The 143,367-nt window shown below is 44.6% G+C and overlaps 7 protein-coding genes and 1 long non-coding RNA gene across 10 annotated transcripts; 2 read left to right on the top strand and 6 right to left on the bottom strand.

The window, feature by feature from the left end:
* Nucleotides 1–35,792: 35,792 nt before the first annotated feature.
* cxcr2 (chemokine (C-X-C motif) receptor 2) lies at nucleotides 35,793–41,067 on the bottom strand. 2 transcript variants are annotated; one of them, XM_064311136.1, is made up of 3 exons: nucleotides 40,748–41,067; nucleotides 40,249–40,362; nucleotides 35,793–39,044 (listed from the first exon to the last, which is right to left on the bottom strand). In XM_064311136.1, the coding sequence occupies exons 2-3, from the start codon at nucleotides 40,327–40,329 to the stop codon at nucleotides 37,968–37,970; spliced, it is 1,158 nt and encodes a 385-aa protein (XP_064167206.1). In that variant the 5' UTR covers nucleotides 40,330–40,362; nucleotides 40,748–41,067; the 3' UTR covers nucleotides 35,793–37,967. The 2 variants fall into 2 exon arrangements, with proteins under 2 accessions (XP_064167206.1, XP_064167207.1); XM_064311137.1 differs by lacking the exon at nucleotides 40,249–40,362.
* Nucleotides 41,068–48,199: 7,132 nt separating this feature from the next.
* On the bottom strand, nucleotides 48,200–51,636 carry LOC135241027 (C-X-C chemokine receptor type 1). Its single transcript, XM_064311133.1, has 2 exons — nucleotides 51,452–51,636; nucleotides 48,200–49,885 (listed from the first exon to the last, which is right to left on the bottom strand). Exons 1-2 carry the CDS (start codon nucleotides 51,456–51,458, stop codon nucleotides 48,804–48,806), a joined length of 1,089 nt encoding a protein of 362 aa, XP_064167203.1. The 5' UTR covers nucleotides 51,459–51,636; the 3' UTR covers nucleotides 48,200–48,803.
* A 13,017-nt stretch (nucleotides 51,637–64,653) lies between these two features.
* On the bottom strand, nucleotides 64,654–67,474 carry LOC135240626 (uncharacterized). Its single transcript, XR_010325733.1, has 3 exons — nucleotides 66,759–67,474; nucleotides 65,517–65,610; nucleotides 64,654–65,032 (listed from the first exon to the last, which is right to left on the bottom strand). It is a non-coding gene; the product is annotated as an uncharacterized LOC135240626 (long non-coding RNA).
* Nucleotides 67,475–67,636: 162 nt separating this feature from the next.
* Nucleotides 67,637–81,393, top strand: arpc2 (actin related protein 2/3 complex, subunit 2). Its single transcript, XM_064310349.1, has 10 exons — nucleotides 67,637–67,856; nucleotides 69,409–69,443; nucleotides 71,296–71,408; nucleotides 72,932–72,977; nucleotides 73,302–73,488; nucleotides 73,780–73,873; nucleotides 74,476–74,602; nucleotides 76,278–76,378; nucleotides 78,255–78,355; nucleotides 80,885–81,393. Exons 1-10 carry the CDS (start codon nucleotides 67,783–67,785, stop codon nucleotides 80,904–80,906), a joined length of 900 nt encoding a protein of 299 aa, XP_064166419.1. The 5' UTR covers nucleotides 67,637–67,782; the 3' UTR covers nucleotides 80,907–81,393.
* Nucleotides 81,394–82,831: 1,438 nt separating this feature from the next.
* LOC135240741 (keratin, type I cytoskeletal 18-like) lies at nucleotides 82,832–89,292 on the bottom strand. 2 transcript variants are annotated; one of them, XM_064310638.1, is made up of 8 exons: nucleotides 88,811–89,292; nucleotides 88,381–88,463; nucleotides 87,856–88,012; nucleotides 87,581–87,745; nucleotides 87,126–87,251; nucleotides 86,242–86,468; nucleotides 84,935–84,969; nucleotides 82,832–83,122 (listed from the first exon to the last, which is right to left on the bottom strand). In XM_064310638.1, the coding sequence occupies exons 1-8, from the start codon at nucleotides 89,207–89,209 to the stop codon at nucleotides 82,950–82,952; spliced, it is 1,365 nt and encodes a 454-aa protein (XP_064166708.1). In that variant the 5' UTR covers nucleotides 89,210–89,292; the 3' UTR covers nucleotides 82,832–82,949. The 2 variants fall into 2 exon arrangements, with proteins under 2 accessions (XP_064166708.1, XP_064166709.1); XM_064310639.1 differs by lacking the exon at nucleotides 84,935–84,969 and having other exon boundaries at nucleotides 82,957–83,122.
* A 5,585-nt stretch (nucleotides 89,293–94,877) lies between these two features.
* LOC135241318 (cilia- and flagella- associated protein 210-like) lies at nucleotides 94,878–97,310 on the top strand. Its single transcript, XM_064311575.1, has one exon. The coding sequence runs from the start codon at nucleotides 95,864–95,866 to the stop codon at nucleotides 97,229–97,231; it is 1,368 nt and encodes a 455-aa protein (XP_064167645.1). The 5' UTR covers nucleotides 94,878–95,863; the 3' UTR covers nucleotides 97,232–97,310.
* Nucleotides 97,311–100,420: 3,110 nt separating this feature from the next.
* On the bottom strand, nucleotides 100,421–108,555 carry LOC135240873 (G-protein coupled bile acid receptor 1-like). The gene is made up of 2 exons (XM_064310884.1): nucleotides 108,207–108,555; nucleotides 100,421–104,434 (listed from the first exon to the last, which is right to left on the bottom strand). Exon 2 carries the CDS (start codon nucleotides 104,349–104,351, stop codon nucleotides 103,338–103,340), a length of 1,014 nt encoding a protein of 337 aa, XP_064166954.1. The 5' UTR covers nucleotides 104,352–104,434; nucleotides 108,207–108,555; the 3' UTR covers nucleotides 100,421–103,337.
* Nucleotides 108,556–113,140: 4,585 nt separating this feature from the next.
* On the bottom strand, nucleotides 113,141–118,570 carry aamp (angio-associated, migratory cell protein). Its single transcript, XM_064310702.1, has 11 exons — nucleotides 118,210–118,570; nucleotides 117,717–117,851; nucleotides 117,488–117,607; nucleotides 116,943–117,082; nucleotides 116,630–116,774; nucleotides 116,156–116,239; nucleotides 115,665–115,780; nucleotides 114,931–115,016; nucleotides 114,617–114,707; nucleotides 114,200–114,354; nucleotides 113,141–113,798 (listed from the first exon to the last, which is right to left on the bottom strand). Exons 1-11 carry the CDS (start codon nucleotides 118,298–118,300, stop codon nucleotides 113,723–113,725), a joined length of 1,239 nt encoding a protein of 412 aa, XP_064166772.1. The 5' UTR covers nucleotides 118,301–118,570; the 3' UTR covers nucleotides 113,141–113,722.
* Nucleotides 118,571–143,367: the final 24,797 nt, after the last annotated feature.

Here is a 143,367-nt window from a genome sequence, read left to right as displayed (position 1 = left end):
TAATTTGACTGTTATCACTCCAAAGCCCAAATGCCACAGCCAAGCATCGGTGGTTACTGTGATGTACGGAGCTAGTTTGGCAGGCTCCTTTTTTTTTTGCTCGGTAGCATCACCAGTCGGTGTGACGGTAGGTCTGAGCGCCTCTCTGTCGAGCCTGGGTGCTCTACACTCGGCCCAGGTGAGGCTGAGCGCCTCTCTCTGTCCAAGCCCTGGGGTTGCCTCTACACGCTCAGGCCCAGCGTGAGGCTGAGCGCCTCTCTCTCTGTCGAAGCCCTGGGGTTGCCTCTACACGCTCAGGCCCAGCGTGAGGCTGATTACCTCTGAGGAACAAAGGCTCGCACTACTGTAGTAATTGTGTGTCGGCGAATTCGGGCTTGGCCCTGCGCCCGCAGTGGGCTGAACGGGACGTCAGTCTTTCTTTCCGCACGTCCACATGAATGGTCAGCGTAATCCTAGCCGCCCCAAAGCCAATCACACGTTTAATGGGAAACAGGGCCTAATCCCCAGTTAATGCGCACTCTTTTACGCCCAGCCCTATAGTAACATTTGCAACCGCTTAAATCGCCACCGCAATCAAGTGACACGCCGGAGCTTAGGTTAAGGTCTGGCTGAATGAAAACACTGTATTTTCGCTCAAATGACACGCAAAAGCTCCCGATTAGCCGAGCAACAGGAAATCACAGGGAATTAGTGCCACAGCCCCCCCCTCCCCCCCGCCCCTCCCTGTGGGTATTCACGTACCCAAATCTCAACAGTCCCCCACGCCAACTGTGCCACGGAGATCCCATTAGTCTGGAACTGAGAGCCCATGTGACTCTCAGCACCGTTGCATCTCACAGTCCTCCCTCAGAACCTGCTTGACCAACTGACAGAACTTACAGTAGACGCTGTTACCCACTGATATAAGCTGGGTGCCTTCCAGGGAAGGGTCACATGAGGGGGGGGGTACTGATCGCCCCAGACAGATGTGCTGGGAGGTGGGGGGGGGCAGTTATGGGGTGATGTGCAGCTGATTTGCTGGGAGGATTGGGTAATGCACAGCTGATTGGCTGAGGAGGTATGGGGTAATATACAGCTGATTGGCTGAGATGGTATGGGATAATACACAGTGACTGGGGGGTATGGGGTAATGTACAGTTGATTGGCTGAGAGGGGGGGTATGGGGTAATGTACAGCTGATTGGCTCAGGAGAAGCAGCACATCACAATGCACATAACTGCATCAGTCCCGACTACAGTCAGCAAATGGACAAAAAACACAGGATGACTATGGCCATTATTTGTACAGTTGTCCCTGAATTGTGAAGTGCTGAAATATGTTCATAATCTATTTTTTTTTAATATATTTCTCCATGTTCCATTTCCATAAGGGGAAGGGGGAGGGGGAGAGTAGAATGAGGGCACTTATTAAGATGTAGGGGCCATCGGGTTTCATTACACAACCAAAAGCAAACATGCCTACTGATGTGAATCACCGATTCCGAATCTAACTCAAACCACTGTGAACAGAACTCAGTTTAGAAACGGAGATGCGGGACTAAACTGTGGCACAGCAGGCTGGATGTGATCCGCAGCTTCGGTCCACGGCCGTTACCTGTCGGCACAGGTAATGGCGGGAGACGGGCGTTCGCCCCGCCCTCATTCCCACCAGAGCGCGCGCGGGACAGAACGGGCAGGATGGAGACACGCCCCCCTTGTTTCCCGAGCAACACGGCCTCGTGCTGCAGGGCGTGAGTCAGCGTGTGCGTGGGCCTTCGCATTGAACCCCCCCCCCCCCACACACACACACACACACACACGCGTGCGTGAAGGAGAGAGGGCTGTCAGAGGCCTGGGGTCTGCCACCACATTCCTGTGTGCCTCCTCATTAGTCCCCCCCACCACCACCCACCCCCCCCCCCGAGCCACAAAGGAGACCCTGTTACTCCTGCTTCACCTACTCCTTCGCCCCCTGACCCTCCACTCCTGGGCCGGAGGACAAGAGGAGACCACCTCCTCGGCTGCTGCACCACCTCCCCCCCCCCCCCCCCAAAAAAAACCCCACTGCTCTCCCCAGATGGAAAAGATACCAGTTCCGCCCGCAAACCGCCAATCAAAACCATCTGCCTCCCTTTGCCCCGCCTTCCTAGCAACTGACTTTTGCCAAGACAGGAGTGACTAAGCCTATTAGTGAAAAGTCGAAAGGGGTTCACTTATAACAGCGCATAAGAGAAACTGGGGTGCACTTCCCCTGAGCGTATTACAGGACCCCATGAGAACCAACAGGAGATGCCATTGGATAAATTATACAACTATAGATCTTGTCCAATAGGTATTCACTCATTTCATGCAGAATCGTCTAATAGGTATTCACCCATTCCATGCAGATTCGTCCAATACATATTCTTTCATTTCACGCATGCAAGTTAGAATAATTCGGATTTCCATGCATAAAACAAATGGAACACTATCCTATCCTATTCCGACTGTCAACACGCCAAAGAGAACACGCCGAATGCGTGCCGTAAAGCAGACGGGCTTTCGTGGCGTGCCTTCAAAGACAGCGTTCTCAAACTGTAAATACACGAGAGGATAGCGCAGGTGGAACTAGCATGTACCCATTTGCCAGTGTATTATTACACTCACAACGCTATGATGTGGTCGGCCAATAAACAATATGATGCACAAGCACGGTTTAAATTCCTGTTCAGAGTTATTTTCGTTCATGCAGAAAGTCTCATTACAACTCCCAAAGCTCATCTTAATTATAGTCATTACATGCGCTTCTCTCATTTTCATAAAATATAAAAAAGGCTTACCAACACTCACAGTTGTGTGTGTGTGTGTGTCTCTGTGTGTGTGTGTCTGTGTTTAGTATGCCAGCACAAACAATTATTCTGAAGAGAATATGTGTTTTACTACATGTTTACAAACGGTTGTGTAAGTCAATAACAGACTTATTTCAATACGGAAAACAATCATAGTTGTTAACCGAGCCCATGAAATGTTCACAAAACAAGCAGAGACCCAGTAGGCTAATGCGTATAGCAAGGCTCTAAAATCAAAAGTATCAAACTCACACCACATTAGTAATGACCCTTCAGATTATCCTGCTTGGTACTTTAGTATCAGCTCAGTCATTTGCTTAACGACGTGGTATGCCAGGCCCGTTGCCTGTTACATTGCTGCTGTTTTTAAGGTGCATGCGCGCGTAATCCTGGAATAGTTAACGCTACAATCCGACCCCAGCATGTTTAACACAGTCATAAATTAAATGGCACATAAGGTGCATATCGTCCTGCGTATATCTGTGTAGTGGACAATTCATTAGTTTCTCAAATACAGTCGCCGCTGTTTACTGGTACCAAAGCAGTTTGGTGCCCGCAGGAATACATATTACGTATGGCAACGGCTGTGTGGGTTGTTTCAAAAGAGGCGGTAGACTGTTTCAGGTTTTGAGTTAAGACAGGCTGTAAATAACTCTTTACGTTAGCGTGCTTTAAAAACGTCACACAATAGGCAGCCCATTGTCTAGTGCAGCGCCAGGTTAAGGTACATGTAAACAAGTCCCATCCGACGCTATCACTCATTCACCTTCGCACGTTGCAGGCTGCCCTTTAAGCCATTGTCAAGTTCAAAACCTGTCCTCCGGGACTTTTCAAATACCACTTTCGAAAGGACCTCTGGTACTCGTTTTTTCTAATCTCGGATTCCTTCTCCTTACCTTTGATAGGAGCCTAGTTTCTTCCTTTTTTTTCTCCTCATGTCGATCGAAAGGCATCTGCAGCAGATCGTCTTCACAACAAATGAAACTCACTGTACATCCCATCCAGACAGATTCAGATCACAGCACAGTTGACCCATTCAAAACCACCAGACCCGCCGACGCACCGTCTAGTTCTCCCCAGTCTGTTATGGAAAAGTATGCTGAACTTTCAGCCGCGCGGTCCTTTAGTTCCACAGGCAGGTAAGGCTAGCTCGCTGACTTGCGCTCAAAGCGCTAATTCAAGAAGGCACTCGCTCCGAAACGGCTCGCTAGCACTTTTATCTGAACAGAAAGAGGGGTTTAATGCTCAGTAGTTATCTCTCAGATCTGTCGACCATGACCACGAGTAAGTCTTGCCTCCCTTTTCCACGAAACCTGCATGCATAATTTCGCATTTGCTTTCCCTCCCCGCCGTTCAGGAAGAGGCAGGATTTGAGAGTGGAGTAAAAAAAAAAAAAAGGAGTTTGAAATCTGGGATGTGTATGTAATTCAACTCCGCTCATTTCTCCCTCCCTCAACCTGGCTGTGCACTGCATCCCGAAGGGAACGCGCACTTAAAAAAAAAAAAAAAACAAGCACAGGCTACCCCGTTTGTCAAGCCAAACCTATATCTTTTTACGAAATTCCCGAAACAAAAATGTCACTTATTTTATCTTGTTTTATAGCCTTTATTTTTCCACCTTTATTTTGCATTGTCTAATTGCAGTTATGGTGGAAGGAATTAATGTTCTTAAGGGAAATACTGCATTGATCCTTTGTGTATGTGTCATTTGTCTCACTTTATACGGTTGGTCAGTTCTAGGACGTAATAGTCTAAATCATGTTAGAACTCGTTTAGCTGTGCCCTGGTCTGTCCGTGTAGCGTACCCATGAAAAAGTTTAAAATGTGTGGGCCAGTATTTTTACTGATTGCGTAGGTGTGTCGTAATCTTGCTGCATTTATAAATATGCAAACGTATTGTTATATTTTTCTAGGTTTAAAAAAAATTAAAATTATTTCTTTGTTATTTTTTTGCTAATGCTGGTGGGCAGTAATAAAAAGGCACTCTTTCACGCTCGTCTCTTTTAAGGCTATTGAATTTCTTTACATGTTGCGATGAAAGCCTGCAACTAAGCTACTACAGAGACAGAGAAAACACACTTTCGACATCACATCAGGTTTCCAGCACTAGAGAGACCGTAGAGTGCAGGGCAACCGCAGGTATGCTGACGGCCTGCGTGTGATGAGAGGTAACGTGTCGCTTCACTAAGTAGATATTAATCATTAGTGCTTTTATCAGTAGCGCTTTCGCTCGTGGCGCCTGGAGCCCTCTCGGGGATTATAGAGCCGTACTGAAGGATTGTTTTCATCACTGCAAATGAAGGCTAGGTCTTGGGGGAAGAGGAGGGGGGGAAGAACATGGCATTTTGCTATGGAGCATTACCAAATCTGAGAAGTGCGACATCGCATTATGGCGCAGATGTCATTCACCGTTTGGCTTGCTCACCTGGTGCGATGGGTGAAATGATTAGGCCTACCTGCGTAGTTTTCCACGGAAACGTCGCAATCACTCAGTAAATGTATCTATTTGTCTTGGAGCTTATTCTTGCAGACAAATGTATCTATTTGTATTGGAGCTTGGATTTTATTCTCATAATTTGAAATGTTATCGTATGTGAGTATCGCGAGATGCGTGATTATAGATGAAATAAAGTACAAAGAAATAAAATGAACTGAGCGAACTGCGTTATCACCCTGGTAATATCATTTTTAAAAATAATAGCTCCTCGCGTGTTCAAAATTGGACCTCAAAGAGAAAAAATGTACCAAAAAATGCATTTTTCACAATTGTAATATTGCTTCCGGCAAAGAAACCATTAAAAATCCCAACGGCCAGTTGAAGTCCATTGATTATGACGTCAATGTTAGATATGCAGCTGAAAACAATTTTTGAAAAGGAGAACTGCACCATATCGTTCTTCATAATGATATGGCCTGTCAGACCGTGGACTTCTGAAAACAGAAAACGTCACCTCTAAAAGCAGAGGTCCGAGGACAGAATGTTATCTCGTTTAGCGGAACAGCCCCTCATAAAGTCACGTCTTGACGAGCGTGCCCAGACCGAAACTCATTTCATAAAGGTCAGTGTAAAAGAGCAGGTGTTATGGCTATGTTTTGTTGCAGTACTGCTTAACTGTCCAGCATTCGGTGTTAGCGAGTGAGGGCGTCAGTGCCCCCAAAAGCTGCCCCCGTACCCTCACAGAGTCTACATTGATAGAATTCCTGGGACGTTACAGGGTCTGGATTTAATGACACGGGGAGTGTATGTATGTGTGTCCTCTGAGCAGAGACCTGAAAAAAGTCAAGTAACAACCTCAACTTTATTTTCTCCTTTAACAAAAACAGCAATTACTCACACTGCAAGGGGGAATTACACTGGGAAAAGCTGCAATCAGGAGAAACACAGAAATGTCTTATTTCCAGAAAATTACTGTGTTTGTGGAGGTTGAAAATGTCTGCCCCCTACGCACTCCTGAAAGAAAAATCGAACAGGTGCACAGCTTGCTGTGGTTCAGTGTGTAGGCCTACCTGTAACAGGTGTACTCTCGCTGTGTAAAACTCTGGGCCTAACAGGTGTAGTCTGACTGTGTACAGCCCTGTGGTTGAGCCTTTGGTTTGGACTGCAGGGAGTTTAAATTCTTATTGCGTCTAAAGTATCCTAATCTTGAACAGTGCAGACTTTTTCCCAAGTTCCAAGATAACCTTGGAAGTCCACACCACTGATTACTGTGTTAATCAAACACTAACTGTGAGTTAATGTGACACTGCCCTGGTCAGCTGTACAGATCTACCACCCAAGAGCTCTTCTAATCTCAGTTAGCAAAATACATTTGCCTGGTACATAGTAAGACACATTTGTCTGGTCCCCTAAAAGTAGTCACAAGGACCAGCATAACAATAGTTGTAATACGTTTTTCGTATTCTTTACTCTAATTTCTTTTTTATTTGAAATGTTGCAAAAAAAAAGCTTACATTTAGAACAGTCTTAAATGTTATGGATACACATCCTCCACTATTTATTTTTTCACTTAAAAATCAGAACATAATCGGATGATGTTACTAATACATATCTGGAACAGTTTTCTGTGACTTTGATTTGACTTTTGTTGGAACAATAAATTTGTTTACTTGAGGTATGATAATCATCATCATTGCTATCTCTGAACCAAATAGGAATAATAATTGCAATAACTTATTGAGGTGAGTTCCCACTCATCACTATAAAGCACTTTGAGTGTTCAGAAAAGTGCTATATAAATACAATGATTCATTCATTCTTGGGGGGGCGGAGTGTACATCTGATGAGTTCAATGGCCTTAAAAAAAAAACATTTTGTTTTGTTTTGAGAGAAACTGACGTGTTTTCTCAAGAGCTGGCTGAAGGATTTGGGTGGCCTTAAAAAGGAATGTTTGGGGATGAATATTCTGTGTACGAATTCTGAAGAAAACAGAGGGGGTGGGGCGGTGGCAGAAGCAATCGCAGTCCAGCGAAACGATCACTGCAGACGCATAAATAACAATAAATGGCGCAAGGACAATAGCATCCAAAAAATAACAATCATCTTGTGTGGCCCAGGCTTGGTTGTGGCCCTAAACGACTGCATAGTGTTAATGCCAGCAGCTCTGTGTTCTCTGTTCTGTAAATCTGAGCCAATGATAACTGTACCCTCTGCCGTGGACTAGACGAGCATCTTCAGGGCACTGCCGTGTACTGCGATCAGTCTGTGCATTTGCTCCTGCTGATTGGCTTAAAGTCTTGGGCTGGTAAGGAAGTGCTGAAATAATGACTTCCTTCCTGAGAATTTTTATTTGTAGTTTTTTTTTTTTTTTCCGTCAGGGCCAGAACTGTGTGTTCTACTCCCAAGGAGAGTTTCCCCTGGTCTTTTGCCGTTAAATGTCCATCACACCCACCAGATTGCTTTTTTTATTGTCCTTTCCCACCATTTTTATTAATCCACTCAGGGTTCATGGATAAACGATAGTGTCTAGGGATAGTTAACTAGCAGTCCTATTATTCTTGCTTGTGCTACGCTGGCTTATGGATTATATGATTTATCAAAGTATATACGAAATTGTACCCTGATTCCATTATAATTAAATGTGTGACCTCTTGCCTCCGAACGGAAGCCGTGTACTTTGTAACGTAACTGTAGTCTCTTTGTACGAGGATAAAGACGAAGGCCGCTGGGCCTGAAATACCTACCTGCTCGTTGCTTTTCGGTGTCATGTGATCCGCTTGCTTTTTAACCGGACCTACCTGTATACTTCCCTCCCGTACGTTTAGGGAAAAAGGGGAAAAGGTGTTTTCTGTGAGTGAGCCTTTCTGTTCTGAGCCCTGTAGCCCAAGGCTAGAGGAAAGACACCGTGTTTTATCAAGACAGCCGTTGAAAGGGAAGCGGTTGCCTTGGAATGACCTCATGCTTGGTGGGCCCGGGACATCATGAGTGCGGAGCGCGTGTAGCTTTGACGGCAGGGGGGGGGAGAGGGTGTTTTTTTTGGAGCCGGGCCCACCGCCGTATGAGCCTTCGTACAGTCCCCGTTATCTCTCCCTCCGCCCGGGACAGGACCCCGCAGATTTACGGCCCCATTCTATGCAGAAACAGAGCCGGCATCTCCACCAGATTCCCAGCTCGGCGTTCCCAGGAGCGATACAAAAGGGTTTGTGTCATGGAACCGTTCCAAGGGACTTGCGGAGGAATTGGGGAAATGGGCGGCGGATGTGAGTAAGTTATGGAGCTGTCGTAAGAAAACATTTTCCTCCCAATGCCCTGAAGAGGATCACGTTCACGCTGATCCCGCTGAAGATCTCTGAGAAATCTCCTCCCTCCTGTCTCAAAACTCATTGGACAGTGCTTCACCTTGCAGCAGGACAGCGACCCCAAACACACTGCTGAAGGAACCAAGGAGTTTTAACATGGGCAGAAAGTGGAATGTTCTTGGCAAGCCGCCTCCCAGAAAGGCCCCCTGCCCCCCCCCCCCCCCCCAGTAGTTGGGCCCCCCGGCCCGGAGAAGGCGGCTTGCTCCACGCTCGGTGAGAATGGCGGTAAAGTGCTCTCAGATGATCCCAGCTAGGCTGAAGCCGTGGGACTCTCAGCAGGACGGACCAGATGGCCCCCAAGGTCAAGGATCACAAGCCGGGCCACTTTCAAATTGAGCTGGGTGGTCTCGGCCTACTCCTCCATCAGGCAGCTATCTGCTGAAGGCAATCAGTCGTCAGCCATTAGACCCAGAGCAGTGAGAGTGAAGGTCGTGAAACTCAAGTGGACTATGTCGGCAGCACTGGTGACTTTACAATAAAGCGTGATTCAGAATTATTTCCCCTGTACTGAGGGCAGAATACTAATGTAATGGCAGAACACATTTCTCTCACAAGGAAAACCATCACTTTTCCTGTGACACCACATGCTCAGAGCATTGTCTGTATCGCCATGGCATTTTCAGTTGGGAAGCAATAGAACATGGATACTCAAAGCTGGACCTGGAATCAAAATCCGGTCCTGCTTTTCTTCTCCCGCAAGTAATTACCTGAACCATTAGTGGCACTGATTGGCCAAGCTGTATTCACACCTGACCCCCTGTTAAAGGGTGGATGGAAAACCAGCAGTTCTTGGACGTCGACGCCTGTGGGCAATAGAATAATGCCTGTGGGGATGTGTGCTCCGGACCACCTGTTCTGCAGGTGGATAGAGGCTAAATGCGAACAGCACAGACACCTCACTCTGAGTTGATCGTAGGAGACGCCGCTCTCCCCCTATTGCTTGGCTTGCAGGACGGTTTTCCAGCTGGCTGTCCACCATAAATAGACCTTCAACGGTTTGGTCACTGAGAAGCCAAAAAGCATGAAAAAATTACACCAACGTCCAGGCATTTAACGGCACAGTGTCAGTATGCTTCCCACTGATGACAGAATAATAATATTTTTAGAAGGCATCTGCTTTGTGGCACACACATACAATATGTCATTTTCATTCATTGTTTTAAAAAAAATGTATGTGGAAATATATTTGCCGCATATGCACAATTTTCAAAAATAATTTGGCCACAAGGAAAGAGTAGTTGAGGAACCGCAGTAAGATCTCATGGGCTTATCCAACTCTAACTCTAACTCTACACTGTGGTCATACTCAAGTAAGTTTGAGACCACACTGGGTAAAAGATACTCTATCAGCGGTAAAATGGACTCTTTCTGGGTTGATTGTGCATGAAGAATTTTGTGGTAATGAGCTGGAGTTTGATGTTGAACACAAGAGTTGTTCCTCCAAGGCAAGAAGATCAGCACAATAAATACAACTCCAGCTTCTAATTCAGCTTTTATGATAAACATAGTAAGACTTCCCATTCTGTCTTGAGGCTCTGCGTTGACTTTGGCGCAGGAACGGAATTACGCCCGGTTAATAAAACAAGCGACGTTCTCGGTTAATAATACAAGCGACGTTCCCGGTATTCCTCGTTCCTCTTCCCGCTTCCCGGCGGGGAAAAGAGGCCAGCCCGGCACTCGAGAGTCACATTCGTGTAGCGGCGGCCAGCCCCCCTCTTCCTGGAATCCGGCCGCGTGGTGTTATCGCCGCGGCTCGGGGTCTGGACGGGCCTGGAGCCGAAGAGCCTGGCGGCACAAAAGGGAGTCGCTGACCCGCTCCGGGACGGGTAATTTGTCTTCGGGGTTCGTCCCTGTTTTTTCCGTGGTGCACGGTTTCGTCTGTCGTTGAAACCTCCACTCAGCACTTGAGCTGGTGTATCCAAAACAAGAAGGCCCACGGAGGGGGTAAACAGAGCTATCCCTTTACCTGTTCAAACGCTTAATGTTCTTGTGTTTTGGTGCCCGGGGTTAGAAATTTGTGCCTTACAGAGTGCTGTTTCCCCAGAGATAGGGGCTCATTTTCTCTTTTCTTTGGTTGTTGTGTCATTTTTTTCTGTATAAAATCAGATTTTCAGAACAATTTACAATCAGTTAGTTTATATTTGTCACTTTTTATTTTCGTCACACAGTAAAAATAAAAATTTTTTTTAAAAAGTGCAAAAATTGTACCTCTATTGGTACAGTACATTGGTGTGTCTCTGGCACAGTACCCTTAAAGGTACACCCATTGTACCCTTTAATCTTTTAGATTAGCGTTCTTAGGTACAAATATGACCCAGCGAGGGAACGTTGTACCATAGAAAACAAACAACGGACTGCTACCCTCCTCTGGCTTTTTGTGCTTTTATCCTCAATAATGTTAATATTTATACTTTTATATTATCTCCCAGTTCTGCAGTGGATGTGAGTGTACATGCAGTTACCAAATGAAATCATCTGTTGAGTTTTACATGTAATAATATGGATGTGTGCCTACATGCAGTTATGGCAATCAAATCACCTCAAATTTTACATCTGATAATGTGGATGTGTGCCCTACATACAATTATGAAAATAAAACCGTCTTATTTTACTTGTGATGTCGTGGTTGTGCATATTTACGGTATCATCAACTTCAAATCCCTGCTGATTATTAAATGACGAGTTAATCGGGCACGGAAGTTTAATTTGCCACAGCGAATGTTTACTGCTTCCGTAGCTTTTGTGCTGTGGGTGATTTGGGTTTTCCATTTCACGGTTAGGTCCTGAATTGCGTTCTCTTCCCTCGTGGGAAGTGGGAAAGAGACGGCGGTCTGAGTCCGTCACGGCCGGGGCGAGGAGAAAGAGCCGCAGCGCCGCTGACCCTCCCCGCCGCGCGGTAGAATGGAAATTCCCCGGCGCCCGCTGCATCCCTCGCTTTTTGCCACAAATTAACCTGCTGTGTTAAGCAGTTACCACGGCAACGGCAAAGTATCGCTGGTCGACAGCATTCTTGGGCCGGCTGAGAACCTCACGGAGGGCCGTGTTTGTTTTTCTGTACGCTCGATCCATGAAACCGTAGAGAACCACACCGAATTCAGACCTGAAATCATACCGAAGGGGAAAAATGCTATGGAAAAAAACCTGGTAGACCATGGAAGACCACTAGTGGACGACCAAAGAATACTTTAAATTGTGAAGAAATACCCCCTTTTTAACTGCCAAACCGATCAAGAACACACTCCAGGATTTAGGCATGGATGTCTTGTGTCAAAGACTACCATAGAGAGAAGACTACACCAGCATGACCTCAGAGGGTTCACTGCAAGATGAAAACCACTGTTAAACCACAAGAACAGAATGGCAAGGTTAGAGTTTGCTCAGAATGATATTAAATATTATGGAGCAAAGGCTTATGGTCAGATGAGATGAGTGTAAACCTGCACAGTGACGGAAATTAAGAGGAAAGTGTGGATAAAGAAAGGAACTGCTCATGATACAAAGCTTACCACATCTGTAAAGCATGGTGGAGGTAGTGTTATGGCTTAGGCATGTATGGCTGCCACTGGGACTGGCTCACTTACCTGTATTGATGATGTGAATGCTGACAGTACCAGGATGAATTCTGAAATGTACAGGAACATCTTACCTAATCAGATCCAACAGAATGTCTCAAAGCTCATTGGACAGTGCTTCACCTTGCAGCAGGACAGCGAGCCCAAACACACTGCTGAAGGAACCAAGGAGTTTTAACATGGGCAGAAAGTGGAATATTCTTGGCAAGCCAAGTCAATCACAGACAGGAGAAACAGACAGGAACTAAAGATGGTGGCAGTACTCCACATGCCTGACAGAGCACTGCCCAGCGTTTGGTGATGTCTATGAGCCACAGACTTCAAGCAGTCATCAGATGCAAAGGACCTGCAACTAAGTACTAAATATGACAACTTCAAGATTATGTTAATTTGTATAATTACTTTTGGTCCCATAAAATGGAGTGACTATGCATAATAATGGCTGTAGTCCCCACACGCATCACCTCATATCGATGCAAATACCCCTCAAAATACAGTTGACGGTTCGCATTTTAACCTCATATTCATTGTTTCATTTCAAGATCAATGTACTGGATTACAGAACCAGAACAACAAAAATTCCATATCACTGTCCATAAACCGAAAATAACGTATCCATGACAATTCATTTTGGTGTTCCATTTGGCTATCCAATCAACGCTGTGCGACAAAGTATGAAGTTCTGCAACATAGCAAAATTTTAGAGGTGCACAACACTTTTCAGTTGAAAATACACTTGAGCCATGCGACTAAGTATAAATCAGGCTTTACCGACTGTTCAATCAATCAGCTAAAGTTAGCAGAACAAATCAACAATTAGTATTGTAAAAACAAAAGTCATTACCACTACCCAGCTAAACCTATCCTTACACAGTTCTATCCATAACATTTCTATCACAAAAGGAAAAGAGTTTTCTTTGGTAATAGATGAGGGTTTGACTGGAAGGAACCCACTGTATCAATAAAGCAAAGCATCTCTGCGGAAGGATTCAGAATCATTTTCACTTGCATGTAAAAAATGTTTTTCCGGGCAGTGTCACATAACACTTTGCTGGTACGGTCACAAATAAATAGCACAGCACTTGATGTGGATGCTGGGGGGGGGGGAGAAAAGTAAAGCCCATGTGGCACTGCAGCAAGGCATTCTGGGAGCTGGCAGCGCGACTGGAAAGGCGCTCCTGGAGGGCAGCCAGCTTTTATCATCTCTAGCCTTCGGTGGGCAGCGTTTGGGGGAGCGCTCTAATCGCCCCCCCCCCGACCCCGTTCCTTAGCTGCTTTCCACAGGCCTGACAGGTTAGCCAGGCCTTCTGCTGGCACTGCTTATCTGCGGTGAGAAAGCAGGTAAAATGGAGGGAGGGACCGCCTTACAGGAGGCGCCCACCACCCTCCCCCCCTCTCCCCTCTCAACACCACACTGAGCCCCAAGTATCACGGACTCAGCTTTTACTCAACGAAGCACCTGTGTTCATCATGCGATACTGAGCACGGCCAGCCGGCGTGAGTCTTAACTGGGAACAAGCAAGGACGAGGATAGCTTGGTTTGTTTATTTTTAAAGTCTGCAAAGTTAACATCTGTAAGGCAGCCTGCACTTAAAGGTACAGCTTCCGCAGCTTTCTGCAGACAAAGAGCCATTACAGGGCTGGTCTGTTTCTAAGGAAGGTCATCAATTCACTCCACGCTAACAAAAAAAAAAGAAAAAGAAGAAGGATCCTTGTTACAGTTGAGCTGCTTTGGATTTTTCCCATGTAATCCAAGAGTGGAATTCGGAGATAAAGGAGAAGAATGCACATTATTCACTGTGTTAGCTCTATTGATTTGCCCGTCATTGTTTAACAGTAGATTAGGAACGCGGAAACGCCGTCCCTGTTTCTGATGCAAAAACAGCAGTGATTCTGTGTGACCCCTGACCCCTAAGGGTGTGTACCCAGCGGCAGTTTTATCAGAGAATGGTCGGGTGCTAGCATTAGCTGTAACCCTTATCGAAATGAATGGTAGCAGCAATTGGCAAATCTGCCCCGCCCCCTCTGTGTTTTCCTGCTGCCGGGGCCTCTGGTCAGGACTCTTCCTGGGACCCTCCAAAATCCATCCCTAAGTCTCTCTGCATCCTTATACTGGGAGAGGGTGGGGCAGCGATAAGAATTCCACAACAGCACAGTAATACCCAAGGTCCCGCTCCTTCCCCTCAACACTGACACTTTATTAATGCAGAAAGTGCCTGTGACATCACAGCAAGGGCCAAGGGAGCTGAAGTGTTGTGAATGGTTGTGATGTCATCCACAGCTGGCTTCGCTCAGGAAGGCTCAGGCAGTAACCACACCCAGTCCCCCAGGAGCCTCTCCAGTGACAGTGGTTTTGCTCTTGGCGTGAAAGAAGTTGACACCCATAATGCACGTGTACACAACGTGACTTGAGAGTCCTGAATGCAGAGGACACAGATTTGGCTGTGAGACCAACTGACAGGCCTGTTTGCTGATTCTGATTCCCCTGCTGAGTTGCCGGTGGCTCCACCCTTCTGTTCAACACAGCTGGGAAACATGGATAATTTGGCCCTGTATTAACACCGGGGATTGTAATAACTTGTCATGATATAATAACCTTCTCTTATAATGTAATAAAAACTTGATAATGCAATACCTATCATTAGTTTCTTGCACAGAAAACATAAACCTTTTCCAGATATTCTAAAGACTTCATCGCCAAATATACCATTGGTGGTGGTAACATGTTTTATTGTGCGCAACAAATCACAATAGTTGAAATTTCCATTTAAGTGTCAACTTCAGAAAGAAAAAAAAATGCATGCAATGCGCTACCTGTGCATTTCCATCAGATACATCACTACACTTTACTATGATAGTAAAAAGGACTGTATGTTTTATAGGAAACATTAGTACATGAGAAGTGGTTCCCTGTGTTAGTGACTGTGCCATCTACTGGTAAAACAGATGTATTACAGTCTCTTTGGGGGAGCTGCTCGCTCATCCATTAAGTGGGTAATTTAAAGACACTCATCACGCAGAATCTCATACTTGATTTTGATCTCAGCTGAAAGGTAACTGTGGTCCATACATGGAAAAATTCTTGCTCAGTGGTGTCAGACATTAGAAGAGCTCTTCCTCATTGTACAGGCCTGCCAGGGGTCCCGCCTTACGACACAAACCTGGAAAACATTACTTCCCAGCATGCCGCGGTGCTGCTCAGAATCCCGCCGGGGCGGGGGGGCGGCGGCGGCGGGCGCACGTGTCAAAGCCAGGAGAGTCCCGCTACGCTTTGGTCCGCCCCTCCCGCGCTCCCAGGCCCGGGCTTTGTTCTCACGAGTTTCCCCTAATAGAACCGGCCCGATCGCCCCGGCCCGATCGGTGTCATCTGTTTGTTATTGAACCCCGCGACTCTCCCGGGATCTCCCGCGGGGTCGTCCTCTGTTTTCACAGATGCAGGGATGGACACCGAGGATCAGGCCGCATATTTCTCGAAATCCTTCTTATTTAGCGCACAAAGGGGGTAGATGGAAAAAGGATTCGTCGGTCGAGTGAGAGGCGGTGAGGGTTTTTCCGGCGGTCGTATGCGTTCCAGAAATGTAAAGCGCGATTGTGGAAAGTCACGGATAGGCCTTAAAAGTTTCATCTCGACACTCTATTAATAATTTCTCTCCATCCGTGGATTTTTTTTTTCTCACGATAGATTTATACACAACGTATAGCGCGTAATAGCAAAGCTTTTGGGTAGTCGAGAAGTGAACTGTGAACTGCGTACTGTAATAACAAAAAAAAACTCCTGAAATGGGCCGTTCCTCGTTTCTTCTGCAAGTCTTTCACCTCCTTGTCATTTGTGTGCTCCCCCCCGCCTCTGGACACCGAAGGCTCCTGTGTATGGGGTGGGGGGGGTGGCGCTCCACCTGTCCGGCCGCTGATTGGCTGGTTCGCGCATGCAGGGTCCGCTGCCAGCTGGAACGCGGGCTGGTAATTCCTGCCTGTGAAAGCCTGCCAGCCCCCCGAGAGGAGAAGGCCTTATCGGGGGCCGCAGCGGGTCCCGTCGGCCCCCTCCCCTCCATTTTAAAGCCCGCGTAATCCTTTAATGCCTTATGGGCGGCCGACTGCCCTGCCAGGGAGCGCTACGCTACGCTACGCTACGACGGGTCAGGGCAGCTCGACGTCAAAATGGGGGTCGCTGTGCCGGGCCTTCTCCTTATATACGCGACTGTCTTTGGCAAACACGTCGACCAGAACGAGCAGCGGTTTTTAGGACGGGCAGTTTTTTTGGACGGGAGGGAACGGCGCCGTTAAAGGAAAGAAGCCGCGGTCTGTGCCAGCGCCGGCTCCCTCACCATGGCAACCTGATTTTATTATTATATTCTCAAGCCCATTGAGCAAATTACCGCTTGGCCTCGATGCAAAGTGCGGCTGCCCTTCTAACGAGCGTGCGCTGCTGTTTTGGAGCAAAATGGTCTCGGGCCTTCAGTCAAACGAAGCCTTCGGTTTGATCACAGGAATTTGCCGTGTTTCATTAACTAGAAGTCTTAAGCATGGAAAAAGTAGTTATTCTGAAGTATTGGGTCATGCCTCTGGTGTATAGAATTATGACTTTACAGTATCCACAGTACTTACAGTAAGGAAGCTTGTGAGTTTAAGGAGCCATATATACTGTATATATTCACAAAAAGCCAATAAGGTGTGCATTAAAGTAATCATATATTAAAAGTGTACTCAGGTGCACAAAGTGCTAATGCTCATGCTAAAGATAAAAATAACATTGGTCACTATACATATACAGTTTAGAGCCTTAACAGATACCAGACCGTAGAGCCCATCCATGCGCTAGAACTGTGCCTTAACAGATACCAGACCATAGAGCTCATCTATGCACTAGAACAGAGCCTTAACAGATACCACACCATAGAGCCCATCCGTGCACTAGAACAGTGCCTTAACAGGATGAGCTACCCAGCAGCCCCAGAGTATAATTAGTGAAAGTGCTGAAGCCATTGTGCGTATCCTTACGGGGCTGTCTACATCCGCTCTCAGTCTCCCCTTGCTACCGACAATGTTTTTTTCGCTCCTTTCAAGTGAGTCCCTCGATCTTACGCAATCCGTGTTTTCATTTTCCCGCCACCGGCATGCAGTCATAACAGAAGTATTCCGCACAAAGCACATCTTTATTCCCCTCCTCTTTGACGGGGTGACGGGGTCTTACTCTGGGACGGAAAACAAAAGCGATTCCATGCCGTTTCTGCGGTTCGGGGGTCCGGAGATCGCCGGCTCGCTTTGAAGGGCAAGTGGAAACAGGGAGGGGGGCTTCGCTTGAGCTCAAAAGAAACTGTTGGCGGAGAAAAGAATGTATTACCGGAAAAAAGAAAAAAAGTTTATATATTTTTCATGCGGTTTTTTTGGGACAAGGCGCGCTGCACGTGTCCAATCGGTTGCAAAATGTCTGTGTGGGGCCTCTTTCTCCGTGAAAGTGCGCCTTGTTTAGCACCCGCCATTTCAGTTCGACCATAAAGCACTAGTTTTATTTTAACTAACCATTTCAGCGAGAGGAAAACCGCACGCATCTTGGAGGGGGGTTCCCCAAAATTAGCGGCGCCCTGGAACAATAATAAATGACAAACTGCATGGCACCGGACCAGCAGCTTAGTGTGTCGCACATCCTCTCCGAAAACAACACGTCAGGGACGTGTGATTACCCCAATTTCACATTTCAGATTAACGGTGGACCTGTCCTGGCTTGGCTCATCCTGTTAAGGCACTGGGTGTTGACAGGATCTACAGTCTGGTATCGAATCTGCATTGTTCCAGTGCTGACTGTGGCCCAACGCCAGGCGGGGAATAACTGACTCTCGCATCGCGCAGGGAGCGAGGGAGGGAGGGAGGGATTCGGTCTGCCGGGGGTGACCGTGTGTCACTGCGCACCAGCGACCCCCTGCTGGTCAACCGGGCGTCCGCAGTCTGCACGATGAAGAGCCCGCGTGAAGAGTCTTCCTCCGACTCGCGTGTTGCGGGTGTCCCGGTTTGGGGGCCGCGGCGCGATAGGAAGGGGGGGGGTCTGACTCCGCGTGTTTCGCAGGAGAGCTTGTGCGCTCCCCCCCCCCCCCTCCCCCCCGCACTCTCCCCAAAAAGCAGGAGGAGCTGGAAGAAAGCGGGAGAAACAGGAGAAGAGCCCCAGAAAAAAGTGGTGGACTCTGTCCAGCCCTTCATAGCCATTCATTACGAGCCTGTCCCTGATTTATTAGAGCTGCGGTCGGCCATAACAAACAGCTCTTGTGTTGCTGTAATTGAATTTGTGAGAGGTAACCCAAGACTCGCTGGCACACGTAGGTGTGTTCCTGTGCGTACTGCTTACGGTGAGTAGAAGGGCCTGTTGCATGGGAGTGAGGGAGGGGGTGTGGGTAGGAGGGTAAGGGGAGGGGGGGTGGGAAGGGGTGTGTGGCAGTTTGGGGGTATGGGGGAGTAAGTGGGTGTGTAGGTTGGTGTATGGGGGGGGTGTAAGGGGGTGTGGCAGTCAGTAGGTATGGAGTGGGGGTACAGCAGGACTCTGGCAGTATGGGCCCCTGGGAGTCATCACTCATGGGGTCTACCTCTTTAAATCTCCCCTCAGCTACAGATCAAAGCAGGGGTGAGCGAACATTTTCAGTTGACCACGGCCTCCACCCCGCCATCCCTTTTACCTGCACCTATCCCCACCCTTTTACCTGCACCCCGACCCCCGCGCCCCGAACCCAGCATCTTCTTTACCTACCCCTCCCACCTCCACACCACCACACCATCCCTTTTAACCCCCCCACCTCGCCATCCCTTTCACCTCTAGCCCCCACCCTCCCACTCCACCCCAGTAATTCCCAGCCCCCCCCCATTGTCTGAGTGATCCCGGCCCTCCGCAGTCCGCCGGGTCCCTGGGTGTAATCCGAGACCAGACGGAGTCGGCAGGAAATGCCTCTCGGTTCCCCGCGACGCGCCCCCCCCCGGCCTGGGCTCCCGCGCGCGACTCTGAGCACCGACACAAAGGACCCAGTGTGCCCGCGACAGGAAGCCGGGGGCCCCCGCCCCGCGCAGCGCTCCGGTCAAACCGGCGGGAAGCGCAGGTGTTCCGCTGCAGCGCATGGACATCGCCAGCTCGTTCCGATGGGAACGGGCTCTGAAACATTCCGGCTTCCTCCCCGCGAGCTATCCGATACTGTCGTAAAAACCAGAACATTCCCAAATCGGGAATAACTTGCAAAATTATGTTTTCCCAGTCTGCGTGGGATTCATATTTTACTGCGCCTTTAATTAATATCATGTGCTTTCTCTTACATCAGCATACTGCTCCTTGACTTAAGAAAATATATTTTAAAAGAATGTATTTTGGGTCATTCAGCTTTCTGCTATTGGGCAGGTGTCTGTGGAAGTCCCTGCAGCTCTTCCATTGTAAACAGTGTACGCAAGACAAAACTAGTAAAAATATAATTGTCCTCAGGCAACCCAACACTTTCCTTCCTTCAGAAGTCAATAGTATTCATTTGGGCTGCTGATGTCATAATTGGCATGTTTTTAGACAGGAGGGTGGGCTGGATGTGCTGAGACAGTGGTTTACGAGTGTGCTCTGCCATAACCAGCGTCCTCACATGTACAATTCCCCTGAAGTGCCCTGAGCTTCAGCCAGCAGTGCACTTACACATTTATACACTTACACATTTACACACTTACTATCTTATACACTTACACACTTAAACTTACACACCTACACACTTATACACTTACACTCATACACTTACGCACCTACACACTTACACACTTACTATCTTATACACTTACACACCTACACATTTATACACTTACACTCATATACTTACTCTCTTATACACTTACGTTTATACACCTGCACACTTACTCTCTTATACACTTACACACCTACACATTTATGCACTTACACTCATACACTTACACACCTACACACTTACTCTCTTATACACTTACACACTTATGCTCTTATATACTTATACTTACACACTTACACTCGTACACTTACATACTTACGCTTATACACTGACGCACTTACACTTATACACTTACACACTTATGCTCTTATATACTTATACTTACACACTTACACTCGTACACTTACATACTTGCTAATACACTGACGCACTTACACTCTAATACACTTACACACCTATACACTTGCACATGCTTATAAACTTACACTCTTATGCACTTACACATTTACACTTATATACTTACACTCTTATGCACTTATACACGTATACACTTGCACTCTTATACACTTATACACATTTACACAATTACATGATTTCTGTATACGCTTGTACACACCACACACAGTTACACGCTTATGCACACACCTACACTGTTACACAATTATACACATAGGCTATGCACACGTACCTACAATTACACACACAGAAACTTACACACTTATACACTTACATCATGCAATTTTACTCACAGCTTTTTAAAGTAATTTTGCATTCTGTATTTTTGTTAATACGCTTTCACACTCTTTGACTTTGTTCAATTTTCATTGTTATTGGTTTCCCTAGATTATTTTATAGCTTGCTTTCTTATATTCTGATCTATCTTTCCAAGTTTCTAAAATCACAAGGTGTCCCAGTTTACACCTGTCCTGCATGTATGCAAAGAAGCTGCAGTACAGACAAAGTAGTGATGTCATTACTACCCTGTTTATGATGGTCATCTGTAGATTCAAGTTTTCAAATAATAATCATGTAAATGCACTGAAATATTCAATTTATTTCATTGGCTTGTAGATTTTTCGCACTACTTAAAGAGAAACTTAACCCCCTAAAATCAATGTCTGATGTAAGTGGATCTGTCTCCCAAAAAAATGAGAACATTTACAGCATACCAATCTTCTAGACGTCCCACTCTGGAGAAATCTGCTTGAGTGGCATTTTGGCATTGGTGACAAACACAATAACATCAAATTAGGGTTTAGCTTATCTTTAAATCAGGGGTGCCAAACCCAAGTCCTGGGGGGATGCAGTTACTGCTGAGATTTGTGGTTTCGTTCTGGGGCCAATTAAAGCTTTGAGAGCAAGCTTTGTGGATTCTTTAGCCAATCAGCAACTTAATGAATCACTAGTGCTGAAATACACTGAATACCAGCAGACACTGCAGCCCTCCAGGGCTGGACTGTGTATACCAATGCACTAAGTAATACAAAGAATTCAGAGGAATTATACCCAAATCACAGCATGACTTTAATTGGTATTTTGTAAATACTGATTAACAATTCAGTTTGACTCATAAGTACCAATTACTCGGGTAAGACAGAACATAAGACTAAAATCAACAGCACTCTTTAGTCATGACCACGTGTTTATTCTCTTCAATGCATATGTATCATGATCATTTTGGGATATCAAACTCAATTTTTTAAGTTTTAACTTAAATTTTTAACTTAAAATCACTCATTAACTTGACTATTTGAAAGTTGTCAGAGGCAAGTTTAGGTCCATTGCAAGTTATCTGGTAAATTCCAAAAAACAAAAAGGTGGGGAAACACCACAGGACTCGACAGTAAGAACTAGAAAGTAAATTAGGTCAAGAGATTCCATTCAGCCTATTCTGTTTGGTACTTCCACATGTGGTGCCACCGCAGGCATGCAAACAAGGGGACTTGACATCATGTCGACACAGTGGTTGGCTAACCACTGAAAGGCTAAAGCGGGCAGCATACTTCAGAAGAAGTTGAATTTTTTTCAGCTTGCCGAAACCGAAGAAATTCTCTGCGGACGAAATTGTTTTATACTCGACGCGGTTTCGCAACCGCACGTAGCAACAAAAGTATCAATACGGCTACTCGCTGGGACACAAAACAACAACACCTCCTCAGCCAACCTTTCTTCAAAACTGTCCATGGTAACGTATGAATGGATTGTAAACGTATTATTGGGTTGAATTGCCAATGTATTATGTATTATTGTATTGTGTATATATGTAATTATTGTAACGTTGCCGGCAGTGTGGTCTCCATGGAGACGGGGAATCAACTTGCGGGAATAAAACAAAATAAATCACGCCCACCTTGAATTTTTGACCAATCACACACGATGTTCGCATTGGTATCATCTGCGGTGATTTCGGCTAGTGTTCCGCATCATGTTGTGTTGCTACTATTGTGCCATCACAGTAATAACGCCCTTAAAGCCACGTCTGTGTGTTTGTAAGGGGGTGACCTTTTGGTTCTTTGTTTAGCCGAGAAAATGGTCTTTTGGCATTCTCTATTGTTTGGGCAGGTTGTTCTGATTTGATGACTCGCTCTGTCGTTTAATAAAGAAGCGTGAGTGTTGTCCCAGATCCGCTTGGTCTCTCTGTCACGAGTCGATCACTACACTGGCGTTAGAAGTGGAGGCGGGGCACTGGTGGAGGGGGCGGTGCCTCGCAGGGGCGGCAGCCTGTTTGTGGCACGCCCCGTGGGTTCACGGGGAGTAGCGTGGCGATCCGTTCGCGGTCAGGCTGCCTAACCGCTCGGCTAATAGTGAATTCCTTATTAGTGCATCGTCTCTTCCCACCTGACAACCTGAGAATAGTGCTCTGAACTTAAAATGGCTATTGATGTGTACATACGTATGTATTTAATTGGAATTTAAAATGACGAGTTGACGGTGCAGAAATTTACATTTATTTGACCCAGTGCACTGAATGCAGCAAGTTTTCTTAAATGAATGATGTGAAGTCATTCTTTTTTTAAATCAGAAAATCAAGTTGAAACAACAAATGATCATTAGTTAGATTAACTTCAACAACTTAAAACAGCATTGAAACTATGAAACTTTTTAATCAAAACTTTTTCAATGTGATTTTAAATGTGGAAACGTTTTCAATGAGAGTTTATTTGTGATTATTTGTGATTTAAGGCAGTTTGTTGTGTTTTTAAGGTGAACTACCTTGGAATTTTTTCACAGTGATGAAATTCTGATGTTTAGGTGGAGTTCCCCTTTAACTCGTGGACTTGAGCAGTTGAGTAATGACTGAACTAGAGAGGTCACAGTGTGTATGCAGGATATTCAAAATCACTATTCTGTGCAGCTGGAACGTTTTCTCTTGAAACCCAGATAATGAACAATATCACAATATCACCCTCTGTTTAGATGCTGTTTGAAGCCGAGCCAAAAGCAGCAAGGCGTAGTAAAAACAGAACGAAGAATACAAGAGCGTGATGCGGCGTGCCAACAGCGCGCAAAAATAAAAAGATAGAATAACCGGTTCAGACAAGGAGAGCGCGTGTTGTCTGATTGCTTAGCATCAGACGCTGCTCTGAACACATGCCCGAAGAAAACACGGAAAACAAAGAAATCCAAATCTCCCTAAATCATTACGCAGAAAACATGTACCGAAATTATGACTAAACACAGCGGACCAGGCTGAAAACAGAACCACACCAACCTGCATCTCGACAGCTATCCGTGCTCCGCAAACAGGAGACGTACGAGTAAATGTGAAAAACATTTGGGGAAAACCTAGCATTTCCCAGCACTAGCCTATGTCAAAAAGTTAGCTGTGTAGCAGAGGTGTAATCCTCTAAAAGCAAGCATGCTTTTAGAGGATCCAATGAAAGCAGCGGTGTCCAAAAAAATTAATATAGTTGACGGAAGTTCTTGAGTTTCATTTCATCCCTGCTTGGTTGGTAAAATCTTTAATGAGGGCTGGATCCGACAGTGTGAAACTGCGGATAATCTGCCGCAAACGCTTAGGATAAACGGCCTGTCCCCGCCGAGGCCTTTGATCTTATCTTCATATCTTTGAGCAGAGTAAACTGGTTTTGATGGAGCGTATCGGTAAGCATTTAAAGTATGTTTCGTATTTTATGGTGGTTCACCATGAGTCCCCCATAACAATGAGAATTGCATGATTTCGTCATTTTTGGAGTTAGTTAAAGTGCGGAATATGTCTAATCACATTTTATTTTTTATATGAAAATATTATGTATGCGGTTCATTAGACTACTCAAATACTTGGGCACCATGAATCTACACATAAGAGTCTAATTTAGTTGGATTTGTATTTATGTGTATTTATATTTGGGATATGGAGACCAATCAAAGCACAAATATTTTTATGGTAAATATTTTCTCTTTTTATTGTGCCCTGCGTTTAGGAAAGTTTGCTTGAGAATCCCCAAGCTGGACATGGTTTCCTTATAAGTGGTCGTGGCTGTTTTGACACGGACAATGTACTGGACTTTAGGAAATGATCAAGCGTTTTTTCACAAGCACTTAGTCACTTTATTTCAAAGGTGGATCTTTCTTGAAAGATTAGAACTGACAGTTTGATGTATGGGCCGCTGTAATCTGTCAGTGCGGTTAGGAGCTCCTCAGACACATCTCATCCAGTTCCTCCGCAGTTTGAAGAAGAGGAGCCGTTCACACGCGGCAGCGATAGATTAACGCAGATTTAGGGCGTCGGTCTCGCCGTGGAAACGCACCCCCCTCAGCCATTCTGCGGACAGTGACCCTAAACTGCTTAAAGGGTCAAACAGACAGGTCTAATGGTGACTCCCATACCTGTGACAATGACTGGGGGTCAGATTGCACCGCGACAACGAGAGTAGGTTTCTCCCCAAACTCTCCCCAAGAGCTAGGCATGTGGAAGGTCAGAGGTCATGCTGGTGTTGGAATCGGACTTTTAAAAAGAACTGGGAGTGACAGGAAGACGTGTCATAGGACATGTTTTAGGGCCATATAGCTTCACAGCGCTTATCTGAGACTGGGCCTAGAGACAGGGCAGGACCCCGGACAGCCATCAGAAGGGTTTAGCAGGTTAGCCCCGGGTTCTTCAGATGCAAACCTTCCTTTTCAGCCTTCCAAGTGGCTCAGCCTGTTTGGATACGGGTCTAGTGCTGGATGAGCCTCACGGTCTGGTATTGAGACCCAGCAGTGCCAGTGCCGACCATTGGTGGCAGCAGCACAGGGTCACAGGGCAATGCGTAATGGTCGCCCAGGGATGGGAGGCTTTCAGTCAGCTGGGATGGCAGTGTCTCTCTGCACACCAGTGACCCCTGCTGGTCAGGCAGGCACCTGAAAGTGCACCGTATTTTGCTGCAGGGAAAGGGTCTTCCTCCGACTTGTGTCTGTGTGAGCCCGATTTATGAACGATGTGAAGCGGTGGCTGACATCGCGCCCTTTGGAGGAGCGCTTGTCTTCACGTTTCGATAGCGGCGGTTTCAGTACTGAGGGCTGATGAGGATGAGTATGATTGGGCATTCCAAACTCAGAAAAAATGGGGGAAAGCATTTTTTTAGATAACCTTTCTTTCTGCCACATAGAAATCCCGGTTGTACTCATACTGAACAGAAAAACACATGATGGGGTTACCCTCTTGGAAAGTCACGTACTAGAGTTGCCTCTCTGATTTCACTCTTGGCAACTGGTCTAAAGAAGAGAAGTTGGACTGACGCAGGGAGGTGTGTCAGTGTGGCCTAGTTAAGTGGTAACCTTGCACGAATTGCATCTGTTTGTGTAGCGGATTTACTCACAATCCCCAGTGGAATGACTGGCTTTGCCCACCTCTCAGATCCTCCACAGTAAAAACGTTGATCAAATACGTCCATTCTTTTAGGAAAGGTTTGATGTTCTTTACCTCAAACACTGCTGACTTTTGCACATTATTGACAGGTCTTTAGCCGTAGCGGTAAGACACATTCCTCTCTCTAATTATTAGTATTTTCTGTATTTATCCTCCCAATCTGGGGAGGAATAAATGTCAACCCTCAGCAGACCAACTTTGGTGGCCTTGCTTCTCATCAGCATTTGAAAGGAAACCCAAAGAGAATATCATAGAACATCACTGTGACTTGGGGAGGTGGAGCTGTAACCTGAGGGAGGTGGTGCTGTAATGTGGGGGAGGTGGTGCTGTAACCTGGAGGAGGTGGTGCTGTAACCTGGGGGAGGTGGTGCTGTAACGTGGCGGAGGTGGTGCTGTAACCTGGGGGAGGTGGTGCTGTAACCTGGAGGAGGTGGTGCTGTAACCTGGGGGAGGTGGTGCTGTAACCTGGGGGAGGTGGTGCTGTAACGTGGCGGAGGTGGTGCTGTAACCTGGGGGAGGTGGTGCTGTAACCTGGAGGAGGTGGTGCTGTAACCTGGGGGAGGTGGTGCTGTATCGGGGGGGGGGGGGGCTGTAACCTGGGAAAGGTGGTGCTGTAACCTGGGGGAGGTGGTGCTATGACTTGGAGGAGTTGGCGGCAGCTTTGAAAGTGATTCATAGACCCGCTTACATAAATGAGCTGATATATTTAGATTGGTAAGTACCCAAAGGCTAACAAGATGACATCCTTTGTAGTTTCTGTCAGTACACAGCTTACTAAAGATGAAAGTGGGATTGTTCAGTGCTTCCCCTACTCCCATCAATCATCTCCCTCCAAACTTCTTCCCCCCAATTAACCACAGGAGTATGTAGCCCCCCCCCCAACCCCAGTCTGGGCCTGGAGGGTGCAATTAATCTCCGTGAGATGTGCACATGGCCTCTTGTTTCCATGGCTGCAGCCAACTGACAGACGCACAGAGGGCAGGGTGCTCAGCAGATGACCTTTAGCGCTGCCTCTAACGATAGCCCTTTTCTCCTCCTGGGGACCCCAGAACACCGAGCCCTCAGAACCCCAGTTCCCCAGCAATCCTGGTCCATCTGAGATCAGCCACACAACGGGCCCCTATTGAGAAACAGACCTCTGGTGTAGAAACAGGCCCCTGGTGTAGAAACAGGCTCCTGGTGTAGAAACAGGCTCCTAGTGTAGAATCAGGCCCCTAGTGTAGAAACAGGCTCCTGGTGTAGAAACAGGCCGCTGGTGTAGAAACAGGCCGCTGGTGTAGAGGAACGGAGAGACTGCAATGGAGCCTGTCAAGTGTGCGATAAGACACTGAAATGTCAGTGAATGTGAATAATTATAATATGAAATATAATGACTTTATTTGTATAGCTCTTGTCTTGGTACACAAAGTACTTTGCATGATAAAGTATAAAGTGCATAGATAAAATAAGGACACATAAAACAAGAATAAAAAACAATAAAACATTGCATAAAGCAATAATATAGGTAAAATAGTTATAAACCTTTGAATGCTAGAAAAAACAGAGGCCCTGATTAAATGAGTCAGATTCAGAGTCCTAATCACGAATGATGTGTCCTTTCTTGGTTAAAAAGAATTTGTGGCTGGGACAGAGAGGAGGTCTTTTGTTGGGGATCTAAGAGTGTTTTTAAGAGATCTGTAATTCTGGGGCTAAACCGAGCCTTGCTTTAAAAGTGAATAGTGAATCTCTAAAATCAGTTCTAAAAGGAACTGGAAGCCTTGTATTTGGGCCAAAACAAGATCTCTCATTTGTGTTTGTGCTTTATTCATTAAAAATATTTTTAAAAAGACAGATTGTTACAGGGAGAAGTACACATTCTGATGTGGGAGGCTAAAAAAAGTGATTTGTAGATCTGGTTCCATGAAGCTTAAACATAAATTATACTGCGGTAATTATATGTTATTATTGTCTATTATGTATTTGGGTTGGAAGTTGATTGGTGAATTGTATGATTCTATATATGCTACCAGAGAGAAATATGGGAGTATAACTCAGATTTATTTACATCAAAATATGAAGGGTTGACCAATTCATTCACTCAGCATGCTTCATGATTATTTTTTATAAGTAGATTAATTCCTGATTGGTAACACTTTCTATGAAGCATACACCTATGATGCCTTATAGCTGCGTTTATAGCGCCTTATGTTGCACTTATTATGCTCTTACCAGGATTTGTATATCATTATGAAGCTTGTTGCAATTGCCTATGAAGTGTTATGAGTCTCTACTGCAGTGTTTATAGTGCATTATAAGAGCATCATTAGGCATTATAAATGCAGCTATAAGGTATTATATGTGTTTGCTTCATAGAAAGTGATACCAGGTTTTTTTTTTCGTATTTTAAAGCAGAGGGCAGAGGATGTGTTCAGAATCCTGGAGTTATGCTGAGCAAACTGTTACGGTACTCCAAAAACACGTTCTGAACATTGACCGGATTCCACCGGTCCTGTCTGCGAAGCGGCCTTCAGCAGTCGGCATGTGGCTTCCCACAATGCACTGCTCTCCGGCGCAACAGGACGTGTGAGCGATTATACCCCAGGGACAGTGGAGATTAACACCGCGGGGTCCTCGCTGGGCTCGGAGGGTCCGGCCCTCCCGAGAATGTGACGCACACGCGTGTGTGTGTGTGTGTGTGTGTGTGTGTGTGTGTGTGTGTGTGTGTGTGTGTGTGTGTGTGTGTGTGTGTGTGTGTGTGGTGTGTGTGTTGGTGTGTGTGTGTGTGTGTGTGTGTGTGTGTGTGTGTGTGTGTGTGTGTGTGTGTGTGTGTGTGTGTGTGTGGGTTGTGTGTGTGTGTGTGTGTGTGTGTGTGTGTGTGTGGTGTGTGTGTGTGTGTGTGTGTGTGTGTGTGTGTGTGTGTGTGTGTGTGTGTGTGTGTGTGTGCGGTGTGTGTGTGTGTGTGTGGTGTGTGTGTGTGTGTGTGTGGGTGTGTGTGTGTGTGTGTGTGTGTGTGTGTGTGTGTGTGTGTGTGTGTGTGTGTGTGTGTGTGGTGTGTGTGTGGTGTGGTGTGTGTGTGTGTGTGTGTGTGTGTGTGTGTGTGTGTGTGTGTGTGTGTGTGTGTGTGTGTGTGTGTGCGTGTGTGTGTGTTTGTTTCGGTGGGTGTGGTGAGAGCCTTTGGCCCTGTCTGGGCTTTACTGATCCGATGGGACTGAGTGACTCAGTTAGCGTCTGGGACGCATAGGCTGGGAAGGGCCCTGCAGAATGGGGGCCAATGCTAGGGTCTGTATTCACATCTGAAAGAGCAGAGGAGGTCTGAAGGTGACTGTTGGCTCAGCTAAATGCTACACGCCCAGACCATTGCCGCTAGCCTGCTGGACACCTGTTTAGTGTAGGGCTTCAGCTGGAGCCAGCACCTGCTCCCTGTGCTAGGGTGTGACACCCTGCCCTCTAACACCTCATTAACACGTTCTGTGTCCTCTCTGTTACTCTGGTGTGTTCTGTGTCCTCTCTGTTACTCTGGTGTGTTCTGTGTCCTCTCTGTTGCACAGGGGCAGTACTGATAGAGGCAGTATGCCAAAACATAACATTTTGACTGATTTTGTCTGAAAAATGGTGAGAGTGGATGGTTTATGGCTGTAGTTACATACTGTCAGATTTGACTGTATTTTCAGTTCCTTGTTGCTTCTTTACACACATAAAACTTTGATCCGGGTATATGTACTGTAAACATGTGATAATTTAACTGTTAAAACCTTGCACCTAAACCATAGTTTTGCATTGGTAAATTGACATAAGCAGCTTTTCTTTGGAGAACACAGAGTAGTGTTTTACTCAAATTCAGTTATGGGCAATTGATTTTTCTTTTCTTATTGAAACTATATGTCTCTGGAGTACAAAACCAGTAACGTGGGGTGATAACAGTCAGGAATAAGTGATGAAATGTTTTTAAAGTGAGTTATCAAAAAAAGTTTTTCTATGCAGAAAGACCCCCCTTTTTATGTTTCTGGAGTCAAAAGTTAGTACTCTGGATTCTAGTTTGTGGTTTGATCAACTTCAGCCTAAAGAGATGAGGGAAGTTGGACCATGCCTGCCCTCTACAGGGTGACAGCTGAAACTACAGTGTGTGCCAGTAATGTTTTTGCGCACTGCACCTTCTGAAGGGCCTGCAGTGTAGATGAAGGCGCCTCCGGTCCTCTGTGCCTTCGCACATATGCTACCTTCCATTCCAGACAAATCTCTTCATCAGCTGAGGTAATTGAGAACACGTGTTCACCCATTAAAAACCTCTATCTGAGGAATCGTTCTACAAAAGCAGACAATGAAAGCGTTCATTGTCTGAGAGCTGATCGGCTGATTAAGTTGTTAGATCAACACGGGAGGTTTATTACTCTTAGCATGTGGACATGTTTCTGACGCAATGTGGAAATGAAAGTGTAAAATATCCCGATTATACAAGAAAAGTGACCAATCAGGTGCGACCGGGCGGCTCATCCTGTTTGGACCCTGTTTTAATGTGTGGGTAGGCCCCCCGGTCCCAGTGCCAACTGGCCAACAGGCCCTCACCGTGGCACACTACTGACTGGCATCCTGGTAGGGAGGGATTAGGCGTAAATAGGGGGTAAAAACAGGGGTAAAAATGTCACTGAGAAATTAGTGGTAAAAAAAAATCTATGTTTAAGTAGTTGATAATCTTCAAGAGCTGCAAATGTAACCCACACAAATAGGGGAATTTGTAAAAGGGTTTGTTTTTGGTTTTCTGGTATATTTTGAGTGAAAATTGCATCATTGCCTGTAGAGGGCGCATGCAAATTCATTCTTTCTAGGAAGAACAAATGTTCATGAAGTATGGAGTTGTTTTTGTGACAAATGTCTGCGTGAGAGGATAATTTAGGGCCATAAATAATTTTTTTGCACGTGCAAATTTTTTTTAAATTAACATAATTTTTTGAGAATATGGAGAAATGTATTGTAGTACAAAGAATTGTTCATTTTGAGAAAATGAAAATAAATTTTGTACTGGATAAAGGTTTATTTACATGTCTGCTAATATTCACATGCGCAGAATTCTGACTTTGTGACTCCGTGTAGTTCTGCACACACCATGTCTCTCTCTCTCTCTCTCTCTCTCTCTCAAATTCAAATTCAAATGCTTTATTGGCATGACATATTTAAAAATACATATTGCCAAAGCGTAGTGATAACAATAATCAACCACAGTAAGAGTATATAATTAAAAAGAAAAAAGAAAACAAGCAGTAACAACAATAACAGCATAAATGACAGTAACATAATACTTATTATCTATTAAGTTAACTAAATTTAATTAATTTAAAAAAAGTATTTTCTCAATAAGAGTATTATATATATATACACATACATATGCATACACACAGACATATATATATATATATGCACACATATACATATATATATTTGTATCTCTCTCTCGCTCGCAATCTCTCTGTCTCTCTCTCTCTCTGTCTTTCTCTTTCTGTCCCTCTGTCTCTCTCTCTCTCTGTCTCTTTCTTTCTCTTCCTCTCTGTCTCTCTCTTCCTCTCTGTCTCTCTCTCTCTCTGTCTTTCTCTTTCTCTTCCTCTCTGTCTCTCTTTCTTTCAACATCCCTGCTCAGTTCCCACCGAGCTTTGCCTGTGCGCTTGCTCAACATACAGGGTGTTACAACTGTGCCACAATTTCAGCCAAACAAAGGTGGAGGAGTTCATTTCTGATTGGCTGGCGTGACCTCCAGTCACAGCATTTCCCAACTAAGGGTGCTTGGAAGAGACAAAACCTTTTCAAAAAATGTTCTTCTCAAACTTGAAAGGAAGAAAATTATCCCAATGATCAGTAAAAGAGATCTTAGAATCAAAACATTTCTGGAATTTGTATTTATTTAAATAATGAGATTATGGTTTTAAATAGTCTGGATTTGATCTAACCCAAGGTAGTAGGCGTTGTTTCTGCAAGTTACCAGTTTATTACAGCGAAGAAGCCGATTTCCTTTATTTTATCCTCCTTGCTTAGCTCTGTTGTGCAAAGCACATTTGCAAATAGAAAAATGCATCCTCTGACTCACTCAAGTCACAACATCAGTTATGTAACGCGGGGCCACAGGGTGTTTCAGAGCTTTTCAAATCAGACGCCCTCGCCCAGCTGCAGTTGATGAGGCCTTGACTTGCGTCTGAGCAACATTCACTCAGAGTGATTCCATGGGCCTTGACTGCGGGGTAAATATGCAGCCATGGGGTGGCCTGGGGTGGCCGGGCCCGGCATGAGGTCTTTTCACGGGGCCCGAAATCCCTGGTGGCGCCCCTGCTCCTGCATAGAGACGGCAGCCCCGTCCCGGTGAGAGGCCGCTCGATGGACGAGCGACTCAACTTTCTGAGCTTTCAAATCTCCAAATGCAGATCAGAGGGGTCTGGAGAGCTTTAGTTTGTGTTTATTACCCTGATAGCAAACTAATGCAGGCTAGTGTACGCAGACTTAAAAACACCTGCTTTTTTGTATTTGTTATTTGATACTTTTGCTGTATTGTATAATAAAACTGTCAGTTGTTCAATGATTTACAGCAGTAACAGCATCTTACACAGTGAGTTACTTCATTCTGCTGTCCCAGTCTAGGTTATGATGCATAGTGACACATTCTTACCCAGAGTGGAAGTACTACATGAGTATACTGTAGTTTGGAAGAAAACTTAATTAATTGGGGAAGCCATAGAAATGAGCTGGCTGGCTCATGGACGGTTTTAAGGTAAGAGAACTATTGCAGTGTAACAAACTGGAAAGTTGCTCTATTGAATGCCCAGCTGTAGCGTGCTGTTGCTTATGGGACGGCATTACTAATGTCATGTAATGTAATGTACATATGGCTGTCGATAGGGCAATTCTGTACAGAATGATACCAATCCTTAAACGTGCCGCTCGCTGCTCCTGGTCACAAGCTCACGAAACGATACGTGAAAACGTATCTCGAAGGTCGCTGCAGAACACTTGTAAACAGTTTAGAGTTTTGAAAAATGGCCATCACGGGACGACCCTATCGCTAGAAATCATCTCTTCACGATGTGTGAAATGTGGCATTTAGTTTAATCAAATTCACTCTTCTGTGGAATCGCTTGGCTGCACAATAACACTATAAAGATCTGCGTGCTCAGAGTCAGCTGTGTTCCTTTTTTCCTTATTGCATCATTGCGCAAGTCTATAGCACAGGGTCAACTGCTATATGAGGTGACTGCATTTCCTATTTTAAAAGAGGAGGGATGCTCTCTGGGTATGAGACAACCCTTTTTGTACTCTTCCCCTAACACATATTGCTTCATTTTGCAGCCCCTGCATAGCTTCTGACCAGAATAGCTTTCCTTATATTAAAATATTTGCTTCATATTAAACATCAAACCTAGAATGAGAGTCTGCCACCCTGCCTGCTGTACAGCTGAGGTCATCTTTAGATTTAAAGTGAAGTGTAGGTGTTTTGGAATGTTGTTTTTTTTTTTTTTTCTAAATTCTAAGTCAGTGTTCTAGAACTCCATTGCTTTCAATTACCAGCAGTTACTCTTACATCACCATTAGAATGTTTGGTTGTTAAAGGCATACTATGCAGGAGTTTTACCTTGAAGATATTATTAAATAACCTTGCTAAGTCATATCTATGATACATTGGCAATCTCTGTTTTTTAGCACTTTCGCCAAATTTGTGCACGTTTACCTGTATTCGCTATTCTAAAATGTGGCTGTGATCCTATATTTTCCTCTACCAAGTCTCAAACTTCACCTGTTTCACTCAGTGTCAGAGCAGTTCTGTAAGACTTCCCTCAGATACACCAAACTGCAGAAGTATCTGAGTAGCGAAGGAACGTTTGTAGTCTTCCATGGTGCTACCGGAACAGGATTAATTTAATTCAGTGTTGTCCTGTTTATCTGACTCCAAAATAATATTTTAACCTTTCTCCAGTGCTAACACTCATACAAAGGAGGAGACTGCAAATGCCTATAGCCTCTTTCCGCCAGTAGTGCGGCTCTATACGACCATCTATGCAAACGTGCCTCTGGTTTGATTGCAACAGTGCTATTGGGCAATGACATCGTCCCTTTATCAAACCCTGCTGACCCCCCGTCAACCCCGTAAACAAGGGCCATTCTCCTTTCAGTCTCTGAGAAGGGCCACACTTCTGTAAACCACCCTACTGGTCTAACAGCCAGTCAACCGTTCATTCCCCGATTCTGTGTGCTTAACGCAGAGGGACTAGAGAGGCAGTCAGGTGAATCAACTGAAGCCCCACACATTTGTGTCGCTGCACGTTTAGAGTCTGTGAGGCACGAGCAACAGACAAGATAAGATGTTAAGATGGGGTTTAGAAAAAAGTTTAAGGGTGAGGGCAGAAAAATTGACATTCAGCGAAAACCTCCTACGGGTAATGCAAATCTCAGAAACATAGTCCTATCATAAGACGATCAAATTTCTTGTTAAAAGAAAAAAGAATTAGAGCATTGTAACCTATTGACGCAAAACCAGTTTCTGGGGGTGAGAAATGAGATATGACTAGTGGAACCTGTTTTTGTATTTGTACAAAGTGTGTTTTATCATTAAAGATCTCCAAACGAATGTGTTCCTGTGCGCTGCAAGAAACCACTTCCCTTGGTGCTGCCAATCCCATATCCCTCTCATCAGACCGTAACCAGGGGGTGTTTGCCGTCTCTGTATTTTTAATTTTTTGAGTTGTACAGGCAGAAATATACCTGAACGCTAACTGATAATATCTGTATGACAGTCACGTGCAATACCTCTGTCAGCTTTTCAGTTTTTCCTTCTTCGCTTCGATGTGAAAACAGAATTGTGTTTAAAACAAGCAAATCTACAGTGGGGTGTAGCCCTGTGTTATCTACTATCTGATGAAAAAAATCACATTTTCAGTATACAAAAATGCCAAGTTACTCACATCCAAAACACTGTCTATAAGTCATTCATTCAAAGTGGCAAAATCTAGGCCTGCCATTAAAAGTATTGATATCAAAATTGCACCAAGTTACAAGAAACAATATTGGCTATCTTACCTCACACAAATTGAACAAGCTGAATGCAATGCTACCCAATGTTTCCAAAATTGTTATATTAACTTGGCCCTGTGTGTACAAGCATAGAGTACATTAATTGGGAAAACAAATGTGTGGAGTCAAGAGTAAATGTCTATCCCCTTTCTGTAGCATGAATGATTGTATGTTTCTTGGTCTTTTTGAAAATGTGAATGTAACAGGCTGCAAGGGAAATGTCCCCATGGGGATAAAGAAGTTTTCTATGTATGTGTGTATGCATGTACAGTATTTATTTTACAAACGGTATTTATTTTAATCAGCAAATATACAAGAATTTGTACTTTTTGTAAAATGAACATGACAACCAAGTATAAACGTATCATTTCTGGAGGAGTGTGCTTTCTGTGGGTCTCAGCAGTTTCACACATTCATTTGCAAGTCTTGCATGAGGGAATTTTTGGTTTTTGACACTTTGATGTGACACAAAGTTTGAATGACCACATTGTCTTCAGATGATAAGATCAAAACACAGGGTCAAGTTAGTTGAAACAATTTAGGAATCGTTGGGTAGGAAACATTGGGTTGCATTGCTTTTTACTTTTAATGGCAGGCCTAGATTTTGCCAGTTGGAATTAATGACTTCCAGAGTTTTGTGAGTAACTTGGCATTTTTGTGCACTGAAAACACATTTTTCATCAGATTTAATTTCTTTTTGTACTGTGTTTGTTATGAGTAACTGATAATAGTAATTCATATAAATGTAGCCTATGAGAGACATGCATAAACACAAGTACATGCAAACACACAGTCTACATTTCGCCAGTTTCTATAAGACCGGTAATGTTACCTACCAGACCAAATCGCATAACAGACTTTAGTGCTTAATTTCGGAGGCATCTGTAGGCTACTTACCTTATGCACGCAGTCTGTCATCTCTTTAGCAAGATAGCCAACGTTAAACTCGGTGAAAATGCCGAAAGCAGAGCTGTCTGAAGTGTGGGTGTATTTCATTTGTATTTCAGAAATATAAAGTGTGAGTTTCCCATAAAGATTTTACACATGCAAAAGCAATAGTTTAAATGTTTTATTTTTAATTAGCCAGCAAGCCAGTGCACTGAGTTAAGAGGTTTGCTTAACTATCCATCTGTGTTACACATGAATTATATAGTAACTCAAGAGATCTGCAGAGAAATGCCCTGAAACTCTTAAATCTCTTCCTCTTAAACTTAACATAAACAAAAGAAAAATAACTAAAGCAACACCCATCAACAACACTCAAGTGCCGGGTATGAACATTTCATTTCTAATTTAGCTGTGCAACAGTCATAGCTTCTGCCAGCTGCAACTGATTCCCACCTGTGAACAAGTCAACAAGGTTTTTAAGCATTGCTTTTCAAGACTGCCCTAGACTGTTCCACATACAACAGTAAAAAAAAAAAAATTAAGTCTGTTGCGTTATGCATACTTGCATTCTAGTTAGAAAGCACAGCAAGTACAGTTGCCATACTGTTTCCCCAAGTATGCAATCAGCAGGTATACTATAATCCCCAAATGTGTGGTTCCATACTTGAACTGACAATATCAATGTCTCAGCTATAACATTGTTGCACTCATCTACTGCAGTTAGATAGTTCTTTCTAACTAATTATCTCCTTCACATGGTAGGTGAAAGTATGCATTAATGATTGCTACTTCTTTTATTTATTTATTTATTTATTTTGAGCGGGGGTTAGGGTTAGAATATGTCTCTGTCTGTTTTCCACCATTTATTAGCTATGCAGACTATGCCAGTTCACTCAAGGATTACACCACAGTAAAGCGATGCATGTAGGGACACAAGATGTCGCTCATGATCTTATCAAAGAAATTCAGCCAAAATGTGAAATTATACACTACCGGTCAAAAGTTTTAGAACACCTCCATTTTTCCAGTTTTTATTGAAATTTACGCAGTTGTCTCTGAAATTAAAGCATAGAACAAATAAACAATTAAAAAGATAAATCATGGAATTGTTCTGTTTAACACAATTTATTCTAATTTTTTGACTCATCAAAGTAGCTACCTTTTGCAGATGTAACAGCTGAACACACTCGTGGCATTCGTTCAACAATGGAAATCAAATATTGTTCAGAAAGATCTTCCCAACACTGTTGCTGAAGTTCCCACAAATGTGTTGCACTTGTAGGTTGCTTTGCTTTCACCCTTCTGTCCAGTTCAACCCAAACCAGCTCGATGGAGTTTAAGTCTGGAGACTGTGTTGGCCATTCCATGATTTGATGAACCGAAGATTTCAAATTTTGATTCATAAGACCTTCTTACAGTCTTCAGTATTCCACTGCCGGGCTTCATGGCCCAGGCAAGCCTCTTTTTCTTATTTAGCCATTTTAGCAATGGCTTTCGTACCGCCACTCAACCTGTCAAACCTGCAGCTCGAAGTCTTCTCTTCTTGTTCAAACTAGAAGTGCTTGAAGCTATTGTCCTGTAAGCCACCTACCATGCAAGCTGTTTACTCTCAGAAACTTGTCTTCTGATTCTGTTGTGGTTTTGGGTCTGCCTAACCTCTTTCTGTCAGAGTTTCCTCCAGTTTCCTTGATGGTATAGGACCCTGTACTCACTGATGCCTTGGCTTCCTTTGCAATTTCTCTAAAGTTCTACACATTTAATGGTTGTAATGGTCTGTCTGTCTTCCTTTGTTAATTGCCTTTTTCTCGCCACTACGATAACAATATACTACTTCCTGCAGTGCAATATTGTCCAAATAATGCTTCAGAGGGTGTAGTAATACAGTCTGATTTTATACAGCCAGAGGGTTTGTAAGTAATCAACAAAGGTTTGGACACCTGTAGGAATTGTTTGAATTAACTTTCATGGCTTAATTTACTTCCATTGCTGCAGGAAAGCTGTAAGTTGTTAAGCCATTACTCGTTCCCTGAAAAAGGCCTTTTTTATAACTCTAAAATGTACATTATTTTTCAGTTTTTGGTAACCTTTTTTTTTTCTTTAACCTTTAAGTGAGCAGTTTACCACTTAGCTTTGTACCATTTCGGGTCATTCACTGGACTCGAACTGCTTAAATTTCAATAAAACTGGAAAAATGGGGGTGTTCTAAAACTTTTGACCGGTAGTGTACATCACATCATATAATGCCATTGTGGAAGGTGTGCCTGGTTAAAGAAATTAAGCTTGGAGGGTTGGAGGGTGAACCAGACACCAGGATCCAGGATCGCCGTCCCCACACCGCCGCCCTACAGCGTGAAGGAGGTCGTGTTGGAGCTGCTCCTCCTGCAGGCGGGCTGGGCGCCCTTCCCCACGAGGCCGCGCGCCTGCAGGTTCCTGAGGAGCTGGCCGCGGAACTTCTGCCCGATGAAGGCGTACAGGACGGGGTTGAGGGCGCAGTGCAGGAAGGCCAGGACCTCGGTGGCCTGGAGGGCCAGGTCCAGCCGGCGGCGGAGGGCGCAGGTCTCGGCCACCGCCCCGCCGCGCATCAGCGTGTCCGCCAGGACGACCACGTTGCGCGGGAGCCAGCACGCCACGAAGGCCAGCACCACCGCCAGGACCACCCGCACCGCCCGCCGCTTCTGCCGGTTCCGGGCGCGGGAGAGCGCGGCCGCCACCCGGCCGTAGCAGAGCGCCATGACGGCCAGCGGGAGGAAGAAGCCCAGGGCGTGGTGCAGCACGCGGAGGCCCACGCGCCACTCGCCCATGCTGCCCGCGCTCAGGTGCTCGTGGCACACGGTGCGCGCCCCGTTGCCCGGGCGGAAGGCCTGCCGCTGGACCAGGGCGGGCAGGGCCAGGAGCCCCGCCCCCAGCCACACCGCGCCGCACACCGTCCCCACCAGGCTCCGCCTCCGGGAGACGGGCTGCGTGGCCTTCACCACGGCCAGGTAGCGGTCCACGCTGATGCAGCTCAGCAGCAGGACGCCGCCGTAGAACGTCGCCTCCTGCAGGCCGGAGAGCAGCTTGCAGAGGGGGCCGCCGAAGACCCACCCGGAGTGCAGGTACACGCACCAGAAGGGCAGCGTGGCGGAGAAGAGCAGGTCGGCCGCCGCCAGGTTCATCAGGTACACGTCGGTGGAGCTCCTGCCCCCCTTCACGCAGGACACCACGGAGATGACCAGGCCGTTCCCCAGCAGGCTGAAGAGGAACACGGCGCTGTAGACGCAGGCCAGCGCCACGCTGCCGGAGCCCAGCGTCCAGGGAACGCAGGGGGACAACGCTCCGTTCATCAGGTCATCCGGGCTGAACGAGTCGCTGGCGTTCTCATAGTAATAGCTGTCATTATCCATCATGTCCTCCATAATTATCGCGGTAATGAGAGAGCCCTGTGGTGAAACAGCGTGTGGTTAAGCTCGGCGTGCATACGGTATGCACATTTAGCTACGTCTGGAGTACTGATTTTATCACAGCCCGGCTGCAGTTCAGGGGCCTTGTGGGAAACTGCAGGCACAACCTTCTCACGAAGCCGCCCGTTCCGCGTTTTCACGATCGCTACTTACACGTCGATTCGCGCGACATCTCTTTTGCAAGTGAGCCCAGGAGCCTGCATGTCTTTGGACTTCAGGAGGAAGTCAGCCCACGCGAGCCTGCAGCGGACCAGCAAACTCAACGCGGGGAGGAACCGGCCGGTTAGGACTCGAACCCACAACCTCCTTCTTGAGAGGCAGACAGTGCTAATCACTGCTAATATTTTCAGTGACATTTAAGTTCCCTAATTGTGCAGTTGACCAAAAGTAGAAAAGCATTTGTAGTGTTTTGTGTACAAAGGTACCCACTGCATCACAAGGTGAAAATCAATAAAAGAAATTCAACACCGTTTTTCATAAGTATGTGAGGTATGTATATTTGTGATTACATAACCTACTACTGCAATTAAGCTACAATGCTACATATAATAATAACGGTAGGTATTGCAGTTTTTGTACATGTATTACTCTGAACGTACATTCAGTGTTGGCTGGATTACTTGGGGAAATGTAATCTGGTCCTGATCACACATTACATTAATAAGAATGTGTTTGTGTGCGTGTGTGTGTGTACATGTGGTGTCTAAGTCTGTGTGCACACAATTATCATTCATTTTGTGTTATTTTCTTCTAATGTCGAAGATTCACACTGATCTTGATTACTGAATTGGTCGTTAGTTGCCATGGTACTGTGTGTTGTTCTGGGCAGTTGTCTGGCACCAGTCCTATTTCACCACTGTCAACTCTTCCTGTTGTTGCTGCTCCTGTGACATGCATGTATCGCATCCTGCCACATTAGCTTTCATAAACCTTTTATAACATTTCATGGCTGTTGTTGGTCATTTTGAAGCTGGCCAGAGAAGGATGTGGCCGCAGCTGTTTCTCAACATAAGACACGAAAGTGCCGACTATAAAAGACTGAAAAATAAACGCATTTCTATAGACTATTATCTCTTGCTCTAGCTGCACATAGCACAGTTGGGGTTTTGCGACCACTCTTGGGTGTGACTGAATTCCTACCCGGTAGCCACATTAATAAAGCAATAGCCCATTCTCCTCTCACCTCCATAGGATGAACGTTTGGTGAGCGTTGGGTGAACGTTGGAGCGACTGTTATCTCACATGCGGCAGGGATGTTTCGCATGCATGGCTTTCACCAGAGAACCACTTTACAGCCCTGAAGAGTACAATCAGCAAACTTATGTCCAAAGAAATATAATTTGATTTCACTTGATTTGACAGGAAGTGAGATTGTAACGCTAATCAGGCATCTCATTTAACCGTTAAAATAATATCGTCGTGATAATGACCCACCTTCAAAAACCGCAGGCCAATCTAATGACATCTGATATCAAAATTGAAGATGAAAACTACTTGTCGTGAGTTACAGGCAAAACCCAGTGACCATTCTTAGTGCAAAAGCAGAGTTTTTACTGTAAATATAGCCAATGGTTTTTTTGTTTGTTTGTTTGTTTGTTTGTTTTTTCAGAGAATATTTATACTTTTTGCATTTGATTTCAGATGTAATATTAAGCTGATTTCTGAAATGCTAGAATTCCTACCTGCTGCAGGTTGTCTTATTTTCAGTCAGTGAAATGCGGTCAGTTAGCTCTGTTTATCCGACGAGGAGCTCTGAGGGTGTTATAAATCTGCAGCCTGGTCCTTCCTGCCACGCCGGGAGAATGGAGGCGGTTTAAATGCCGCACTCTGAGTCACGTTGCTGAGATGAACCCTGCTAAGCGGTCGAAATACAAAAAAAAAACTCAACTTCTGTTCTTTCTCGCCCACACGGATCAAAGTCATCCGTGGGTAGTGAACTATACTAGGACTCCCCCTCTGCGTAAATATTTGAGTGATTTTACTTATGGGGGTGATAGCTGCGTGATTTTCCACGTACGTTAGATTTGCAGTCCCGATATTAAATATCAGAGGCATTTGGCATTTGCAACCGTGGTATTCATTTATTTTTTATCAGTGATGACAGATGTCTGTGCCAATAGCAATGCTTTCTCATGAAGGGCTTTTGTTTTTTGAAAGTAAAGATGCGCTTGTCTAGGCTATTACAGTTTACGCATCAGATTGAAATGCGCACATTTATTGTAAGGACGCTTTTTGTTTTTCTCTGAACCCAGTGCAAGCACGTTATCACTACATTTCACGACTGACAATCGAACGTGTTTTTTTTTTTTTTATGTCCACAGATAACGATCAGGTTTGAAGCAATGAGGAGATAACAAGAGTCAAAAATACACAGGCGTCTGAACCTAACAGTGAGAGTTTTATAAATGACACTACGCTCATGCTGGCTTCATTAGCATAATGCAAAATCAGGGATAGTGGGATAGGTGAGTTTCACTGGTATTTCACAGAGTCTGGAGTATTTATAGATAGAACCTGGTGCACAATGTAATGGATGCAAAATGAATAGATATGAGATACAATTTTCAGTGCCTCAACCACATCTTCACAAAGTGGGCCCTGCCTCTAACAGAATATAACACCCTAGCAAGGTTCTGTTGTCTTTCAGCCAAACTTACTTCAGATATGCACAAAAGAGTCTTAATTATTCAAATTAATTTTTCCCCCTCGACTTCTGAACTTTAAACTACCCTATGAAGTTGTCAAATGAGGACCCACATTACAGATAAATTTTTCCCCCTCAACTTCTAAACTTTAAACTACCCTACGAAGTTGTCAAATGAGGACAAAATTCTGACTCTTACTAAATAATAATATCCTCATGTTACTGTGAGGGAGTGGGGGTTTTGGGAGACCAAATGCGACTGAACAGGGATTCCTTAAGACAGTGGTGTCAAACTCGTGCCATGGAGGGCCGTGTGTATGCAGGTTTTCATTCCAGCCTCAGATCTTGATTATATAATTAGTTAAATTATTTGCTGAATTAGGGATGCAGGTTTGCATCCCTAATTCATTCAATGGTGACCCGACGTCTATGGTGACCCGCATTGTCTAAATAAAAATTCTTATATTCTGTGCTTCAATGCAGTTAAACGCATATGGCTGAATGAGTAATTGGACTCAATTAAGGCAGCATTAATTGGTTGGAATGAAAACCTGCATACACACGGCCCTCCATGGCACGAGTTTGACACCACTGCCTTAAGATATTCACCTGGGGTAGAATAACCACTAAGTCTCGAAAGAGTCAAAAGGACAGGGGGAAAAGAACGACAATACTCCTAAGGGAGAGTATCCCAAAGAAAAGCTCTAAACAACCCACGTACAGGGTAAAAAAAAAAAAAAGCTTAAGGAGTATGAACTTTCTGAAAATAAAACCAAACTGCCTGTGCAGAAAACGGGGTAACTCAAAGAAAACAGGCCTCGAACCGACGCTGAAAAAGTAACGCCCTAAAAAAAGAATTCGGAGTTTAGGTTGCGGCACTAACTTGTTGCCAACAACCAATTAAGCTAAATACTGTTGTGCTGACTTTGTAGCTGCATCAACCCAATACCGCAAAAACTCAATCATATACCTTCACCACACTTGACAGATTGCCTTCTATCGTGTAATGTAAGTGACACTAAAGCAAAGCTTAACGGTTTGCCTGGGTTTCAAATAGAAAAGCCAACAGGTGAAAATTGTAAAATAAAATATGCACGCGTACGAATCAATCAGAGGAAAAAACCCGTGGCCGTAATCACTGAAAGAAAGGCGCAGACAAACAAAAAAAAAAAAAACCAAAGGCCGTAACAAACGAAAGAATGACGCAGATGGAAAAGAAATGGAACTACCACCCAAAACCATGACAGTTACAAAGGATGTAGTACTATAACCATCGTTAAAAGTGAATACCACGCGTCACAGGTGGGTTTTTTCTGTGAACTGTGAACTGTGTCTCTTCACGACATGTCAAGATGCTTCGTATATCTGCCATGTTGACACTGTCATAACAATAGTCAAAATGTCATATGTCATATTAACAGGGCCGCCAGTTTGTCCCTGAGTGTTTTCTCACATACACTTCAGTCCTCCGTCAATATTGGGGCGATAGACTTTTTGTCAAACCACATGTCAAACATTTGTCCTTATTTCAGCTCTGCCATCATCCATTACATTACATTACAGGCATTTAGCAGACGCTCTTATCCAGAGCGACTTACACAACTTTTTTATTTAGCACTTTACATTGTATCCATTTATACAGCTGGATATATACCGAAGCAATGCAGGTTAAGTACCTTGCTCAAGTGTACAACGGCAGTGTCCTTACCCGGGATTCGAACCTGTGACCTTTCGGTTACAAGCGCAGTTCCTTACCCACTGTGCCACACTCCGTCCTCCACAATGATAACGTTATTACCACTAATTGAGCATAGATGATGATGATGATGATAATGGTGATACTTGTGTTGTAAATTCAGTCCAATTTTTGGATTGTTTTGGATTGTGAACACATGGCAGAATCTTCAAGGTTGTACAGGGGATAGTAGTTTTTGTTTTCAGTGGTGGGAATTGGAAATGCACATAAAAATGAGAGCAGTTATATAACCTCTGCAAAATAAAGTTAAAATAAATAGTTTTAATTACATAAATAGTTATAGCAGAGGTATATTTAAAATAATATCAATGTCATGTGTGTACTTAAAATGGAAATTCAAGTTTCTAAACTGTAAAATGTAATCGTGGTCAGTTATTTAACAGTCTCTTTGTTAATTGAAGGACAGTTCTTGGTGACAGACAGCTTGCCCTGTTGAAGAGATGCATCATTCTCCTTCACGATGGTAAAGTGTTGGTTTTCATTTTGAGTAAAAATTGAAGACATTTCATCCGCTGTATCCCACAATCCAGTAGCGACAGCAGTGTCAAAAAATCTGCTACTCTATTGTAATAAATAGTGATTTTTAAAATGTATTGTCCAGTAGCAGGTCTATTTACCTTTGCAAATTGTTTATTTATTTAATTATTTATTTAACCTATATTTCACCAGGCAAAAGTGATTGAGAACAAATTCTCATTTACAACACTGACCTGGCCAAGAAGGCATGCGTCAGTCAAAAAACATACAAATATTGCTTTAAAAAACCAAGTTCACCACAGTACATTTACAGAGATAAAATAAAAAGACAGAAAATTGCATTAAATTTGGTACGGAGCAGTCAACAGTAGCAAAGAGATGGGATTAGCATGTGCAGTTATCAGTAAATGTGTTGTGTAAAAGTCTTTTAAAGAGGGATATGGGTGTGTTAAGATTGGGGAGTTTGAGAATGGATTCTAGAGTGCTCCAGTCATGCGCAGCAGAGAAACTAAAGAAATTTCGACCAAACATTGTTGAGGTTTTGGGCACGACCAGGGTGAAAAAATGTATTGATCTAAGGTTGTAAGTGTAACAGGACTGATGCAGAAGATCTGAGAGGTAGGCAGGTGTGATGTGGAAGAGCGATTTGTAAATAAACAGGTGCCAATGAATGAGCCTTCTGGTGTGGAGGGATGGCCAGCCAACAAGGGAGTATAAAGTGTAGTGGTGTGTAGCGAAAGGAGCATTAGTAATAAAACGGATAGCAGAGTGATAAAGTATATTGAGTTTGCTCAGCAATGTATTTGAAGCAGTCCGGTAAATAATATCACAGTAATCAAAAATGGGAAGTATTGACATCTTGACCAGTGTAAGTTTAGCAGTGTAGGTGAAGGCCGTTTTGTTACGGTAGAGGAATCTGAGTCTGGCCTTAACTTTGTCACGTAATGTACTGATGTGAGTTTGAAATGTGAGGGAAGAATCTAACCAAAGTCCAAGATATTTATATGAGGTAACAAATTCCAGAGATTAGTTATCCATGTTGGTGATTTTAGGGATGTTGTCCAGAGTGTATTTCTTTTTGGTAAAGACCATGCATTTGGTTTCCTTAGTGTTAGGTTTGAGGTGTAAATCGGTGAAAGCTTTCTGGATACCAAGGAAGGATGATTGCAGGTTGGTGAGGGCTGAGTGTAGTGAAGGGTGGGAGCAATATATTATGGTATCATCAGCATACAGATGTATTTGAGCATTACCAGTAAATTGGGCAATGTTATTTATGTAGATGGAGAAGAGTGTAGGACCTAAAGTCGAGCCCTGGGGCACACCTATAGTAATAGGAAGAGGTTGGGAAAGTATATTTTCAGCCTTGACGCACTGCATGTGGGAACACAAAAAGCTGGAGAACCATGCTAATGTTTGTTGGGAAGTACCCACATTACATAGCCATTGCATTAAGATATGATAGCCATTGCAGTAAGATATGATGATCCACAGAGTGGATGGCTTTCGGTTGTTAAAAAGGCATCTCTAAGTCTCCTGATGTTCCTTAGATCAGTAATAAGCTCTGATAAACCTGCTGGCTTTGTTGAACGGTTAGTAAGTGTATCTAACAAATATGGTTATAGCACAAGAGGTGCAAGCGATGGTCACCTAGCACTACCCAAACCAAGAACTAACCTACTTAAACAGACCATCAGTTACAGATCAATCTCAATATGGAATTCACTGCCAAAATATATAATTTCAAGTGCCAATAGCAAGTATACTTTTAAAAAGCATGTAAAAAATCATCTGGCAAAATGGCTGAATGACTGGACAGTACTCAAACCTACATGCACACATATGTAGCATACCCGCGCACACGTACATACACGTGGATAGGCACACACACACACACACACACACACACATACTTACACATAAATACAACCTTCATGTCTGTAATCGGCACTCAGGTATTTATAACCACGACTCAAAGCTTTGAAGATGAACTCTAATTGTTAATAAATATATAAGTGGATTTTTTTCTTTCTTTTTTTACGTAAGGTGGCTTAACTTAGTTGTCCTTGTGTAAGCATCTGAACAATGTATATATATATATTTTTTTTTTTAATTATTATTATTCTTCATTTATTACTATTTTTATTTTATTTTTTCGAATGTTACTGTTTCGTATTATTCTGTCTGTTTGTTTGATTTTATGTCTCACTATATAATCTTGTATGTATTGTATGTATTTTATGTTCGGACCCCAGGAAGATTAGCTGCACACTGTGTATTGCTAATGGGGATCCTAAATAAATAAATCCACAGAGCGTTTTCCAGATCAATAAAGGCGGCCACGCATACCTCTCTTCGATCAAGGGCAGGGAGGATGTCATTCAAGACCTTCAGGATTGCAGAGGGGCACCCGTGCTTAGGACGAAAACCGGATCGCATATCAGAAATACAATGGCTATCCAAGTAGCGTAAAAGCTGGTTGTTAGCTCATTTTTCCATTATTTTAGCCAAACAGGGCAGAAGTGAAATGGGTCTGTCACAGTGACAGGGTCACTCTTATCACTGCCCTTAAAGAGGGGAAGTACTATCGCGGTTTTCCGATCTTGGGGAAACTCTGATGTAGATGTAGATAAATTAAACAGGTGTGTAACTGGAGCAGCAAGTATATGGGCAGCAGTTTTTAAAAAGAATGGATCAACATCATCACTGGCTGACTTGTTGGGATCCAGGGTAAGGAGCTCATGGAGTATCTCCTTTTTCAGAAAATGACAATATGGAAAAAGTAGAGGTGGGACCGTGGGAGCATTATGAGCAGAAAAGGGGTGCTAGGCACTGGGCTGGGAGATGCAGAATTAAAAATATGACCAACCTTCACAAAGTGTTGATTGAAAAGTTTAGCCATATGAGTTTTATCAGTAACAACCAATTCATGCATTTTAAGTGTAGTTGGCAACTGGGGAGAAGATACTTCATTCTCCATGGATTTTACAGTTTGCTAAAACCTTTTGGGGTTGGATGCAAAGTTAGTGAAACGCTGCTTGTAGTATTCACTTTTAGCGCTTCTAGTGGCCATAGTGCATTTATTTCTGATCTGACAAAAGATCAGCCAATCGGATGGAAGTTTGGATGAGCGCTCTGTTTTTCTAAGAAATGATCAGGGCTGGGTCACGGGAGGACCAGGGACTGTATCTGTTCTTGATCTGGCTGATTGTGACTGGCTGACTCATGTAACTTATCGTAACATCGATTGGCTACCCACTAGCTTGACAATGAACCAATTCCTGGCTGAACGTTATCACTCTCAAGACCTTGAGCAAAATGTGAAGTAATAAATAAAGTAATATAGTGGTCAACTGCTAGTTTTATTCACCAGGAAGCACTGTGTGACCTTTATTGTGTTTTCATACTTGTCTTGGCGCACAGAAAATGAACGTCATATGCTACGGATACCACAAGATGGCAGTGAGTCATCACAGGCATCGATAAATCAGAAATGACACCTGAGGATGACCTTTTTTAACCACAAACTTTTCACAGTATCAATTTAATTTAAAAGCCGGTAAATCTTTTATTCTTGCCTGACTAGTTATGCCACGAGATGTACAACCAGGAATACAATTTTATGCAGACTATCAATTATTAATGTGTTTGCTTTCAACACATTAAAACACTTTTGAAAGAAATGCGTACAATATTAATAGCCTACAGTCCTTACACCACAGGTTTGCTGCCCAGCATTGGCAATGATGTTAATGTTTCAAAAGGCTAAGTTCAGGGCACAGAGAAGTGTGCAAACGCAGAAAAGCAAAAAGCCTGCTCTCGAGGCAAATTCTCTGATCCAGTCTGCCAGATACTGACGCATTATCCTGTCATTGTTGTTCACACTTGTGTTACACAGTATGGGGGTGTGTGTGCGTGTGTGCGTGTGTGCGTGCTTGTGTGTGTGCACGTGCGTGTTTGTGTGCATTTTAAGAGAGAAATTGCTGTAGATGTCCCTTGTAAGAAGGACATGATCGGTTACATACAGGCACAAGTCAAAGTAAAACTACACTGAGTGACACTCGGGTGGGTGGGGCAGGGGGGCTAGCATGCACCAATGCTGGAAAAAATTGCTTTTTACTTGAATTTAAGCATGACAGTCTCACCTACCTAACTACTGCATTTTACTGCACATATCGCTTGCTTGTGAAATTAACCAGCTCCGTTAGTTTTGCAGCTTGATGTTGGGTGTTTAAACAATTACAGTCACCATTAGGAAAATATTTGTGGTCATGTTTAATGTGCAAATGAAACTTTGAAAATGAGATAATGAATCACAAACATTTCTATAGAAATAGGCCAAGACCTTGGTTTCCTTGTTGAGGGATCGATGATGATCTGTGAGACAGTTCAATTTAAACAATGCATGCGCTTTCAGCAACCCTCTCCCCTCCCCCCTCCCCCAACCCAAAATTACTTTACATTACAGGCATTATCACATGCTCTTATCCAGAGCAACAACAACTACAACTTTTGCATTTTTAGATAGTATTCAGTTAAACAGCTGGGTGCAGACTGAAGCAATTCAGGTTATAGTAAGTACCTTGCTCAAGGGTACAATGGCACTGTCCTACCAGGGAACAGAACTGGCAACCTTAAAGTTATGATCCCAGTTCCCTAACCATTATTTTTCCTGGTCACATGACAGGGGAGTTAGCCTCTGAGGTGTGAGCAGTGTTCCTGGTCACATGACTGGGGAGTTGGCCTCTGAGGTTTGAGCTATGTTCCAGGTCACATGACAGGGGACTTAGCCTCTGAGGTCTGAGCAACGTTCCTGGTCACATGACAGGGGAGTTGGCCTCTGAGGTTTGAGCAGTGTCCCTGGTCACATGACAGGGGAGATGGCCTCCGAGGTTTGGGAGGTGGAGCGGCTGTAGCGAGAGGCGGATCTGCGCTCCAGGCCCCCCTTCCTCCTGCAGAGGTGCAGCAGGTTCCTGCGGAACTTCTCCCCGATGAAGGCGTAGAGCACGGGGTTGACGCAGCAGTGCAGGAGCCCCAGGCTCTGCGTGGCGGACAGGGCGAGGTCCACGGCCTGGCGAGCCGCGCACCCGTAGCCCACCACCCGGGCCCTCATCAGGGTGTCGGCCATGGCGGCGGCGTGGTAGGGCGTCCAGCAGAGCAGGAAGGCGGCCACCACGGCCACGATGACCCGCATGGCGCGCTGCTTCTGGAAGCCGCGCGTGCGGAGGAGCCGCGCCACCGTCACGCAGTAGCAGCCCAGCATGGCCGCCAGCGGCAGCAGGAAGCCCAGCGTGTGGCGCAGCAGGCGGGTGACCAGGCGCAGCGCCCGCGCGTTCTCCGGGTCGTGGTTCTCCATGCACACCGCCTGCTTCCCCCCTTCGGGGACAAAGACCTCGTAATAGAGCACGGGCAGGGAGAGGACGGCTCCCGCCGCCCAGACGGCACCGCACACGACCCAGCTCCACAGCCTCCGCCGCTCCCTCCTGGTCTCCATGGCGCGCACGATCACCAGGTAGCGGTCCACGCTGATGCACACCAGGAACAGGATGCTGCTGTAGAAGTTGACCTCCCGCACCAGGCTGACCAGCTTGCACAGGGTGCTGTTGAACACCCAGCCCCACACCAGCGAGGCGGCCCAGAAGGGCAGGGTGAGCGCCAGCAGGGTGTCGGCCACCGCCAGGTGGAACAGGTAGACGTCCGAGGGGGAGAGGCTCTGCTTGCAGGACCTTACGACCAGCCCCACCACCAGGTTCCCGGGCAGAGCCACCAGGAAGATGTGGACGTAGAAGCAACTCATGACGACGCGAACCACGGTTGGCAGGGCCGCATCGGCACAGACCAGGGTCTTCTCGTTCATCTCGTAGACGGTGCTGTCGTCGAGCGTGACGTTGAACGTCTCTTCGTAAAAGGATTCGAAGTCAAGCACATAGAAAGGAGTGTTTGGTTCTGCGTAAAAGATAAACATATATCATTACACAAAAACAAACAAATATATTTGTACATACAAATGAATTTAATTTGTTAATTTGTCAGTACGCGATCCTTAACTAGCGGCCACATATAAATCATTAATTAACACACGGCCACAAATTTTATTAACTGGTGGCCGCGAGATCCTTCACCTGCGGGAGATCAAGCGATAAGCCGGATAAAATAAAACAAAACTGGTGCAGACATTCCCATTTTCACACAGGCAGGCAGGTGGGTGGTGAAGGTGAATGGCCTTTAAATGGGGTGGTCTTGGCCATGCCATAATTAGTTTTGTCTTGTGGCTATGTGGAAATAAGTCGTGGCCATGAGTTAAGGATCTTGTCCCCATAAGGTGGCCACATCATAAATATGCTATCTTTAAGTCTCCCCTGGGGCCCTGTAGTAATTAATTGGTTGTGAAGCAAATATTATTCTACAGTGATATAATTATGTATTGTGGAGGTATATGTCATATTTTATTTGCGTATACGTGGGTCTAGAACATTCAATTGACTGTGCGAGATGAATGAACAATAGCACACTATATAATTGTGCATAGATATTTCTGTCATTACATGCATGACTTTCTACTATGTGACTTACAGCACATAACTATTAATGGACACGCGCACATGCACACTCATACACGCACAAGCAGACACACTCATATACACGCACATATAGTATTATGTCATCAGCTGAGGAAATGTGTAACAGAGAGTAACTTCTGATTTTTCTCATGAGCTGCTTCCACATATCACTGTAAATTTCATGAAATTATGACAAATGTATTCTAATAAAATTCAAATAAAATATAGATAAATAAATAAATAAATAAACCACATGCTTAATTTCATAAATTCAAATTTCACAAATTCAAATAAATGTGTATACCTTATTACTAAAGTTATATAAAAAGCTATTCTAAAATGTTTGCATAAGTGTTCAAAATGAGAAATAATACAAATAATAATGAATGGAAATTAAATGTAGGTTACATTAGGAAAATATGTAATAATATTTTAGGTTTTTACTGGAGGAAAAGAAAACTGTAGAAAACATTGAATTTTATGTGCAAGAAAATACTGATGTATATATCATGGTAAATAATGTGAATCTGGCTCCATATTTATTTGTTTATTCAATTATTCCTGCCAGAGAAAGGTTTCTCAGGTGTCCGCAGGAGTTACAAAGAGATGAAGCTGAGAAATGTTTTTAAAAGTCCCACAGTCTTGAAAATCTTTACCAAGGCAGTAATCTCCAACACACCCTGCTTTTCACAAATGTGATGGACCACATTCATTTCAGGCTAAAACATTCTCACCACTCAGTGGGTCGAGATGCTGGGAAACTAAATCCAAAATTTACAGATAACACCACAGAATGAACAATTAAAATCATATGCTATTTTAAAAAAGTAAACTGACCGTAATGTTAGACTGCAATTACATGTATCTGTCGTACTAATATACTGTTTAGCAAGTATTTTTACTCATAACTTGGTTAACATGTATGTACGGAGTATGATATCTCAGTACCTACCACCCATGGTGACGGTGTTCTCTTTGGTGGTAACCAGAGCTGTCAGTCTGCAGTCTGTGATCCCTGTTGCCGCCGAAACACAGCAGTAGAGATGGTCCTGTCAATGTGTGACACCAGTTCCTGTTTGCTCAATTCTGAGTTCTGTTCAAAATCTGTGTGATTTTTAAAAAAGGAATTTAACCCCAACTCCATATCACATAGTAATCATCTAAATAATGCAATTACATTTTATTTCACTGAATTCATTTTAAAAAGCAGATTCATAATCTGAGTGATGCGGATGATACACAAAAAAGATACTGTGTTCTAACAGATTTGCATGAAATATATTTGTGTCGTATGCGAGTCATTAAGAGTGTTTCTGTGCTATAGTTCAGTGGTCTTATAAAATATTGAAATTTTAGGTTTGAAATCGGGGTGTGGGGGGGGGACATTAGCGGATAAAAGGTAAAGGTAGTTAAAGGTAATGTTGGCACTGAAAGATGGAAGTATTTTTTGTGAAAATAATATCACTTTTTCATCGTTCCTTTATAGTCTTTTTTGTTTTATGTGATTTGTCTTTGTGTACTTTGTTAATGTCTTGCCTTGTCTTTGTTTCATCATTTTTAAAATGTGTCAGAGGAGCCCCAGCTTATGGGTTCCAGTCATTCTGAAACTCTGAACATATTTCCACATGCCAAGAAAATGTACCAAAGCAAAGATGCTCTACTGTATTGTGCGCTCCTCTGTGGCGTTTGTAGAGAAGACCTGTTGTGATTGGCAGAAGAACATTTACATGAATTAGTTGTGTAACTCTCTCCCATAACTGGCTAACATGCCCAGCATCCAGCAGGCCTCACTTACAGATTATGTTCTAAACTGCCCCTGGCTAAATTCATCTGTTTTATTTCTGCCTCCAGAATGAACCCTTTATAAGACTTTATGAGAATATGCATTAAAAATAATATCCCTAAATTTATCTACATGCTTTAATCATAATTGGAGTAACTGTAGAGAAACAAATAATGTGATTATTGACACAGTTCTTTAATACTCTTACAAAATCTGTTGAAAACAGCCATCAGCATCCATACACAGCTATTTTCATTTAATAGTTTTAGCTATGAGCCAGTTCCCTATATTAAAATAACCTAGGGTTATTTTGGTTTTATGACAGTGGTTGCAAAACATCAGTGGAGTTTTATTCAGGAGAATTCAAAAACAGTTGTGAAACTGAATCCAAGTTGGGATTACTGTCACATTCTTTTACCATGAAAAAATTCTGATACATCAATTGGAAACATTTAAGATGTTCTAAGCACTGAATAAAAAAATCCAACAAATGCTTGGTTAGCAAGATGTGCAAATGGAGGCTAATTAACCAGGGATCCCAAAATGCCATGCTAAAATCATAGTTTTTGGGGGAAGAGGTGTCTCCTAGCAAGATTGATGATTGATGGTCATCTGGCTCACAAACTGTACAGAATTAGAAAACTTAACTAACTCCAAGTTGGCTTTTTATTTTTTAGCCCACTGAGTATACAAAATGGTGTCCCTCAAGGGTCCATCTGAGGTCCTATTTTGCTTGCAATGTATATTAATGATCTACAGGGGCGTAGCACAAAATTCCAGTGCATATGCATTCTCTGTGGACCCCTTAAAATTGTATGCCAAAGCAAAACTTTTAGTCCAGGCCTTTTGTAACCATAGAATGGAACACTGCTGCATTTTTATGACTCACAAAACTATCAATAGCTTTAACCTTTGGCCACAGGGACAAATCACGTACGCCTTTCCTTGCCCTGTTTTTGGTGAAAAAGCTTTTAGTCTTTGCACCTTCATCATCCTGGTGTGATCACCATAGTCCATCTTACATTGGACTATTTCATAATCATTGAGGCTTATTAAAACAGGATTAAGGACTACTTGGTTACTAAATGCACATATGGTGCCGAGTAATGTACTAAACGCTGTAAATTCACGGTCTGACGAACGTTGCTGTCTGTTTTAAGCGTTTTGTTGGGTTTGTATGGGTAACTTTTTGTGCTGCTGTCTTGGCCAGGACTCCCTCGAAAAAGATTTGAATCTCAATGGAAATTATGTGTTTGGGTGTTCTTCCTTCACAAAAGAACTGACACGTTTTTTAAATGGCGTAAATATTTTGGGATTATTTGGCAATGCTTATTAATAATTGTTCAAAGTAGACACATCTAACTAAATTTCCTCAATTATGAAAGCATGTTGGTATCTGAAAGCAGATTGTGGCACATTTGACATCTATTCTTATAAATTATGTGAAGTATTATAGGGTCTATGACCCTGCCCATACCTCCACTGCCCCTGCTGTGCCCAGGCAGACAGAGCTGGAGTGGGTCCAGCTCAAACAGAACCTGGGTCCAGCTCAAACAGAACTGTGGGACCAGCTCAAACAGAACCTGGCGCCAGCTCAAACAGAACTGTGGGATCAGCTCAAACAGAACTGTGGGTCCAGCTCAAACAGAACCTGGCGCCAGCTTAAACAGAACTGTGGGTTCAACTTAAACAGAACCTGGGTCCAGCTCAAACAGAACCTGGGTCCAGCTCATACAGAACTTAAACTTAAACTTAAGCTTAAACCAGTCCTAATTTGGCCCTGTGGCAGACACAAGGGTGTGTTCCAGTTCATTAAAAGTCTTCCCTGTTTCCTTGCCTGCTGTCCTTTCCCTCGTTCCCTCCAAACCTTTCATTTTTGTTTTCACAGGAAACAAAAAAAAAAAGAGAAAAGGAGAGAAGGAGAAGTAGCCAAAAAAGAGGAAACTGCTGGGTGTCATTTTCAGTCACTTTCTTTCAGTCTCTCATGGGTTGAAGCTGAAGCCTCCTACATACGTGTGCTCTAACTCGGGTTGATCTGCCTTTTATTGTAAACTGTCCTTTGTGACAATTGACAAAATTGCTTTTAATTTACAGATGCGTCTAAGGTAAGGAGGAAAGAATGAAGAAAGGATTCATTAGGTAAAGGTTGCAATGATTACAGATCACAAGGAGCCACATGTAAATGCATGTTAACACGAACAAACATCTCATAGTTATGGTAGGACAGTAAACTTATGCACTGTCCTTTCCACTGTCCGTCTGATTACTTGCTCAAAGCAAAGCATTGTGGGACTTGTAGCCATGTGTAGCATCTTTGCAGGCCCAGTTGCCCAAATAATGCAATACAAATGAATGCAAAACTACTTAGAATAATGCTAACTTTATATGTAGAGTGCTTTTATTATACGCCAACCACATTCCTTTACATAATAAAAGCACAGGAAAAATAGGGCCTGTTTCACAGATACAGATTTGGCCTATTCCTAGACTAAATTCAATGTTGAATGGAGATTTTCCATACAAAACTCAATTTAGTCCAGGACTAAGCTCAATATATGTCTGTGAAATTGGCCCATGAAGTAATAAAGCAGAACAGGACAGTAAATATTCCATAGAATAGAGGTATAAATGTACATTAAGCATTACATTTACATAAAATTGAAAGCAAAATTAATTTTAGGAAAATAAATATTAGTCTAGCACTGGGGACAAACAAATTACTATTAGATAAAGGAAAACTGTTTCCTGGGGAAAAAGTAGGGGACTTTCCAGATGATATCAAATGCTAAGAAATAAGCCTGCTACATTTAACCCAGTATGCCAATATTATTATGGTAACAGAATATATGAATGTATATGTTGGGCAACAGTGTAGCATAATGGTTAGGATATTGTATTTGCAACATTGAGGTTGTAAGTGCTTAAGCTTAAGCACGTAAGCAAGCAAATGACTGTGCTTCAGTAAAAATATCTGACTATATAAATGGATTGTATGTAAAATAACGCAATTTGTGTGAGTCACTCTGAATAACAGCAGTTGCTAAATTCATAAAAGGTAAATATAATATATTGCCTGGTCCAGTTGACTCAGACAGGAGTGATAAAAAAGATGAAAATATATTTCATCTGCTTTACTTCTGCTGTTAACGCTACTGCTAAGCTAGGCAACCATGGCACTGGAGTTTCAGAGATGTTCCTGGATTTTGCTCCATCCAAACCTGATCCAAACCCATAACTACATTATCAGATTCATTATTAGGCTTGTTGAACGCTGGTGACCATGTGCTGGAGGTACCCAGTGTTTCACCGTTCAGACTCTCTATAATCCATAAAGCGCTTGCAAACAAATTGAATTGGAAAAAAAAACCAGGAGCACTTCTAGTGGATTATAGAGAGGACCAGGGTTGCCTGTCCCTGGCTTTTAATATGACTGATGGAGACGGCCGGTTGGGAAAAGAGATGGCCATCCCCTCTTACAGCTCACAGTTTATCTTCTGTGTGCATTTGTTTTAGTTTTTTGTGTCTAGTCCTGGCTGCTGGCATAAACACTTGATCCCTGTAGAGGCACATGCAGCATCAGAAATACAGAAACAGAGTTTCGTCCTGCCAAAGCATGGAGTCTCAGGCATCTTTGTTTTTACATGGAATGCTATAAGCAAGTAAGTGAATTCATTCATTCAGCTGTTAAGTGGCTGGTATAATTTATTTTGGAGCACTTTGGGGTCACAATAACCCTAGGGCCAACAAGACCCTGGGTCCACCAAAACCCTGGGGCCATCAAAACCCTGGGGCCATCAAAACCCTGGGGACACCAAAACCCTAGAGCCGACTCTGTGTCCATGCTTGTTTCCTGTCATGAAACAGTCATGACGACATGAAACTCACGAAGCTGTTCTTTCAAAATCCCCCTGAGGTGCGTGAAAACCCGCAAGTGAGCAAAACGTCACATGGGCTACGAAGCAGTCACTTTCAAGAAAAGGCTGTCTGAACACCTTTCACAGGAAGAAATATGTGCAAGACAGGAAATGAGGCAAGAAACTGGGGCTTCTCACAAAACCCAAACCTCTTAAATTCTGTCAGCTCCTACATATTTGCTGTACACTGCATTGAAAAACCATGGATCCACTTTATTTGAGTGGATGCACAAGATGCATTTGCTGAAAACGATTGAATAATTAAGGAAAGAAGGATGAAAGGAAGAAAGGACGGAATTGTAAAGTAACACAGCGGGACCGCGCCATCGCCAAACTTAAATACTAGCAAAGGAACAGAGGCGAGCAGCTGCACGTGTTGTGTTACCATCTGAGTAACTGGGAGAAAATCAGTCAGGGTCACTAAACAGTGAGGAGAGTTCCTGCAGTTTGTGCCTCTAAGGTTATAAAAAGTTTCGCTTCCCAGGGTGCACTAGGGAACCAAACCTAGCAGAACCCTGAGTGGAAGTCAGCATTAACTCCACAATGTAATCCTCTGACATGCAATGAACTGACCAATGTGATCCACTAACATGTGATCAACTGACTCATTTTAAAGCTCAAATTGTGTATTTGCAGACTCGGTCACACAAATAAAAATGCAATTTTATCATACAAATGAATTCAATGCTACTTAGAATAATAACAATAATAACTTTATTTGCAGTGATTTTATTACATGGTATGCATACAGAGGCGTGAAAAAGTATTTGCCTCATTCCTGATTTCCTCCATTATTGCATATTTGATACAGTGAATGTTTTCAGATACATTTACTGTAACAAAATGTAATGTTAGACAAAGGAAACGAAGTAAAGCTTCCTATAATTTGAAATCAGTCTTGCACATCGCTGTGAAGTAATTTTAGCCCACTCTTTTTTGCAGAACTGCTTTAATTCAGATATATTGGTAGATTCATTACAGGTGACCGAACATTCTCCTTAAGAATTTTCTGGTACAGAGTAGAATTCATAGTCCCTTCAATAATGGGAGCAGCAGGGTCTTCTGGTTGTTGTTTTCACCCTAAATACTTTAATTGATCAATTAAGAGGTCACATATTTTTAACTGATCCAATTGAAGACTGAGGTGAATTGATAAGCTTCTAATTAGGTTGCTGAACACCTGTATTCTTTCATAATTTTCCCTTAAACTTATACCATATAGCACAATGTGAAGACAGGACTTTTATTCTTCATGGCATGCATAGCAATTTCTGACATAATGTGGTTTAAGAGGGCTTAAATAATCCCTCTAGCATAAAAAGCGCCTAATTAAGAAGAAATAACAGCTTGTTAAAATTCTGGGATTGCAATTGTGGTTGAAACAAAACCCAGCATACACCGGGGTTTCCAGGATCGAGTTTGAGAACCACTGCTTCACACATTAAAAGTATCGGTAAAATTTTAAGTAATGAAGTAATTAAATATCAAAGTAATTAAATATCAAAAGTAAAGTAATGAAATATCAAAAAAAGAAAGTAAACATTCGTCAAAACAGCAATATAGCTGAAATAATTGCATAAAGGTTGAAAGCAAAATAAATTATAGGAAAATAAATATTATTTCTGCCACAATATAAAATAATGGAGAACTGTTCTCTGGGAAGTGTCACTGTGGAGAAAAACATCTGCTTAGTGAGTGAAACGTCAGGTCACTGTGATGGTAGAAGGAAAATATTCAACACCGATATGCCCTCAGACCTGGGTCCAATGTGTATTTGTTTTGGATTCAAATACTTTTCTACGCTTTACTGAGCTTGTCTGGTGTATTGGAACCAATGAAATACTCTCAAAAAGTGCAAACCCTGCCTTCTGGTCATATTGGCAGGCTCAATTACACCAGGCAAGATCAACAGAGCACGGAAAAGTATTTGAATCCAAAACAAATATGTATTTGACCCAGGTCTGTGTGCCCTGTATAAATGTACCCTCCATTTAAAAAGACTAAGGAACCACCGCATGATGCACGTGTCCATCCATCCATCCATCCATCCATCGTCTAACCTGCTTATTCCTGGTCAGGGTCGCGGGGGGTGCGGGAGCCTTGGGTCGACGGTACCGCTGCCCCCGGTGCCGGGTCGTCAGGCGGAGAGTAACGTTTGAGCCAGAGGCCGTCACCTTTCCCCTGCATTCTCTGAGCCTGAATGGCACAAGTGAATTTGCACATGTGCATGTGTTTATGCTTGCATACTTACTTGATACCTTTTTTATTGCACTTTTTTGTACTGCATTTTCCTTTCTGCTTGTTTATTTGAATTTCTGTAGAATGTGACGTCAGGTTGTTGTGTGTACTGTGTCCTGTCTGTGTCTGATGTTGATTGATGATATGCCCAGCAATTAATTGCCCCTTGGGGACAAATAAAATTTATTGAATTGAACTGAATTGCACTAGAGGCAAGACTACACCCTGGACAGGTCGCCAAACTATCGCAAGGCACATACACCACTACACCACTCACCCACGCATTCACACCCATGGACAATTTAGAGTCTCCAATTAGCCTACGTGCATGTCTTTGGACTGTGGGAGGAAACTTGAGTACCTGGAGGAAACCTGCACGGAGATGAGGAGAACAGTGATGCTCTTGTATTCCTGGTAAATAAATCTGCAATAATTCCTTTTTCCTATGGAAGTCAGTGGTCAGTGCTGTTTATGGAGATAGGTGTTTTGGAGAATTTTTAAACTTCATCTGAAATGGCAACTGTAGCAATGCATTCTTGAAGGGCAGCATGGGCAGCTGTTTTCATAGGTCTGTAATGCTACTTACAGGGGATTCGTTCTAAAGTGTATATCGTCTCGCTACAGATTGCACGTGTAGCATCTACGTCAAATGAAGCCATTTACGTTTTTCCACATTTCTTGACGGATCAAATTGCCTAATTGGTCTATGCTGTTGTCGGAACCTGCGGTGAAATCCGTGCAAGCTGTGTTGAAACGGGTGATGTAATTGCCAAAGCTTTACTCTTTCTGCTTTCCCAAGTTACAGACTCGGTACAGACTAATTCCCTGATTTCAAATCTCTCCGTTGATATCCAATACCATGAACCCTCACTGTAAATTTATGATGAAATTCACACAAAACACTGTCTTTAGTCATCAGAATGCTACAGGGGCAGTGCAGTAGTGGGTCTGGAGTTGATCTTGTAATCTAAAGGTCATAGGTTCGATTCCAAAGTAAGACGCTGCCGTTGTACCCGTGAGCAAGGTATGTAACCTGCATTGCTCAAGTATATATTCAGCTGTGTAATTGGGTACAATGTAAATGCTATGTAGATTGCTCTGGATTAGAGCGTCTGCTAAATGCCTGTAATGCTACCTGCATTGTTCATTTTTAAAAACAGGAAGTGTTAGCATACCATGAAACAATATGTTTATTCCCTTTATTACCACATGCCCAACAACAATATAAAATATTACCTGCTAAATAGCCTCATTGATTTTAGGATTTTAAACAGGAATATAATATTAACCAAATCTGCCATGCCTTACGGCAGCACTCGAAGGCACTGAATTCATGGAAATTCATAAATAAAAAAATGTCCCTGTCTATTTCAGCATACTACCAGTCTATAAATGTTAGGTAAATCTTTACCCAGAATCCTATACATGCTTCATTTGGGTGTCCTTATTAGACATAAACATGCTAACTGTTGGTTGTGATTCTCAAAGACTGTGCAGTCTTTCAAAACATAAGTAGCTTTGCAAGATTCTCTTCCAGCTTACAGAAACAACTCATTTTACGCTTACAGTTTTTCTCAATTGTTTAAACACGTTTTCTGAAACTATAGCTCAGTTTCTCAAAACTCTACACACAAAGCACAGCAACAGTTAACCTTTTGCCAAAACTACACAAATCTCTTGCAAAATGCATTCATGCATTCAAAACCATGTTCTCTCTTCTCAAAACTGACTTTTTCCATCGAAATGATTCACACAGGCCTCATATGAATAGGTCTTATTGAGCATTGATTTCACACTGGTGCGATAAATTTAAAAACACAACCATCAAAATACTGTATATATGTTTTGGCCTCATGAGGTCATGTTACATATTCAAGTGTATAAAATCGTGTAAAAATTGCTTATTTTTTCTCCTTTTTTGAAGTTTTAGTTTTCTTTTCGAGGGGTCCCAAAATAGGCTGCAATTTTACAGTAAATATAAAGACTGTTGCCATGATACAATACAGTAAATATATCATCATATAAATAGTGCATTTGCTAGGTAAACCTAATTCTAATTCAGTACAGTACAGCAAAGTGTGTGAACTGTTATCACTTTGATTGTTGTTGTTATTGTATATGATACAATGCACATTTACTGTATTGTCCTGCCAATGAGGTCCAGTTGGGTTGCACTCACAACCTAGGTTCAATCATGAGTCATACTGATCATTGTTAGAAGTGTTTTTTTCATTTTCCTTATCAGTGCAATTATGAGTTTTGCTAAAATAGATAACATTTGTGTCTTCTCAAAACTAGAACATGCTTAGACTTGTCAATGGATGTAATGATCTGTTATCATATATGAAATCAATGAACAAATTCAAAAAGGTAACAAAGCAAATCTTTATTTGTTACTGTAAAATAAATCTTTGTTCAGCAGACTGCAAAAATAAAAATCGTAGTTTGTAGGCCTGCTGTAAAAAAAAAACAAAAAACAAATACGTGATCAACCAAAGTTGCGCGTATTTCATTTGAAATATTAGCTCGTCTCCCTCTTCTTCATCCACCTCGTCCACCTCGTACATGTCCACCTCCTCCTCTACCTCTACCTCTACCTCTACCTCTCTGTGCTGCGTGTTGCTCCATTGTTTTCCAACACAGTAGAGGTCACCTGAGGTCTCTTTTATGCTCTGACAGATAATTGAAAAGTTTAGCCAATTGAGTTTGAGCAGGTGTGGCATGAGTGAGACCAATTGGTACGTAGAGTTTGGCATTTGAAGGCCAGTGTTCTCCATGTGAACAAACAAGGCTTGATTAGTAAAATTGTGCTAAATGATGAGATTTTGTGTGTAGAGTTGTGCAAAAATGTGATATAGAATTGCTATTTGAGTGAAAACAAAGGATTTGTGCTTAGAGTTTTGCAGAAATATTATTTGTTGTTGACACACGAGCTTCACATTTTCACCATCGTGTGCATAGTTCCAGTTTTAGTGTGTAAACATTTGAGAAAAACTGTAATTAATTTTAACCTACCACTAGAGGGAGCCAACACACTGCTGGCATATTGCACCTGTTTCAATAGACTGCATCTTTATATTCTGCAGTTCCAACCAGCTGAACTGACTGCTAACCAAAGCCCCCTCTGCCTTGCTGTGGCAAACAGTGGCTCACGCCACTGGACCCCTGGTCAAAATTGGCACGGGTACGGCAGGGCTTCTGCTCAGAACAACATCAACAACCGCTTTACGCATCTTTTCCTTAATAGGGTAAGCATAATAAAAGACATTTTTGACGCACATTAAAGACCTCTGGCTATTTTTTGAATGTGTGGATAGCTTGCTCCTTCATTTGCTGAGTCCTGGGCTTGTCCAGCAACTATCAAGGATATCATCCTCTCTTACAGTTTTTCTCAATTGTTTAAACACGTTTTCTGAAACTATAGCTCAGTTTCTCAAAACTCTACACACAAAGCACAGCAACAGTTAACCTTTTGCCAAAACTACACAAATCTCTTGCAAAATGCATTCATGCATTCAAAACCATGTTCTCTCTTCTCAAAACTGACTTTTTCCATCAAAATGATTCACACAGGCCTCATATGAATAGGTCTTATTGAGCATTGATTTCACACTGGTGCGATAAATTTAAAAGCACAACCATCAAAATACTGTATATATGTTTTGGCCTCATGAGGTCATGTTACATATTCAAGTTATAAAATTGTGTAAAAATTGCTTATATTTTCTCCTTTTTTGAAGTTTTAGTTTTCTTTTCGAGGGGTCCCAAAATAGGCTGCAATTTTACAGTAAATATAAAGACTGTTGCCATGATACAATACAGTAAATATATCATCATATAAATAGTGCATTTGCTAGGTAAACCTAATTCTAATTCAGTACAGTACAGCAAAGTGTGTGAACTGTTATCACTTTGAGTGTTGCTGTTATTGTGTATGATACAATGCACATTTACTGTATTGTCCTGCCAATGAGGTCCAGTTGGGCTGCACTCACAACCCAGGTTCCATCATAGTCATACTGAACATTGTTAGAAGTGTTTTTCCTTTTTCCTTATCAGTGAATTATGAGTTTTGCCAAAATATATAACATTTGTGTCTTCTCAAAACTAGAACATGCTTAGACTGTGTCAGTCTGGACAATGGATGTAATGATCTGTTGTCATATATGAAATCAATGAACAAATTCAAAAAGGTAACAAAGCAAATCTTTATTTGTTACTGTAAAATAAATCTTTGTTCAGCAGACTGCAAAAATAAAAATCGTAGTTTGTAGGCCTGCTGTAAAAAAAACAAAAAACAAATACGTGATCAACCAAAGTTGCACGTATTTCATTTGAAATGTTAGCTCATCTCCCTCTTCCTCGTTCACCTCATACACGTACACCTCCTCTTCCTCCTCCTCCTCCTCTACCTCTACCTTGCTGTGCTGCGTGTTGCTCCATTGTTTTCCAACACAATAGAAGTCATCTGAGGTCTCTTTTATGCTCTGACAGATAATTTAAAAGTTTAGTCAATTGAGTCTGAGCAGGTGTGGCATGAGTGAGACCAATTGGTACTTAAAGTTTGGCATTTGAAGGCCAGTGTTTTCCATGTGAACAAACAAGGCTTGATTATCAAAATTGTGCTAAATAATGAGATTTTGTGTGTAGAGTTGTGCAAAAATGTGATTTAGAATTGCTATTTGAGTGAAAACAAAGGAATTGTGCTTAGAGTTTTGCGGAAATAGTCTTTGTTGTTGACATATGAGCTTCAAGTTTTCACCATCGTGTGCATAGTTCCAGTTTTAGTGTGTAAACATTTGAGAAAAACTGTAAAAAGTAGAGGTTACTGATTTTGAAGCTGGATTTAAATGCAACATGAAACATCGGCATCAGATTTATTTTACAATTTGGACATTATTGGTGGTGAAATAAAAACGTATAATAGAACATGTATGTTTTTAAATCACCACCAGGACGTGTGGTGCATGAATGTTCTTCCACAAAATGGCTGCCGTGGAGAACCGAAGAGGTAGCCACACATTGGAGGTTGAGGTTTGATAAGAAAGTCTTTAAATAACTTGGGTCTCTTCTATTCAAATACTTGTCAAAGAGGCACGGAAGAGGGATTTGTAAAAAAGAAAGACTATCTGGGTCTTAAGCTAAGGGATTTAAACCAGATGCTTTAGTGCTTGGAAAGGTTTTTTAATTTATTTATTTTTGCTCAGTTTAAGGACATCATTAAAATCTCCATATTTCCGCAGACCAAAGATATACGGCGAGTGTGTAAAGGTAGCTAATTGACATTCTAAAATGACACCTTTGATCTCATGACTAAATCTCACACTTAACCCATAAATTGTGCTGTACAGTTCACTCCCAGATTTAATTTTGTTGCTACTCACACGACACACCCGCTAGATAGAACAAAAGCAAAGAGCTTTTGAACAGGGCTGGGGTGACTCTGGGTTTATCTCTTCTTTACGAGCTTGAAAAAAGCACGTCTGGCTCAGTTCTGTCCATCACGCAACACGCGGACCCCAGAAAAACTTCTTTCCAGAAACATCTTTGAAGAACAGCGGCAAAAGGATTCATGTGAAAATTATAGCGCTGTGAGTCTTAAAGGCGTAGCTTTTTGATAACTGATGGCTGCCGTGCACCTTAGCTGTCAAATAAAATGCCTTATTCTCTTCTTTCTTGTTCACATGATTGATAGGTTGGTTTGCAGTCACTATTATAACCACTCCTCAGATCTGATGTCGTGTCTGTTGGGTTAGATTGAAAATGTGTTTGAAGGGTTTTCATCTGTTCGATAAACCGGTCACAGAAAGACAGAATGACCCCTTGTTAAGAATTTTGTGTGAAAACTATTTGAGAGAACTTGGAGAAAGCGAGCCAACTGCCATTACATTGGGGTGGTTTGGTGTTTTATGGAGGGGGCTAGTCATTGCAGTCAGCTACATCTTGCCTGCGGAAAAGGTGCTTTCACTTTTTCAGGAGGGCTCTAGAACAGTGCCAGAACACTAACAGCTCGGACAGGAAAAGGTGGACTTTTTCACCGGCAGGAGGAATTGAGTGATATCACGGTTAGCAACCAATGTCTGAAATTAAGTGCGTATATGTGTTTTTACCAGCCATTTCCGTTTCTCTCTGACATAATCTCGCTCAGTTGCAAAGGAAGATGGGATACGACCATAACGAAGCCTTGTTTTATTAGTTATCAGAAAGGAATGCCTTAGAGTTTCCATTGAGAAGCAGCATGGACTCAGACTTTGCCCTGCAGCGTTTTTTGGTTTTTGCACAAGAAGTGTGGAGCTCTTAAAAACGCCTGTGGACAAAACATGGACTGAATCAGGGACGAGGTGATGATTATCCAGCTCCAGCAGTCTGCTTTGAAGTTTTCTGAATCTGACTCCATGGCACTGATCACATGCTACCTTCGAAGATGCCTCGGGCAGCCGGTGTTTCTGGGTAACATGTGGAGCGGCTGGAACACCTTTCAGCCGCGTCACGTTGAATTAGGGACCGGGATTCTTCTCTGACACGCGGGGGCCTTTGTTGTGCGGTGAGAATTACACCAGCATTTGGTGCGCAGAGCCGCATTTGAATGACATTTCCTCTACGCATAAAATCCATCATTTAGCATAATGGCGTGGACTAAAACCAGAGACACTGAACACATGAGGAGAGAGAGAGAGAGGGAGAGAGAGAGAGACAGAGAGAGAGGGAGAGGTGGGGGGAGGAAGGGAGAGAGACAGAGAGCGAGGGGGGGAGAGAGCAAGAGTGGGGGGAGAGAGAGAAAGAAAGAGGAAGAGGTGGGGGAGAGACAGAGAGAGACTTTTATTTTTACTTTTGGGTCTCCATTTTCACAAAAACCCACTCACAGACACACACACACACAAGGAGAAACCATCACAAGAAACTTGAAGAAATGCAATATAATTTGAGAGAGATGGAGAGAGAGAGAGAGAGAGAGAGAGAGAGAGAGAGAGAGGTGAGGTACAGAAACAATAGGAGAAATTTCCAGTCTCTGCACTCTCCACACTTTTCCACACATTTCCACACTAGCCCAAGGCAGTCATTCAACCTTGCGTACTAATCACCTTAATACCCAGTGCTGCAATGTTCTGGAGAATCCCAGTAAGGCTTCTTGGAATCCTATTCGCCTCGGGTTCCACGTTCCGAGGAGGCATCTCCCTGTTGCACGCGGTAGGTGGGCCAATCACAAGAGAACACACACGCACAGTCATCACCCCCACCAGCCGTCAATCAAATGTTTACTTTCACCTAGAGTTCCATGGATAGTACTATTGTAACTTACCTTACAGAAACAGCGTGAACCCTATACTTCTACTACCAAGTATAAACTTTAATTAGTAAGCTATTGCACAACAGGGATTTGTCTCAAAAACAGTAAATGTAAACAAAGAAAGCTCACATCCAGACTTCACAAAGGCTAATAGATAAGTATTGTGCACTATAAAAAAATGTATTTTTACTTATTGCCAGGTTATCTAATGCAAGCATCACTATATGTTTTCAGTGGCTATCATCGCTGTTGGTCGCTAAGTACTGAGTCTGGCGCTGTCATATCCACTGTAAACATAAAACACTCCACTAAAGTCCTGGAAACACCTACCAAACTGAACCAGCACACAAAAATGAATGTATGATGTGGCATTAAGGACATAATGCAATGCAACTGCTCCTCCCTACAGTTGAGAATGTGGATCTAGTAAAGGATTTCCAACAGCACTTGAACAAATCAGCCACTTGCTCAGAGCACTTTGAAGATTCTATCATTCCTCAGTAAGCAACCTGTAACAGATTGGTTCAGCATGCTTACACCAATAGCTAAACGTCTCGAATGGCTGATCTTTGTCGCATTGCCTGCACCCCCCGCACCCACCTCCCCACCACCCACACATGTATGTAGCACTTCCATAGTATGTCAATTATGTGCCATGTACACCCCATAAGCCAACAGAATATACTGAGCTCAGAGGCGATATATCTCACATCCTTGTTTCTTCTGACAGGGCCTGTCCTTGCACGTCCCAAAATTCCACACAGGTTCCATATGCACGGAGATTGATGGCAGGTAGATATCAGTAGTAGATTATCTTTACTTAACTTTATTGATCATTCCAAGCAGCTAAAAATGTTCTGCTTCTGTGTTAGGGTTAGGGTTAGGGTTAGGGTTTATTTATTCATGTATTTATTTTATTCCCTCTGACCAAATTCGAAAGAAACAAACAATACACTACATATTCTGAAGAGGAACTATTGTAGCCCCATTGTTTTAAGCGAAGGGTACAATTACGCTATTCAATTCTAACATTTACCAGCATGGGGCGCTTTGCACTTCTTTCAGTCGAATCCGTTCTTTCCTGAATTCTGGATGGATGCAGTTCAAAGAGAGTGGAGTCGCCCCGTTCTCCGGTCTCCAGATACTGGCATTGGTGGAACATCGTCTCTGTTCGTCACTCTGAATTCTGAGCGCGCTTTGTTTGTGAGACACAGACCATGGAGGAAGGATGGACATGTCCGTTACTGTCATGTGCAAACGCTTAAACCATGCAAAAAACTACCAGTAGCCTATGTTACAGATACATGTTTCACTCCAAAACAAGGCTAAAACAATCCTAGTAAAAATCATATCACATATTATTTATTCTGAATATTTGCACACCTAAACTAAACGTTCAGTAATTGTCGGTCTGTCGCCCTGGAAATGCATTAGCCAATTGAATGGGTTAAAATGCATAAGGGACCTTGGCACAAACAGCATAAAAAACTACAGTTAGAACGTTAGGTCGCTGTTTGTCAATTAACCTATTTAAGCAAGGTGCACCCGCGGGATATTATATTACAGATAGACATACGAAACCAAAACAAGCAATGTAATTTTAGTTTCACCTTTATTCAAAGATACACAGTACTGCTGCGATGACGTTTTGTGACTATAAAGGCGACAACTTGGTCAGGTTATGTGAATGTTTTGGGCACAGTTTTGGGGCCAGTTAGCTAGCATTCACTATCTAGATACGTGTTTCAAAAACATGAATAAGTTGCAATAATTTAGGAAAATTCTATGGCATGGGTAACATTTTAGGCTATGCATAAATATCACACGATTACCACTGATGATGTGCACTTTCCCCCTCTCGGTTACAAAGGAAATTGTGACAGGCACATTTGCAAACGGCTTTTCTGTCGGTCCTTCGGAGAAGGCGGAAGATCTGACAGCCGGAAGGAAGCGCTTCTGCGGGGTAGAAAATTAGCCAGCCAGTAGGATTGGAAGGGGTACAGCTGCAGAAAATATTTTAAAGCTTGTTTTAAATTGCAATCCGCTGAACCTCCGTTGCAATGATTCTACTGGAAATCAACAACCGGATTATCGAGGAGACGCTGTCTCTCAAATTTGACAGCGCTTCAAACGGGTGAGGCAGCGTCTTCCTGTTTCTCTCCTTCAGCAGTTCTGTTAGCTGACTAAGCTAGTTGGTTAAGCGGATATGTATGCATTACAGATTTATTTAATTGAATGAACAGTCGATGATTTCTGGGGACCTGTGCTAGCTGGGACCTGAAAATCACAGTTCCACTTCGATTCATTCATAGCTGAGTGATGTGCTAGTTAACAACACGGGGTGTGTCTCCGGCCAGGTAGCCGCAGCTAGCTAGTTAGCCCAAAACCGCGATGTGCTTCGTGGCAGGCGTCAGGCAGCCTCTGGACTGAATCTTTTATTAGTTTATATTATCACATAAGATACGATGTTTAACGATACTGCTTTGACATATCATATGCCATTTGCGTGAATCTGGCATGAAGGAATCACTCCCAAGTTCCACATTTCTAGCTAGCGAACGCTGCGCAGCTAGCAAGAAAGCAAACTGAAGTTGTCGAGTAGGCTACTTCCGCATTATTGAAGTGTGCACAGTACTGATGTTACCAGATTGCAAATTTAATGACTATAGAATATTTTGAGCATAAATTAGCACTGTTGTGATTAGTTTTTTCGTGCTTGCTGTCATATCTCGATTTCCTTCCCGTTGCATTCTGTTCACGTATTCGTCTACTTCCGCGTTCCTGAATCCGCTGGGTCAGGTCTGGGCGGTGGTGGGTCAGGTATGGGCGGTGTTCAGGCAGGCGGGTTTTGTACGCGATACTCTACTGTTTCTCCACAAATATGTACCTACAGGGCATTTTTAACCGGACCGATATTATGTGCACATTCATTGAATGAAGGGAATATTACAAGTTATATTAGAAGGCTATTGTGAAGCGACTACCGTGCTGTTCACTTGTCTTTCGGCCATAGAATTCCCTTCCTTAGATCCCTGCAGGTCTATTCCTAAATCACTGTTGTCATTTTTCGTAGTGGAAGCTATTACTGTAATCAAATATGCATGCCTTCGGAGTTTTTGGGTTCACATTCAACAAAACCCTTGCTGGTAGGAAATATGTATTCGAATCAAAAAAATTAAAAAAAAGATTTTGCCCTGGAAGAGCCCAGAAATGCACTTATTTGTTTGAATACAGGGACAGCAGTCTGTCATCCTGTTTCCAGTGGTGTTTCGATGAAGATATGATTAATATTAGGAAAGTATATTTCAGCTATAGAAAATGCTGAAGTATGAATTTTAATGATCGTTTTCCGTTATAAGAACAAGGCTCCTCCCGTCTGTTAAACAACTCTCAGTATTTTGGGAACGTGTACCACCACCTTGATTATATTTGCCTGCGTTTCAGCAGGTATCGCATGTCAACCGGTCCGACCGGTTTAAAGAGGTCTGATGAATTGACCACCCTGCGCGTGCAGGAGACTCCTATCTGATTGTATTTTACACGCCGTACCGCCTATTCAGAGTTGTCTTTGACCGTTAAAATTCGCTGCGTCTGAATTGAAGTTGAGTGTGCATCCTTTCCCCCTGTCATTGAAGTGTCTTTTGTTAAATTGGAGAATTGAAACATGCCTTTTAATTGTTTTTCAGGAACAAGCCTGAAGCAGTAGAAGTCACGTTTGCAGGTAATTCTCACTGAGTTTAATAGAGCTCTGTTTGGTATCATTTTAACTATAAGCTCAGGCTTAATCTGTTTGTACAGAGAAGTGTACACTCTTTTAGAAATGGGCTGCCTCCAACCATTAGGGTGATGTGGCCAGCTGCTTTTAAAAAAATATTGAATTGTCTCAATTATTTAAATCATCTGGTTTACCATCTATATGAATCAATTACCAACTGTACGTCACCTCTTAAAACAGTAAAACCGTGGCACCCAGGACAGAAGTGACCAATCTCTGTTCTAGTTCCTATACTGATGTCATAGGCCTCCTTCTCACTTATTATTGACTGTTGTAATAAGTCTGCAGCCGTATGTATTATATGATGCTAAGCCTATATTGACTGCCAGGTGCAAAAGCACTTGCTGAGTGTGGTCATTCAATAGATTACATTAGTCAATTGGCAGACACTCTTATCCAGAGCGACATACAGTCGTGTAGAACATCAATCTAACTCTCAGGAATACAAAAATAAATTGATAAATGTAATGTTTACCTAACAAACAATTTTACTGTAACAAAAGGTATGACTATAATAATTTATAAAAGGGGGGTGGAGTTAAAACCATAGACTGTGTACATACTATTCTGCAGTCACTGTGACGTCACCCATTGACTCTCCATGGGCTTGGTGAAAAGCGTTTTGAAGGCCGGGAAGTGTAGTTTATGGACGCCACCATGTTGTACAAATTGGAGCCAGAGACTGTGCAGTAGGGACATGAAGTCCAGTCATCCACTAAGCACGTGAGATGCAGTGACTCGGCAGTGACTCACAAACTGTCCCTGATTCATCCACAAGATATTACAGTCTTGTCCAAATAACACAATAGCTTAACAAATCGGCAAACATTAGACAAAGAAAAAATACCTATTGCGACTGCATTTTCTTGTGGAAAAAATGGATTGACTTCATATTTTGACCATACTGTTACCATTCACTTGCATTGAAACGGGTGGCTGAAATGCCTATACTGGAGCCAACAGCACAGGCGATAGTGAGTAACGTCTCTCAACAAGACCAGGAAGTGAGCTACAAAAACGCACCGCAGTATTGACCCCTTAGTAAAAATTCACACATCCAAAATCTAAACAGGCGCCAGTCAGAAAATGAGTCATAGATAAAGTAGACCGATGAAACGTCACGTCCGTGGCGTTAATAAACACGTTTATCTTGGGAGCGGTATGGAGTGTGCGGATTCTACTTTATCTGTCACGACTGTGCTGATAGCCTATCGCACTCACCCCACAGTCTGGTGATGAGTCCTACCCATGCCGGAGCCAGCCGTGGCTGGCAGAGTAGCACTTATGAGGGCGTTGGATCTACCAGGGAGGGTGGGGTTCATTTGGTAGGATTGTCTTAATCTCATACCACGCCCACAACTCCTCTGACCAATGGGATGCTTGCGGTCTTCCTGCTCCTGCTGCTCATTAAGGGTATTGTACTCATGTGCACTCTCCCAAAATGGAGAATTTTACAAGGATGGGGAGGGCTGGCAAATATAACTGGGAATTGCATGTTGTGTGGGGAAAACCTTATCTGGACAAAGAGTGTAAAATTATTTTTTAAAGTTTTGCAGGAGTTTTACCAGCAGAGGGGGTGGAAAATCTTTATTTTAAAATATCATGAAGTCTGGATGAGCTAAGCCTTCGAGAGAATTTGGGTGTTTGCAAAGTAACCTTAAAATAAAGTCCTTCTTTGAATTAATCCTTGAGGTAAGATGTAGTTTAATGCCAATGTAAAGAACAGCTCTCCAGTTTCCTGTCTGAAATCACGTCATTAGAACAAGGCCTCTGAAATGGGTTTTTTTCCGTTGTGCAGACTTCGATGGCGTCCTCTACCATATTTCCAACCCGAATGGCGACAAGACCAAGGTGATGGTCAGCATCTCGCTAAAGTTCTACAAGGAGCTGCAGGAACACGGCGCCGATGAGGTAATGTCACGGTTTCCGTCCTCTGCCGCGTCGAGTCGTCCAATTATCCCCGAAGCGCTTGACCTCTGAGACTTACAGAGAATTTGACAGTCAAATGTACCCCTGCGAGAGACCAGGGTTGGTGTTCCGGCTGACATTATTAGGAACGAAGTCAAAGACCAGAGAATAAAGCTGACTGCGTTTTATAGTTTCCTTTTTTTTTTTTAAATCCTAACTCCATATTAAGTTGTAACCAAGCCGCTCGCAGCGGAGCTGGCCGGTCAGAATCTCTCCTTGTAAGGAAGAACGCAGCTGCTGCGGCTCAGAAGCGCGAGAGGAAACGCGGTCTGACTCACCGTCTGGTAGAGGAAGTCGTAGGCCTCAAATAGCCTGCAGGGTTTCGCACTTTTGGACCGATGCCACGCGGGCCGTTTATAGTCGGCTGCGGGGCCTGGAAACTGCACTGGGGCCTCTTTTTTTTCTTAATCCATCAAAACCAACAGTCACAGCCATCTACAGTGCACCTGCACCTTCCCTGGGCTCGACCTAACCCTCCCCCCCCCCCCCCATCACGAGGCACAGGGAAATTTAGTGCAAATAGAACCAGCCCACACTCCCCTTTCTTCCTGATGACAATCCCTGAGATATCTGCCATCTTTACACTGTAATGTACGTGTTGTGCGATCTAGAATTGGGGAAAGGCACTTTTCCGTGAAAGGTTTTTTTATATTTATTTTTTGCCCCTCGACAGAAGAACCCCTCACTGAAGTGCGTTGCTTATCAGAGCTTCGAGGCAGTTGAGAGTAAACGATGAGATTAGTTGCCGATGGATTATTCAGATAATCTACGCGCTTGTTAAAGAAACTAAACCGCAGCAGGGTGTTTATGGAGTGAGTCGTTGTCGTAAGTCCCTCGCAGTCCGTGGTCCCGCTGCGTGCGTGTGCATGCAGCCGAGGACGCGTGGAACGCGTCGTCCTCTGAAACATCTTCGTGCCACGCTTGGCGGTAGTGTAGAGCGAGACGTAGCATCAGGAATGTGCCCTTTCGCTGATGCTAGCTTTGGAGAAAACAATTTCCAAAACGTAGTCTAAACCACAGTGTAAAGGCCTTCATTTTCACCCCTGTACCTACATCCTGGCTGACCCAGCCTGTAAAGAGGGTTCCTTTGTTTAAAAAAATGTAACTGAAATCAATCACGTCAAATCAAAATGGTGGATAAAGGGAAAAAGGTCAATGTTTACATGTATATGCGGGGTTTCACAATGCCTTGTTGTTTCCAGGAGTCCGTTGCCAAACGTAATATCCATTCTGCATTGTCTGTAAACTGTCATCCCTTAATCTACACCCTTAAGCTCTTGTTTTTAAACTCGAGAATTCCTGGTCGCTTACGTTGTCAAGGCTATAGTTGAGAAAAAATGCCAAAGGCTGTATGTAGATAACATGGTGATTATACCTTTGGCGGCCGTAAAATACAAAAAGCAGCGTTTGGAAATCCGTTGTTGAACATCCGATTGACGTAACGGGACCGACGCGTGTTCTTTCAGCTCCTGAAGAGGTTGTACGGGAACTTCCTGGTGCCGCCGGAGGACGGTAAGAGACGTCCGTCGAAACCCACGCCGCTTCACGTTCTCGCCGTGCGGGTTTCGCGAAGTTTTATAGCTTGCACTGCTACGCTATTAGAACCGGGCAGATTGTTTACTTTAAGATCAAAGCAGCCGAGCTTGGTGTGTCTGTGTGCACTATCTTGATCAAGTGGCAGGAACCTGCCAAAGCTAACATTCTAATGGGTTGGGTGATTGAGGCCATGTGAGTGTACCTCCTGAGCTTGATGTGTGTTTTTTTTATTTTTTATTTTTTGTATTATTGTTTATTTATATTATTGTTATTCATATTTTTTGATTGGACGGCCCTCAGCCTACAACGTGTCCCTGCTCTATGACCTGGACTCCGTGCCGGCCAATAAGGACGAGGTGGTGCACCAGGCAGGCATGCTGAAGAGGAACTGCTTCGCCTCCGTCTTCGAGAAGTACTTCAAGTTTCAGGAGGAGGGCCGCGAGGGAGAGAAGAGGGCCGTGGTCCACTACAGGGACGACGAGTCCATGTGGGTGTCCCCCGGGCCCCCAAAGGCCACGATAGAGCCCGTCCGATGTGGAATGAGTATCGGTAGTTAGGGCCTCTGCTTCCTTTTGATTCATTCACGAAGTAATCATGGATTTTCCCTTTAAACCCCCTTAGATTAGCATTTTTAATATTTGCATCATTGATAATGATCCTTCAGAGTCCGATTGACTAGAAACGTGTTTTGGCGTATTGGTAAAATGCTAACATGGCGCGGCTTGCAAGGGGTTAACGCTCTACGGTTTTATTTTTTCCTCGCTGTCTCGTGGCTCAGGTACCTCGAGGCGAAGAAGGACCGTGTGACCGTGGTCTTCAGCACGGTCTTCAAGGACGACGATGACGTCATCATCGGGAAAGTCTTCATGCAGGTGAGGCGTAAACCTGAAAATGATCGCGTGTGTGTGTCTGTGGTTGGCCGCGCTCACTTTAAAGATGGAAGGCCTTAAACCAAGCCGAAGGGTGGCAGTGAAGTGTGATGGGCTTGTAACTGAAAGGTCGTGGGTTTGATTCCTAGCTGGGATACTGCTGTTGTACCCTTGAGCAGAGCACATAATCTCAACTGCTTCTGTAAATATCCAGCTATGTACCCATGTGAAAAAATAGCATGCTTAAGTCTACTATTTTATACTGAAGAATACGTGAAGTATAATTCCAGTCTATATCATGTGACCTAGTATGCTATTTTTCACCTGGGTATGTATTAGATTGGAATGGATTGTATGTAAAAAAATTTAATCTGTATAAGAACACCTGCCAAGTACTGAATTATAGTGCATATAGTGCACTGGTTCATTGCAGTCTTATGTTGTGTGTAGAAGTACTGATTGGCCCTCTTCACTGTGCTGTTCTAGCGAGGAGTTCTGATTGGCTCGCTTCACACTCATGTTGTAGTGGGAAGTGCTGATTGGCTGACTCTCCTTTCTCACTGCGTTGCCATTGGCTCACATGCCTTTCCCCCCTGTCTGCGCAGGAGTTCAAAGAGGGCCGTCGTGCCAGCCACACCGCCCCCCAGGTGCTGTTCAACCACAGAGAGCCCCCCCTGGAGCTTAAGGACACCGACGCCACCGTGGGGGACAACATCGGCTACATCACCTTCGGTCAGTCCCACCCTCCCACCCCCACACACACACACACACACACACACACAGTAACTTCAGAGCGCTTTAGACCAAATCAGGACTCCCCTTCACATTATTTTATAGGCTGGTGGAAGGTTTCATGGACATCTACCCACAATGCAGTGTGGTTTACCAGAACACTGACAGAGAATTACAGTCTGGAATCCACCTGTAACATTATCTCAAAATGGCCCTTATATGCATCGAGGGCTTTCTTGTGTACCCACGGCAGTCAGACAGGGGGTGTGTTTGAGGAAATGGCTGAGGCGGATGTGGAGGAGGAGAGAGAATTTGCCTTTTAAATTCTGGATTTCAGAGGTGTGCCGCAGTGAAGTTGACGGTGCAGTCAGTGAACGCTGAGGGGGGGGGCTGTGCCCTGCGGCCCGCTCTTTCGTGTGCGGGGGGGGGAGCGGGGCGGGGCTGTGGTAGCGTGGGGCGCTCGGGCAGAGCCTCTGTAAACCGTCACGCGGTCTGCGCCACGCCCCGAGGCCCGCGGCGCCTTTTCAGCCGGCCCGCACGCCCACGCCCCTTATTGTGCGCTCCGCTGACTCCGCCCACTGCTCCTTTTGCTCCGCCCTCCGGCGTGCGGGGCCACGGTGAGCCGTAAGGAGACACCGTGGGGGGGAGGGGGGGGGATTTACTGGCCTGCAGCTGCGCTTTGTTTGCTGTGAGGACAACTCTCTATTCGGCCTTTTTACACACTGCTGCAGGTAAAACTCATGGCTGCAGGTAAAACACGCTGCTGCAGGTAAAACTCATTGCTGCAGGTAAAATGCACTGATTCAAGCAAAAGTAAAACACGCTGTTGCAGGTAAACCTCATGGCTGCCAGTAAAACACGCTGCTGCAGGTAAAACACGTTGCTGCAGGTAAAACTCGTTGCTGCAGGTAAAACTCGTTGCTGCAGGTAAAACGCGTTGCTGCAGGTAAAACTCACTGCTGCAGGTAAAATATGTTGGAAGACGCTGTAAAACAAGCATTAAGAAGTCCTGCCTCCCTGAGCAGGGGTGAGCAGCTAGAACAGAGCAGGCAGAACAAGCCGACATTTTACAAAACCTAGTTCTGTGCTGATAATTGGAACAATTTAATTGGAGTATATTTATTTGTTTTTTTGTTGAGTTTTAGAAGTTAGAACATCCTGAGCAGCACACAAATCCAATATTCGTTTAATTAGAGATTTACAAGCCGGTGTTGTTTTCCTTGGTTCATGTTGAACCTGGATTTCTGCCGTATAGTTGTTCTACTCAGTTCTACTCTGCTCCCTGTCGATATTCAGCCTTTGTCTGCGTGACAGTCGCTGCAGCTCTGGCTATGCTCTGCTATGCTGGTCACGGTTTCGTAGATTTGCTGAGAAGCACAAAATTATGATCACTCCAGTTGTGCTTGTTTTTCTTTTTCTTCGGAGCTCAAAGGGTCTGCAGATTTCTTTTTTCATTTACTCATAAATCAGAATTTTAAAAAGTGTAATATAGGTACTGTGTCTCGTCAATCAATATATACTTTAAAATACACTGTATGACCAAAAGTATCTGGACCTCCCTTGGTCTTGTTTTTCATGGTTTAGGCTAGGCCCCTTAGTTCCAGTGAAATAAGATCTGTGATTGTGTATCAGGGTTGCCGGTTCCGGCCTAAAAGGTTCTGTTCCTCTCCTGCAGTCCTGTTCCCTCGTCACACCAATGCCAACGCCAGAGACAACACCATCAATCTCATCCACACCTTCCGCGATTACCTGCACTACCACATAAAGTGCTCCAAGGTAAGACTGCGCCCTCCTTGTGCACGTAGGCCACAGACCGCACTGTACACCCTCTCTGTGTGCATGTAGACCACATACTGCACTGTACACCCTCTCTATGTGCATGTAGACCACGCACTTCTTACTACGCTGTACTCCCTCTCTGTATGTGCATGTAGACCAGAAACTTCTTACTACACTGTACACCCTCTCTGTATGTGCATGTGGACCACGCACTACTTACTGTACTGTACACCCTCTCTGTATGTGCATGTAGACCACAGACCACACTAAGGCTGTCAAAAGTGCCATGAAATTGAGTTCGAATATTAGCTTTTGTAATTAGTTAGAGTTCGAATATATTTGAATATCATTTGCCTATAATTCACAAAAATAAGCTGCTTATTGTCGGGCGCAATATGCACGTGACGCTCCCTCTAAACTGGCCTATGCGTTATTTTCCACAAGCAGGCAGTAGAATAGAGGACATCGGTGAACTTTAATACTAGGTTACTACATCTGGGGCCTCATTTATAAAACGTATTTTAGATCAACTGTGTGGCGCGTGCATAGAAAATCACGTCAAAGTAGTGATTTATAAAATTTCAATATGACTCGATTTGACCGTGGAAACGGTTGTGGCTCTACGTCAGGTCTTCACTTGACGTATGCACGCAAGTTCATTTTTATAAATGAGCCCCCTTCAGTTTCTATAGCCTAATGTGCAAATGAATAAAGCACTTTCTCGTGGATGTAATTTGCCACAAATCGGCATTTATTAATCATAGGGAAATGATTGTTTATAAGTAATCCCTGTTTATTTCTTAACACAAAAACTATTCAAACGGCTAATACCTGTAGCCTAAAACAACATAAATTACTTACTGTTTAGTTTGTTTAACTTCTTTCATCATCCAATTTTTATCAAAATCTTCAGAAAAGAGAGGAAACATAGCCTGCCATGGGAACATTATTTAGCCTAAATTGTTAGCTGACCAGATCTGTTGAACGAAGTGAAAAAAGAGACTGGCTCGCGAGGCTAGCTGACCAGTAACGTTCGGTGTCCATGGAGCTGAAAGTATCACCAGAGGTTATTGGCAAGGAAAACCAGGCGATCCACTTGCTCTGGGTCCAGGGCAGAATGTTTTTTGTTGACAGAGGAAGTAACGTTAGCGCAGGAAATGAACTTTGCGTGCATGAACGTGATTCGCCGCATGAAATTAAAGCCTGCATGTTAATTACAATACGCGGGATACAAAACTAATATTCGAATGCTCAAATTTAGGTTTAAAAAAGAAAGATTTTCAAATAGTTTTCGAACTTCGAATATTTTTTGACAGCCCTAGACCACACTGTTCACCCTCTCCATGTGCGTGTTGACATCAGACCGCACTGTACACCCTTTGTATGTGCGTGTATACTACTGACCCTACTGTACACCCCGCTCGGAACTCTATAATTCTGTAGTACATACGTGATTAATTTCAAATATTAATTTATGTAGTCCCAGCACAGTAAAAAATAGCTTCCATATGAAATGATCAATACACTGGCTTCATACTCCATTGTTATGCTGCTAAAAATATGTGCCTGCCCTGAAGGTTGTAATCTGCTCTTGGGACATTAACTTGAATGCATTTCGAAACCTCTCCTCCCCTCGCATGCTGACTGAATGACTGATCAGATTACTCCCAGAAGCTTCCGTAGAGCCCTCTGTTTACCTTCACAGAGGAAACAAAGCAAGCTTTCAGCAGGGCTGCCGCAGCCCACTGCTTGTTTGCTCTCCATTTCGTTCCGTTTGTGTGCAGAGCAGTCTGGGAGTGGGCGTGGCCTCCACGGCCAGCTCGTCCTCTGATAGGTTCCCCGTTTCTGACGGGCGCTTCTTCCCTTGCCGCAGGCCTACATCCACACCCGCATGAGGGCCAAGACCTCCGAATTCCTGAAGGTTCTGAACCGAGCCCGGCCTGACGCCGAGAAGAAGGAGATGAAGACCATGTCGTAAGTCCCGTCTGCAGCCTGTAATGGCTCGTCGGCCATTTTGGCTCGGGGCGCTCAGCCGTTTCGGCCCAGCGTTCAGCGTTATCGACCCTCAGCGTTCAGTGTTAATGGCCCATGGCCACCAGGCCTTAAGGCGGGGATGTTAAACATGAGTCGATGTATGATATGGACTCGGTGTATGATAAAGACATGCTAGCGCTTGTCGCTAAGTTGAAAGCGCTTGTGTAGGAGTCTCTAGATCGGAGCATCAGCTGAATGATGTCAGCATACTCGTGTACATGCTGGGGTGGGGACAGGTTTTGGCTTCCACAGATTAGCCCCTTGGGTCAGTTGGCTAATTAGCCATATATTCAAATGTTTTGTGTAGGAACATAACGGTGTTCCGTTGAGCCTAAAAAGAAATAGACCTAAAATGTCAGATTATGTGAATGTTTGGCTGATTCAGTAATCGAGTGCAGAATATGGCATTAAATCCAAAAAGGGGTACAGGGTCCTTGCGCACCCCTGGGACGGGTCGTCCTGGGGGCAGGGGGACGAGGGCAGCTCCACAGGGTCCTATGGGCTGTACAACCATGCCTTCAGTAACCTAATACATCTTTAAACACATCATTTGATCTCGACCCATTTTATTTGTGACGGTTAGCATGTTACCATTAGTTAGCATGCGGGCTGCTGGAAAAGTCCACTGGCAGATAATCCTGAAGCATCCTCTTGATTCTGTAGTGTTCAAATTTCTTTGGATCGCCTTGGAGAACTACCGGAAAGTAAAAATAAACTGAATCAGACTGAATAGACTACTTTTAACTTAAACCTGTTTACTGCGCTAGCTCTGAGAAATTTCAATTAAATCTTGGCAAACAAACTTTCAGATGGAAACAATGGTTTTTTTCAGTGAGCGTTAAGCCACCTGATCTGTATAGATCTGGTGGTTATGGAGTCAATATTCCATTAATTCTGGCGCTAGAACAAAAGATACGCTACGTTCATCCATCTAAGTTCAGATACATTATATATATATATATATATATGTGCCATGAAGAAAAGTGCCACTGCATTGTTCTTGGGATCTATTATTCAGAAAAAAAATAGTTTGCTTGAAAACCAATAACGTAGGCGGAAACGGTTTGAGAGTAATAATTGATTTAGTGGTTATATTGAGGAAGGCCTGGTTGCTGTCGGGAAGCAGTGGCCACAGTAGTGGCAAAGGCAAAGGTGAACACACACCTTGGGGCAGGGCAGAGATCACCAGTGTGCCTGGAACTTAATCTCATCGTTGCACATTACTCTGCGGCTATGTCTGAACGGAACGATTATGGCTGAGTTTATGACCAATCCTTACTCACTACTCCATTAAGCAATATCCTCACTGACTTTGCATTATGAACCAACGTGCAACACGCTGAGGTTCAGACACGTTGCACTTCCAAGTTTTGAGTTTCCGAACAATTTGTCATTTAAATTCTCTCCAGATTTGCCCGTACCAAGATGAACGAACCAAAGGGCAAAGTTTTAAATGTGCTGTGATGACATGTACGGCTTTATCAGTGCAGGTACTATTATGTTAGCACAGGTACTCTTAACTTAGGGTGGTAGTAGTGCTTTGAAAAGAAACAAAGAATCTTAGATGAAGGAACCTGAGCCTCAATGAATGTCTTTCTTCTCTTTTGTTCTCCTCTTATGAGTCACGGAGCAAAGCTGACCTAAGAACGCTGGTATTTTTACATGCTGTGGGGGCGGCTTATAGGGGCCTTTTTATTGTCCTCCATTAACTGCAGCGTTTCTGAAAGGAAGAGATTAGGCCCGCGAGCAGGAGCCCTCCCCTCTGCAGGCGAGCGCGGCTGTGTTAATATTTGCTGAGGTTAGCGTGGCGGGGGCGGGGTCTGTGGCGATGGCCCCGGCCGTGTGGAAACCCGCGCTTGCGCAGCCTCCCCGACGCGCGGCCTCATTCCGCACCCCTGAACGGGGTCTGACAGAGGAGACCCCCTCCTCCCCCCCCGGCCCCCCGGTCTGTTGAGAATGTCTGGAGTGTGGCAGGGAAAGCGTTCAAGAGATCCCGTCTGTCGTCGGGGCTGGAACATGGCCCGAGGGAACGTTTTGGGAATGCCCACTCTTGGTTTGAGCGGAGGAGGATTTCTGTCCGAACGAGCGTGCTCTAACAGGACAGTTAAATATCCCTGCTTACTGGCTTACTGGTGTGGGCTTCCCCTGCTCGAGCTGAACCGTTTCGTTCCTTAATGTTCAGGTCTTTCTCCTTTTTCACAAGTTTACTTAGTGGGCACTCGTATATACATAAACACACACACACACTCTCACTCACTCACTCTCTCTCTCACACACACACACACACACACTCACTCACTCACTCATTCACTCTCTCACTCTCTCACACACACACACACACACACACTCACTCACACACACACACACACACACACACTCACACACACACTGACCCACTCTCACACCTGTACGTGTTTGAACAGGCAGCCTGAATCCCTGAGTGCTGAACACCGATGTCTTGTTTTTCAGGGGCAAGACATTCCTGCGCTAAGGGGGCGGGGCATCAGCCCTCGGACACGTCTGGACACGTCAGACGAGCAGCACACCGCCCCTTCCCCCAAATACCCCCCCGCCCCCGCCCCCCTACCCCCTCAAGACCAGCTGGATCAAATGCCCTCTCTGGCCAGCGTCTTGCGTCACAGCAGAACCTGGCATTTCAACGTGGGGGGGAATTTATGAGGAAAATAAGGAATTCAATAAGAGCATTCATTACTTTGCGTAGTTAGAAAGACAGACAAGTCACTCTTAGTCACATATCCATGTATAAATGAGTTTTTTTGATACAATATGACTTTTATTCTGTTGGACATTTGGTCATTTTTGCCTTTTTGCCACTGCTCTGCTGATACCCAACAGTGTTTGCTAGAAAAATGCAGTATCCCCTTTTCCTTTGAACTATGGCTACGTTATTGTATGTGCCATTTTGAAATCACATGTTGGTAAAAAAAAATAAATCAATAAACCTGTATTATAAAAAAGACCTGTCATGTTTGTATTTAATGACGGTGCAAAATAACATTTTTCTTATTCCTTGAGGCCTCTAGCCAGGTAATAATTATTACACTTGACAAACCTGCTAGTCAACAACAAATCAGATTTACTGATTGTCAAGGTACTGTTATAACCATCTGCCCCTTAGATATCGTAAAACCCTATGAAATTACCGGGTTTCCAATTTCTCATTAGTGCGTGGTTCACTGGCAGCACGTGGTGCAGTGAATATCACTGTCGCCTCGCAGCATGACCCATACCAATAGAGCACGGACAGTTTTGCAGTTTTCAGGGTTTCCTACAGAATGGCCATAGACTCGCAGCACATTAATTAATTTTATTTTAATTAACTTTCATTAATTTAATTTAATTCTCTATCATTTCAGCAAACCCCACATAATATCGTTCCTATCATGACTCCGATAGCTGTATCACTATCGTTACAAGGTAGGCCATAAAACCTCTGAATTGGTGAACCGTTAGACTACTGCTAACCAAAACATGGTGTAGCCAGCTACATAGCCATGTTTGTCTCATTCATACACCTGGCAGGCTACTTACAGACATTAAACAAGCTGCACGGCTAGCTAACTTGCTAACTTCAGCTCAGTTCAGTTAAAATGGAAAAAAGTGAATAGCGTTTCCTTTACAGAATTTGATAACGTTAGAGGTGTAGCTAGCTAACCAGCGTTTACTGGTACGGCTAACTAGCCTGCTTAACTAGTAGCTACAGTGCCTAGCTATTCTTCAGATGTTTACAACAGCGCACAAGCTAGCAGCCTTCTATGCTGTTAACTGCATAGATTTTACAAGTTCTCATTACGGGCTAATAGACAGCGCTTTGTGTGCTGCAGTAACTTGGCATTTTTGTGCGATCCAATAGACTAACAAATCGTTGCTCTCTAACCATGGGCACCTCGTGCTGCTCACGCATTGGCGAATGAGGAAATGTCAGCATGCGACTCCACTGCAGAGTTAGAAAAATCTAAATATATGTCGAAAATACCGCGAGAAAGCGGCATGCTCCTCTTGGGATTGCTATGAGCATGACTCTGTCTCAGACTTACTGTTGATTGTAGTTTGGACCTGTTTTTCATTAGATCATTCAAGACGTCAGGTTAGTTTGAAATGGTTTGCAAAATTAAATGTTAAAAATAATTGTATTTACTGTTTATCTTACACAATACCAGTTATAATACTATGCCCCTACACTAACCAATGGGCTACCCCCCCCCCAAAAAAAAATAAAAAAGTTAAAAAATTATACTATACTATATTAAAACTATAATAACCCTAAGTCATAGTGCAGTTAACTCAGGGGAAAGTCAGCTTGTGTGTCACATCCACAGTAATCATGTAAGAATACACCCTGCAGAACCACAGTGGTTTATGTCATTGCAAATGAGAAGAGGCACACAGGAGGAGTGGAGTGTAAATCAGTGTTTTATTAGAGAGCGGAGGCTATGGGAGCCCTGTCCTCTCCAGGACAGGACCCTCAGGCAGAGAGGGGGTCAGGCAGCACGGCGGTCTGTCAATGCGTTCATCAGTCTGAGGTCACTTCCTGCTCAGGCGGGCTCCGGGTGCCCTCTTCCTCGTCCTCATCCTCGGCAGAGCCGTTCGGAGCGTCCGCCTCCATCTGATGCCGGGACACCACCTTACCGTCCACGATCTCCTGATTGACTATGATCACCCTCTTACGAGTTTGCGGCGGCGGGGCTGTGGAGCGGAACAGACGGTCAGAATCTCCACGGTTACCCGGTGTACTGGTTTAACACTGTATCCGGGGAGAAATTAAACGGAGAGTTCTATGCTGGCAAACATTTACTGGAGTTGGATTATGCATAATCACTGAGATTAGAACAGGGGTATCCAATCTTATCCTAAAAGGCCCAGTGTAGATGTAGGTTTTTTCTTTTTTTGTCTTTTTTTTTAGCCCAGGACTAAGAGAACTGATTGAAGTAATAATTAGATAAGTAATAATTTAGATTTTTTAATAATCAATTATCTAATTGATGATCACTTAATTGGTTGAATTGGGTATTGTAATTCTGGGCTAAAACAAAAAGCTGCACCCACACCAGACCTTTCTGGATAACATTGGACAACCCTGGGTTAGAACACTCCTGGTAATGACAGACAAAGACGAGTAAGACTCTAACCTGGACCTCGGGGCCAGTGGTACTGCTGGTTTTCATTCCTCCCCTCCAATCAGGGACTGATTTAAACCTGATGCTCCAGGTGAGTGTAAACTCTGGCCAATCAGTGACATTACTGGACTGTGGACTATGAGGCAGAAGAGCAAACCAGCAGTTCTACTGACCTTGAGGGGCAGATTTCAGAATCCTGTGCAAGGACGTATACCCATGGCCTGGACTGCCCAGCCCTGTTCCTGGAGATCTACTGTCCTGTAGGTTTTTATTCCAACACTAACAAAGCACAACTCATTCAGCACCTAAAGATCTCTCTCAGCTACTAATGAATAGAATCAGATGTGCTTTGTTAGCTTTGAAATAAAAACTCTCAGGATGGTTGATCTCTTGGAAAAGAGCTGGACAGCCCTGGCTATGGCTCTATCTGCAGAAGAAAAGTGCACAACTCCAAGCAAAGAGTGATCATGGTCCACAAGTGTGGATTTGGGCGTGTACTAATTTGTTTTTGCAGGTTCTATTTGTTGCTACCCCTTTCTACATTCTCCACGCTGATCACCCAGAGAAGCTTGCTTCAAGCCTACTTCAGGAGGCCTCAACCATATCCCAAAAGAACCGGGGTGGGTGCAGACTTTCCTTCCAACCAAGCAGTTACACACCTGATTCCACTAATCAGGCACCAGACTGTTTACTAAGGGGTTGCGTTCCTGCTTGATTAAAACAAAAGCCTGCGCCCACACCGGCCCTTCGTTTGATTGAGGATTTAGATTGAAGGTTGAGGACCCCCTGGTCTAATTTCTAATCTTGTCAGACAGCACATCAAGTCCACCACCACAGAATTCACGTTCTTCTTCAGACACTTGGAGCCGTGAGTTGACGGGTAATCACACGCACTTGTGCCTAGACCCGATTGCACAGAGCGGTGGGAAATGGTAACCGGTTCAGCGGCGGCGTGATTGGAAGCATGCAGAGAGGGTGAGCGGACGGCGCAGGGTTGGTTCCAGTGAGGTGGAGAGTGAAGGCGCTGCCGTTTAACGCGGCAGACTCGAGGCATGCAGACATGCTGGACGCACACAGGGTTACGACAGGACAGTGATGCTTTACAGTTTAACCCCTCATGCCTTTTTTTTTTTTTTTTTATATATATTTTTTTGGGGCTTTTTTCAGCTTTATTACACAGGATAGTGTAGAGAGACAGGAAGAACTAGGAGGGGAGAGAGGGAGGGAGAGACGTGACAAAGGACGGCGGTCGGACTCGAACCGCCGACGTGGAGGCTCGCAGCGAGCATGCGGAAGGCGCTCTACGGGCTACGCCACCGGAGGCCGCCCCGTCATGCCTCTTTAATGGCTACTTATCCACAGTAACGGGAGTGCCACTTACCAGCCTGCAGGGCCTGATCTAAAGAAAACTCCACTCTGTGGGAGGAGAAGACAGGGAGAGCGTTCTCAACGGACGGGCGTGGCACCACCCTTTCGCACAACCCCCACCCCCCCGCCACGGAGAGCAAGTGCGCTTAAACCCGGATGGCTCAAAGTGACCTATTTTAAACTTTCAGTCAAAGAGAAATTTTTTTCACTTTTGAGCGACTAAACCAGTGCAAATTTGTTTCTTGTTTTGCGTTTCTATTTGTAGTTCATCATCTGTATTTGCTTTGTCCTTTTGCCCAGTTATTGTAATGTAAAGAAAGATAAAAATTGAGTCTCAGTTCCAAACAATAAATATCAACTATCTATTGTATTCCACTTCACAGATAAGCATGATTTATGCAATCCGTGCCTTCATTACAGTGGATTTTTCATATAAATCACATCTTAATCACAAATGAATGACGCTTTCATTGTTAAATGTGAGCTAGTAGAGGTAAATGGTAAACAATTAACCGTATATTACTGTTTATATTGTTTGGAATTGAGATAGATAATACATAGTGCATTTTTGCAGAAATTTATTTCTGTATTGCTTTAAAATCAACAATGTCTGATCCAGGATAACAGTTTCACAGCAGGTGCTAGTAAGTATACACAAGAGAACTGCAGCTTTGACGCAAACACGAGGGGGTATTGTGTTTTGTTTCCAAAACAGGAAGAATAGGATTGTATCTGACTGTAACCACAGGTGTGAGCCGCACTGCATCGCTCGAAGCTGCCGATTGGCTGATTGACTCCGTACGTTTCACGGATCTGAAACCACTTCACAGCGGGAGGGGCCACCACCAATGGGCCACACCCGCCTGGCGGATGCACAGCCACCATTTTGTGCCTGAATGCTCATCAGTGAGTAGGGGGGGAATTCTACTGGCTCAGATAACCACACTGTGGTGTAGATTTGAATGAAATAAGGGAAGTCGGCTAACGCATATGGAACAGACCTGATTCAGACATCTGAAATTTTATAAGTAGGTCTTCATGAGTTGGTCAAATTTGATCAGATTCCTGCAATTCCCTGACAAATTTCAGTGAAATACGTCCCTAACCAACACATACAAAACACTCACATGTCTGAGAGAAGAGATTTCACTCTGAATATTGGCAAATATTTGCTTTCTCTAAATCTACAGAAGGTTTTCCTAGTGTTTACGGGATTGGAGTATAGTAGGTAAGCTCTGATACTGAAGCACTGATCACCAAACCCCCAGGACGACCCACCTCCTCCCCCTCTCCCCCCGGCAGGATCCCCCTCCCTCTGACCTGTCGCCCTGGCCGTCGTCCCCCATGAGGCGGTGGTAGTCGGCGATCTCCTCCTCCAGCTTGCTCTTCAGGTTGAGCAGGGCCTGGTACTCGCCCGCCTGCCTCTCGGCCTGGGCCCGCAGGTCGGCCAGCTGGGCCTCCAGCTGCCGCAGCTGCTGGTTCAGCTCCATCATCTTCTGCCCGTAGCGGTTCTGCGTGTCCATCAGCGTGTCCTCCAGGGTGTGGTTCTGTGGGGGGGGGGGACGCGCAGTCAGGGGTGACTTAACGCGGCAGCAAACCACGCGGTGCGCAGGTGATGCTGACTGGGACACAGTCGGGCTCATCAACGGACTCAATACAGACCTTTTCACTGTGTGCAGTCACAGGCTTTTGACAGGAGGGTCACCATGGAGACAAAACAAGGTACGTACACTGGGGGCAGGGTCAATAAACAGCTGCCCTTAGTCAAAGTTATGGATAAATGCTGTTTGGATCCTGACCTAGGCGTACCTTGGTGTGCGCAGGCTAGAATCCAGGCAATGGTTCTATCAACCAAGGATGTCAGCAGAAACTTGTTCTTGTGAAAATATAATACTTCATGCATATGGCCATGAAACATTGGGTACACAGTATGACATTGTGAGGGACTCTACATGTGTCTGTACCATCTGATTACATTGGGGTGCTGGGGTGCGATTGCCAGGCTTGCCGAGAGTGAGAGTGAGATGCTGCGGTTGCCAGGTTCGGCAGGCAGGAGAGTGAGCTGCTGTGGTTGCCAGGTTTGCAGGGTGTCAGAGTGAAATGCTGAATGCTGTGGTTGCCAGGTTTGCAGGGTGTGACAGTGACATGCTGAATGCTGCGGTTGCCAGGCTCGTCGGGCGGGACCGAGCGGCCGGCTCACTCACCATGTTGTGCAGGGCCTGCAGGTCGACCTCCAGGGCCTGCTTCTCCCGCCGCAGGGTGGTCAGCTCCGTCTTCCCGTCCTGAAGGGCCTCTGTGTTCAGACTCACCTCCGCTGTCAGTTTGTCAAACTGGAGGAGATCCAGAGGATATGTTATTATTATTATTATTATTATTAGTGATGGCAGTAGTAGTAGTTGTATTAGTAGTAGTAGTTGTCATAGTTATGTCACATGTGTTTTATGTCATACTTCACATGGTTTGTAGGTGGTTTGGCAATGCAACTCTGGTTGCTCTTCCAATAAAGCACCATTAAATTGAATAGAGAAAGAGCGAGAGACATACAGATTAACAGAGAGAGAGAGAGAGCGAAGCCTGCAAGATTCTACTTGCAGAATCAAGAACGATGAAGGTCATGACAAAGCACGCCCCGCCCCCTCCTCCTCCTCAGTGCCCGCACCTTGTCCTGGAACCAGGCATCGTTGTCCTCCTGGCTCTTCTGAGTCGTCTTCTCGTACTGATCACGGATCTTGGAGATGGTCTCGTTCATGTCCTGACCTTTAGGAGCGTTGAGCTCCACCGAGACGTTGGAGTTGGTTATCTGGCTGCGCAAGTTGGCCAGGTCCTTTAAGGGAACACAGGGCGACAAAACGCGAGATGAGCCGACAGACCGCCCTCGTCGCTGGGAGATTTGAAAGGGAGAACGGCGGTTATTTTGAGGGAGAGAGAGCCTACTTCCTCGTGGTTCTTCCTGAGGAAGGCCAGCTCCTCTTGGGTGGCCTCGATTTGGCTCTCCAGCTGCAAGCGGCACATGTTGGTGTCGTCGATGATCTTGCGCAATCCGGCGATGTCGTGTTCCACACCCTGCCGCAAGGCTAGCTCAGATTCAAACCTGCGGAGGTGGTTCGGTTCAATAGAACAGCGAGCAATAGAATGAGTCCGCACAATACATTCTGAAAGTCACTCTTGTTCAAGATTTAAAACAAAAACCTCCGGTTATTTATGCTCATTTACCCTCCTGCCCGATTGTCTTGCACATTTATATCAGCTGAAGTGTAGCTACGCACTTGTGTTCTCTTACAGCGGAAGAGCAGTCGCTATGGATAAGAACTGCTAAGTGAATAGAATGTAATTTCGCATTAAAAACGAAAGTTTAAAACAAAAACATATTTATTATACTTGCATGTTGAATACAGCTCATTCAAAAATAATAACATTAAGGTTAAAATCTAATTTAATGATCTGTTAAATTTCTCTCACTTGACTTTAAAGTCGTCAGCGGCCAGTCTGGCGTTGTCAATCTGCAGCAGCAGTTGAGCGTTATCCATGGTCGTGTCGCGGATCTGCGGGGCAAAGATTTAAAACCATTCCATTTGAAACTTTCCCAAGCTTTTGTTACAGCGACGTGGCTCTCCGTTGTAAAGGAAAGTAGTTATTATCGTCGTGAAAATAACAAAACAATTAGAGTAATCACTACGTTAACCAAAAAATATATATTTTAAAGTTCTTAGGCTTTTCCCTTAAATATCTGGGTGTGGCCACTTACAGGCAGCCTACCTGAAGGGCGTGGGAATCATAATTGATTTTCTCATTTCCATAACTAATTATAATAGTTGCGATTATTGTGGCCGATATCACAATCAGATATAATCTTAAGTGATTAAAATTTTATAAATCAATAAATATTTACCCGTCCCCTAAGGTCAGCCAACGGCTCGTCGTAGACGCTCCAGTCTCGCGTACCCTGACTTCCCCTCTTCAACAGTTCCTCTTTGATTTGGTCTTCCAGCTTTTTATTAGACTCCTCCAACGTACGCACTTGGGACAGGTATTTGTCCAGGCGGCAGTTCAGATCTTGCATTTTTCCTTTGTCGTCCGCTCCATTCACCAAAACCGCACTGTTCTGCTGGGCGTACGGGCGCGGCGCGCTTGAAACGCCCTGAAATGTGGACATGGAGATGCGAGAACCGCGTCCACCTGCGCCCCCGAACATGCTGTTGGAGCTATATCGACCCCCCATCAGAGCCGGCGTGCCCGAAGCACTCATGCTGGAGAAACTCCGGGGCGCGTTGGAGTACCTCACGGACATAATGAAGGCACGGGAGTCTTGCTTAGATAAAAGAAGGAGCGCCGCACTGTTCGCTCACCTGTCCAGGTGTGGAGTGCAGGAGGCGTTGTAGAATCGCCTTTATACCAACGTTTACCTCATCGTGATCTGTGCTGTCCAACCTGCTGTGGTGGGTGGTTGGACAACCCAGCGCCTTTCTACCAACCAGATTCGCCACAGTCTTTGTCACTCTCCCGTTGTCACCTGAGTTTCACAACCGACATGCATACGTTATACACGGAAAGGCGCAGCTTTTATGTCTACAGAACACATTGTGTTGATAACTTCAACAGTATTGTCAGTGTACTTACTACAATGTATTGTGTATTTCCTAATATACTGCCCTTTTATCTTGTATAGGCTATGTATGATTTATAACAAGTTTTTAAAACTGGGTCGTCAATGTTAAACATCACACATATAATTTAGGTGAAAAGACAGTATTTTAGAAAATACAAAATCTCAGTAAGTATTCAGAATAAAGGAAGTATATTAATAAAAGGAGTTTATTAATGACAATTAAATGTAAGTTTGTATGAGTCTAAAAGGGGTCAAATGTAATTGTTGCAATTGTTTATTTAGTTCAGTTATTGTTAGCTTCTGGTTGAGTTCATTTAACAGGGTCAGTATGCAGTGCATTCTCCCTGCTCAGTTTAGCTATGTAAACAGCAATCTTGCAGAAATGCATTTTACATTTAGTCCGACTCGTCTTGTACCTTCTTAATCTTGTACCTGTTCAGCTATTATACACATATGTTGTCTTTTCAGTCTTACTGAGTCATCAACCGTCCCGCCGATGGGTGCAATGTTACCAGCGGTTTGTTTGCCTTAGGATCGTTGAATAGGGAAGTACAAATGCAAACAGAACCGAAATGTTCCCTATAGTTTGGTTATATCTGTAGCAGCCACATGACCAGATGAATCCAATGAGATTGAGCAGAAGGAATTATAAGACGGTGTGGTGTCTCAGGTAAAGTGTAGACTATACCTGTGATTTAAACACAATGTGCACACGCACTCACAGGGCTACAGATAAGAATAGGGCTTCATCAACCGAACCTGAAATTGCCCGGTATAGTACTGTCTAAAGGACTAAGTCAGCAAGCTGCATTTACCGAGAGTTTCACAACTGGCATGTTTATTTTTCCTTCAACACTTCTAAGACTTTTTAGTGATGCATGTTTTGCTGGAAACAAACCCTCTGGGTGTTCTTGAATCTTCACTTATATAATCTGCCCACATTTCCTGTCATTTTGTAATATATTGTTCTTATCCAGCACTATCCGGTGTATATGTCTTGTAATTCCACAGTCCCCACCTTGCTCTGCTGGTTAAAATCCAACTAAACCAAAATGCTGCTTTGTTGAAGAGGTGAAAGAAACCTTTGCTGTTCCAGACATTTATATTTTTTGTAGATGCAAGGTTTTTGTGCAACACTGCCAATATTTTATGTTTATTTTAAATTCACAGCGCATGTAAACTTAGTTGATAATTATGTATTCACAGACTATATTAAACACTCATAATGCTCATAATATCAGGCTGTTAAAAAAAACAATAATACTGATACAGCACTGTGGCAATGCTTGGTTAATTTTTTAATGTTTGACCTTCAAAATATACACACCAGTGCTTTAAGAAGCTGTAATATTTTGCTGCAGTGCCCCATAATAACATATTTTTGATTGTATTATTAGATGCAGGTGATCATTACAAGGAAATATTTTATTGTTTTTTTATACTGGTATTGATGATAATTGTGAGCTCTTTACTGAGCATCAGTTTGCATTAATGACTTATTATTACTATTAAGCCATTACTGCAAACTGATGCTCAGTGTGCAAGTTTTCAGGTCAAACATTAAAACATTTACCAAACACAATCAAAGCACTGGGAATGCAGAGCATCAGTACAAACACACAATACACCTACATTACACAACAATAATATAAACAAACACAGTGCACTTGCAATACATAACTATACAAATACACAGTACACTCATAATAAACAATACCAACATACAATACAATTACAACACACGCACACACACACACAAAATACTAACACATCATTTCAAGTCAAAAGCAGGACACAGCAAAGCACAAAAAAGAGTTAAATTAAAAAGTCTACTCTGCTTGTTGCCTGCACGTTTACTCCTGTTAAGGTTGATTTAAGTTTGATGTTTAGTTTGGAAATTTCACAGGACTGACTTCATTCAAATAAGGGTGTGGCTATGACTTAACGTACATGATCAATATGGTCAAGAGGGCAAGAAATACCTGTGGTTAGGTAGGCTGTTTGTTGTTACACCTGTTAAGCAAACCTGTGCTTGTGAAAGACCTGGTTGTCTTCCATGATAGGGATGTATCCTTTGAGCATGTTGGGCTAACGGCAAATTCCCCTCTGTCTGCTCACACATTACAGAACACGCACACAATCTCACCTACAGTAACTGCGCAGACAGCATTCCCCACATACTCCCTCTTGTGGCGAATGACTGAGTTGCATCCTGCTATAAATGGTACTGCAATAAAATGAGCTCAGGAGGAACAGAACTTCTTCAGCAACAAGGGCAGGCAGTAGAAGTAGTGGAGGACTATAAGTATCTGACATTCTTACTGGGCAATAATTATAATGGGGTAAAATCATAGACAATATCTATAAAAAGGTGCCACTCTATTTTAAAGAAAATTTGGTTTGATGTTGACAGTTTTAGAAGACATTTGCAGACAGTATTTTCATTATCCGTGTTATCGGCTAGTATCTGCAAAGGCCTGTTAACGCAACAAGCAAAGCCGACCAAGGAGATATCCATTAAGAGAGTCTTCACCAAACACACAAATGATCCCAGACCCAATGCAGCCTTCATTCTGTAGATCTGAAATGTTTCCTGCTGTGAGATGTTATTGGGCGCCTATGAACAGGAACAACAGGCTGTTCATACAAAAACACTGCATTCATCCCAACAGGGCACTCACTAAACACACAACACATGTAGCCCAACAACAGGGCAATCACAGAGCATTTAGTCATCCCGGCTCAGTATCTCTCCTATAAGTGGCAGTGTAAGCTAATGCCATTATCAATAAATCAATCTGCTTTCAAGCTTCACTAATGTGCAAGGACCAGAAGACCGGTCCACAGTACTGTTGCTCGTATATAATTTGCTGTGTTTTTGTGTATTGTGATTGATGTTGCTTTCTTGACACGACAAACAAAATGTCCCTCGAGGAACAACAAAACACAAATGAGAGTAGATGTAAATATTTCACGGAGTAAATATTTCTCAGATGTGGGCTAGGAAACACAAGCGCCGTTCCAGTTAGCCGAAGTGCAGGTTGATTGCAACTGCTTTTCCCACTCAGAACAGAACAAAAAAAAATTGATACACTGTCAGTCCACACCCGTGGCATTCGGTAAGGTGGTTTAGACTTCTGAAACTACGCAAAACTGGAGGAGTTTTAATAACATATTGTGAAAATCTTGGGCGCGTTCCATTCCCCTCTCTTCAATGTAAGTAGCCTAATTATTGCGTTGTCGCATTGCACAAAATAGTTATTCCGGCTACCGATGGCTCAATGTGGAAGTCATGACGAGCGAGCGCACAGTGCGCTCTGTGCTAGCCGAGCGCGAGGTGGTCCGGCATCGAGAGAGAGCATGAGAACAAGCGGGAAGGAATGCCACCGGGCGGCTCACAGACAGGTGCGCTGATCCGCAAATCCCCCGTCGCCGCGATGATGCAGACTGCTGGGGGTTATGACAGCGTAATTACTGTGTGCGGTAGGAGACGGAGTTGCCTAATAGCACGGATCACACAGACAGGGTGCAGTCCTCCAGCCCACGTCTAGGCTTTATTCAGACATCTTGTTTTTGGCCCTCATCAGTGGGGCAGCGTCGGTCGGCTCTGTAAAGTTTTATGTCATATTTATTTTACCAAAAAGGCCAATGAACTTGCATTGTCTGGGAGAGACTGGGCTAGCCACACGCGTACAGATATTTGGGCGGAATAACAATAGTGTGTTTGAGGAAAGCATGTAAAAACAGGACCACACACAGAGTTCTATCTGGAGTGACAGCTCATCACTGGCTGTGGGTGACTTTCAGGGGCACCACCTGTAGCCTCAGGTTAAGAGCGACACGCCGGGTTGTAGCCTCTGGCTAAGAGCGACGCACCTGGTTGTAGCCTCTGGCTAAGAGCGACAAACCAGGTTGTAACCTCTGGCTAAGAGCGACACGCTGGATTGTAGCCTCAGGCTAAGAGCGACACGCCGGGTTGTAGCCTCTGGCTAAGAGTGACGCACTGGGTTGTAGCTTCAGGCTAAGAGCGACGCGCTGGGTTGTAGCCTCAGGCTAAGAGCGACGCACTGGGTTGTAGCTTCAGGCTAAGAGCGACACACTGGGTTGTAGCTTCAGTCTAAGAGCGACGCACTGGGTTGTAGCCTCAGGCTAAGAGCGACACGCTGGGTTGTAGCCTCAGGCTAAGAGCGACGCACTGGGTTGTAGCTCAGCTAAGAGCGAACGCACGGGTTGTAGCTCAGGCTAAGAGCGACACGCCGGGTTGTAGCCTCAGGCTAAGAGCGACACGCCGGGTTGTAGCCTCTGGCTAAGAGTGACGCACCGGGTTGTAGCCTCAGGCTAAGAGCGACACGCCGGGTTGTAGCCTCTGGCTAAGAGTGACGCACCGGGTTGTAGCCTCAGGCTAAGAGCGACACGCCGGGTTGTAGCCTCAGGCTAAGAGCGACACGCCGGGTTGTAGCCTCTGGCTAAGAGCGACGCACCGGGTTGTAGCCTCAGGCTAGGAGCGACGCACCAGGTTGTAGCCTCAGGCTAAGAGCGATGCGCTGGGTTGTAGCCTCAGGCTAGGAGTGACGCACTGAGTTGGCTATCCTGCTGGACCAGATGCAGTACAGTACAGAGATGCATATAAGCGTGAGCATCCGTCACACAATGTCCCAGCCCTGGTGATGCGATAAGAGTGCGGTTAATACATGAACCTGGGGATCAGCTGGCCAATGGTTTCTTTTGTTGTGCGGACCATGGTTCTCGACCCCTGTTAAAAAGACACCTACTTCAGAAGGGTAACATCAGTGAGATTATTTACCCATGAGTCACTGCTCTGTTCTCCCCTGAGACACTGCTCCATTCTCCCATGAGTCACTGCCCTCCCATGAGTCCCATGTCTTCATAATCTGCTGTCAGGAATGTTTGGTAAACACATGCATATAGGAAGAAAATATACCGGAAAGCCGCTACGTTGCATCTGGTGAGCATGAGACAAAGTCATGTCCCCTTTCCTAAACACACACCCGCTCTGTTCCGCCTTTTGTACCTTAACCAAGAGCAGGAACAGTCTCTTGTGTTGAAGGAGTTCCTCCTTTCTACTATCAATCCAGTTCTTGTTCTGTCTGTTTTTCCTCAGTCTGGTTCTGCCCTTGTCAGACATGCAGGCCCACAGTCTCAAACCTGCACACTTACACTGCAGCTGATGAGTCTGTGGGCTGCATGAAACATTAAGACAAACAGTTCTGCGCATTAGGAGGAAAAAATGTACACAAGAGTTTGAGCACTTCGGTCTCTTCTGGGAATTACGACAGGCAACGGGGTCACTCGATTTCACAGACGATTAAATTACCCATGATGCTTTTGCCAAATGTGCACTCCATTTGACTGAACAATAAGTCAGTATAAACATGCTCAATGACCACCTGCCTTCGGACTCTCAAAACTCCTCTTTCATACATGCTACGAATGAAAAATAAATCCAAAGGAGGAGATCGTGGATGGTGATTGTCTTGAGATAAGAATGTCTTTGTTCTTACTTTAGGCATTTATGAGATTACACAAACAGGACCGGACAGAGTAAAAAATTTTCGTGGCAATTTTCGCCTAGAATGATCCACTCGCTGACTGGGAGGGGTTGCAATTGCGAATCGGGGGGATTAAACGAGAACAAAAAATACGTTTTCGTTTGGCAGGTTCATGTGGATTTTTGAATAAAATGCTGACACCTTTATAAATACGAAAATTGTGCAGTAGCCTGTCACTGAAAAATTAAGCCACACAGCGCCAGTATGCACTTATGTACAGTGTCCTTGTCATTATATTTTATAATTCGGTTTCTCTTACAAAATCCTTTAGTGCACTAAGGCAATAAAATTAGCTCAGTATTTGCCGTTGCCTGTGCATCTAGAACGGCACAGTTATTGGTCTACTTTTTATTTTTCTTTGCTTGATAGATCGTTGTGGATATCAACGTGGCGTGATCATTCAATCTTCCTTTATTTTATTTTAGCAACTAATTTGTCCGAGCGAAATTACAGGAAAAACCTTATGTATGATGGTGACATGCACTTGTATGCATACGTACTTGAAAATAACGTATTTCATAATACGAGTTCTTTCCTTCTCATTTCGTAATAAAATAACAGCCTGATAAGGATGTCAAGACAGCTCTCCGTCACCAGCAGCCTACGAGATAATCTCTTGTGACATCATCGCGGAACACTGACACTAATTGACACGCCCCCAAGGCTGTTCACGAATTCTACTGGCTGATGCCAATGTGACGTAACAGTAAGAATTCTTATACCGTTTCTATAAATCTCCGTTCTTCGAAACCTCAAATGGGCCAGAATGGCAGTTTCCTCTGCTTTGGTTTCCAGCAATGGGAGCCAGGGTAGAAGGAGAGGCCTTCTTGTTGACAACAGAGAAAGGGTTCTTGAAAATACCACCCGGCAGCAGTTCTACCAGAGCGACCGCGTGAAGCAGTTTCACAGAGACCTCCTGCTGACGGAGACCTTGAATGAAAGAAAGCTGCAGATTGAGCGCAATCAGCGAATGAGGGATGCGGCCAACGAGGAAGCCAGGAAGCTAGTGGCCGAGCTGAAACGCGCCGAGGCGGAGGCCATGGATCAGGAGCGACAGAAAGAGAGGCAGCGGGAGATGAAGAAGAAGGCGTACGCGGACGACCTGAGGCAGCAGATGAGGGAGATGGAACAACAGAGGACGCAGAAGATGCTGGAAAGGCAGAGGGAGATGCAGGAGTGCGAGCAAATGCGGAGGCAGTACGCGACGGAGCAGAGCAGGCTCAGGCAAAACCGACGGCAGGAGGAGATGAAGGCCATGAACTCGTACCTGGAGCACCTGGCGGACAAGCGCAGGGACAGGGAGACGGAGGACAAGCGGGAGGAGGTGGCGGAGGAAGGGCGGCGGCGCTTTGTCGTGGAGAAGGACCAGTGGACGCAAGCGAGCAACGAGGACCACGCCGACGGGTTCCGGCGCAGGATGCGGCGCAGCGAGGTCCTGGGCGCCAAGCTGGAGACGCAGGCGCGCGAGCAGGCCCGGTGGCGCGAAGCCGCCAACTCCCGGGCGCTGGCCAAAGCCCTGGCCCAGCAGGAGGCCAGGTTCATCCAGGAGCGCAACCGCAAGAAGCAGATGAACCTGGACATGGCCAACTCCATCGCGGGCTACCGGGAGTACAAGCAGAAGGAGCACCAGCTCCGGGCCATGGAGGAGCGCCGCAGCTCCCTGGACACGCTCCAGTCCAGCAAGGAGGCCGACAGGGCCTTCCAGGAGACGCAGCGCTGGGCCGCCCAGAGGAAGCGGGAGGACAGGGCCGTGCTAGACGGCGTGCTCCACCGGCAAATCGCCCAGAAACAGGCCCAGGAGCAGCTGAGGAAGCAGGAAGATGAGGAATTCGACCTGAAGACTCTGGAACTGCTCGCACTGGAAGACCTGGAGTTCCAGAGGTACACCAAAGGCGTCATCGATGCGGCGACAGACGCCGACAGGAACACCCTCCCGCTCCGCAAGACCACCTGCAAGGGGACTGGTGTGGGCTTGGGGCCCATTTCGGGTGGAATTAGAGCCAATTATCTGGTTCCCGGGGCCAACCATTCTCAAATACCGCAGTATTACAACAGCGCGGCTCGCGATATCAACAGGTTATACAGGGCCTCTGAAGACGAGTCCACAGAGCGAAGACTTGGATTCATATGGTGAATGATTAAGAGGAAGTTCAAAAGAGGAACACCAAAGAAAATCTTGATGTCTTGGTAGTTCTAATGAGGAAAATAAATAAGCAGAAACTTGATATAAAGGTCTGTGTTTATATATTAGTCATAATCACACAACACACCATCAAGGTAAAGTATCATTAGAAAAATGATTATCAAATTTGCAGTAGTCTTTCAAAATTTTTATTGAAATCAGTGAGCATAATGTCATCCCTGAAGAAGCGATAAGGACCAGGTACCTCCGGCTGTAGCTCAGCAGGCCAATCAGGCTAATGTTGCACAGACAGGCCAGTGGCAGCTGCACTCAACACCTAGGCTACTCCCATCACACAAGCCCTGGATAGGCTGCGATAGTCCACAACACGTAATAGTGGAGTTAGCATAAGAAATGTTTACTAAAATATTCACCAATTATGTGGTATCTATATTATTCACAATCTTGACTGCAGTGCATGTGTACATAGCTCATGACTTAAAATATACATGTGTCACCTATGCACACACTGCATACCTATTTGCACAGGTATTTACTCAAAACATATTCCGTGCAACTATTTAATAGCTGTAGTACTAATGTCAGAACAGTAAAATGTCCAGTGTTACCCGAGTTATTGGGACCTTGAGCGAACACTGTAAGTTTTACTGTGAAGTTGAGGCAAACTTGAATCTCATTAGTAAAACCAATGAATTATGTCTTTTTCAAATCCCAATTGTCATTGTGTGTACTAATCCCTTTTAACCTGTGAGGTGCAAATGTACTTTGCTAAACAAACAAACAAAAAACTTTCCCATTTTTGTCAAAACCTGCTCTGTGTCTGGGGTTCTCAAATCCCCCATAATCCTTTGGTCTTAGTGTGTTATATCTCTCAGGGGCTGGAAGAGGCTCCATTGATGTCACATCACAGAGGAGAAATGACTGCAGCTATTGTTAAAAGCCTGGGGCTACTTTGTTTTGGGAAAGGATATTCTTTGTTAGCATTTCTTAGCTTTCGAAAGCCACCATTGTCCACGTGTTTCCAAGGGGAACATGAAACGAAAAATAATGGGAAAAATAATAAAATCAACAAGTATTTTAAATATTTAGCAGGACACGAGACTAGCGGTCTGGGCTTTAACTGCAAATAGCACCGGATCAGGTGCGCACGTGTGTGCGATGGAAATCAGGGAAAAATGTGGTGGACGCGAATGGAAGCGATTAGAAACCGGTGCGAATGATTTCCCAGTTTAATTTAATAATTATTTACGCCGAGTCCGGATCGGTTCAGTTTGCGTAGTTTATATGAGGGTCACATTTTTGTCCATTCCAGCTTCCGGAGAGGGCGTGCAATATACGGTCGGTGGTTTGCGGTGCGTAACTTTTCTCGTTATCTCTGAAGCCCAGCTTTTGTTTAGGTAGCCTGCAGCCCACCTACTGTGGTCGTGTCACATAACATAACACGAAGAGTGTATATAATCCCCTTCATTATCTTGGTCTGTGATGGATCTGGCTTCTTTCGGAAGCTGAATATTTCTGATTTGCAATCCTTGGCGTTGTTATTCTATAGTTTATCTATTGTGCTTTATGCGTGGGCCTAGCAGTGCTGGCGCGTATGAAATCTGTTGTATTTGTTAGTATTATTGTACTGATATTCAAATTTCTCAGTTCTGGCTAAATCGCCAGGTCAGATTTTTCTATTTTTCGCACAGGCGTATTCTGCAAACTGCAGAACGAGTTAAATTCTGGCGCTAATTGGCCACTGGGTAGTGCTATAAGCCAGAAAATGGCAATGTTTAGACACGGGTCCTGGCCTGTCTGACGCAAACTTGCCGAGTGTCAGTCACTAAATCGCTCTCAAAGAACAATTTGCCCCAATGATTCAGAGGGTATTTCACGATGCAGGATTGAGTTGGATGGATAACGGTCCTGAATAAAACCTGGAACAGCGCTTTTTTATTTTTACTTTCGTCTATGTTCCAGCTTTGAGAGGGTTCCAGGTTTACTCAGTGCAGTTATCCAGCTAACTCCGTAATCCTGCTTCACGAAATAAATAGACCTCTGACGCCATTTGCATCAACATACACGTGTCTCGGGCTTGCTTATTGGACTCAAGAACAGATTTGTCCACCATAAAGCCAAATGAAAATTTATGTGACTTTATTGTGCAAAAGTGACTTACCAGTTTCACTTTGACAGTTGAAAAAAAGACTAATTGAATTGTCAGTCATCACAGCAATTGAACGGCATGGTGGCACCGTGTATTTTTTTTTTTTTTAAATGCTATATTTTATAAAGCAGTATGTCAAAATACTCGATGAAAAACCACAATTTATTTCGCGATCAAACTTGCAGCAGTGGCTAATACCTATGTCACTTGCAGAAGTGACTTTGTCCTATGAATTCCTAACCATAATCTTGAACTGGCCACCACAAATCAACCAAGCAGTATTTCTCTGCATTATGAAACACCAAACACATTAGCATCTGATAATTTTATTTATTTCAATGGAAGCTCCCAGAAACTGCAACAAGAAATAACTTTATTTTTTTAAATAACTGATCAGCCTCAGAGGGACTCTCAAACAGGTAGTGTAGTATAATTGTTAGGGAACTGCATGGGCTTGTAAATCAAGGCCAAGGTTGTGGGGTTTGATTCCCTGCTGGCCCACTGAAATCTTGGCTGCTAGCCTGGATCACAGTTTGTGTAGCCTCGGTGCCTTTAACCCTTTCAGCTGCAAGGTCACAAATATATGATTGGAATGTTTTTAACTGAACATGTGGATGCTGATGTAACAATTACTGGTAACTGAAAGCAATGGAGTTCTAGAATACTGACTTTGAATTTTGAAAGAATATGCCAAAAAAACCTACCCTTCAATGGGTTAAGCAATGTTTTTGAGTACCTCTGAAGTGGGTTTTCAGATATTAGTTTGTAGTAGGCCTATGTGAAGCTATATTATCTTAAACGTTCCTTGTGGTTTTTCGCGTGAAACTGACTTTTAAAAGAAAATGTAATTGCAGTATTTCAAATGGTGCAAATCTAAGATGACTGCTTGCATGCATTTTTAAAATAAAGGCTTTGTTTGCAGAGGAAGTAGCCTTTAGCATCCCAGCATGTCCTGTTGACGTTTCATTAATGCAATCACTGCGCAATCCCACACAAGCATGTGCAACATTCACACCAGTAAGAGCAAGAAGTATTCCAATACATTTTATTTCTATAGCTGTCTTCAAACGAGGTGTCAAGGGCTTCAAAAATCAGAAAACAATTACATCAGGAAAAAATACAGCAATTAAATTAAATTAGGCATTAAAGATAAATTTATAAAAGAGAAAACAACGGTTGCAGGTTATGCCATGGTTTAGGCTACCAAGGAGAAACCTCGGTCACTTGAGCACTTTTGAGTGACCACCAAAATACCCTTTAGGCTACTAATGAGTAGCGAAATCCTACAATCCAGTAATACTTTAAAATGTTCTTTAAATATGTGTATATGCATTTGTTGTGTACTGTATTGTGCAAAGGTAAAGGAAGTGTATGATTAAAAAAAAAAAAAGTTTTGATATTTTGATACACTGCTTTGTTTTACACACTGAAAACTTTCTGATCTAGTAATCTTTTCTGGTCTCACTACTTTGGTCTGTAGGCTACTGATCCTCTGCAAACTTCCCTAAAATGCAAACATAGCTCTAACAGGTAACCAAAGCAAAGAAGACAACACTGGTTATTCTGTTTTGAATGGCTTTAATCAAACCTAAAGGAAATTAGAGCTAGCTCATTTTGGAAATAAGAGGCTTAGAAAATTGTGTTTTCATGCTGTAGATCAACTTTAAAATTTTACCCTCACGAGCAACCTTGTACTGTAAATGTGTAAAACCAAAAATAATCTAGGTCAAGTAGCGGAAAGTTTGTGGCATTACATTTTTAGTATTGGAAAAAATGGATTGTGCCATATTGGCTTATGGTTTGACAAATTTGCCCCAGGGAAGTCAAATATAGGCCTAAGTGATACCATCAAGACCCATGGAGGTTTTTAAGACTGTTTTAAATCACCTGTCAATAGGATTGGTTTTAATCGTGTTCCATGGCCACTAGCCAGAATGAAAACCAGATTCTCAGATAAGTTAAATGTGGCAACAGGGGGACATTTATTTTTAGGTGTTCTTGATAAGCAGTGAAAATAGCAGAACTTTACTGGCTGAAGGGAAAAAGTCCACCGATGATGAAGCTGCTGAAACCGCATGCTGACGTTCGGCGAGACATCTGAGAATGTATCCAGACCTCTCTTTCACAAGCACTCCCGTGCAAGGCCTACGATAGCGATAACGAGCCCGTGTTTGCGTGTCGCGACAGCTCCTGCCGTTACGCGTCGCTGGCTCGGCTCACAGCCGCCGGATTAGTGCCGTTTTATGATGCAATTTGTAAATCTTCGTATTTTGTCACTGTTGGTAAAAAAACAATAAGCCAAACAGCAAGAAACATTTGATTGTCTAGAAATGTATACTCTCATCAGCACAGCATGCCTTAAGAATTTTGGTGAGTCTATGGATGTTCATTGTAGTGTATGTTTCAGCACAGTAGAATATAGAGATGGAACACATGTCCCTTACAGGGGACACAGATGCATTGCTGGTTGTTAGGAGGATATACAGGAATGCATTTTATGGAACATTTGGTCATGCGAGAACTTTCTCTTTAGCGGTCGCATATATTAATCAGTTCTGTAAGCACAACATGTGCAAACTGCACAGCAGTGCTTGTAGAAATTTCCTTTCCACAACCCCCACCACCACCACCTATGAGTGCAGTTCTCTTCACATTATCATTTTGAGGTGTTCATTCAGGTACTGCCATCCACCTTTAAACATTGAGTTTGCCAGCACGTTGCCATAAGGTAAAATAACGTCCCTTATTCTGTCCCCACGTTTTTTACCATGTGAGTGTCGGATGTGAGTGTCAAATGGACGTCACTCACGCTCTGTAAACAGGAAGCGGTGACGTCCGTCGAGTCGAGAACGTCTGCCATTTTAACTGGACCCAAGTGGCCAGTTTCTCTTGTGTTTATGCCAGGCCAAACGTAAAGACGTTGCGCATAATGGCTGTGAAAGAATGAACAGGAAGTGGGCTGTTTTACCACATCTGAAAGGTCATCCTTGGTCCACATGGGTTATTGTGAAAACCACCATCCTCCCAAACTCTGAATATAGGCTAACTGACTCACTCTTCGTCCGCAGCGACTCTTTCAGTTCCGCTTATCAGAAGAGGGGGAAGGTCGTGAGAAATTGGACCGAATAAAAATCTGAATAATTATATTTTATTACTTCAGGACCATGATTCACCACAGTTGCCAGTGTGACTATTTCCATTGCAACATTTTAAAAATTTATTTACCATTTCAGATATCATCCACAAAAAAAATAATTTTTTCAGTTTTCAAAACCAGAGGGCTGATAGTTGCATTGTAATGCCTTGCAATTTATGTCAAAGACATAAATCAGGGGTGCAAAATAAGGCCTTACACGCCCACTTCTGTTCTATTTAATTGGCTCAATCATCCATTAGGCCAGACATTTTCCATTAAACTGGGCTGCAGCTGCAGACTTAAACGTGTATCCGTAGTGAAAATGTTTTACTGTCATCCGATATTGGAGAGAAACCGCATCAGAGGACAGAGCCATTGCAAACGAAGGCCAGAATGATCGGTCAGTGTCCATGCCGACCCTCCAGGAAGGTTTTCCGCCCTTGTTATAAATACTGTCACTTAAACAAGTCCTAAAACGTGTGTGTGATGCATCCTAAACATAATTTCTTGGATTCGTGAAAAAAAGAAATCCAAGTAGTTTCATACCGAACCAATCCATGACGATGGTTTACAATACTGAACCAATCCATGATGATGGTTCACAAATGTTGCCATGTTGCCAGGGAAGAAAGGTGTAAAAACCAAACGGAACCAACACAGGCAGCAACCGTTGGACGGGTCTTTGGCACTGGGGTTCCTCCTGGGCCCACGAGGGAGCGGGGGGGAAATGGAGCGGCTCAAACAAGGCCGGCCGGGCCCCACAGGGGGGTGGTCCCGTAAGGGTTGGGGTCTGCTGGGGGGGGGGGGGGGGGTCAGAGCGCGATGTCGCCTGGCTCCCTCCGCCTCCAGCGGGCCCTGAGGGTGTGCAGCAGCCTGCGGGCCGGGTCGGTGTACTGCCGGTTGGCCAGGCCCAGGACCACGGGGATGATGGCCATGCTGCCGATGCCCGTGCAGGACAGGACGATGTGTGTGCTGGAGGCCCCACCCCCCGGCCCGCCCCCGGCCCCGCCCCGCCGCAGCAGGCCCACGGACACGTGCACGTAGACGATGTAGGGCACCCAGCAGGCCACGAACACCAGCGAGACGGCCGCCACGCACTTGGCGTAGCGCAGGTTGAGCCTGTGCTCGGCCGTGACCGCCTGCGCCCGCTCCACCGAGCGCCGCAGCTTGCACAGGTCGCGCACCTGCCGCCGGGCGATCCACAGGACCCGCCCCGTCATGCCCACGATGGACAGGATGGCGGGGAGCAGGAGCCCGTACACCTCCAGGTAGATGAATGTGTTGGGGAAGACCAGCCTGTACGAGCAGCCCTCCTCGCCCAGGCCGGAGGGGGCGGAGCCGTTCCCGCCCCCAGCGCTGGAGGTGGCGTTGGAGGCGGAGACCCAGTTGTTCCAGCCAAAGGCGGGCAGGGAGGCGTAGAGGAGGGGTGGGGCCCACACGGTGAGCAGCGCCAGGGGGAAGCAGCGGTGGACCCAGAACTGGCTGTGGTGCAGCGGGCTGGCGATGCACAGGTAGCGCTCGTAGTGCACCATCACCAGGTTGAAGAGGTAGGACAGGAAGAGGAAGTTGGGGAAGATGTGCACCAGCAGGCAGGCGCTGAAGTCCAGGTCGCGGCTGAGGCCCATGCGGGGGATGAAGGGCAGGGCCACGCCCGTGCACAGGTCCGCCACCAGCAGGCTGAGGAAGAAGTAGTTGGGCGTGTTGTGCAGCTGGCGGTTGCTGGCGATGCCCAGGATGATCAGCAGGTTGGCCAGGATGATGGCGGTGGACAGGGGCAGGGTTATGCACAGGATGAGTCGCTCCTGGGCGGGGTCATCGGGAGTCATGGCTGGGGGCTCCGAACTTCGTCAGCAGCGCCCACCAGTCGCCCCCCACCTCCCCTTCCCTCTTCCCATTCACACAGCAGGACCTGAGAGAGAGAGAGAGAGAGAGAGAAGATTACAGTAAGTGGAGCCAGAGCAACTGGTGGGTGGGGGGGGGGGGGCTGGAGACAGAGCAGCTGGTGGGGGGGGGGGGGGGTAGGATGTTATGAAACATTTCGGCAGAGCACTTCCGCATTTTCACAAGCAAAACTTTCCCTTGAACAATATCTCACAGCCTCAATTCTCACACACACATATAACACATAGTTGAATTTGAAATGACTATACTTTGAAGTGACTGAAACGAAGAATCAAACCATATAATATAACACTAAAACAGCTCAATATTGCTTCTGATTGCCTCTTAAAAGTTGCTGAAATGATTATATTTCCCGTTTATTTTGTTCCCATTGACGTTTCATTTTTTATGTTTTTTTTTTTTGACAGCAAATATCTGTTTTGAGGACTCACAGAAACGGGTAATTTATTATTTTTACGGTCTTTTTGCATTGACCTCATTTTCTACTTAGCTTGACAGTAGGAAGCTCCTTAAAACAAACAGACTAAATAACTCTAATAATGTCACAGACATTAAACGAGTGCAGCGGTCCATAGACCACATTACCAGCAGTATGTCGGACTGCAATGTTGGCAGACAATGTGTGGCCTGGCTAGGCCTCAAAAACTGTATGTATATTGTGTCATATGACTGTAGCCTGATCAGGGACTAACTATGGTATAATAAATCAAATGGTGACAATTCTCTCACAAGCATTGCACATAGGCCCAGTCAAATACATTTTTTAATATTTACATTTTCAAATATTGAAATATTATAAATATATGACAATTATATCGTAAAATATATGGACAAAGTACACATTATCTTCACTTTCAGATATCGGAAAAAGTAATATTTTTACAAACACGTTGACATGAAACAGGTCAACAGATGTTAGGAAAAGCCCGTATATTTACGACACTTTCCAGTGTCTTCCATTTCCACAAGGGCTGTTGTGTTACTGCCAGTCTTTGCCATCATTTTAACTGCTGACTTTATGAAGCTGTGTCCCGAGCCTCCCCCGCAGGCACACACTGGCGTTTTGCCCTTGAGAGGCATGTTCATAAAACTGAATTGTGGACTTCATAACCGGGCCAATTTAATTAGCGAAATGAGCTGTGCCTCACGTGCGTGCTTAGACAGAGTCCGTTGGTTTCAGAGATCAGCGCTAAAGGCTCCCAGGTCGAGACTAGCGCTCTAAAAGCCCTGCTGTGTCTGGAGCCGTTAACATCATCCACCGGACACCCAAGAGCGGTCCGTGCGTCTGGCTTTGTGCGGAATTGAATTGAACCGGTTAACTGGATTCAGGCCACTGGGCTCTCTTGTCCTTAAACGTTTCTTCCTATGCCATGAAATCGGGGATCCACCTGTGAACAGGAGCGCATAATGCCACAGACCGTCTGTCCTGTTCGGTTATGTTTCCGAGGTCACGCGTAACAGGAAATGCACTTCATAATATTTGTCTCTCCTTTTATCGGTTTGATATTCTTGGCTGCGGGAATGACCACACAGAATGGACATCTGATATCAGACTTGGGCCCCACAGCAGAAGACGTTAGCACAAACTCTGCAAGGTACAAACTTAAACATTTCCGCAGATCTTAGCGCACAATTGCGTGTGCCACATTAACAGTTATATTCTTTTTCAACTGTGAAATTCAACAAATAAAACGTATCAGTGCATTAAAGATTTACAGAGATGTTGAAGTTTGTTCTCTGGAGAGGTTGCTTTAGCTACAAATGAACATAACGTGATTTGACCAGGGGTGCCCAAATTTGGCATATATAAATTCGGGAGAGTGCAGACGGCCGTGATGCCAATCGTCCCTTCTTATCACACTGCAGTTTGCTAATCAGGCTCCTGTAGATATCAGCTGGAGGACGACATTACACCTGCAGCTAACCATGTGGACCTGCAGGCACCAAACCCTTCCAGCAGGGGTCACTGTTTTGTGGTGAGATGCAATCAGCCCAGCCGAATGAATCCCTCCCTACCCTGGGTGACACTAGGTCAGGGGTGCCCAATCAGGTGTCATGGTGGGCTGAGAGTATGCGTGTTTTCATTCCAGCCAATCGCTACACCTGCTGATGTTGCTAATTATCACCTTCAATCAGACAAGATGGGACTAATTAGTGAAATCAGCAGGTGAAGTGATTGGTTGGAATTAAAAATGTGCATATGCTCGGCTCCACCAGATACCAGACTGTGTACTAGAGCAGAGCCTTAACAGATACCAGACCATAGAGCCCATCCATGTACTAGAGCAGAGCCTTAACAGATACCAGACCTTGGGGCTCATCCATGCACTACAACAGAGCCTTAACAGATACCAGACCTTGGGGTCCATCCATGTACTAGAACAGAGAGTTAACAGATACCAGACCTTGGGGGCCATCCATGCACTAGAACAGAGCCTTAACAGATACTAGACCAGTGGTTCTCAACTCGGGCCAGAAAGGGCCGGTGTGGGTGCAGGCTTTTGTTCCAACCAAGCAGTTACACACCTGATTCTACTAATCAAGGTCCTTAGTAAAGACTCCAAAGGTTGATTAGTAGAATCAGGTATGTAACTGCTGTACTAGACCATAGAGCTCATCCATGCACTAGAACAGTACCTTAATAGGATGATCACACAGACTACAAACCATTAATTTTTGGCACATGCAATATCCAGCAAACATTTCGGTCTCTTGACTTCGCTATCCTAACACAGAGGCCTAATGGATTTGACTATCATGATTGTTTATCTCTGTTGTGCTACAGCTTTAGTCATTCTTGGCCTCTTTTTCATCTTTGTAAGCGGGGTGAAGGAAACGTTATGTGTGATGTTTAAGCACTGTTTTCCTGTTCATCTGAGCATTCTGAAATGGATTAGAAAATGGGCACTGGAATATACTAGAAATGGGAATGTGTACACAGGCAGCCTTCAAAAACTTGAAACTGATTCTCTCAAAGCAAATCTCTATTTATGGAAGTTCCTAGATGAATGTGTCACTTTCGCTATCTCAAAGTGCTCAAGTGCTCACTTTTCACTGCTTGACGTAGAGTTCGTTATTTTTGTTCATTTGCACCTAAATTTTATCTAGCCATGGTTTTCCTTATACAGCTGATTGATTTTATTTTTCCAGAATTAAAATAATTTCTCAGAGAATTTCTTCTGAAGTGAAATAAAGAACAGAAACAGAAAAGTCAATTAAAAATACATATCTTATATCCACTATAGACTAAAAGTCTGTTGTATGTCAAACAGTTTTTAAAATACAATACCTTTAATAACCTGGTCTGGAACCATATACAGTGTATGGGACAGAACACATGAACATAACACATGCAACTTATGTGGAACAGTTTCAGTTTCTTTATGCAATTACATAAGCATTAGCAACATTTTTCATGGCAAACTGGATTTTGATAACTGTCAAAATCACTATCTGTCCACATATACATGATGTACACAATTATAAATATTCCATTGCAGTTGTACTTATGCATTGTGATAATGACATTTATCATGCATCTGGGCCCAAGAGAGGCATTGTGCCAATATATTGCAGAGTAATATCCATTCAATCATTTGAGCCCTCAAAAGAAACCAGTAAGCTGGTTATAAAATGTCAGTTATCTTCAAAGTAAGGCAGTCACCAAGCAGTTTGGTGAGGAGCATTTCAAATCAAATTCCTTCAACTTCAGATATATTAGTAGTAAAAATAAGTAAATAAATAAATAAAAGAAAGAAAAATAAAAAACCGGAGCTTACCTCAGTGAAAGTGCGGGGATCCGCGGTTGTGCCAGATGAAACGTACGAACTCGTGCGCTTTCCTCGCATCCATCAGGGATCCTCGGAGACCGGCCGCTCGTGCTGCTCCAGCGACCGGCGCGTCTTCTGTTTCCTGTGTGTTTTGACAGTCGAGCAGCTTCTCCCACTGACCGGCGGGAGTCCGTCAGTCCGTTCCTCCCCTCTGAGGGCAGAGAGGGACGGAGCGCAGGAGAGGGGCGATCGCTTCACAGACCGGCTCAGCCGAACTTGCTAACCCCTGCACAGGGGCAGCGCAGACTGTGAGAAAGTCCTCGCGCGGGGAGGAAGCGCAAAATGGCGCTGCGCCTTTAAGAGCGTTCTGTTCATGAAACTGTGAAGAGTGAAACTGTTCATGATAAAGGCCTGTGGTGTGTCGACACAGGAGAGGAAACCACAGACATTTATAGTTTATCTCACATTGCTGTCAATTCGCTCCACACCTCACTGAGATTGCAACAACCAAACAAACAACAACAAAAAACTGAATGTTGGTATGGAAAAGTAGAATCATAGGTATCTGCGTTTTGTGAATGCTTAAGTGCCACTGCTGTAAAAATGTACAAATGGCCATTTAAAACAAAGGAACAGAATAAAACTGAACTGGCACATTTAAAACAGTAAGCCCATCTTGTGCCATTTGATTTTGTCCATTCCCCTCAAAGTACTTAAGAGGGGAATGTTTCCGTCCCACTATACCAGTGGCTTCCTTTTTTGCTCACTGCTCCCCTTGAGATTAAGAGGACGCAGACATCCAGCAGAAATGATAAAGTATCTACAGAGCAAAAAGGAGAAAGTAGCCAGTATACAGTGTGCTGTGGATGTTCACGTTCAAAATGAAAGATAACGGTAGCAGCTGTACATGCCTCATCTTACGATTAAGAATGAGGAGGGAAAAAATAAGTTCTACAAAATTTTGACATTTAATAAAAACCAGCGACTCCCTTTGGAATGTTTCTGTGGTGCTTGGGATTGATTATGGTGCGGTTTTGAGACCGTGAGTTCGGTAAGATAACTGGTTAATGTTACTGTGAGGGATTGCTGTGCAGGACAGTGTACAAAGCGGACAGACCCCTTTAGGATTACCCTTTCAGTTACGAGACAAATAGAATGAAACCATACATAAGCAAACAAATGACTAATAGTTATCAAATGTTTAAAAAACTGCACTGGTTATCTCTCATCTTAACACACCAAGTTGTTTAAGTTGTTTCCTGAAGTCATTTCTCTTATAAAATCACTTTCATTTAGCATATGGAACATTCTGGGCCTAAGCTCTACAGTCTTCAGACTGAAGAGGTTTGCATCTGAGTTTGAAGCTAAAGGCATTGATTAAATAATAATGAAACAGACAGTGTGCAGGGCAGACATGGCCTCTTACTGCCAGACTACGGAGAGTTTATTCTTTTATTCGGAGAGATGCGGCGCTTCCATGGCCCAAGGAAACTAATCTCAGGGGACTGGAATGCAGCTACTGACCCACCAGATCTCACCAGCACAGGAGGAGATAAGTGCATCACTAGTCAAAGTTTATTTAACAGTTATATGTCATTTTTCGTATTCTCCACAGGAAAAAGTATGACAAAGATCAGGAAACATGGAAAGGGCCTTCTGCAGTTTGAAGCTTGGGTCTGTACGTTGTCAGTGGTAGGGTAAGTGGGGATTCTGTGGGCAGACATACCTGTTGCTTCCCTCCTGGCAGCAGCACGGTTGACTAAATGATCGCAGACATAGATCCTTTCCCCCTCAGAGCCGTCATGGTAAAATCACCGACACCACATTCTGATCAGTCAAATTACTGTTTCTCAAAAGGACAGAAGCTAACACCACCAAGCTAATTTAGCCTGGTAGACCCACATACCAGATTCACACAGATGTACCCAAAACAGTATGGAAGTACACCAGAAAACAACCACAGCATTTAAACACACTTAGACACCTTTCTGGAAACCGCACAGCTAAGAATGGGACAATCTGCCAGTGACAAATATAAATAATGTATTTGGAGAAATAGCAAGAAATATCTTATCTGAAATTAGCAAAGAACAAAATCAATGAATACAACAATACGCCATTGCAGAATTAGGACTGGAAACGAAAGAACAGTTCCGCAATCAAGACGTGGAGTGTTAAATAGGGAAGTCTGTAATCTCCAGCTTTATTTAACAATACTTCATATAGAAATGAAATCCCTGCTCTATGCAGACGACTCGCTTCTGTCGTCGCCCACTGGGCAGGGTTATATCAGAGCCTTGATCTCCTGGAGAACTGCTGTCAGAACTGGGCCCTGGCAGCAAACTGAAAATATCCAGATCTCAGGGAATTAAGCCAAAATTCTCAACTGGCGCAATACATATGGACAACCACACACACAGCAATTATTTATTTGGGTTTGAATTTAAGTTCTGGGAAATTTCACCCTTACAGTGAATAAACTGAGAGAGCATGCAGGGCATTCTATGCCAGAAATAGATTAATTTCAGTTGAAATACCAAAGTTCAGTATTTGTTTAAAAAGAATCCAGACAGTTGTTTCCTGAGTAAGCCGGCAGCGTATTCAGGTCCAGTCGTTCCCATAATGTGATTAAGTGTAATACCATAGATCTCGGCTATTGTGGGTGCTGTGTGCAGTCACGCCCCCTGCGTCTCTTCGTCTTTGATCAAGTGCTTGATGAGCGCCGCTCGGACGCGAGCGACATGATGGATGTGCGAAACGTCCTCGGTACCCGAGCCCCGAGGCGTGAGTCACCGTGTCATCGGCCATAGCCCGGACAAACACAGCCGTCTCCCGACACGTCATGCCGCTCATTGCCAGGATTTAATAGGCCATTCCCGTTTAACCGCGCGGCCAATCGGCCACCGAGCGCTCTTATCTGATTTTGGGCGCAGGTGTCGGCTGCCAGACGAGGCGATGGGCCGGTTTCGGCAAGGACGCGTGAAACCAGACGTGCGCGGAAAACCGGGCTGGCCGATTGGTTAATTCGGGCGCGGTCGGCGAATGCGAATGCCCACTCCCTCAGAGACGAAGGGATGAGAGCAGGAGAGGAAAGGAAAGAGGAAGGCAGAGGGGTAGAGAGGGGTGGAGAGTGACAAGGGGAAGCGATCCTTTGCTGGTTGGCAGCTGGCTTCCGCCGGTTTCATCACCAACCCCCCCCCCCCCCCCCCGCAACCCCCTTCCCTGGCCTCCCATCTCATCACTTCGCACACAATGGCAGTGTGGAGCCCTCACAAAGGCCCTGCACTTGTTTACTGTACCTAAATTTAGACGAACGCAACACCGACACGCACAGGAGCCCCATCCTGCTTTTCTACTGTCTAGGGAAACGTAAACGTCTGCTCCCAACAATGCCGTGCGGCCATCTCGCCAAAACGCAAGAAAGCGTCCATCACGAAACTTAGGAGAGCGCCTTCATTTGCAGAAGGAGCCTTTCCGATGGTAAGACAGCCTATGCGTTTACGCTAAGGTTGGCTAAATGTGAATGATTAACCGGGACTGCTGTGCCGAGCTGTGGGGACCGAAGCTGAGCAAAGGTTTAATGCCAATGCATTTTCACTCGAGCAAAATGAGAGTAAACAGATTAGCCTCCTCCAATGAGTCTGAAGGAGTCAAAGTAAACCCTTTAAATCACACAGAGGTTTCGAGTTCTGGATGGAAACTGCATAAACATCTTCTTACAAAACAAACGACTTACCGATTGCCAAAGCAATTGCCAATGCAAAGTTAAAAGAAACGAGCATTAGGGCCCTAAGACAAATGGTTTAGACCAGGGGTGTCCGGTCGTATCCAAAAAAGATTCTTGTTTTAGCCCAGCACTAAAGACACCTGATTCAACTAATTAGCTACTCATGGTTTTCAATCAAGACCTCGATGAGTAAAATCAATTGTCTTAGTACAGGGCTAAACAAACAATCTGCACCCACATTGGCCCTTTTTGGATAAACTCGATACGCCTGGTTTACACTGATGACTAAACATCACAGAAAACTATGGACTACACAACCCATAATCCTGTGCTTCAGGATTCACTCTCTTAGCACAAGCATCATCCTGCATCATGTATGTTTCACTTCTGTATTTACCGAATACATAGCTATAGCTCGACGTATACGTTCCCCATCTATGCAACTACAGCATGTCGATCCCTGGTCTTTGCACTTGTGTGCATTGTAAGTCTTTGTGAATAACAGACCCTGATGAATGCAAGATGACTGTAGCATAGCTTCAGAAGTTCATATGTTTTGTACGCACAGAGTAATGTCTCTCCTGTGAAAAACAGGGATTACTGTACTTTGAGCTGGCCATTCCACGTTCACACGACACAAACCCATCACCACACCAATTAGCACTACAGACCGGAAACAGTAAAGAATGTGACCTATTCAAAATGGTTGGCATAGCAACTAGAGCGCCTAAGTATCCAGATACCTGGTTTACTTTCTAGAAACACCATATATGGGTCATAACTATAAATAAATTCAATTTATTAAAAACAAAAAAAAGAAATTATTTGTTTAAAAAAAAAAACGAAAAAAAACCGAATTCCTTATTTCTGTAGGTGGGGGGAAATAAGTGATTGTTTTACCCAGCGGACCAGTGACAAAAATGCTCCCATCTACACAAAAACATACCCGAGGGCTTTCACGCTTTTCATAAGGAAGTAAGCCCAGGGTTTTACCATTAATCTTAAAATGTTTTTATGACAAAACCGACTAAGCACTAACACTAAGAGAGTAACTGCCTTGGATCTGGCCACACTGTCTAAAGGTACCTTGTAATACAAAACATATATTAAACATTGGCCAAGTCAACAAGATGGTTTAGTGCTTTCCTTAGAAGAGTATGTCTTCTAGAACCACTGACACCCATGCAAGTACACAGGAAAATAAAATCAGCCCACATGACTTAAACTCATTTAATGGTTTCTGCTATAAGACAGTCTAAATGTATTTATGCGAAATTGAGTTTACATCGTTGCATCACGTAAAGTTAAAAAAAAAAAAACAAGTTCCATACAAATACTGAAAAGTATCTAGTTGAATATTGTTACAATGATCATTTTGTACAGTCATTTTGTTCCGGTCACAAATTCATTTTTACATCAGTTACAACACCATGTATTTCAAAATATTAAATATCTGTGGCTGGTGATAAAATCAAAAATGCATGGATAATATTTAAATTATCAATTTAACTGTCAATGAGGCATGTCAGCTGTGAGTGACAGCAACCCCGCCTCCTCAGGCCCTAATCCAATCAGAGCTCAGGCCACCCCCACAAACCACAAATCACAGACCACAGCGTCAGAATCTAGTCACGCACTGCCCGCCATTCCCAGCGGCTCGCTAATCCTAACCAATCACGGCGTTCCGGCGGACTTGATTGGCAGATGCAGGGGCGGTCCCCTGTGCCCCGTGGAGACCGTGGGGTCTGTAAGAAGGGGCGATCGGGGGGAAGGGTCTGGGTTACGGTGCCGCCCCTCGCTACCGGTCCGGCTTCTGCAGGCAGAAGACCTTGGCCTGGTGATCTCCAGAGGCTGTGACGGCCAGAGAGGCCTCTCTGTGGGACACACCGGGGGCAGCAGGAGAGAGGACCAGCGAGGGTTAACTGGGTAAGTACATCACAGGTCATCATGCGTCGGACTGAAAGTGTGAATCACGTGTTTGTTTTCCTTTTAAGTCTTTAAATCTGTTTTTTTTTTTTTTTTTTACACTTTTAATAGTCTGTGTTGCCACTGTATGTATAAATGTGCACCGAGTGAGTACTGCGCAGGTACTGAGACACATAACGTAATGCTATTTTACAAAGAATACATCAATCAATCAATCACGCAGACACTCAAGAGTTCGGCTAAGAGAGAAAGAAAGAAAGAGACTGTGTGTGCGTGCGTGTGTTTGTGTGTGTGTGTTCGTGTGTGTGTGTGTGTGTGTGTGCGTGCGTGTGTGTCAGGAGGCACTGACCTGTTGAGTGTGAAGTCCAGGATTTCGGCGCTGTGTCCCCGGTATTCAGACACCGGGCTCCCCGAGCGAGCGTCCCACAGTCTCACCGCCCCGTCCAAACTGCATGTGGCCACCATGGAGGAGCCCTCCTCCCACTGCAACTGCACAATGCCCGCCTGAAAAACATTACATTAACGTCAGCACAACGTTACAATAACATCAGCACTACGGCAGTATACAGGCACAGGAAAATGCTACAATAACGTCAGCCCAACATTAGAATAACGTCAGCACAACATCAGAGCATTCACCAAACACACATAAGGGCATCAGTACAGAACCCCACACCCAAGCACACATACGGCTATCAGTACACAACCCCACACACATAAAGGACATGTGGGGAAATGTTCAGGAGTAGGTCTGAGAGCTGCTTACCTTGTGTTGGCACCTGTGCCTCAGCTGCTGTGTGGACATGTCATAGATCGCCAGCGTGCCGTCCAGGTAAGCCACCGCGATCAGAGGCAACCTGCGAGACAGAGGGATTATGGGTGACTGCCGGACCCTATGGTCGCCATGGAAACACGGCCGGCTAGCCTTAGAACTCCAGCCTTTTTTTAAATAGAGAAACAGGAATGTGCAGTAATCAAAGCACATGGACAGATAGACGGGCGGACAGACAGACAGACAGAACTGGGAGGGGAGCAAATCAAACCAGACAGGGACGGATAGACAGCAGTGGTTTGGCTCACACTTTGCAGAAGCCCACAGACTCCACCGAGTTTGAGTCCTCCGAACCCGCGGCCTTGCCGTCCTCTATGGAGAACACCCCGACAACCTGCACAGGTAAAAGACAGCTCAGACATAACACCTCGCATCCTGTCCACACGGGTAGCACTGAAGCACAAACACTGAATTTCCACACTTTTTCCACACACAGAGAAAAGCACACTGGCCATGCAAGGGTAACCTGTCTAGCGGTATATACATACGAGATTCCACTGACACACAGGAAGCAAGCAGACCAATCAGAGATGTGCCATTTTCCAGGGTACAATTTTAGCTTCTGCAACTGAATTTGTCCATATTTTCAGGCAAACAAAATGTATTTACAGGCATATCAATGTTAAATGAGAAAAGATTTGAGTCCGAAGTATGTGCACACCAACTACCAGCCAATATCTCACCATAACCTACTGGAGCCAAGCGAAAAGATATTTATAGACAGAGTGTAGAGAACAGGGAAAAGCTCTGGAGATTTCTAAGCTGATCAAAGCTTAAGAGGTGGTCCCAAACAACATATTAATTAGAACAGCAGCATAGACGGATTCCCCCCCCCCCCCCATTAACACTGCCCACTATGTAACAATGCAACTCATTAGCAGTTGTGTCCTGTTCTTTCATGACTACACAAAAGCATCAGCCAATCAGCAGTTTTCCTTGTATTCCTTGTATTCTTTTCCCGTTTCTGATAGGCTGGACCCACCTTCCCTGTGGTAGTGTTGATGAGCTTAGCGCAGCCATCCACCGAGCCCGTCAGCACCAGGCTCCCGTCTTTGTTAGATGCCATGCAGGTGAGCGCCCCCTGGTGGCCATCATTGCCTGGTACAGCATAAAAACAGAGGACAGATCAACTGCAGTACATTACATTACATTTATTTGGCAGATGCTTTTTTCCAATGGGACGTCCAAAAAGTGCACACCGAAGGTCACTGGAACAACTACAGAACACAAGTCCGATACGATAGAATAGAATTCTCATTAAATATCAGTTACCCACAGCCCTGAACATCAGGTCTAGTTCAAGCAGTAAACATAGGCTAAGTCAGTAAAGTTAAGGCAAGTCAAACTAGAAGTGAGCCATGATTATGATAAAGAGCTACAACATCAAGATGATAGTACAAGTGCAACACAAATGTGCTAGATGAACATACAAAGTCTAACATACAAACTAGAATGGCTCAGCATCGCACTTACCTTTGAGGACATGGATAGGGTTGCCCTGTTTGAGATCCCAGAATCGAACGGCGCCGTCTTCGTAGCCAACCACGGCTCTCTTCCCTGCCAGCAACGGGCACAATCGCTCAAACTCACACTCAGATATGATCGTGCACGTTATTACATTACATTACAGCCTTTTAGCAGACGCTCTTATCCAGGGCGACTTACACAGCTTTTACGTTTCATCCATTTATATGGCTGAATACATACTGAAGCAATGCACGGTATGTACCTGGCTCAAGGGTACAACGGCAGTGTACTATACGGGAATTGAACCCGCAACCTTTAGTTTACAAGCCCAGTTACCCATTAAGGAACTGGGCGCACAGTGGCAGTGTGGCATTATTAGAAGTATTCAAGCTGGTTGCAGACAGCTCGGGTTAATAGCTCCATAAACAGGTAATCTGGATAAATGTGCCTCTCCTCTCCGCTCAAGGACGGGCCCCTTACCGTCCGGCAGGATGGTCCCGCAGGCGGCCCGGCACCCCGGCCCCTGGAAGGTCTTGCAGTCCCCGCCCGGCACCTTCCACATCCACACGCTGCCGTCCGCCGTGCCCGCCAACAGGACGGGGGCACACTGGTGCCACTCCATCCACTGAAAGGGCAGATCCCCACACCCACTGTCACACATCTCATCTGGGACGTCTCCCTCTCTTCGTTTATTCTGTTTTCCCTCCACTATACCAGGCAGGTAAACTGAGAACTCTTTAGCAGTTAGCCATGAGGAGGGCACAGGGTGGTACGGTTGCAGGTGTACTCTCACCTCAAGGTCTCCCACTTCAAAGGACCAGACCTCCTCCTTGGTCTCCACCTTCCACACCTTGATCAGGCCGCTCATGTCGCCCGTCGCCACCAGCTTGGAGTCGTGGCTGAAGGACACGCATGTGACCGAGTCCTTGTGGCCTAGCGGCAAACAGAGGTTTCAGCCAATGAGGTCAGTGCGCACTGCAACCATCAATTCATCGATGTCATCACCCATTTAACAGAAGCTCCAGTTCCGAGAAATACACAGAAGTAAAGTTCAATAAAAGTATGAAGTGCATTCAATAAATCTGAGAGACCAGCAGTGGCTAGAGAGTTAACACTCCACTAACAATGCAAAGAAAAAATGGTGGAATCAACTACTGCACATTGCTCATTTAATCTACAGTGCTACGGTAAATACATTTTCAACTACCATCACCCAATCCACATTTGAATTATGTGTCAAGCTTTGAGGAAATCCTAGAAACAATGGTTGAGAAATCAGAACTATGGTCTCATTGATTTGTCCTATGGTTTTAAAAACTTAACAATCATTGCACTCACCTGTGCACTCAAATACGACCTCTCCGTCAGTAACTCGCCACACGTAGGCTTTGTCGTCCTCACCGCCTGTCACCGCTAAGCTGTTTGTTGCTGGGTCCAAACTTACGCAGAACACTGACCCTAATAATAAAGCATATTCACACGTCTTTCAACTTGTGTGTGGACAACTCGTTCGGAGATATTCAACTGGTGAACATTTCGTAAACCGCTTCGTCGTGGAACAAGTTACCCGTATGTTTGGAAAAGGTGAGTTCACTGTCGTCTTGGTCTGCTTCCATCTCTTCATCCTCCGTCTCCCATCCCTCGTCATCTTCGCCTCCAGCCTCGTCGAAGTCCACATCTTCAAACTCCTCAGCCAAATCATCTGATCGAAAAACAAATTACACTAAGTAATCTCAAACCAAAACTCTTAGCTAGATGTATTGACTTTTGTTATAAGTTAAATGTCAAATGGGAAATAACGAGAGTTGGTTATCTTGTTTCTGAATTATAAAAGGGTTTCAGACATTTAAATGATATCTAGCTAGCTGTAACGAATTCTCGTCACTAGATAAGAAGCTAAAAACGTGCAGTTGTCACTAGCACTACAGCCAGACGCTAGCTGGCCATCGCCTAGGTTATCGACCTACGATAACATTGCTAAGCTACATCGTTAGTTACAGTCGCTGCGCTGCCGGTTGGCCAGCTAGGCTAAAGTGAGTGAGTTATTTCTGCAGAACTACCTGCTGTTGGCTCGTTTTCGTTTAAATCGATGACCTCGATTATTTCTTCATCCCCATGAAGGTCCACCGTATGTTCTTCTGTGTCAGCCATGCTTCGAAAAAGTTAGCAAAGTGTGCTAGGTTTCTGATAACGTTAGCACTTGCACCAACTCCTGAAATAAGTTGCTGGCTAGCGACCTTAAATAGCAAATGCTTGACAGTTATATCGATAAAAATCGACGTGCAGCTTGTTTGAAATTGTCACGTTATAACATGCGCAATAATTATAAATATGAAAAAAAATATGAAATATGTTTTATTCTTCGCTCAAGATTTCCTGCCCATGCTTCTCTTCACGTGTTCGAGGGGAAAACAGGACAAGTTCCTGTGACGCTGAGAATGACTGACAAGGGAATAAACCAATAGAAATGACGATATTACGAGTAAGTGCCAATCAAATATTAAGAAGGCGGGACTTCCTTAGTTATGGTTCACATTCGAGTCGCCCGTGGCCTGCGGTCTGCGGAGATTCACAGAGGGTTTGGTTGAGGGCGTCACGCTGGGAAATTTGGTGAACATTTATTAATTAATAACTGTACTCCAGCTAAAATATGTGGAACATAATGTCGCAAATCCAATTATCGTATTAAGATGCCATTCCTTAGCCGATGGTATACTGCACAATGTACCCAGCTCCTGCGAAATGATTGAAGTTAAGTGGTAGGTATGTGCTTGATTAGTATTCGGATGGGAGACCATCTGTAAGCAGTGCTCGTAGGCTAAAAAATTAGACACGGTCTCTTTAGACAAAATAAATAACCCAGAAATGTTGTAATGCGGCAACAGGGACACTGTATGGCACAGTAGCAAACCATTTTTTTCCGGAGAACAAAAAGGTAAAACCTTTAAAATATCATAACGTTAATTGTGATTATGGAGTGATAAGGGGTAGGGCGTTCTTCTGTGTTGGAAGATGGATTGCGAGTCTGCTGTTCTGACCGCCAGCGGAAGTTCGGTTTATCACTGGGAGGTCAGTAGGGACAAATATCTGTGTATTTTGAGTTAAATAAATATTGATCTGTTCTCAAATTGTCTGATCTCAGCCACTAATATATACAATAACAAGGAGAGGAATGAATAAATTGCTGTTGGAAAACTATCATTTGAATCTCATCCACTGACCAAAACTCCTCTCACATCTCACATTTTCTGTAAATCCTTGAGCCAGCTGGCTGTAAGCTGCAGAATATTGGAATGTATCATGGACATCTGAGAATTTTTTATTTCTCTCTAGTCTGTTTCCACTCTTGTGTGAATTCACTTTTCTTGTGCTTTTCTCCATCCTTTTTACTTGAGTCTGAGTCATTTAGCAGACCCAAAATGCATTTATTATATTTACATATTTGAACTGATCTTTATACAGCTGAATATTTACTGAAGCAATTGAGCTAAACACATGAGCTACTGTGTTCATAGGTGACAACCACCTGCGAACTGATCGTGCAATTAATGAGTTACAAGCCTACTTACCTTACCATACTACCATACTACACTGTTTATTTTATGTGGCAAGCAACAGCAAGAGTATATGATATTGCACCTTCTCAAATGTTCACAGCTGCATCTAAATCTGTGCCATCTGTGTGTGTAGGTTTGTGCTTATTCCGGTACTGAGGGTGTGTAAACATACGTAAGAGAGCTGCTACTGGGTTGTGAGTCTTGTGGGTGTGGCACAGGACAGCTCTTTTCCCAGCATCAGTGGATCTTTCGTCAACAAGCGCAGAACAATATTGCTCTTATTGCGCTGGTTTCCTTTCGCGTTTACACAAAGGAGATAGAGACAGCAGTCTTGTGATCGTGAAGAATGAAAACATGAATTGAGGAGTCGGAAGGTACATAGTTTGAAAAGGCAATAATGCTCTAATGCAAAAAAGAAAACAACAGGAATATATACAAACTGGTTTATTTGTTTATTTACAGTATTTTATTAAAAACTTAGAAAACATAGCCTATATTTTTCATCTGATCATTTGCTGTTGTGTTTAGTGGTTTAGTCCTTTGCAGAAGTTTGGTACATTTTCAGTTGGTAATACGGCAGAAGGCATAGGACTTCAGAGCAGTGAGGCAGAGTGGTAGAAGTGAGGCAGAGTGGTAGATGTGAGGCAGAGAAGTAGATGTGAGGTGGAGTGGTAGATACAGATGTGAGGCATTACATTACATTACAGGCATTTAGCAGACGCTCTTATCCAGAGCGACGTACAACAAGTGCATCAGTTCAAGGTGCAGAGGTGCAGAAAAACACACGAGTGAAGTAAAGAATGCCAGAAGTGACCACATAGATCAGGACTCCAACCCTGTAGGGTAACCTGCTCAGCAAATAAACAAAACAATCCAGCCAAGTACAAAACTAGCACTGAAATCACATTTGCCTAATCAGAATCAAACAAAACAATCCTGCCAAATCCAAAACTAACAAGATCGCATTAACCTAACTAGGTACATTGAGCTAAACTAGAGGCTAGGGAGGGGTGGGGAGAGGTGCAGCCTGAAGAGATGAGTCTTTAGTCTGCGCTTGAAGGTAGTCAGATTCTCTGCTGTTCTGACTGCCACGGGAAGGTCATTCCACCAGCGAGGGGCCAGGACAGACAGCAGACGCGAACGGGAAGTACAGACACGAAGAGGGGGAGGTGCCAAGCGTCCAGAGGTGGTAGAATGGAGAGGTCTGGCTGGTGTGTAGGGACTGATGATCTTCTGGATGTATCAAAGCAGAGCAGTACACATGAGGCAGAGCGGTAGATGTGAGGCAGAGCAGTAGATGTGAGGTGGAGTGGTAGATACAGATGTGAGGCAGAGCAGTAGACATGAGGCCGAGCGGTAGATGTGAGACAGAGTGGTAGATGCAGATGTGAGGCAGAGAAGTGGATGTGAGGCAGGGCAGTAGATGTGAAGCAGAGCAGCAGACTGTCTCCACCCCCAGTTTGGCAGCTCATCTTGCTGAGAGAAGGTGAAACGGCAGAGACAGGGATCATGGCTGACTCTCCCTCTCTCCAGCTGTTTACTGTGAATGTGTGTAAGTGTGTGTATGTGTGTGAGAGAGAGAGACTGCGTGTGTGTATGCATGGGTGCCCACGTGCGTGGGTGTATGTGTAGGCTATGTGTGTGCATGTGCACGCACGTGTGTGTGTTTGCTCGCTACTCATGGGTATACACACACAGCAGCAGAGTATGTGTCTGGTAACAGGTAGGCTATAGAATGTCCGCTCGTGTTCAGCAGTACAGAGCATGTGTCCTTTCACAGAGGACACATTAATAACCAGGTGCTGAAAGATTAACGTTTCAGGTGATGAGTCTCACTGCTGCTCTCCACACTCCGCAGATTTGCTTCATCTGCAACATCTCAGGAAACGCCGTTTAAATGCGCGCTCAGGGTTACATTTTCCTTTAAGAAATAAAAAGTGCGCGCGTCATTAAATATTCCCTTTATTCTGTTTAATGGGGCATAATTCCCCTGCCGCTGCAGCCTTATGAAAGTGTCCGTCCTGCTGCAGAGGAGAGCGGGCTGGTAGCGGGCGTTCGATATTGCGAAAGTTTCGGGGGCTCTGTCGGTTTGTGGATTCCAGGTGGTGGAGCCCGAAGCCTACAGGTGGAGCTGGTTAAATGGTAAACAGATCCAGAGTTTGCATTCACGCCGCGTTACACCCGGACGCTGTTACGCAGGACGGTCCCCGCATCGTTACGCGCTCTCTGCTTTTGTAAAGCCAATATCGGCCGTGAAGCCATTTTACTTCTGAGAGAAAAACGCTGCAGCGTCACACTGGGTTGGCTCTCAAATGTATTGTCGAATATCTGAAAATATTATGAGAGAATCTGTACAAGGAGGTCACGCCGGTCAACTATTAAGGAAGAAACGCTGAATTTACAAGCCCTTATACCGTTATGAACCTCCTTGAGACCGTTTTTAGTTATTTTCTTTAACGAAAAATGTTATTTTAAATTTGGCATAACGTATAAGAATTTGCAGTGCAATAGATACTTAAAACTACTTGAACAAACGAGGCTCTTTAAAGAAACTCGGTAACAGGCTAATTAATTGGAGGCTGGCACTACAGAAATGCTAAGCTAAGAGAGCAGCCTAGTGCAGTCTTTTACAGAGGCTAATCCTTAGCTGCGCATCCGAATGAAGTCAAAAGTTTGCCTGTAAAAGATTTATTTTACATTTTGTATCCAGCCATAGTGGCTGGCGAACTGTGGTCAGCTCATTTGGTTAAGGTACCCAGGGTACAGGAGGATACGAAAAGCCGCCATACTCTAGCGACCCCTGCTGGTCAACTGGGTGCCCATGAGCTGCATGGCAAAGACGCGTATGAAAGGTCTTCCTCTGACTCCACTCTGCGAGCCTGGCCGTGGGCTGCGGTGTGAAAAGAAGCAGTTGGTGACACCATGTGTTCCAGGGGCGAACCGCAGATGTGTGTGCTCTCCCGAACCGGCAGTGGAATCGCCCACAAATGCGGTTGGGGTTGCAAATAGCTCATTGGACGTGCCAAATTAAGGGAGGTACTGGACACGATCACCCCCAAGTTGGGTGACAATATTTATTTAAAAAAAACATCCTGTGGGCCAGCTGCCCTCGGTTTAAGCTAAAGCATTCATCATGGCTGTCTCTCAGATGCTATATTTTAAAGAGGCCTCGGGGTCAAACAGACCCGAGGGACCTCAGAAATGCTTTTGCCTCTCTGAGGGTGGTCCAGAGTCCAAATTCTCTCTGACCGGCAAGCACGTGACCATCTGCTTAATCTCTAATCTTAATCTTTTGACGTCTGTACAATAATGCAGTTTTTAATTTCACATTCTATACCAATAATGTTATTATAACGCACGTTTCAAAAAAATGTTTTGCAGATTACTGCATTGCCCCTCTGTGATCTCAGATTTTGATATAGAAATTCGTGGTAATATGAGTTTCTGGCTTGTTTTCACAGAATGTATGCCTGATTTTTTTTAAATGCAGCTCGTCTCCACAAGGTGGTGCTAAAAGATCATTGCTGGTCTGAACGGGTTAATTTGTCTTGAATTACTGAAACAGTACTGGGGAATTTCCAGAAAAAACAAAACGACTAAATTAATTTCAGTTACATAAACAAATGTAAAAAGACACTGGCACTGTTCAGATTAATAAAAAATAACATGGTTGCCAGTATTCTGTTTTTTTCTCTTCTCTCTTTTCTGAAAAATCCTGTGCTCCTGGCTTTGTGATGCAAATATCTGGATTTCCCTATAGAGGTAGTGGTGTGTGAACAGTGACTCATGGGGACCACAGAATATGTTCCTGTGGGCTAGCAGTCTCTCTAACTCGGCTGTACACTGCTTTGAGGAGGGCAGCCAATGCCCTGCCTGTAGGTTATCAGACGATAGGGAAATACATTACTTAAATAAATCATAAAGCACTGCCAAATCCTTTAAAACTTTTCAATAATTCAGGATAGTTCCAGGGGTCAGTTTAGTCGAGGCTTGCTGTGGCTTGGCCTGCTTTTTAATCATATTCATGCCTGCAATAGTTTGTGTCATTATTTAATTACCAACTGAAAATTTTAAAAACCTTATTTCCATAATAACATGGAGCTCTGCCATAAATGTGTTACATAAAACAGGAACTTGCTCTTTAAGTGACTTTGAATCCTTGACTCTGGCAGCAACTAAAAGTGATCACAAAATGAAAAGTGAAATGACTACTGAGGAAGACGATGGGCAGGCAGGCGTAGGGAGGGTTCTGCTGCAGACACAGATGGGTGTGTGTGAATAATCTGACCTCCCAGGTGAGGAAGATGAGGAGACCGTTCTCTGGGGAAGAGTAGTTTTCACTGTGCTCAGTCCATTCAGAACGCTCTCCTGCAGCCTCATCCCTCACTCCCATACCTCCACCAGCCCCATCCCTCTCTCCCATACCTCCACCAGCCTCATCCCTCACTCCCATACCTCCACCAGCCTCATCCCTCTCTCCCATACCTCTACAGCCTCATCCCTCACTTCCATACCTCTACAGCCTCATCCCTCTCTCCCATACCTCTACAGCCTCATCCCTCTCTCCCATATCTCCACCAGCCTCATCCCTCTCTCCCATACCTCTACAGCCTCATCCCTCACTCCCATACCTCTACAGCCTCATCCCTCTCTCCCATACCTCTACAGCCTCATCCCTCTCTCCCATACCTCTACAGCCTCATCCCTCTCTCCCATATCTCCACCAGCCCCATTCCTCTCTCCCATATAGAGGCTGTCATTTTAGCTCAATGATGTGTGATTCTACCAGCCCCCTCCATAGGAGAAAAGCAAAATTCAGCATCCAAACAAAACCGCTCACGATCTCCTCGCCCCCAGAGATGACGCAGAAGCTTTTGAAGATCCTCTCCTCTCCTCTGGAGCGCCGCAGCCAAGCCGAACCCGACGTCCGCCGAGAATTGAGCTTTCTCCTCGAAAATAAAGAAGCGGCCTTTGTGCGTACAGAAGGGACAGAGTCCCTCCTCCTCTGGGAACGCGGGATTAAGAACCGCGGACCCCGCGGGCCACGGCGAGCTCCCGGGGGCCCCAAACCCGCCGCGCGGTTCCAGTTCTTTCAGACCGCGAGGCCCCGTGCGCTCGAAGCCGCCAAGATTCCAAAGGCGCCGACATTCCTGAAGTAAATAATTTATCTGAAGGAGATATAAATAAAGCAAGGCCGCGTCAAAGGGAGCTGGAGCTTAACTTTAAAGGGCAGGATTCCTCTCGGGGGCTTTCCTAACAAGTCACAGAGGCAACCCCTTTCTTTAAAAAAGGAAATTCTCCTTCATCATCTCCAACACACATCATCTGGGATAAGCCAACTCCCCCCCCCCCCCATGCATTAATTCAATGTTTCCCCCCTTTAAAATTCTAACTTCATCAATAATAGAGACCCATCAATAATACATGTCAACAAGACCAGTTTTAACCTGATCGATACATAAGCCTAATATATTGAGGCTGTGTAATGTACAGATTGCGCAGCTGATTTAATTTATCTGTGATGAATGACAAAGTTTTCAGCCTGGAGAGGTCGTTTCTCATTTCGTCGTCGAGTTCTCTCCGCTCGGCGCGGTTCCTGAACCTTCGCCGTCCCACCTTGACGATCCGATGAAGGTCTCCTGGCCGCCGGCGAAGCTTTATTGCGGGAAGACCTGCAGTAAACGTCGCCTCCTTCCTGGCTGGGGTGGGAAAGCTGTTACCCAGGACGGGCGCTCCTGCACATATTAATGTGCCGGATGCACTTGCGTCTCTCCTTCAGCGTAAGTGACTCTGGATGAGAGCTTCCGCTAAATGAATTTAATGTCATGTAAATCCCGGTGTGCCAAACGCTTCTTTTATTGCTTTGTACCTTTTTCTTTTTTTTTTTTTTTTACACCTGGGCTAAAAGCCCTGTCAGATATGCAAATGCTGCCTTTGCAGCTTCCTCCATTACCAAACGTCAGAATCGCTTTCTGCAAAGCTAAATAACTACTTTGCTTCTCTTTATTCTGTCTCCCCAGCTTGGAATAACTTTTGAAATACTGCTGTGCTGTGGTCTGCAGTTACTCACTGAGCACTGCTGTCAAAAGTGCCCGGCCTGCTCCAGTGAACTGGCGTATGAAATGGCCTATCACAGGGAACCCCGTACTACAGGAGTTTGCATTGATTGGAGGAGAGAAGTGTCTGTCACCGCTGACATGCGCCGATTGGACGAGAGATGTATCTCTTACCAATGACATGTGCTGATTGGGTCGGAGACCATATCATTTCGCTGATGACCTGTGCCGATTGGATGAGACCCGTATCTCTCACCAACGGAATGTACTGATTGGGTCAGAGAGTATATCTCTCGCTGATAACCTGCGCCTATTGGACGAGAGATGCATCCCTCGCTGATGACCGCTGACAGCCTGTGGGTGGCTGGAAACAATGGAGCAGTCAGGCCAGGACTCCTGGGGGACTGAAACTCGCCGTGCCCTGGACAGGACCAAGCCACCGCCGAGAGGCCTCCCTGCCGGTTAATGACTCGAGGCTGCGACTATACAACACCCCGGAGTTTTCCGTACTGTGGAACGCTGACTGTGCCGGTCGGAAGTCGGGCTCAATAACCCCTCGGACACTCCCCCCCCCCTTCTCCAAGCACGTCCCGGAGAGCTGGGGACTTTTTCTTTTTTAAACGGTCAAAATTTCCCGGCCCAGAAAACTGAAATGAAATATAATACAGGGAAATTTGATCATTTTTCAGCCTTCTCTCTTCCTTGTAATAAACACCATGCTTTCACATTACTGTCAGTGGTATCGGCTGTCAGTGATTTCAGTTGGATTCAATTAGAGGACCCATCCGACGCAGCCGGAATGTGTCCCTGAACCATTCGCGGTTAAGTCGCTATTTGGCGTAGGCTTCAAGGACCGGGTTTCAAAATTTACTGGTTAAAAAATTCAAGAGAAATGTTCAGAACTTAAGATAATAAATCCAAAGGGAGATAAGAGGAAGTGGGGCAGGTACAGACAGGATGTTTGTTTCTGTCCAAGCTCATGGATGCGCCGCGTACCCAAGATTGGGTCGACGGCGAGGTCACGACCCCGCGACGTGCTCCCGCCCACGGCCGGGCGGTTAGCCTGGGGCTGCGTTAGCCGCCGCCGGCACCGACATTCGGATTTTGTGTTGCCCGGCAGCCGTGACATCATGTAACGTCGCCCCCGGCGACTCTGAGGGAGGACATCCGGCCAACCACGTGAGCCGCATATTGCTGAACACAGCAGCATCACCGGGCAACAGGGCCCAGAGAAAACACAGAGGACTGAGGGGTCCCCCACCCCCCCCGGAACCTCCCTCCCATCCCAGGGTCACAGGCATCCACAGGATAGAAGCGGCAAAAAAGGGGAAAAACATCCCAATCAATCACATGACCAGCATTACCGCCATACTGAGGGATAGCGCTACGCTAAAAGATTACTCCTCTCCCCGTCCTCTCGCTGGCGACCGCTCTGCTCTGTCTCTCTCTCACCTTCCCCAGCCCTGACCCTGACAGACTCCCGCGCGCGTCATCCGTCCCGCATGGCTGACGGCGTGCGTAGCGTACGGTCCTCGGCTCAGGCGTCCGCGCGCCAACGCCTGTGAGGAATGCGTCTGGGGAGAGGGGCGTCTGCTGCAGCCCCGTCCCCGTCCCGCACGTTCAGCGGCCGACGAGACCCGCGCTCCTCAGAAGGGCGTGACACCGGGCGCCTTTCCCCTCGCCAAAATAACAACGTTCCGGCACCTTCCCTTTCCTGGAAAGACCCGGGGAGTCTTCCAAGTGAAATGCTAGAACATGAAAACATTACTGTAAGGGCAGATCAGGAAACAGGAGCCAAACGGAGGTGAAATATTTCAGCTTTAATAGCTAATACGCGATACGCTTCTGACCGTAGGCCTGCACAGGCCTGAAAGCACTGCTAGCTCCGCCCCAGAAACGAGCCTCGCTCAGTGAGAATAAAATCCCTCCTCCCTGCAGAGGCCTTGTTTGGGAAACCAAAACACGTGGAATATTTTTTCCAGAATATTCTTTCTACACATTCAACAGCGCTGGAATTGTACACTTCCTTTTTCCTGTCTTGCAACAGCCAATAACATGCATGTTAGAGGATAATAATGCGTGTTCCAGTGTCCCGATGTTGGATATGTCCTCCTGCAACCCAACAGAAAAAAAAAGTTATTTAACTTTATTTGACTTTTTTTTTGTCTTGGATGTCTTGCAGTGAAAATTTCCAAAAATATTATTTTTATTTTTATTGAGTATCTCTGAGTTTTACTTTCTGACCCCAGGACTTTCCAAGTATGTCTGTCAAAGTAATATTTACTCTATCAGAGTTGATTTGTTCTGTGTGTGTACCCATGTGATGCGTCCTCGCGCATCAGTCTTATCCTGTCGGACCTGGAAAAGGAACGGTTACAGGTAGCAGGATTCACAGGGCGCGTGACATGTTTCAACACAGCGGTAACCAACCCTGTTCCTGGAGAGCGCCCGTCCTGTAGGTTTCCATTCCAGCACTAATTTGGCACACCTGACGGCGCTACTAATTAGCTGCTCAACAAGTTCTCTAGCTGCTGAACGAGGTGCGCTTTGTTATGTTTGGAATGAAAACCTGCAGGACGGTGAAACCTCCAGGAACAGGGTTGGTTACCGCTGCTTTAACACTTGTGAGAGGGAGGCATCTCTCTCTGAGTCATAAACCACGCTCCGATGCTGAAGTTTATACAGCGGACAGAGTAGCGCTTGAGGGAGACATATCATCCTTTTCTAATACGATCTGGAAGGCTAAAGCCGAGGTGCCGTGTTTCAGCGCTGAAGGCTAAGCGGCTCCCGCGCGGCCGTTGATGTAGAAATGCAATGTGTTTTTCTGATCTAATTGTCGCCCCTGGGAACCCTCGCTCGCTCCTGACTGCACTCGCGCGGCTGCGGTTTCAGGACGAGAAAAGGGACGGTTCAGTCCTGGTTTCGGTTCAGAAGCGAGGAGGGTGGTATTATGGGAAAACCCGCGCCGGCGTATCCCGTTACCGTTAGAAGCAAAGCCCGATTTGCATTTGAGCATTTTGAATGCGGCTTGATACTTTGATCAGCTGGCTTTGATTAATTGTCAGACAGCTGGAAAGAATTACGCTCCTTAATATATGTTCGTTAGGCTGTTGTTGTGTCTGGTGGTCATGACAACCTTCAACATCAGAATCCTGCTTGGTTAGTGGGCCAAGCACGTAAAACTTTACAGCGTCTCATTAGTGAAGCACTTTGCCAGTTTGGAGGAGACTACCATGGGCATAATCTGAGTACACTCTCAGAAAAAAGGTACCATTCAGTATCTAGAAAGGTACAATCGCTTGTCACTTGTACTTTTAGAGGTACAGTTTTGTACTTGTACAGAATTTGTACCCTTGTGTACCTTTATTTCTGAGAGTGTAGGACACACAACTGTTATTTTTTTTAGGGAGAAACATACTGCGGTTACATTGCCTTATCCATCTTCACGTCCTGAATAACTGGAACCTTGAGAAAGCCCATAGGCTGTTTAAACAGAAGAGCCGGTTGAAGCGCGCTTGTTTGCGATGGCTCCGACCAATCAGGGCTTGTGGTTCTGGTATGTGTTGCATTGGTCTTCTAGGATGTGGGTGTCTGTTTGTTTAGGGAGAAACTGGATCATGTCTGGCCACGCCCATCGTGGGCCCAGCTGCCAGAGCACAAAAGCGTGTGCTTACAGTTGTCGGCCAATAGGAAGTCTCTGTGTTCAAGCTGTCATGGATGAAAAATGAGACAATGATGACTGAAAGATTGACAGGCAAAACTGAATCATCTCGTTCCAGAGACAAGGTTTTACGCCATAGGCAGATTTATCTTTGGCAGCATTTTGTTATCTCCACATACTGTAGAGCAAAGCTGATCCATGGTCAGGGCTTTGGCACAAAATGGCTGCCGTGCATCACCAAAGTGGTGGACGAGGTGAGTCACCCTGTCACCTACACCAGGGGTGGCCAACCCAGGTCCTGGACAGCCACAGGATCTGCTGGTTTTTGTTTTTACTTGGCATTTAATTGATCAGTTCACCTCACCTGGTTTCTTTTGGTCTAAGTGGTTGTTTGTATTTAAGGTGAAAACAACCAGACCGGTAGGACAAATGCAGAACTGCTAGGTATCGCCTTAATGCAGTGTTATATCGTAATGCTGTTTCTTCACAATTTGTGCAAAACTATGGTTTGCCTGTAAAGAATTCTTCGGTGACAGCTGCCGTTGGTGCATTGTGTTTACACAGTAAGGCTGGGTCTTTGGGCTGGTTGGTGAGATTATCTACGGTTTATCACCTCAACAGTCGGTTGTAAATCAACAATTGCTCCCTTAGTCAAAAGAGGAAAGCATTACCTGGTGAAGGCAGGGGGGCGGTACAGAAGGCACGCCTCGACTGTAATCAAATTTGCCTATTTTGCATGAACCTACTGGATCTCACACCTCAGAGATTCTTTTCCCCTTTAAAATCCTCTCACCCCCTACTCTCTGAGGGAGCCCCATTAGGTCTGTGAGGCCAGGAATGGGTACACCCTGACTGAAAACACAACGCTCACTCCACCCCTGGCTTTTCTCTGACCCTTTCAAACTCTATATACTGTAGAACTGTCCTTGTTGCTAACAATGCTATTTTCAATATCTTTACATTACATTACATTTATTTGGCAGACGCTTTTATCCAAAGCAACGTACAAAAAGTGCATTTCATGGTCATAGACAACTACTAAACACAGGTTCAATAAGATACAATACTTACTTTGTACAGCTATTTCCAGACAAGAACACAGTTTAGTTCACACAGTGAACACTATTCAGGCCTAACCTCTGCAAAGCCAACTACGCAGAAGAATAAGCTACAGTATTAGGACAAATGCAAATGACCAAAAAGTGCTGGGATGGGGCAACATTTAACAAGTGTCATGAAAAGGGGGGGGGGGGGTGATTTAGAGTGAAATATACAGCCTGGTGGTAGTTAGTCCAGGTATAGTCTGAAGAGATGAGTCTTCAGGCCATGGCGGAAGATGGGTAGTGAGGGGGAGGTTCGAAGGGGAGTTTGTTCCACCACTGGGGAGCTAGGGTGGAGAAGCTCTGTGATCCCTTTGGTCGGGTGGGAGGGGGTACAAGGCACCCTGTTGCTGCAGAGCGGAGTGGTCGAGCAGGCACATAGGATCGAATCATGTCCTGCAAGTAGATGGGGGCTGTCCTGTTGGCATCTCTGACTAGCTCACCTGTTCGCTTGACATTTTGCTTGCAGTGCTCGAGGGTGTGTCCTCAACAGAGGTGTGGGTGGGTTTGAGGACAAAGGAGCAGACTTTTTTGTTTGCAAACACAGAACCTACAAGGGCCGCAAAATCCTGCATAGTATACCTTTAAACTCCTTTACCCACAGGTTTGTGCTCACGTCCTCCTCTCAGCTGTGATTGGTCAGGGTCGACAGTGCTGCTGCCCCCCCCCCCCCCCACCCGCCAATGGCCGTGAGGGGTGGCATCAATAAAACACCAACCTGTAAAGGCACAAGGAGCATGCATTTCTGCATGTGTTTCTACATGCGTTTCTGCATGCATCGCTGTATTTTTACAAATCAACTCTGGCAGTTTCTATCACCCTGCAAATAGAAAGAGTTTCCATTTTCAATCCATTTTGAATCAGTGCTGTATTTTTGCTTTTTTTAAAAAGTTATGCTTGTCATATTTTGGTGTGTTTTTTTTGTTATTGGTTTCAAAGGCAATTTGCAGGCAACAGTTTTTTCCTTAAATACTCCTTTGTTATAAAACCACTTCAATTTCTGGGGGAATTTAAAAAGTAGAAGTGATAGCCTAATTAATGTGATAAATGCACTTGTCAAATGCAAATGAAAAAAGGCACAGCTCGGTTTTCAATGCCACAAGCGGGGAACAGTAAGTAATCGTGTAGCAGAGACATCTGCCAACAGTAGAGCTTCAGCTCTTAATACTAATTTTTTGAAGACTGCTATTCAAAAGGTTAATTTTCATAGATGACTGATTGCATCTGGAGAAGCGAGCCTTGATTGGTCTCCTGATTTTCTAAGAAAATAGCAGTAACCTTTCGCCGGAGTGCAAATCTTTTACGCAGATCGTTCCGAATTAATTTTCAAAGCGAATAATCTAATCAACATCGGGAGTATTTTAGGCTCACGGGGGGGGGGGGGGGAAGAGCATCGGTGTTTGTCTTGTTGATGTGAGTTGTTGTTTACCTCTGGTTAGTTTTATGTTTGAAGTTTCTGGTATTCCCAAATTGCGCAGGTTTTCGAGAACAAGAACGAGAGCGGCTTCCTATAAATTAGCTTATTTAATGGCGTGTGAACCCTCCGCGTATGTGTGTGCATTCTTCGTTGGCTCTTCTCTTCCGCTCCCTTGCCAGCGATTCCTTTTTAATGGTTTCACTCTTTCCCATAAATTTATTTCACGTCCCCCTCATCTATGCTTTTGTATGTTGCTTTAATCATTTATGTGCTGTGAGCGTTGATCTCGCTGGCAGAGTGGTCCCCTTTTGTAAATATTTCTTTCATCGCGTAAACAAACAAACCAGTCCACGCATTGTGAACGTGAACCTCAGCCGTAGGCTTCATCGTGCTGTCAGGGTACCCCGTTTTTGGGATGTTGGCTAGTGGCTATGCTTCTGAAGCTCAGTATGGCGTTCTGGCTTTCTGACTGGACTTCCCCACTGCTCTCACCCGCCGTCGGCCATCAATCCACTTCGAGGTTGCTGGCGAAAGACACTGGCCAAAACGAAAAATCCAGCTCTCCCTCTTTGCCTGCGCGCTTTTCTCTTTTCGTTTTCTTAACTGACAGACGAGACTATTTTGGGCTTCCTAATTAGTCCCGAAAATTCAAGTGCGCTGCGCCTTCCTGGAAATATTTAATTACCCCTCCGGAATGAGGAGATGTGTCAAGCTGCTCTGTCTCCTGCAGCCCACACAGGCCTGCGTGCGCGAGCGAGCGAGTGAGCGAGCGGCGGGAAGGGACCCCGGAGCGGCCCACAGACAGCTTGCTGCCAGGGCGTCTCCTTCTGTCAGCATGCACGCGTATGCGAGTTAGAGGATGAAAGCATGATGAGGAGAGAGAGGGAGGGAGAGGGAGAGAGGGAGAGAGAGGGAGGGGAGAGAGGAGGGAGGGAGGGAGGAGAGAGAGGAGAAGGGAGGAGATGAGAGGGGAGATGGAGAGACGGGAAAGGAGAGAAGGGAGAGAAAGAGGGAGAAGGTGAGGGGGTGCAGAGACGAGAGGAGAGAGAGAGGGGAAAGAGGAAAGCAGAGGAGAGAGAGGGGGTGAGAAAAGGTGGGTAGAGAGGGTGAGGGGGGAGAGAGAGAGGGGCAAAGAGGGGAAAGAGAGAGAGAGAGGGAGGGAGAGTAAGGGAGAGGGATGGAGAATGGGAGAGAGGAGGGGGAGATGTATGAGAGTAGGGAAAGAGGGACAGAGAGAGGGGCAGAAGAGACTGAGAGAGAGAGAAAAAGAGAAAGAAACTTACAAATTGGGCACGTCCAATGAAGGTGTTTTATTTGAATTCTATAGATCTCTGAACATTATGTGCCACACACACACTTGAGTGGGTTAATTGATGTCTTTAGTTGGAGTAGGTGTATCCAGAGTAAATCAGTTTGAAAGAGTGCCTTAGTAATCTGTAGCCTAGCAGCACTTCACGATCAGAATGGCTGCGCTTTCAAATTGTGACTAAGATTACAATAGATACGGTCGATTGTTTTCCATCTTACTTATGGATTTATCAGCCCAGTCCTCGAAGGCCTGCTTCTGGTTTTGCATGAGTGTTTAGTTATTTTATAGTTATTGCTTCTTATTACAAGCGAGCGCTTGAAAAATAATGTCACCCCTCTGGATACTCCCAGATGTAATTTAATAAGGTATTCCGACTAAAATTTCATTCGGGAACCTCTGCGGGACAGCCCCGCTGAGCTGCTCTCGTATCGAGCGTGTTTTTATTTCTCAGAGAAGAACTGGAAATGAAAGCAGCGTGTGGAAATATCGGTGGCAGGAGCCCAGCCCGTCTGCAATATCGGGAGCAGCCGAATCCACTCCGAGTTTCTCCTTACCTTGTCCGTTTTAAAACTGCAGATATTCTACGCCCTCCCGGTGTTGTTTTCGAACGGACGCGTTTGCTCGCGTGCGCATTTTGCTGACGGCGCGGCGACGTGCGTTTCCTTGAAAACCGAGGTGATTGGATTTGGAGGAAAATTGATCTCACCGGGATTGAGCTCTGCGGGTAAATTAAATTATACCACCTGAACCGGTGTCCATTTTGTGCATTTTTACTTTGTTTAGCGAGGACCGCGTGCGTGAGACACACGTACACCGTCCTTCTCTGCACTGCTGCACTTAGAGGAACTGGAGCAGGCGGACCGGTTTGCCTCTTTAATCCGACGGGGGGAGAGCAGAGAGGGCTGCAGACGGAGATGGGATCACAGCGCGGAGAGTGCCATGGCTGCAGATCAAACCCCGGGCCGCACACGGGGGGATTCGCTGAGAGCGGGCGCAGAGCCAGCCAGCACACGGGCCGCGCCGCACGGCCTCCCTGCGGAAACCGCGTTTTTAAAGGAAAACTTTGCACCGTGTGCTCATTTCCAATAAAAGAAAATCCTCTCATATTAAACGTTCCTGGAAAATGACTAAAACAATTAATTTTGACAAATCCGCCATCGGCTGATTCGTGTTCGTTACCAATGAACCCTCTGAGTGACACGCTCCGTTGCGAACTGAAACTTCAGCAGTCCACTCTGCACATCTGCAAACAGCGAGCGCTTCTCGTTTACCACAGCACACTCACGCGAGCCTCACGTTCCAAAGGATCTGCCGTTGTCATGGAGGCAGATGAGGTGATGGAGGTAGATGATGGAGGTAGATGTGTAGATGGAGGCAGTGATGGGGGTGGATGATTGAGGTAAATGAGATGATGGAGGTAGATAATGGAGGTAGATGAGATGATGGCGATAGATGTGTAGATGGAGGCAGTGATGGGGTGGATGATGGAGGTAGATGAGATGATGGAGGTAGATAATAGAGGTGGATGATGGAGGTAGATGAGATGAGGTAGATAATGGAGGTAGATGAGATGATTGAGGTAGATGATAGAGGCAAATGAGATGATGAAGGCAGATGAAATGATGGAGGTAGATGAGATGATGGAGGTACATAATGGAGGTAGATGAGATGATGGAGGTAGATAATGGAGGTAGATGAGATGATTGAGGTAGATGATGGAGGCAAATGAGATGATGAAGGCAAATGAAATGATGGAGGTAGATGAGATGATGGAGGCTGTGATGGAGGTAAATAATGGAGAATCTCACTGCTAGTTGAGATCTGCAGGGCTTGAAAGCTTTCCAGTTGGAAGGACAGTGCGTGCCCACCGCTCTGAAAAAGTCCCTGTTTATTTTTGGCTCCTCTTTGTTGGTGTCATAGAAGGCTGTCTGGTTGATTGTGTGGCCTTTTGTCTATGCAGGGGAACTCCTGTTTCCACATGTCAGGGCAGTGTGCTCTTATAATGAGCAGAGGGATTTGCACGCGCTGCCCAAGCAGAACAGGGAAACGGCAAAAACGAGCAGCTGCCAGAAACAGGAATATGCTAACTGACAATTAACACCTAACTAAACCGATAGAACCAGGCTGTCAGATCGAACCGTTTTAGAGCAAAGCGCCAATTTATTATTTCTTCCTTCTTTTTTTTTTTTGTTTTGGTCTTGTTTTCAATGGTTTGAGCTGTTTTTCAATACCTTCAAGCGTGAGACCGAAAACGCAGTTACGCAACCCTCGCAGGAGCAATCACAAACTGCCGCCTTGTTCAGAATGTAATAATCTGCTGTCGGATGTTGTGTGTTTTCCTGTTCGCTTATGTAGTCTGTTTAGCGTTTTATTCAAAGCGTCCTCTTGTCTGGTTACATCGAGTGATTATAAGCAGATTATTGGCATGAAGCCCATAATGCTACTAGACAGAAAGAGAAAAACTCTTTGCATTAAAACACAATTGCAATTATATTAGAAATACTTTTGTCAGTAAGCATATAGATCGAATAACAGTTACATCGTACAGTGTATATTTCTCTTAATTGAGTTTATGTATTTAAGTGTACGACCCTTGGTTTTACCAGCGATTACCAAACACTTTAGAAAATGGTTGATTTAATGAGCAAGTATAGGTCTTCTGACCTACCACTTATCATAATCTAGCCTGACGTGTTATATTCATGTATGGAATTTAAATGCTTTCGACTGCATATGCATGGTATCTTGGACAGTGCATGTACTGTAACATTGTTACAAAGCAGGGTTTCATTTGTAAATAGATGCCCAATGCGCTTCAAGTCAGCCAAATAAAGGAGGACTAAATAGGTGCCCAACTGCCAGGATAGTCAAACAACAAAGGACTCGTTACGTGCACACTGAATTCTGAGCAAGACACCGTTTAATGGGACAGCAGAGACTGACGTTTCGACATCTGCAACGTCTTCCTCAAAAAAGCGAGTTTCATTTGACTATTATGACTGTGCACGGAAACCATATAGTACGCACTATGCTATACACAGCTCATATAGTTAAGTTTTTCCATGTGACCATACTCAAGCCCTTTCTTAACATACAGTCTCTGGCTCCGGCTTCACAAAGACACATATAGGCCCATAAACACCTGAGACCCATTAATTCCTTTTTTTGTCCCCTATAGGGCTCATGAATCTCTGAGCCATATATTCTACTGTGCTGATACCTACACTAAAAGGTACTTTCAATAAAAACAGAAGGTATAATATGTTCACAATAACATTTTTGTCATCCAAGTATTTTGTCAAAAATAATTTTTAATGCTTAAACTTTATTCTGCCAGGTCTCAGGTGGCTACTGTAATAAATATGATCTGAATTGGAACATAAGCTCTACTGCGGCATCTGCATTATTGTTTTGCTCTGGAATTATGGCACTGAGAGAGCAAAAAGAATGCTTTTTATGTGATGAATAAAAGAGTCTGAATGGAGACCTCATGACCAACAAAAATGGAAGCTTTGGCCTTTTTATCAGTGAATAACAGTCTTTTATTAGAAGCACTGAATGAAACCGTGTCAAATATTCTAAGATATACAGGGTTTGGATAAAATAACTGAAACCTCACATGAAAAAAACAAACTTTTTAGTCACGAAGATGGATGCTAATTAGCAGTATCTGTCAGCTATGAAAGCTATGATCAACACGTCGATCCTGTTTGTGAGTTTGCAGAGCAACATTACGCACCTAGCCGAGTTCCAAAGCGTCAGTGCCCTAATTGCCGGTGTGCCAAACAACACCTTAGAGCATCAGCAAAGGGGAACAGTGAACCTCACCAAAAGGGACAGACGGACACGTCATTACCAGGATAGTTGCTGAACGCCAAAAAAACCATGGTCTGAGAAATGAGCACAGAATTGAATCAACACCTCTGTGTCCCAGCCTGAACAAAACTGCACATCCTGAGATTCAGTAAGTGGTATTTATGACAGACCCGCCACTTGGAAACTACATGTATCCAAGACTAATGCACAAAGACCCATAATAAGGTGTAAGGAGCAAAAAGAAATTGGACCCCTGAGCAGTGGAAATAAGTAATATGGTCTGATGAGTCATCTTTTACTTCTTTTCCTACATCTGGATGGGTTTAGGTTCGGAGAAAGCCAGAGAAAGCCTTCAGCCCCAATGCCTGTTACCAGCTGTTAAACATGGTGGTGGATCTGTAATGATATGGGCAGCCATCTCATGGGAGTCGTTGGGTCTGATGGATGCTCTGCATGGTCACAAAATATCCAAGGAACATGAAGCCATCTTACAAGACTCGGTGCATCCAAACGCAGTTCCTTCATAATGTCCTCAAATTCCAAGATGATAACGCATCATGCACACTGCTGAACAAACTCAAGAGCTTTCATGAAGACCAGGATGAAATGAAACACCTTCCATGACCTCAACAATCAGCATTTCTAATTCAACCTTTATGGGAAATTCTGGAGCACAGAGTACAACATAGAACTTCTCCTTCCTCTCCCCTCAAAGAAGTGGAGGCTGTCCTTCTGGAAGAACGGTCTGATGTCCCACTACAAACAGTTCAGAAGTTATATGACAGCATTCCAAGAAGGACTGAAGCTGTTCTGAATGCAAACTGTGGACCCACTCCTTATTAGTTGCTTCACATTCGTATATTGTCGGGTGTTTCCATTATTTCTGTCCAGCCCTTATGGGTGTACTCTGAATGCAAGTACGCATTCCAACATGAATCCACAGGTAACTCCAACTCTGTGACTCACAGTGCTTTTGAGTAACACTTGGCAGATAACTCCAGCCATGCTACACTTACACACTCCAGCCATGCTACACTTACACACCGCTCTGCAGAGTGACATAAAGGGAGAGCAGGAGCGGCGGCAGGGGTAAAATCAATGGGAATTCATATAAAGGTGCTCTGCGCATGGGAGCAACCCATTTATTGGAGTAATGTCGGGTTGGGGAAGGTTAGGCATAAAGGGACCGGGTGGTGTGTGGGGATGTTAGAACACATCGTTGGGAGCGTTTATGGTGCTGTAGATATGCCTCACCCGCTCTCTGTGGGTGGCATGTCTGACGTCAGTGGCTTTCTGGCAGGCACGGGTGGAGCCATCACCCTGACTGCTGCCCAGGCCCAGTTCAGCTGTCATTTTGGGCCAGAGCAAGCAGGCAGGCCTCAGCAGAGCACAATAACTAGAACTGGTGCTCAGTCACCACCTGGATCAGCCTGGAGTGGATTCAGTCACCAGGTGGATCAGCCCAGAGTGGATTCAGGATTCAATAACCATCCGGATCAGCCCAGAGTGGATTCAGGATTCAATCACTAACTGGATCAGCCTGGACTTGATTCAGGATTCAGTCACCACCTGAATCCACCTGGAGTGGATGCACACTGGGGATTTTCTTGGTGTGTGTGGCGGAAAACCTTAATGTTCACAGTGAGGGACTTCTGCTCTGACAGTAACTCCCAGGAGTTTTTTGGCACTGTTTTTCACACACTTCATTACATGCTAATGATTGCAGAGGGTGGCAATAAAACCACGTCGAGGAAAGTGGTGGGAGTTTTATCAAGTGCCTTGCGTGAATATATTTGTAACTCTCAGAGCAATCTCTTACAGCTATCTGAGGAGCTTGCCTGTGGCGTGGAACGTTTAATCCACCACCTACGTCACCCAGACCAGCTCCTTCCACCTCGGAGTGTTTGCGTAAATCCGCCAGAGAAGCCCAGGCGCGGGGCAAGCAGAGACAAGCAGGTTCACCAGGAAGACGAGCAGGGGAACCGCGTGCGGAATGTGGAGCCGGTGTTTCGGCTCCACGTGAATCGGAATGGTTCGTCGGCGCACGCCATGGCTGGGATCCAAACAGCGTTCACCCATAACTTTGACTCTCTCACTCGCTTCAGCGCAAACCAAGGTTTTGGAAAGTTAATTAGAGCGGCCGCTGAACTTGCCAAATGACGTGCTGTGGAGAAAACACACCGGCTTGCATTCAGGCATCAAGAGTTAGCCATTACCGTGCCCTGCCCTGCATGTGGATAGAGCGCTGAGCCAAAGAGAAATGTGGATTAATCCCGGCCTATATAATAATAAACTTTATTTGTAGAGCCCCTTTCATGCAGATAATCACGCGACTCAAAGTGCTTCTCAGTGGAATAAAAAAAGATAATGCAATAAAATTAAGAATAAAATACACAGAGGCAAATACATGGACAAAAAACAAAAGAGAATAAAATCAACAATAATTACATAAAAGCCATCTTAATTCAGCTGTGTTTTCATCCGAGATTTAAAATGAGCAAATTGTAACGGATGGAGTTTCACTTATTTCTTACGGTAAAGTGCTCCATAATTTTAATGTGTACACAGAAAAGGATGCTTCACCTTTTTGTAAACAATTAACCTTTGGAACACACAAGAGCTTTGTCTCAGCAGATCTCAAAGTTCTGATTGGCTGATAATAAATTAAATTATCAGAAATATATTCAGGTGCTGATCCATTAAAAGCCATGAACACAAGTAAAGGAACCTTAAAATCAATTCTACTGCCTGGTAATCAATTCAGTGACTTATGTATTGGGGAAATATGTACTCTCTCTTTGGTACGTGTAAGAATTCTTGCCACTGTGTTTCGTACAAGTTGCAACTATTCAATTAATTTCTTTTGAAGGCAGAGCATTGCAGTAGCCTAACCGGCTAGTGATAAAAACAGGCTTTATTTTTTCAGTATCGCCATGTGACAGAAATTATCTAACTTTAGCAATGTTTTTAAGATGGAAAAAAGGCCACTTTTGTTATACATTTTATATGAGGTTGAAAGCTCAAATCAGCATCCAAAATAACACCAAGGTTTTTAACTTGAGATTTGTTGTTTCACAATAGAGGTCCAAAAGTCTTTGATAATTTTTCTCTTTTTTTTCCCCCTGTGTCCAATAATTAAGACTTCTGTCTTCTCTTGATTTAATTGATAGAAGAAAAAATAGAAACATTTTTTGTCTTTGAGAAATTTTTCTAAGGAGCTAACTGAGCTTGTATCCTCAGGTTGCACAGAGTTGTACAATTGCGTGTCGTCTGCTTAAAAATGAAAGTTTATCCCATGACTACTTATTATTCAACCAAGGGGGAGTATATACAAAGAAAAGAGCAGTGGACCAAGCATGGAACCCTGCGAGTAGTGTCAGCCTTTTTGAATTCAGTCTCCCCTAGGAGGAAAGGTGAAATGTGTCGCGTTGTCATGGCTTCCATGCTAATGTGGGGGGACCTGTTTAATGTGTAGCACATTATCCTCAGGTTGTGACAGGTTTACTGTCAAGTAATTTTTCTCTCTAAAAATGGTTGCACTTCTCAGTGAATTCCAGAGAAATACTGCCGAACCAAGCGCAGATTGAAGAGGCAGAGGCGGTTAAAGTGAGGAATGGTTGTCTTTGAGCTGTCGGGCAGGGAGCCATCATTGCCAACCAGATCTTTCTGCGTATAACACACACATTGCACGTCCGCCAAATCACAGGACTACATACAGTACTGCCCAGGACTGCACTGTTAATGCAATGCTAGATAAAGCATGCTTCATAAAGTAACCAAGCTCCCTTGGAGATGAAATTAAAGAACTCAGAAGCTCAGAGATAAGCTGCTCTTTATCACCACCCTGAATCTTTAAATCCCTTTTATTGCACAGGCCCTGAAAGAGAGGACCATCATCTCGTTATGGCACAAACAAACACAGAGGACGAAAAAACCAGGAGAGGCATCTTTAGCTGCTGTACGCTAATGCTACGTAGCTTGCGTCCAAATGAAACAGAGCCACTGAAATGAAAACACATTTGAGTAAATATGAACAAATGGAGCGTTCAGCTTCAGTCTTTTAAAACGTGAGTTTGGAAAGGTTCAAATTTGCATGCATGCGAGCCCATTCTCTCGCTCTCTCTTCCCACCCAGTAATGCTGTGCTTCAAACTTCAGAAGGGACAGCTGTGGAATATTCCGTTTAGCGTAGTCAAGACGTTGAACGCGTTCTCTGAACATGTGATCTGGGTCACGACCTTTCCGTTGCCGGCGCGTCGCTCTGCGTGACATTTCGAGTGACCGAAGCGCACGTAGGCGTGTCGCCACGGCGCGGGGGAGGCGCCGCTCAAACGTGCCGTTTTCTCCTTTTTCCACCGGTGGAACCCTTCTTCATCCCGCCGGTGCTTTCCGCTGCAGCCTCCGCCCCCCCCCCGGCGTGGGGTCCCCCTGGACCCCTGGCAGGGGCGCGCTCCCGCTGTGAAGGCCTCACCAGCCGGCTCTCTGGTTACAGCCCTCCTCCCTCCCCTGCAACATAAAACCCAGGCCTTCATCAAGCACTCTGGTTTCACCCCACAGCCTTCTGCAGGACATTAGGACATTAAACCCCCCCAGTCCCCACCCCCCACCGCCCCATTGTTCAGAGTCTGGCAAGCTCCGTGCGCTCATCCCTAAATAATTCAGCACCATCCAGGGGAGCGATTTGGATGGCCTGATTTGGGGTGTTTTGTCACGCTGGGCGATGCTTACGGACGAGTCTGTACGTCTCTGGTCAGAGGAAGATGGCCTGCACAGCCCGTTCGTCCGCAGCTGAGAGATCCTCCCTTTGAAAGCAAGAAAGACTGCCCCTCTGGAAATGAGAGGTCATTACTCATTTCCAGAAAGAGAGACCACCCTTCTGCACATTAAGGACCATTCCCCTGAAAGAGAGACCACCCTTCTGAAAATTAAAGACCATTCCCCTGAAAGAGAGACCACCCTTCTGCAAATTAAGGACCATTCCCCTGAAGGAGAGACCACCCTTCTGCAAATTAAGGACCATTCCCCTGAAAGAGAGACCACCCTTCTGCGATTGAGAGTCCACTCCTCCTCAGAAGAAAAGACCTTCCCCTCTGCAAATTAAACACCATTCTCCCCTGAGGGGAACTATCTTTGTGGCTGGGTGAGCGTGCTCCCCTAGTATCGCCATGTCCATGTTATCACGTTTCTACCCTGTTTGTGTCTGTGTTCTTCCTGTCAGCAGTGTTTCTGTGTGGCTGCAGGCCAACACTGTATCTGCTAAATCACTGAATTCCAGCCCCTGGCCCCTGCTTAACTCTGCACAATCTGGAATTGACATTTATTGAAAAATAAATTCTCTGCGGTCTTCGCTTTGATGCTTTTCATCGCCGCACGCTACGTCCACTCCTCCTCAGCGACCCAGCGCCTCGTTCTCGGAGATGAGCAAAGTCGCTCTCTCTTGTTTATTAGGTAAGATAGACACCGCACAAAGCGACACGCGGTTTGTCTTGCCATGTAATCATTTAGCTGTCAGCGGAAACAGCAGCTCTCCCACATATTTTTCAGAACAAAGATGAATCATATACGTGTTGAGCCAATGACAGCTCAAAATGAAACGCTATCACTGGTTTCGAAAGGTCCGTGTAAGCTAAGCGATGTTGATCTTGAATCTCTTCGAGGTACATGCAATACAACCATACAAAATGTCTAATACATGCATGTTTTTCTTAGGGAGAACATTTTTCTTTTTTAAATGACCTCATACATATGATTTTGCATTTAAATTATAGTATTCATGATATTTACCTTGTTTTCCATCCATTTTAAATTGGTTTTCAGGTGTTTTCAATGGTACCAATGGCTTCAAATTAGAGTTTAGGGCTCAAATTAGGGTTCAGCTAGGGTTAGGGTTAGGAAAACGGTAAGTCTGAGGGTTGAGGCAAGTTTACGGTTGTGTTCAGCAGCTTGAAGAAAGGTTGGGACATGAGTTTTATTGATTTTGAATGAACCAAAAAAAATGTCTATTAGCATGTGTACCCATGACCATACAAAATGTCTAATACATGCATGTTTTTCTTAGGGAGAACATTTTTCTTTTTTAAATGACCTCATACATATGATTTTGCATTTAAATTATAGTATTCATGATATTTACCTTGTTTTCCATCCATTTTAAATGGGTTTTCAGGTGTTTTCAATGGTACCAATGGCTTCAAATTAGAGTTTAGGGCTCAAATTAGGGTTCAGCTAGGGTTAGGGTTAGGAAAATGGTAAGTCTGAGGGTTGAGGCAAGTTTACGGTTGTGTTCAGCAGCTTGAAGAAAGG

The sequence above is a fragment of the Anguilla rostrata genome, chromosome 15 (assembly GCF_018555375.3).
Source record: "Anguilla rostrata isolate EN2019 chromosome 15, ASM1855537v3, whole genome shotgun sequence".
NCBI lineage: Eukaryota > Metazoa > Chordata > Actinopteri > Anguilliformes > Anguillidae > Anguilla > Anguilla rostrata.
The sequence above is the reverse complement of the archived record's forward strand: the minus strand, read 5'-3'. Positions and strand labels throughout refer to the sequence as shown.

Bases quoted from the DNA above. Each gene is read 5' to 3' on its own strand.
- cxcr2 (XM_064311136.1), bottom strand. From the start codon at position 40,329: ATGCGAAACATCCCTGCCGCATGTGAGATAACAGTCGCTCCAACGTTC. The intron at 39,045-40,248 runs GTGAGAGGAGAA...GTTTCACCACAG, and splicing joins CAAACGTTCATCCTATGGAG to GGCTCTCTCATTACCGCGAT.
- LOC135240741 (XM_064310638.1), bottom strand. From the start codon at position 89,209: ATGTCCGTGAGGTACTCCAACGCGCCCCGGAGTTTCTCCAGCATGAGT. The intron at 87,746-87,855 runs GTAGGCTCTCTC...GTTCCCTTAAAG, and splicing joins TCAGGAAGAACCACGAGGAA to GACCTGGCCAACTTGCGCAG. The intron at 83,123-84,934 runs GTAAGTGGCACT...TCCGCTCCACAG, and splicing joins AGATCAGGCCCTGCAGGCTG to CCCCGCCGCCGCAAACTCGT.
- arpc2 (XM_064310349.1), top strand. From the start codon at position 67,783: ATGATTCTACTGGAAATCAACAACCGGATTATCGAGGAGACGCTGTCT. The intron at 69,444-71,295 runs GTAATTCTCACT...TCCGTTGTGCAG, and splicing joins AGTAGAAGTCACGTTTGCAG to ACTTCGATGGCGTCCTCTAC. The intron at 74,603-76,277 runs GTCAGTCCCACC...CCTCTCCTGCAG, and splicing joins CATCGGCTACATCACCTTCG to TCCTGTTCCCTCGTCACACC.
- LOC135241318 (XM_064311575.1), top strand. From the start codon at position 95,864: ATGGCAGTTTCCTCTGCTTTGGTTTCCAGCAATGGGAGCCAGGGTAGA.
- aamp (XM_064310702.1), bottom strand. From the start codon at position 118,300: ATGGCTGACACAGAAGAACATACGGTGGACCTTCATGGGGATGAAGAA. The intron at 117,852-118,209 runs GTAGTTCTGCAG...TTTTTCGATCAG, and splicing joins CGAAAACGAGCCAACAGCAG to ATGATTTGGCTGAGGAGTTT. The intron at 117,608-117,716 runs GTAACTTGTTCC...CTTTATTATTAG, and splicing joins CACCTTTTCCAAACATACGG to GGTCAGTGTTCTGCGTAAGT.
- LOC135240873 (XM_064310884.1), bottom strand. From the start codon at position 104,351: ATGACTCCCGATGACCCCGCCCAGGAGCGACTCATCCTGTGCATAACC.